The sequence below is a fragment of the Pungitius pungitius genome, chromosome 17 (assembly GCF_949316345.1).
Source record: "Pungitius pungitius chromosome 17, fPunPun2.1, whole genome shotgun sequence".
Lineage (NCBI taxonomy): Eukaryota > Metazoa > Chordata > Actinopteri > Perciformes > Gasterosteidae > Pungitius > Pungitius pungitius.
Genome location: NC_084916.1, coordinates 15,654,373 through 15,759,086, shown reverse-complemented (window position 1 = coordinate 15,759,086; position 104,714 = coordinate 15,654,373). Strand labels below are relative to the sequence as shown.

At 45.7% G+C, this 104,714-nt stretch overlaps 9 protein-coding genes and 1 long non-coding RNA gene across 19 annotated transcripts; 5 read left to right on the top strand and 5 right to left on the bottom strand.

Moving 5' to 3' along the window:
* Nucleotides 1-7,692: 7,692 nt before the first annotated feature.
* Nucleotides 7,693-17,729, bottom strand: topaz1 (testis and ovary specific TOPAZ 1). The gene is made up of 20 exons (XM_037474691.2): nt 17,244-17,729; nt 13,669-15,793; nt 13,532-13,581; nt 13,399-13,457; nt 12,909-12,955; nt 12,760-12,821; nt 12,602-12,651; nt 12,147-12,233; nt 11,680-11,737; nt 11,441-11,592; nt 11,184-11,276; nt 10,979-11,091; nt 10,616-10,679; nt 10,355-10,526; nt 10,158-10,258; nt 9,885-10,050; nt 9,350-9,502; nt 9,069-9,272; nt 8,798-8,984; nt 7,693-8,704 (listed from the first exon to the last, which is right to left on the bottom strand). Exons 1-20 carry the CDS (start codon nt 17,461-17,463, stop codon nt 8,506-8,508), a joined length of 4,362 nt encoding a protein of 1,453 aa, XP_037330588.2. The 5' UTR covers nt 17,464-17,729; the 3' UTR covers nt 7,693-8,505.
* Nucleotides 17,730-18,300: 571 nt separating this feature from the next.
* On the bottom strand, nt 18,301-25,843 carry LOC119219488 (uncharacterized). Of its 3 annotated transcripts, none has more exons than XR_009942675.1 (3): nt 25,720-25,843; nt 21,835-23,448; nt 18,301-18,900 (listed from the first exon to the last, which is right to left on the bottom strand). It is a non-coding gene; the product is annotated as an uncharacterized LOC119219488 (long non-coding RNA). The 3 variants fall into 3 exon arrangements; XR_009942676.1 differs by lacking the exon at nt 25,720-25,843 and having other exon boundaries at nt 21,835-21,904; nt 23,137-23,942; XR_005120503.2 differs by lacking the exon at nt 25,720-25,843 and having other exon boundaries at nt 21,835-23,942.
* A 7,644-nt stretch (nt 25,844-33,487) lies between these two features.
* LOC119219472 (1-acylglycerol-3-phosphate O-acyltransferase ABHD5-like) lies at nt 33,488-37,326 on the top strand. Its single transcript, XM_037474717.2, has 7 exons — nt 33,488-34,207; nt 34,878-34,960; nt 35,137-35,539; nt 35,957-36,108; nt 36,232-36,343; nt 36,439-36,619; nt 36,857-37,326. Exons 1-7 carry the CDS (start codon nt 34,101-34,103, stop codon nt 36,959-36,961), a joined length of 1,143 nt encoding a protein of 380 aa, XP_037330614.2. The 5' UTR covers nt 33,488-34,100; the 3' UTR covers nt 36,962-37,326.
* A 3,680-nt stretch (nt 37,327-41,006) lies between these two features.
* Nucleotides 41,007-51,589, bottom strand: LOC119219464 (SNF-related serine/threonine-protein kinase-like). Of its 3 annotated transcripts, none has more exons than XM_037474700.2 (8): nt 51,370-51,589; nt 49,240-49,569; nt 48,827-49,045; nt 47,974-48,220; nt 45,651-45,792; nt 44,825-45,037; nt 44,503-44,637; nt 41,007-43,616 (listed from the first exon to the last, which is right to left on the bottom strand). In XM_037474700.2, exons 2-8 carry the CDS (start codon nt 49,360-49,362, stop codon nt 42,329-42,331), a joined length of 2,367 nt encoding a protein of 788 aa, XP_037330597.2. In that variant the 5' UTR covers nt 49,363-49,569; nt 51,370-51,589; the 3' UTR covers nt 41,007-42,328. The 3 variants fall into 3 exon arrangements, with proteins under 3 accessions (XP_037330597.2, XP_062414543.1, XP_062414542.1); XM_062558559.1 differs by lacking the exon at nt 51,370-51,589 and adding an exon at nt 50,409-51,188; XM_062558558.1 differs by lacking the exon at nt 51,370-51,589 and having other exon boundaries at nt 49,240-51,188.
* Nucleotides 51,590-53,466: 1,877 nt separating this feature from the next.
* Nucleotides 53,467-55,532, bottom strand: rpl14 (ribosomal protein L14). Its single transcript, XM_037474730.2, has 6 exons — nt 55,383-55,532; nt 54,604-54,705; nt 54,420-54,514; nt 54,085-54,184; nt 53,739-53,792; nt 53,467-53,560 (listed from the first exon to the last, which is right to left on the bottom strand). Exons 1-6 carry the CDS (start codon nt 55,383-55,385, stop codon nt 53,501-53,503), a joined length of 414 nt encoding a protein of 137 aa, XP_037330627.2. The 5' UTR covers nt 55,386-55,532; the 3' UTR covers nt 53,467-53,500.
* Nucleotides 55,533-55,949: 417 nt separating this feature from the next.
* Nucleotides 55,950-74,686, top strand: LOC134107074 (uncharacterized). 3 transcript variants are annotated; one of them, XM_062558365.1, is made up of 6 exons: nt 55,950-56,096; nt 56,470-56,505; nt 56,770-56,834; nt 56,937-57,316; nt 57,503-57,617; nt 57,929-58,035. In XM_062558365.1, exons 2-6 carry the CDS (start codon nt 56,480-56,482, stop codon nt 57,937-57,939), a joined length of 597 nt encoding a protein of 198 aa, XP_062414349.1. In that variant the 5' UTR covers nt 55,950-56,096; nt 56,470-56,479; the 3' UTR covers nt 57,940-58,035. The 3 variants fall into 3 exon arrangements, with proteins under 3 accessions (XP_062414349.1, XP_062414347.1, XP_062414348.1); XM_062558363.1 differs by lacking the exons at nt 56,470-56,505; nt 56,770-56,834; nt 56,937-57,316; nt 57,503-57,617; nt 57,929-58,035 and adding exons at nt 73,181-73,216; nt 73,406-73,470; nt 73,568-73,947; nt 74,078-74,192; nt 74,513-74,686 and having other exon boundaries at nt 55,951-56,096; XM_062558364.1 differs by lacking the exons at nt 55,950-56,096; nt 56,470-56,505; nt 56,770-56,834; ... (1 more) ...; nt 57,503-57,617; nt 57,929-58,035 and adding exons at nt 72,588-72,668; nt 73,181-73,216; nt 73,406-73,470; ... (1 more) ...; nt 74,078-74,192; nt 74,513-74,686.
* LOC119219475 (uncharacterized) lies at nt 59,203-61,400 on the top strand. Its single transcript, XM_062558360.1, has 5 exons — nt 59,203-59,488; nt 59,627-59,643; nt 59,960-60,077; nt 60,178-60,351; nt 60,483-61,400. Exons 1-5 carry the CDS (start codon nt 59,486-59,488, stop codon nt 61,125-61,127), a joined length of 957 nt encoding a protein of 318 aa, XP_062414344.1. The 5' UTR covers nt 59,203-59,485; the 3' UTR covers nt 61,128-61,400.
* LOC134107138 (uncharacterized) lies at nt 63,850-67,284 on the bottom strand. Its single transcript, XM_062558598.1, has 2 exons — nt 66,394-67,284; nt 63,850-63,861 (listed from the first exon to the last, which is right to left on the bottom strand). Exons 1-2 carry the CDS (start codon nt 67,282-67,284, stop codon nt 63,850-63,852), a joined length of 903 nt encoding a protein of 300 aa, XP_062414582.1.
* A 1,986-nt stretch (nt 74,687-76,672) lies between the features above and the next one.
* On the top strand, nt 76,673-96,699 carry LOC134107076 (uncharacterized). Of its 3 annotated transcripts, none has more exons than XM_062558369.1 (6): nt 76,673-76,792; nt 77,166-77,201; nt 77,465-77,529; nt 77,650-78,029; nt 78,145-78,259; nt 78,558-78,742. In XM_062558369.1, the coding sequence occupies exons 2-6, from the start codon at nt 77,176-77,178 to the stop codon at nt 78,566-78,568; spliced, it is 597 nt and encodes a 198-aa protein (XP_062414353.1). In that variant the 5' UTR covers nt 76,673-76,792; nt 77,166-77,175; the 3' UTR covers nt 78,569-78,742. The 3 variants fall into 3 exon arrangements, with proteins under 3 accessions (XP_062414353.1, XP_062414352.1, XP_062414351.1); XM_062558368.1 differs by having other exon boundaries at nt 78,555-78,742; XM_062558367.1 differs by lacking the exons at nt 78,145-78,259; nt 78,558-78,742 and adding an exon at nt 96,562-96,699.
* Nucleotides 79,824-87,689, top strand: LOC134107072 (uncharacterized). 2 transcript variants are annotated; one of them, XM_062558358.1, is made up of 6 exons: nt 79,824-80,006; nt 85,754-85,894; nt 86,002-86,024; nt 86,300-86,421; nt 86,525-86,698; nt 86,829-87,689. In XM_062558358.1, exons 2-6 carry the CDS (start codon nt 85,842-85,844, stop codon nt 87,471-87,473), a joined length of 1,017 nt encoding a protein of 338 aa, XP_062414342.1. In that variant the 5' UTR covers nt 79,824-80,006; nt 85,754-85,841; the 3' UTR covers nt 87,474-87,689. The 2 variants fall into 2 exon arrangements, with proteins under 2 accessions (XP_062414342.1, XP_062414343.1); XM_062558359.1 differs by having other exon boundaries at nt 86,295-86,421.
* Nucleotides 96,700-104,714: the final 8,015 nt, after the last annotated feature.

The window sequence follows — 104,714 nt, the reverse complement described above, 5'->3', positions numbered from 1 at the left end:
TGGCAAGCGAGACATAAACAAGTGAGCAAAAACAATCCACACGCTTGATGATGATGATGGACCCCCCCTCCACACACGCTACAGGCTCCCCGACCCCCCCCCCCCCCCTAACATCACGTCTGGACTGCTCGTGCGCGCCGACCATGTGTTCAAACATCCTCGCAGACCAGCTGCATGTAAGAAAGGTACCCAGGATGTAAAAAACACGCCGTGATCCACGGATTTCTAAAAGTTTAGTTTCTCAAACTATGAGGAAGAAAAAGGCATCCAACGCTTCATCCTCCCTGCACCAGGAGGTGAACGGGCAGATATACGGACACTGTGGATAACGAGAAAAACCCCCGGGGTACCCGGCGTCACCTTTAACGAATGAGCGCCCACCGAAGGTGGGCAGAATGGGGCTGGAAGCTGTGCAACGTCCTCCCAAAAAAGAGCCTTAACGTCAAATGTGTTAACTGCACGATCCCGTCGAGTGAGGTCAAATGATGGCCAATTAAAAACCCGTTTGTGGCGAGCCCCGGAGGAGGAAGTGGCAGCTTCCAGCTCCTGGATGGGTTTTAAATCCCGTTGTCAAAGACAATGTGATAAATGCCTCCCTTTTCTATCCATTAAATTTATTACGCTCCAAAGTCCTCAAATGGACATCAAAGCTGGGAGAGACGGTCACACATACACATTCTCCCCCCCCCCCTTTTAGCCTACATGAAACACATTCACAACACGCAGGAAACAGGGAATGCACTCCAATTACTGGCCACATGTTGTGCATTAAAACCCGGGAAGTACAACTTCATATAAGCCAACTCTGCTGGCGCGCACACACACACACACACACTAAAATCCTCTTCAGAGCATAACTACCTACAGATGGAGATGCTCTCTGAAAGGAGACTTCCATGAGTGATGAAATGTAATCACTCGCCCCTCTGCAGCAGCAGCTGCTAAATCTTCCAGAGGAGACTTTCTGCATCTATAATGTGCATTGTCTCCGACAAAGAGCAGACAAAGAGGGTTGATGAGAAAGGCAGCAGTCGACAAAGGAAATTCCCAGTGTGTGTGTGTGTGTGTGTGTGTTGGGGGGCAGGGGGGAGGGGGGGGGGGGAGAAACGAACCCAGGAGGTATAAACTCAAGTTACAGGAATTCCTCTGGCCTTGTATCAGCGTCAGCGTTGGGTTAGGTTTCCTCACAAACATTCCCTGCTCTGGGAGCTAGAGGGTGGGGGGGGGGGGCAAAAACTGGCCATCACAAATGCAGGCCCGGCATGAGTTTTAAAGTGATCCTCTCCTCCTCCCTCCTCCCCCCCCCTCCTACAGAACCCGATAAAAGAGCCGTCAAACCGGTAGGAAGAGACGCAGAATGGAGCAAAACGTGTGACGAACTGGAAAATAAACTTTAATGGACCTCCCACCGGCAACTGGACCTCCAGCGCCCCCCCCGCCCCCCCGCCCCTCGGGCTTCCGCTCTGGACCGAAGGAGATCCACGAGCGCTGGCGGGCCGTCAACCCGATTAGTTCGACTTCACCTCGTCCTGACGAGCGCAACGTGCTCCACCCCCCCACCCCCCCCACGAGCCCACTTCGTACGCAACACGCGGCCAGGCGCGTAGTCATGGCGACAGCAAATCGATTTTGAGGCACAGATGGATTAGGTGGGATGTTCAATATCAAGCGGTTTGATGATATCAACCCCCCCCCCCCCCCCCAAAAAAGAAATGAAGCATTATGAATGTGTGTGTGTGTGTGTGAGGGCTTCCTTCTTTTATTCAATAACCAAATGTCAAGATCAGATTCTCTTCCAAAATCTGGTCAATGTAGTCTCTCTGCAGCATGAAAAACTGACAAAGTTCAACTAAGAGCCGCCGGCTCTTTGGTTAAATATTCCGGCACCTCCAGAAAGCTCCTCTTTGTCGACGCCAACGTCGGCCAAAGCGAACACATCCTGCAGCTGCATCGTTTTAGGGCTCATCAGTCAGATTTCATTAGCTTCAGACACGGCTAACCGCTAACTCGTCCCCATTAGCCGAAGCTGCAGCACAGAGCCATTAACGGTCTCAGAGCGTCGATCAGGATTGACTTTAGTGTTGGTCATTAAAAGCGCTTGTTTAAATTTTTTTCTCAGCATACCCCCCCCTTTTTTTTTTTTCTTTTTTTTTTTTTAATATCCTTTCCCGGACCCAGGGGACGGAACACCTCCGCAATAACAAAAACTGACAAAATCTCTTTCTGCTGCCTTCGGAAAACAACCGTCGGCACTACGGCTCTCCGGGGAGGGGGGGGGGGGGGGGAGGAATTCCTCGGGCCGGCTCACATAACGCGTCCCGAAGAAGCCCCCCCCCCCCCCCCCCCCCCTCCCCGGCCGCCCTACAACACGCTTGCCCTCACAACGGGACGAGGGCCCCGACAGGAGGAGCCCAGACAAAAACATGGCCTGGGCCTTCCGTTAAGAGCTGCACTTAGAATACACACACAAAAAAGTAAAAAGGAAAACTACAGCTGGATGACTGTAGATACAGTCATGGAGGAAATGACCTCACGGCGTCCCATTTAATACGAGGATGACTATGAGATGACAAAAAGAGCACGTCGATGAATGCCACAGGACGGCTTCTTTGTCGCCTCGAAGAAGGCCAGCTCCCATGATCCAGGAGACCAGGGGAGGGGTCCGTGGATGGAGCCGTTGCTGCGCTCGCCTCGTCGCAGCCTGGCCTGCAGCTGAGCATCACCGCTGCAGCGCGGCGCCCGCCGCCATCAGCGAGCCAAAACATATTGGCCCGGAAACTCGAGAACCTGCGCGATAACGCCGCATTAAAAAAAATCGATGTATTCCTCTTATCACTTAACAGCTGCACACCCCCGTATGGATTCACCACTACTCAGGAATTCAAGTATGCATAAGCAAACGGGGGGGGGGGGGTTAAAAAGAACCAAATGACATGATAAAAGAGAAGTTTCACTTGACTCGGCGATCTCCAAATCTAAAAAAAAAAAAATCGGGGGAAGTGCAAACAGGCCCAAACCGGTCCTTCCAACAGGGCGACTGCGAATATAAAGGGGGCCCGTTTTATTATCTGATGGACGAGGAGCCGGGTGATGGACAATGACGGCTTGCTCAGTGCTCGTAAGGTAAAGAAAGAAAAGGCCTTCTCTTGTGTCACTCCCTCCCCCCCCCAGGGCAGAGCCCAGCCAGCGAGGCGTTATTGGGAAATAAAGCCCTCAACTATTTACTGGCAACGCGGAGGGACGAGAAAAGGAGTCGAGCTTTTTGTGACCGGAGCCTTCGACGCTTTTGAAAACTAATCGCTTTATAATTTAAACTCTGCATACTTTAAGATCACTAGAATAACCCGGCTTTATAAAAATAGTTACCACGCTACTCGAGGTTTAGGCAGCAGCGCGTATCGGGGGGGGGGGGGGGGGGGGCTGCTCTGTAACTAGCGGTACAGGAAGCGTGCATGCTACCGTTTATTCAAAGTTCAAGTCACGTGAGAAACCACACGAGTCGTTTTCACTCGATCCTCAGCGTGAACGTCAATGCGCCGTGTCATCTCTGCACACACACACAATCTGTCCACTTACCGGACCACTTTTTGGTAACGTACACAGAGGCAACAAGGTGAGACTCTGCCCGGTGTCTTCTCTCCAGCAGCAGGGAGACCTTCCTTATCCCGAAACCATATGACCGAACTCAAGAAAAACGTGGCCTTTTGTGGTTTATTATGCTCCGATCACATGGTCACAAAAAAAGAAGAAAGAAAATCCCTATGTGCGCCGAGTTCCAGCTTCTCTTCTCCATTATCAGAGAGACCCTCAAGCTCCACAATATGTCCATGGATAGAACTCCCAACAGTCAAAGAAACATGTGTGCAGTTACTACGGGGGCCTCTCGCTGCCCTCAATGGATGGTGTGGTACAGATTAACCAGACTCTGCATGTGTCTATGCTTACGTGTGTGTGTGTGTGTGTGTGTGTGTAAATCCAGCTAAGCACACGTGCCTGTTCGTCTCTGGGGAACTAGGTGAAGAGCCACTTCGCTCCCTTTGAACCTAAGGCCATATGTCCAACAGTATGGTTCTTTACACACACACACACACACACACACACACACACACACTAACACCAACACACACACACACACCTATCTATTGGAGGATAGGATTGTGCAGCAAATACTAGACGCCACTGCTTGCCCTTCAAGCATTTCCCATTGCTTTCTTTGGACGTGCTACAGATAGATGGACAGATGGACGTATGCTGTGACCCCCGGGTGCAGCAGTTGTGTTCTTCCCCCCCCACTCACCTCGTTGTCGTGGTGTTGGCAGAAGCTCATCTGGTCCTGGAACAGGGACAGCAGGGCGAAGTTGTTCTGCAGGGACTGGGCGAGGGACACGGACACGCCCGGCTGCCCCGGGTTGCTGTTGACGTTGACCCGGCCCAGGTGGAGGTTGTCCCCCAGGCGCTCCATGAAGTGGTCCTTGGTCAGACGCACCCTCTGGTGCGCCCGCACGCAGTTGTCGCACAGATACTCCTGGCAGTCGAGGCAGTGGGAGGTGGCCGGGTTCTCCTCGTCGCAGGAGCTGCACTGAGGCTCGCCCAGGTGGCCGGCCTGCAGGAGGCCTCCGTGGGGGTGATGGAAGCCAGAGGAGCCTCCACCCAGGCCTCCCCGCAGGTGATGCTGGTGGTGGTTGTTGTGTTGGAGGAGGTGGTGGTGGTGGTGGTGGTTGTTGTGGTGGCCATTCTTGTTCTGAATCTGCTCCTCGGAGCTCACCACCACGTCCAGCAGGTTGCTGAAGAGGAAGTTGGAGGAAGGCAGGGAGTCCACACCGGCCTCGGAGATGCACACCTTCTGGTCGCAGGTGGGGCACCGCAGCTTCAGCGGGTCCCCGGGGCTCCGCTGGCCCTCGAGGCACTGCCTGCAGAAGGCGTGGAGGCAGGGCAGGACGTGGAGCCTGCGCGTGGTCTGGCTGGAGGAGGACGACGTGTGCGAGGAGGACGACGAGGTGGACGAGCTGGAGGAAATGGGAGCGGAGGAGCCGCACAGCTCCTTGCAGAGCGGGCAGGTCTGCAGGTCCGAGTCCGGGAACGAAGCCATCTGCGGCGTCACCGAAACAAAAAAAACTAAAAAAAAAAAAAATGCACGCGCCCCCGGACTACAAGTCGCGCGCGGCGATGACGTTGAGGTATTTGTTCAAGTTGTGATGAAAATAAAAAAGTTGTATTTGAGGTAGATTCATGGAGGTAATAAAGTCAGTTCAAACAGTCAAAAACGGCAATCACACAACTAGGAGCCGATGCGAAATCGACGAGGTAGGCCGTTCTCCAAAAATAGGTCAATTCTGAGGTCACAAAAAAAAAAAGAAAGAAAGAGAGACACCTGAGCGCATATCGAGTCAGCTGCGCACTGCGTGGGTGAAGCATCCGCGTCACGCTGCCAAACGAGACCAGCGGGGATCACAGCGCTGCGGCTCGTCAAGTGAACCCGAGTGTGGAGTGACGCTGGATCGGCGTCGAGGTGCTCTTCTCCCCCCACCGGCCCGGCGACATGGCTCCGGGGGCTGCGCGCTGCAAAACCAGCCCCCCCCCCCTTCTCCTCCTCCTCCTCCCCCAAAAAAACACTCGAGTTTAAAAGATTCCACAATTATCGATTTCTTCGCTCTTTTTTTGTACCACCAAGACCACCACCACCACCACCACCCCCCACCTCCACCCCTAGTCCAAATTAGGCCCGTGCGGTCGCTGGGGCTTCTCTCTCTAGTCCACCATCGGGGTCCACTCGGGCGGCGTCGGGGCGCAGCCACCGGTCTGTCGGTATCCTCGGACGGCGAGACCGTGAATGATTCATCAAAGCGATCTCATCGTGTGTCGTCACACAACAACACAGGTGTGTGAGTGTGTGTGTGTGTGTTTTCCGGGAAAAGGGGGTGTGGGGGGGTGGGGAAGTATGGTGGAGTCAAACCATCCGACGGGACGTCTTGCCGCGGTGCTCCGCTGGAGTCACCGGTCCGACCTTGTGAAGAGGCCGCCGCTCGGCTCTCCTTTCCCCCGGTGGGTCGGTCTCCCTCTCCGGGCTCTCTGCCTGGAGGAATGCGCAGTGGCGGGAGGGAGGCTCACCCTCTCTCTCTAAAAAAAAAAAGCAGCTCCAATGGACCCGAACAACGTCCCGGCACGTCGTCGTCGTCGTCGTTGTTGTTGTTGTTGTTGTTGGCTCTGTTTACTCCCGTCGCGTATTACCGTAAACGCGCGCTCTCGTGGGTGTGCGTGTGGCTCGCGCAGCTCCTCGAGCCTCTCTTATTCGATTGAGGGAGAGAAAAAAATGGACCCACTTCCGCCCATGGGAGGAGAGAGGGAGGGAGGGGCAGAGGGGTGGGGACCTGGGGAGGAGGTGGGGGTACCGGAGGACTGAGTAGAAGGGGGGGGGGGGGGGGGGGAGAGTCAAACGCTCGTTCCTGATATCGAGTGTGGTCACGTGAGGTAGTGGCGTGCACGCGGTTCTACCTGGTTAAAGTTGTGAACGGAAGTCATGTTTACAATTTACATATATTTCCCTTCTTTTCTCTATATATAATTTACATTAATACACATCGATGCTGGGGACCATAATAATAATAATAATAATAATAATTGCGCCAGAAAACAAATTTAAAAAGCATCTAATATGATGGTCAGTGAACGCGGGGTAAACAGTGGCTTGAGAAGCAGGGAGTGGGCTATAAATAGTAATAACAATGGAGGGCTATTGATCTGCTGTCTGTCTTCTTTCCTCCTTCCTTCTAAAAACAGGTGGGAGCAGAAACACAGGAGAAGGCCGTAAAACTGGGCGGACTCGCCTCAAAACCTCTTTAGTTACTTAGCCATCGGCAGCAGAAGTCATAAGAAAAAACATAAAATGATATAAAATAATCACACAAACTTTAGTCAGAATGAAATATAATTTACTTAAAAGATCTGGGAGGTGCGATCGCTGCCATCTCTCCTCTGAAAAGCGTAAAGCAGTTGGTTAAACCACCGGCTCAGGTATCGTGTTATTTACAACCTGGATAAATGCTGTCCAACACGCTGGTGCTGAACTCATCTAACGGAGGCATTTCATTCGACGCAGGTCACTCCGTTTATCTTGGGGGTCAAAGGAAAGAAAGAAAAAGGAAAGAAAATGGCGGCGTTGATTTACAGCAACCTCACGAGGGGATCAATGACACGCCGGGGGAAGAAGGGTTTGAAAAGACGTCATTGGTTCTGCTGATACATCAAAGGGAGAAAACACACTCGCCCCCGAGGAGAAATCCACGAAGCAGGATGTTTCACTCAGACCCCTCCATGAAGGCACTGCAGGGCCCTCCATCACCAAAATATGAAGGATACTGTGAATAATGAGCTCATTGAGAGCACGAACAATGCATTTCTCCGACCAACAGCAGTAATGAAAACACAAACAGCTCAGTGTTATTTTAATCAGTATCATCTTCATTTAACTTAAGTTGACTTTTTCAGCCTCCATAAGCTCATTCATGACCCTACAAGTGCAGCCCTCCACGGGACTAATGCAGTCAGGATGGAAATATGTCGGAATGTCATCTTTGACAAAAGCGGGAGACTGATGTCTTTTCTTAAGAGTTCGTCACCTCTTTAATTCTTACTAAACGCTTATCTGGTCACCGGCACAGCTTCAGCCCATCGGGGTGCAGAGCGGTGCTTCCCTCTGGTGGTTCGGATAAGACTCTATGAATAAAAGGATTGATTGATTTATATGGTCAGATATTAAACACATTTAGATTCACTTTTCAGATGTAATAAACCGCTGTGGAGTTTGTTTTGAACGTAGTGACAAGCTTCTCGTTTCCAAAGCACCGAGGTCTGAATATTACAGGCAAACCACCAGCTTAAAACGCCTCTCTGGCTTCATATGGACAGCAGTCACTTAAAGAACGTTGTATGATGCAGAAAATAAACACTTCACACGTCAAACCTTTTGGAGCAGAACATGTTTTTTTTTTTTATAAAAACATTAAAGAAAATGTAGATCACAGCTCCTGAACAATTAACACTTGTAATCTCTACAATCAGTACAATACAGAAACATAATACTGTCAAAGACTTATATACACACAGACCAAGACATTATTTACATTGTTATAAACAAAATCTTATACTAGTAACAACCATACAAAATATCCTGGTCTCCACAAAGCTCCCTCAAATGGTAAATCACAAAGTGACAAAATAGCTAAAAGAACACTTCAGGAAACAAACCGAAACAAAAACGATTATTGTTGTAAAAACCAAAACACCGTAAGAGGTTCTGGCGTCGGTCCGTTTGTGATTCTTTGCTTCCTGGTCAAAAGGCAAAAATGAATTTTGAGCACAAACGTGTGCGCCAACAGAAACGCACATGGGTCGGTTGTCCTGATTTCATTGGTTGTGTTTTCAGCCGATGTCTCTGAAACATGAGCGGTTCGGAGCCCACGGGAAGCGAAGCGCGTGGCGTTGGGGGCGGGGCTTGAGCGCGTTTGATCAGTGCGTCCACACCTCATTGGCCCACACATGATTGTGGCGGAGCCAGCAGCGGGCGGAGGGAACGTCGAGTAAGAACACTTGATCCTGCAGCGCGTTCACCGCCGTGTAGTGCACGAGGACTTTGGGCTGAAGGACGCACGCCGCGGACAGGATGCGGCTGCCGGCGGCGAGGTACTCGCTCTCGCAGCTCTGAGTCCTGAGACGGGAGGGTAGAAAGCGGCGGCGGGCATCACGCACAAAACAGATCACGTAACAAACAAAAACGCATGAAGCGCGAGGGCGGCGTTACCTTTTCAGCGTGACGCTGAGACAGGAAGTGGAGGCGTCGGGAAGGTGGAAGATGTCGGTGCCGTTGACGGCGATGAACATCTCCAGGCTGAGAGCCAGCTCCACTTCCCCCAGCCGGCAGGGGACGATCAGCGCCATGAAGCCGGGGGGGGAGGACACGCCCGGGTAGTAGCCCATACTCAGCGAGTCTGAAGAGCGCACGCGACCGTTAGACGACGCCCCTTTTCTCCAAACCCTCACAGACGCCAGCGGGACCGGACGGTCGTACTTACGTCTGAAGAGCTCCCGGGCCCGGAGCCACAGGTTCTGCTTGCCCAGTTTGTTCAGGAGCAGCTGCAGCACGGCGGGGTCAACCGACAGATTTTTAGAGAGCATGAAGTCCACGGCGTCCGAGGCCACCGGGTAGATCTGCCGGTCCACGCACACTCGCAGCTGAGAGTTGAACAGAGAGGCGTAGCGGGAGGTGTCCACCAAGTCTGGATTCAGGCAGAAAACATGCAATGGGTCAACTTTTGAGTCGACGCAGCGCGGGCTCATTTGGCTCCGCTCTCACCGTTCGGCTCCTTGAGTCCGGGGAGGTTACAGAGGACCTCCAGCGTGTCTCTGTGGGAGGTTTTTTCCGCCAAACGCAGCAACACGCGAGTCCTGCTCTCCAGATCCGCGGGCTCACATGGCCACGCGCTGGAGCTCAAGAACCACTTGTTCTCTGAATCGACAGAAACACGGACAAGCTCAGGATTCTAAAGCGTCATCTACAAAGAACCCGACCAGAAGCAAAGAAGGGTGATGATGATTAGGTTTCTGAGTGAAGGCTACAGTTTATTAGCAGTGCGGCGTCAAATAAACCCCTTTGTGCGTACCCATGTTATTACCTTTCAAAATAAAAGCCTAAAATGTACTTCCAGATTCTGCTCTGGTCAACAGCATCACAGCAGCTGAATTTGCAAACTGTGCGTAAATCTAATGAAAATCTTTGAAGAATCGCTGCGTCACGCTCCAACGAACAGTTCTGGGTAGAGTTTCATGCGCTAAGGAGGTCATGTGAACCAATCAGGTCCACGCGTTTAGCTCTTGGTCAGAGCAGTCACCTCTGAGTGTGTTGAGGGCTCCCTCCAGGCTGCCACTCAGGAGGAAGAGCTCCGTTGCCACGGTGACCAGGTTGCAGCGGGACGTTCCATCCTCGTTCCCAAACAAACCCTTCAGTGTTGCGTAGTTGACTTTTGAAACAGACAGCACCTCCACCACCCTCCGACCCTACAGGCACGCACACACACACTTCAGTGTCACATTTAGTTCATAACAAGCCAGAATCAACGGGTGTGCTGCTTTAGTAAAGCTGTTCCTACAAACAAACAGAGTACCTTGGCCCATTGATGCGTTTTGTGGTATCTCAACATGAGCGAGACTCCAATCCGGCCTAAAGAACTCCTCATCGGGCTGTCGATTATTTCGCTCTGACACACTAAAAATGAGAACAAAGGAATTATAATGTAGTATTATTATTGGGAATTAGGAACGACATGTCTTGGAAACTGTTCTGGTCTTTCTAATCTTTCACCCGTCTCAGCGAAGGCTGCAAAGGGCAGCGACAGCTTGTCTTTGCCTTCAGACAGGAGCGCGATGGCAATGCGTCCGCTGATCCTCCCCACCTGGTTGGCGTACTTGCTGGACTGAATGATGGAGCTGAACACCTTGCCCATCCGCCCCCAGTCCTCTTGCTTGGAACAAAGCTGACAAACAGAAGACGTTACAATGAATGATCAAAGACAAAGTGTCATCCTTGGACAAGTCGACAGACGCTAACTTCTGATGCACAAACCTCGATTTCTACGATGGAATGGGCCAGATTCAGGTACTCTGGAAGAGGAGCGTTGCTAGATGACCTTTTAGAACAAATACAAACAGAGCAATCAAGGGAGTGAGCCAAAAAAAAAAAAAAACATTTGACACAAGTCAGAAATAAGTATTGACGATAGTTGACCCTTTCCCAAGTCCGGCCCTTGATTTTGACTCAGTTTGACATCCTGATATGTCCATAAAACGCATATTGTGCTTCTGCCTGCCTCTCTGAAATCACATTTTCCCAAAATGTGATATTTATCCAGGTAGTGCAGTTAGCGAGATTGGTCTCCACAGTTAGGTCCGATAGCATCATGGTTTTTTTTGTCGAAGTTCCACTTACTTGTTGTTACCAGACGCCAACACGGGGGGGTTTGCGTTGACCGCCTGCTGGAACTCAGTATTTTTAACACAGTCGAGGCAGTCTAGACTCAGCACAAGACCCGCACGGGCCATCTGTCAACATACATTAAAGCATGATCACTTCTTCCACACAAATACAGATCCAACCAGCCTGTGCTAAATTCATTTGGAAAGCATTGAGATACCTTGAATGTGAGCTGCATGAGTTCAGGTCCCAGACCCAAAAGATCCTTTTCTCTCACATGGTTGAAGAGGGCCAACAGGAACTCATGACTCGGCTACCATGAGAGGAAGAGAGGAATGAGTTCAGCATTCACTCTAAGGCACACGGTGAAGGGTTATTTAAATAAAACCCCGCCCCCTTCTGGACTGCACGGCGTACTGCAGCGGGACATTTTGACTGAACTGATGGATACATGAAATTAATTTAAACAACACGGACCACGATCTTGTGGGTCAAACTGACGCCGAGGACCGTCAGGACGTCGGACACCATGCCGGCTTTGAGCAGAGCCCAGAGGAGAGTCAGCAGCACCGGCATGGAGAAGCACGCCCCCGGTCGGTTGCTCTGGTAGTAGCACACAAACATGGCTCCTGGAAGCCAAAAGGAGACAGAGTCAGGTCCAAAACACCAATACAACTGTTTTAGTTAGTGAATAAGAGGGGGGGGGGGGCCCTCACCTGCTTTTTGAAGGCACATTGGATTTTTGACAAAGCGTGTCAAAGTTTCGATGCACAGCTGAAAGAGAAAGAAAGTGAAGTAATTGAAATGAAGTGGGGTGAGCTTTAGCCTCCAGTACTAGAACAGGATTAATACAGTTCTGTATTTCTATATCAATTACTCACCCTGTGATAACTTCAAGATATCAAAAAAGAACTCCGAGGTGGGACAGCGTTTTAAATGTTAGGGTTTAAGTGCAGATGCATGTGTTTAGTAGTGAGAACACGATTAGACAAACGACTTGGATTCCATTGCATGAGTTATGAAAGTTATCAAAATGATCAATTGGGACGTTAAGATTTCCTTTGATCCAGTGTACTCTTATGAAAAAAAAAGGAACCGTAGAGATCTTTACAGCGGTGTGAGCTCTGAACTTAGTACGAAGCTGGCAGGCTTACGAATATATGATTTCCCCTTTGAGCGGTACCTTCTCGTCCCCCTCAGCGGGCACATGCTTGAAGTGACACTTCTTGAAGCCGCAGGACAGCGACTCACTGAAGTAGTGCCTGCAGTACTGAGGGATCAGAGGGAAGAGCTTCATCATCAAAAACCCCACAGGAGGTGAAGTCCTGAACAAGCAGAGCATCATGTGCACACGTGGTTTAGAAGAATCTAGATGACCGTTATCAAGGTAACTAATGTATTTATATAATGTATAGAGATGAAGCCGAAACGCCTGACATTGAAATTCATTGAAACAATTTCAGTGATTTCTATTGCAAATGACTTTAATCCATGCCATTCAAATGTTCTGGTGTCTTGAAATATCAAATAAAACTGTTTTTCGCATTTTACTGGACAAACATTTAGAGAAAATGGAGACCAACTGTGAACCTGCTCCGTCATAAGTTATGTTTTATAACCAAGACAAATAACACTCACACCAATCGAATTCTGGCGCCTGAACTGTGTGGGATTTGCGATCGAAGGCCCTGAGCAGAGAGTGAAAGGACACACCGTCATACACACGAGCTGAAAGTGCTCTTGAACATCTGGTTGCATCAGGTTCTCGGTGCAAAGCCGGACACGTCTTGGATTACCGTTTTTTGCGGCCATGGGTGGAGGGAGGTTATTGTGCAGAAGGTTTGCATTCCAGAGGCTCCTTTATCAAACAGAGTGATCGTCAGAACAAGGAAAGATCCAGAGGGTTGGAGAAATGTTTCATTGTGTGACGGATGCAAAGAGCTACCTCTCCGGGACTCCGTTCACATGATTGTTGTTGGCATCCGGCAGACTCTACAAAGACCACACAATAAATCATTAAACTGACAAAATGTTCCTGTATTAATTACCTTGTTTGGTCAATACCACAATGCCTTCCTGACTTTGAAAGAGTGACAGTTTTCACTTTTATCTCAATTATTACTGTGAGGAAACAAAGTATTTTTTTTTTTTTTTAAGGTCAATGGTTTGTAATGTAAACAGATCAAGGATATAGTGTCAGTGAGAATTGTCACTTTCTGCTAGACAGCCTAAATTAGTAAAAAAGAAAAGCCTATTAACTAGAATTGTAAAAACAATATATAAAAATCCAGAGGGAGTCTGCTAAAACCCCTGCTTTCTTAATTGAACACTGTCGACCCGGTTTCTCTTCATCCTGGACTTTAATTTAGGGAGGAACATGAAGTTCATGTTGGCTGTTGCTTTGCAGTAAGAAGAGTTCGACCCCATTACATCACCGTTTGGGAAGAGGTGCTGCCGCCTCCCTGAGGCCTCCATGATCTGCAGTTTGTCTTCTCTGTAAAATACACGTGAAGAACAATCACAGGATGACCTTCAGATAAAATCGTTATGGCCGACTAGTGTACCAACCTGGGGCATCAAAACGGACCAAAGGACCAGTTTTAATACCTGGAGTCAACCTGAAACACAAAAACAGGGATTTTATTTTATTTGCTAACAAGCGAGCTTTAACTGTGAGGAGCATCATCAAACATACAAGATCCCACCTCGGGTTCTCCAGTGACGCCGAGTCTATCCTCAGCGGCGGTGCTCTTCCGGCTACAGGAGCCACGGTGGCCCTTATGGGGCCCAGCTTCAGCAGACTTTGCTCGGGCAGGTTTTCAAACAGCTCCGGGTCGTCCTGGATCACGTCCACCAGCAGGATGTCCTGTTCGTAAGCAGCGATCTCATCCAGAGCGCTGTGCTGCAGATGGTCAGCTACCTCTGCGCCGGGTTCTTCTGTGACGCTGCGCTGTGCGTCACACGGACCGGATCCCTCGTCTTCAGCGGAATGTGTCTCATAGAAGGCCTCATCAACAACATCTTTACACTCATCGTCGTCGTCGTCGTCACTGCTGAGATACGAGCGGGGTTCTGTGACCTCACCTGAGACGAGGTTTGTCGTCATTTTGGGGTCGGAGGGAACTTGTTTGGGTTTTTTGTTACTCTGTTCCCCATCATCAGCGTCATCGCCGCTGTCTGGAGAGGATTGAGGCTTCAATAAAGTAGTTTCAGAGACTTCCCTTTCTCCACAACCATGTTCAGGATAATCCTTTTTACTATCAACAATCTGTGGCACGGGACATCCAGAGGACATTTGGGGTTTTCCGGAGCAGTCGTTGATTTGCTCATCCTCCTCGTCCTCTTCTTCTTCTGAGCAGCCTGGTGTTTGGAGATGGGGGCTCGTCCCTGAGGGCCCTCGTGGTGAAGTGACAGGAGAGAGCAGTGGAGGAAGCAGAAACTCATTTGAGTCCGTTTCTACAAAGTTTTCCTTTAGGATTTTGTGCAACGATCCGTCTTTGACGAGCGTGTGGTTAAAGGACCACGTATCAGACGGTGGGCTCCTGGCGGGAGAAAATCGGTCACTTCTCCCTCGCTCGTGTGGAGGGAGAAAAGGGGACGACTCGCATGAATGAAAGGAGTCAGAGTCGCACGGATGAGCAGAAGATGGAGTCCACGAAGTCATTTGAGTTACTTTAAAGAGCAACGTTTCCTCCACAGCTTCAATCACACAGTCGGGTGAAAAGGACGTTAGTGGAACACTGGCAGGATCATCGTTCCTAACACCTTTGACGTTCTTCATGGGGGCCGATGAAGGTGGGAGAGAGGACGGTGTGGCCCAGAGGCTGCTCGAACCCCCGTGTGTGGACGGAGACGACATGGGAGACAAAGTGGTGGTGGTTTCACAGTCACTCAGGCCGAGAGCCGAGAGGAAGGGGGTCGACTCGTGGCTTTCGGTTTCATCAACCGGAGGAGATGAGGGCGCGCCACGCTCTCCTCCACTCTGACTTGGGTTGGAAATGTGGGCCAGCGCAGGCGAGCGAAGACCAGCTAAGGATGCTGACGCACAGCGAGGCGCAAACTCCACAGCGCATGTCGGCCTATCATCTTGAACGCTTCCTCCATTGTCGTCCCGTGTCTTCACATCGCCACGACATACCTGGCGGGCTGAAGGTGCTGCAGGGAGCTCGTCGCCGGCTCGGGCCCTGGACGAGCCCGGCTGATTTCGGTCTGCTGGGGAGCCGCAGTCGACGCCAGCTTTGGGATCTACAGCCTCTGCTGGACCGCCTGCAGATCCAGCGTGGACTATGACGGTGGGGCCTCTGTGGGAGAGGGGCCACGGCATGTATGTGCGCGCACAGCTAAATTTGATTTTTTTAATATAGGGCATCACTCTCTGGCAGGTGAATGACTCCGGCTCATCCAGTTCTGTCTCGTTCCCCTGAAACAACCCATCAGACGTCCTCTGTGGTGCATCAGCATCTGAGGCCTTCTCAATCTCACCAGCAGGCTTCTCGTTGACACGGTTTTCTTTCACGGTCGAGTTGCTAGCGACGACCGCGCGCTCCCATCGCGACTCACTGTTGTTACGCGTCAAAATGCATGCTTTCATTTTTTCTCCAGAGTCCGTTGCGGCTGCTGCTGCTGCTGCTGCTGCTGGGTCTCTGCAGCAAACGCTTTCTAAACCCAGAGCGGCTGGCAAAACCCCATCTTCAACGCTATCCTCGAGCTTCATCCTCTTGTCCCTGTGAATCTCGGCTCCTATCTGGCGACATCCCGTTCCGGGAACCTCTTCAACGTCTCTGCCCCACATGCCAGTCCTGCACTCCACCCCCTTCATTCTACCTCCACCTGGTGAGAAAGAAGCAGAACAGGTTGCAGAGGTTTCACTCGTCCAACTCTCGAGGAAACGCCCGGATAACGCCTGTGCGCCCGCTCGCTCTCTCGGATGACATTGGGGTTCGTTCAGACTCTGAGAGCAACGGGCGCTCTTCTCAGACTGAACTCTGCGGGGAAACGTGCCGTTTGGAGCCGGAGAAAGTTCCTCGATTCTGTGGCGATCGTGCACGAAACAAGGCCAGAACCGAACTCCAGCTTCCTTGCAGCAACGCACGACTTTGTTCTTGAGAACATCCGGTAACACGTAGCCACAATCGGGACTAGGAGCATCACATTTTGGAGCTACGTCGCAAAGAGTCACCTTCGGGTACTGGCCTATCCATGCGATATTCTTCTCCTCTGCCTCAGCGACTCTGATTTCCCTTTCGATCTTAACCTTAAACATGGGATGCTCTGGCCCTTTTTGCCCCCGTTCGCCCAACGTCTTCTGGTGGGGGGCTCTGACAGATCTCCTCAAAGAAATCTGTGCACCACCATGTCCAGTGGGGCTACGCGGTGCGTTCCTATTAACGTCTGCAAGTGGAAACAAAATCTTGTCAAGTAGTGCAAAAGCGAACTGGAGTCATCAATGAACGAAATGAACCCATTTTTATTACCACAGAAATGCGTTTCTGTCGATCGGGAATGGACTCCCACCACCATGTTGGACGAAGAGAAGGAAAGCGTGTGGCTTTAGCTGCTCGTATCATCTTATTTAAACGCACAATGGAAAACGTATTTCTTACTGCCATTTGAAGTTCAACATTAACATTAAATCACCCCACTGTAACGTTACATCGTACCCACTCGAATGTAGCGCTTACCGCAGCGTATTAAAACGTTACATCGGTGTCCCTAACAATCAGCCGCGCTGTTAGCTTAGCATCACGCGTTGCACCCTAATAAAAATAAAACAGCAGCTAAGAGTTAATACGCTTTAACCTTCCAGGACTCCATCGTTTAAAAAAAAAATAACCCTCGGTTGAACACCAGTAAACTTCACACGCTCACTCTCACGGGTTAATGAACAATGACGTGGACGTTAGCAGTTAGCTCACCCTGTCGCTAGCATAGCACTCGACGGTCCGGCGGGTATCGAACGTGTTCCCGTTGGGGGGGCGGTGTCGCCTGGTGGCCCTGGCCTTCGCTTTGGGTTTTTGGGGGGGTTACCCTCCCCGCCTGCGGCCCCGTCGCGTTTAACGTCGCGGCTCACACACGGGTTTATTTATTTTATTATTATTTCATTTTTTTAAAGGCCACCCCGCGGTTAACGGAAGTCAGGTTCAAAGGGCGCGCGGCTCTCTCCGCCTTTAGACGTGACATTTTACTCTGGACCGTTTGACCCGGTTTGTGAGCCTCGGTTTCCTTTACGATCCCCGTTACGTGACCTGTCGTTGCGTCTCCGGTTCGGGCCTCTGCGTACCTACACGACTCTCCGCCAGCTCTCCTCCGGCGGGGTTAGCGGTCACATTTCCCGGGCCCGTTGGAGACGTTTGGACCGGTACGTCGTTGCCAGTGGCCGACGCCGGTTTTGGTTCCTCTCGCTTTTTGGGCGGTCGTCTCCGCCGCGGCTCCCCGTTACCTCCAACGACGTCTTTTAACGCGACTCGGTTTAGTTTGACCCGGCCGGCTGATGGTAACATGCCAACGATTCAAACGAATGGCTACGGGTTGCTAGAAAAAGTTCTGGGCCTGGTTCGTATTTCTTTTAAAACTGCTCACTGCGTGACGTCTGGACTAAACGCTCCCTGGCGTTCGCCCTCTGCTCAAATTGACCCAACGTTTGCCAAGGTGTACCCGGCCCCTCTGCGCATGCGCGAGGTGTCAATTATGGACACGCCTTGGCTCGCACGTTAAAACACGTAACGGTTTGTTAAACATAATTTAATTTTTTTTTTAACTGAACTGTGTGTGTCGAATTTGGCTGATATTTTCATTACGTTGGGGCTGCTTGAATAGTAAATAAATAAATATAAAATATTGAAAAAAACATATCCTAAATAACTGAACTACAACCAAGTGAAGACAACTACAGTAAATAACAGACATACATGGTCATATATGTAAACAAAATAAAGATCACTGTTTATTTTACAGCGTGATGAAACTTGGAGTGTGATTGCAATAATTCTGCCTTTATTATATTTGTCTTAAACCTGAAACTGTTATTAAGTGTACAAGAAAATATCTAATCGTAACAGATGTGACTACTGACCATTGCACCCACTGGAAGCCTTTCATATAATTCATACAAATACTTGTGTTTTGGTGAACACAGACACACTGGTAAGGCATTCAGCAGAAGAGTGGTGGTTTATTAAGATAAAGTGAAATATATATATATTTTCATCCCTTAGCGGCTACAGTTTCAGCAGCTGAAGCGCTTAGTTTGATTCATGAGGGGGAAAAAGTATATACATCCAGGTCCTTTTTTGGTGGAGCACTGCCTTATGTTATACATTATAAATACTCCCATCAAGCAAATTCAGTTAGCTTTTATTAAAAGACAAAACCACAGTCATATCTTTGGAAATTCACATTTAATTTGTTTGGAAAACAGACATTTTTTATTGTCATCCATGTCATCATTTTTTGTGTGTGTTCTACAGGGTAGATTTTTATTTGGGATATTTGCTGTTTGTTGTACTTTCTTCTGATTCCTAATTTCAGGGGATATGATGCAAAAGGAACATATTCTTCACATAGATTTCCCAGTATTACAAGTGATCGATGACCATTTCATGCGGCACAAGAGAGTATAAAGCACCCGCTTTGAAACATACCCTGACCGGCTCGTTGTCGGCCCGAGGCGATGGGGTCAGAGGGGTCAGAGGGGTGAGAGGGGTGAGGGTGAGACCCTGGTGTTGGGAAGTAGCCGTTCCTTGGATTGCGGCGGCCTGATTCACAACACCAGCTGTCCCGCCCCACCGAGCCAGCAGATGGCGCTCCGATGGTTGGAGAGCTTCAACCGGTGGCGAGCGGAGAAGTGGTTCCGTCTCACCTCGTCCTCTCCCCCGGGGCTATGGACTCATCTTTCCCTCTCTTCTCTCTCTCTCGCTTCCTCCTAATCATCGCTACATCTGTGACAACGGAAAAAAAAACAGAGCATGCAAATTGGATTGAGAGGAGCCGATTGGAGGTGAGACGCGAGGGAGCTCTCTCTCGTCATGAAACCCCCGGACGTAGGGGATTGTGGGAGTCTCTGCTCCACCTCTCTACACCTGACAGGCATTAGACCATCCGCCAGCCCCAGCCCCCCAGCTCTGGTAGTTCTGCACTCCGGGGCTCCGACTACATCCTCTATGCAAATTTTATAATCACACCCCAGAAACGAGGGCTACGTGTGTGTGTGTGTGTGTGTGTGTGTGTGTACAGTGAAGAGGAATATAAGCTTTTACTTAGCATATGAAATGAGTTGGGATTAGAATGAGATAAAGAGCGCAGTGTTACGAGAGAGGTCACTCATAATTTCGCTTCCGTGAAGCACTTTAAATCTTCCCCACTGCTCTCACAGGCGTTGGAATGGCACGCCGGGCTCAACCGAGAGAGAAAGGAACGCCGGCTGTTGCACCAATAACTGTGCACTTCAAAAATAAAAACGTGGTAGAATATAAGCATGCTAAGAAGAAATAAAGAAAGACATAATAACCTTTGTGGGAGAGGGAAAAAACCAGAACCATGAGCCTGATGCAGCCGATTCCTCCAAACCAAAGTCTGTTAACAGATCCAACTCACAGCTAGTATCACTATTTGTATTTTCTTAAATAATTAGATTGAACTAAGATCTCGGAAAAAGATAAGATATTCGATAGGACAAAAAAAAAAGCATCCAATCCTCTAATCGGAGAAGCTAAACGACAAACAAATAAAAGAAGGACTTGATCATAAAAATAGTGAATAGCTGCTTAACTTCCTGTCAATTGACATTGATTTATGGGCTCAGCTCTATACAGTTTATATCCAAACGCCTGTCGGATCAGCAGAGCAAAGCAAATGTGTCACTACACAGGAACTATAGAAACGACAGCTTCTCGTCTCTATTCGCTGAGTGGGGGGGGGGGAACTGCCCCCTCTAACATCAAACAGTATTCCTGTGGTTGTTATTCAGTGACATTAAATAGAAATTAAGTAAGGTCAGGAGTTCAGAGATACACGGCTCAGTTAAATCTGTGGAGGTGATGGGAAATAAATGTAAAATTCCTCAATCTGAGAGCGATGCGTTAGAAAGATGCTTCTCTCTCCATTGGGTGCACCGCGCTTGTTCCTCTTCACACTCGTCTCCCCATGTGACGCTGTCCACTGAGAAATGCCTCCCGAGAGAAAAAGGTATGTTTTTTTTTCTTCCATTTATCGTTATGAATAATGTGAGTCAGTACGTTACGGTGGCCCCTTCTGCAGATAATCCAAGCATAAGCACATTGCCGTTAAAATAAATCCACTATTGTTGAAGCAAAGCCTTTTGGCTGCGTCGTGCAATTTAATGCGAATGGCTTTCAAATGTGTGCAGAAATGTTCCCACTGAACTTACAAGATGGTGCATTCACGGGGGTTTAGCCGCGTTGTTAAATGGGAATGCTGCATCTCAATCTGATTTATTTAACTGGCAACGGCACGCGCATGAATACCAATGAGCGGCGGGGAAAACACCAGACCTGAAGTCCACGGGAAGGAGATTGCAATCAGCTGTTAAGGCAAATTAACTAAATGTTCAAACACATTTTGTATTACAGTAATCTTTCTAAACCATTCTTCATAACAGACATTGTATTGTAGCAGTGGAACTACAAAAGGATCTGTCTTTCACATCTATTTCTTTGTCTCTACCTGGACCGGTGTGAAGATCGGGGGGGAGGGGGGGGGGGGGGCGCAAGCTGCAGCTGAATTCCTTTAAATAGCCCTGCCTGCCTCATCATATGGTTGCCATGGCAGCCAGCCCTTCGTTTCATGATAACGTCCACACTGAGCCACCTGAGCGCTATAGATCCACGCAGCTGCCTCGGCGAAAGAAGAAAAGGGAGAAGCGATGCTCGAGAAAAAAACGCTACATGTAGAATAGAGTGGGATTTGTTATTTTTATCCGCGTATTGAAAAGAAAACGACAAGTGTTTGAAGGATATGAGGCAGGAGGAAGAAAACATTAAGGAGGCAGAGAAGGAATATTGTAGAAAAATCGCGATCAAAAGTGAAACAGATGAGCGAACAGCTGGAGTGTCACGGAGAGACGTGAAGGATGAAGAGGAGGAATGAGCCGTGACAACTCAGAGCGAATGAAAGGAAGCCGAAGGAAGCGGAGAGGATAATCGTAAACGGCATCTGTTTTTGTCTCTTTTCACGATAACTAGCTTCTCTTTCCCATCTCCTCCTCTCCTTTCTGTGACGTTCCCAGCCCCCATCCTTTGTCCTGCCTGCCTCTCAGAAGAGACGCTTCCCACCCCGTTGTCTCCATTAGACGCGTGTTCAGCTGAGGGTCAAACAGGACATTAGCAGTGCAGGATTGTAGGCAGCTCCTCTGTGGACATGGATTTACATCTCAAGCTAACTTTGTCCTGAATCTGTCCCATAAGTGCACTCAGGAAACTATTGTGAGGCTCAAAAGGTGTGAACTCAATTACAGGAGAGAGAGAGAGGGGGGGGGGGTTCTTGTGGACACATTTAAAGAGTTTTTTAATGCAAAAAAAATGAAATGAAGTATTGTGTCAATCATATTAATGTAGCCCGTATTAAACTCACCAGAATCAGTAAAAGAAATATGAACCATGAGGAAATATAACTGGCATTTCAGACATCCCTTAACATTGGCAATATTTCATCTTATTTGAATTAACTCATTTCAAATGACGCCATCAGTCACTTTGATGGAACATGAATATTGCTCAAAACTTCCATTGCTGGTTGAAAATAGGAGAAATTAAGCCTTAAATTAAATTAATTAAAACGTTTCACTCACTTGACGAGCGGCGTGTAAATGGATGAATAGAGATTTTGGCTAAAATAGGCCAATAAGTTGAACTTACCTCAGGAAATAAATCTTTATGAGGTGAGTTTATAGGCCGCACTAGAATCTTCTGTCTTCTCTGACGCAGCCTAAAAGGGAGATCACAATTAGCAAAAGAAAATCCTCGTACACTCAGGAAGGATTTCAGGGAGAAAACCAGCCTACAAAAGAGGAGCCGATGAAGATGGCGCCCTCCGATTTCCTCTTAAAAACACACACACAAGCAGGCTGATTGCATTCGAGGGAGGCGGGCGCGCCTCGCCGTCTCCCGATGCCCGTAAATCGAGTTGGGAAAATGAAGACGGCTGCTGTCTGCAGTCGAGGACGGAAGCCGGCGTGCTCGTGGAGGACGGCCTCTCCTCGCCATCAGCCAGCAGACCTCCGCTGGCGTCAATCATTGCTCTCTTCTACTCCGCGTCACGAGAGAGAGACAGGAAACCGCCACTTCCTTTTTAGTGTGTCTCTTTCGCTTGCTTCACGCGCGAGGCCGCGGCCGCCTCGCTCGCCCTCTCTGAATGGCCGCGCTGACGGGGGCGAAGGCGTCTGCGGGATCAGGGCGCGGCGTTCCGTGCGGCGCCGTCGTCGGGCAGCAGCGAGTGAGCGCTGCGCTCGTTGCTAAAGGAGCTGTGGTGGTCAGCTGTCAGAGCGGCGGTGATAAGGAGGCATCCATTTCCTCTTTACTCGGGCCGGAGAGGCCCCTTTGACACACACGTACACACACACGCACACACACATACACACACGCACACGTACCAACTAACCCACGCACACACACACACTGTCCTCATGGTTCCTAAACACTACACTATATCTTTGTGTAGTGTAAGAGTGAATAAACATAGATTGGCCATTTATTACAGGTATTCTTTTGTTTATAATGATCATTATATACATTACATAGCAGAGGTGCCACGCACACACACACACACACACACACACACACACACACACACACAGTCATACTCATCCATGGTCGTCTTTCCTCTCTGCTGCATCTCGACTGAACGATGTGACGCGCTACGGCAAACGCATTGCAACCGCGGCAGACTCTCTTTCTCCCTCCCTACCCTACTCCCTCTCTCTCCTCTCCTCTCCCTCCCCCCCCCACACCCACACAGTTGAGATAAGGCCTGAGCGCTGGTAGTCGTTTAGTTCGGCTTTGTCTTTTTACAGTCTCCCCGATGAGAAAACGCAGAACTGCACACATTTCAATTATTACCAAAACACCATCGATTTAAATGAATCCAGCGATGTTTATAATCTGTGTGTGTGTGTGTGTGTGTCTGTGTGTGTGTAATCTAATGTGAATGGGACAACTTACTTGGACAAGTAACCTCAGGAGTCGTTGCTTTCTTTGCGGCAAAGCGAAATACGCATATGTCAAGCAGAGTCACTCAGTGTCTCCCCTATGATTGACCCTCTGCATGCCTCTTGACCCCCCCCCCCCTTAGTATATCTTTGAATGTCTGGCCTTTTGGTTTTCTTGCGGATGATTTTGGCACAGAGGCGTGCCAAAGGCTCCTGCGGGTTTCCCGATGTGGGCGGGGCCGTGCAGGTTTGGGGCGGGTCCGGGCCAGGCCGGGTGAGGGGGGGGGGGGGGCGTCTGGCTGCTGGCTGGGTGCTGGGCAGAGAGCTGTAAAGAAAACAACAAGGTCAGCACTTTTGGTAAAAACCCATTTAGCGGTCTGAAGGTGGCCGTGAAGGGGAGAAGATCTTTTTTTTTTTTTTTTTTTACAAATTCATAAATTCCCAATCATGCAGTGGCACAGTGCGGCGGTTTGACATGAATCCCACACGCCGCGTACTGAGGTTGGTAATTATGGATTAGGGGATTCTTCCCCTGACACAAAGCAGTCAGTGAAAAGAAAAAGCAGGATTACTCTCACATCGAGCACAAACACACAACTCGACAAACAGGCGCACACACAGACACCTAGACTACTGCAGCCACACACACACACACACACACAAACACACACTCTCGTCGGCCATCACAGACAGCGAGCCGGCTCGGCCGCCATTTTGCAGGGCTGCTACGGAATGTTCAATTAGTGTAATTGTTGTGTACGCCAACATTTCTCAGCATCGCAGGCGTCGTATTTGCAACAATGTAGCGGCTCGGGCGCCACAGCGTGAACCCGGACACACTGTGCAGCCGTGTATGAACTCCACATGGTCAATGTATGCACTCGTTGTAACGTATGAGGAGGGGGGGGGGGGGGGGGCACGCCCTACAGCTCGTCAGTGCTCGCATGTGGAGGAGGGGAGCAAAGAGGAAAAGAGGGAGGTAATAAGGAAAGGGGAGAGAACTGTGGGGGGGGGGAAATGTACATCGTGCTCTCGAACGCGGCGTCTGGTCACCGCTCGGCTCAGGGTGTCGGGTACTGACGTTCTCATGATTCGACACGTCACAGCCCGTCACTGTATGAAACACGCATGTTTAAGGGATGGCGTCCTCGTCGAGTACGGAGTTGTGCGTGCGGCCTGCGCACCTTGCATCCCGTCCTTCTAACACAACCAATTAATGCCACAAAAAATAATCAAAATCGACATGATACAAACTATGCTAGATCGCGCTCTACAAAACAGGCACGATGTAATAAAGGCCACTTTCTAAAAGAGCACATCTATTACAGTAGTTATGACAAAGAGCGGATTGATTAGTGTCGTATGAACAGGGCAGAACCAGTCTGGTGGAGAGACCGAGTGGGACGAGGCAGGTTAAATAAGGGCGTCAGAGGCGGGAGGGGAGAGAGAGAGAGAGAGAGAGAGAGAGAGAGGGAGAGAACAAGGCAGCGCAATGCGCACACATGTGGTCAGCTCGGAGACGACTGCCGCTTCACAGGACGAGCTCAGACGTGACAGCCCGACATACTGTACGCGGAGCACACGCTGACGAAGGCGCCCTTCGTATACGTGAGGGCTCAACATGCCCCCTCCCCCCCCCTCAACCCCCCCGCGCCCCCAACCTTCCCACCCACATACACACTCGCTCAGAGTATGACACAAGACTGCATATATGATCGGCCGCCCTTTGTCTGCCTCCGGTCAGAAATGGCTGGCAGTTTTGCCTATTTATGCTCCTGCTCCTTCTCTACCCCCCCCCCCCCCACCCCCCCCACACACACACACGGACACACACTGCACACGGGCAGTCATGTGAATGGCAGATGACCCCACATGTGCCTTCACCTCATTCTTTAAGGCATGTCTATCACACATTACACTTGTGTCATGGACATCCCTTTTCTTCGCTCACAGCCTCCGTGTCCTCAGAGCACATCCTTCCATACACCCCCCTCCCCCCCTCGACCCCCCCCACCCCTCGCCCCCACCCACCGGGTGATCATCCGCTGATGACCGTGTCCTCCCATCACCGTGAGTCAGGAGTTCGACGGCGATGGGTGGGTGGGGGGTGCATGTGAGTGGGGGGTGGGAAAGTGGGTGTGGGGGGTGCTGGGGGGGGGCACAACCCTATTTGGATTCCTTTCTTTTTCTGATCAGACATGATTGGTGACGGAGAGAACTTTCCCACCCGTCAGCGGCGTAGTGCGCGCTGCTACAGCGCCAGACAGAGGGGACCCTTTGTCTCCCACCATCACGCCGGGAGGGACGGCGTATATGCACACACACACATTCTGTACGTTCTGGCACAAACACACACACACACACAGACAACCACGGGCATGCTGACACCAACTTACACTACTAGCACTGATTTGTAGTAGTGACAATACCCACACATCGTAGAAGCCATCAGCGGCTGCACACCTGTGTGTGCAGAAGCGTCGTCGTGTGAAGCCGACGTGGAATCCCTCCGTAGTGCACATGCATGACATGAGTGTGTGTGTGTGTGTGTCAAAGTGCCTGTGTGCGAGAGTACATGCGCGTCCTCAAGACTCACCTGGCAGCCACCCCGGAGGCGGTTGTTCGAGGTAATGCCGCCTCGGCAGGGGGTTGCAGAGCGGTGACACCTGGCGTCCCTCCTCTCGGTCCCTCTGCTGTGGTACAGGATCGGCAGCCTCACCCGAGCGCTGACAGAAGACAGGGAGACAGTAAGGGGGGGTTCTTATCGAGCCTGGCGGATCGTACCACCAGCCGCCCGCAGACGAGGGGACGCCGGGGGGCAGAGCTGGTCGGGGCGACCCTGACCGCGCTCAGTGGAGCGGCTTCCCAACCTCCCCTCTGTCTGCGCCCAGATGGTCTCTCCTGGCTCGCGCTACTCCGATTGGACAACGCGCTTCCTCCTTCATCAAAATGTAAAATTCCAAGACAGAGAGAGTAGTGGAGCGTTTGTGTGTGTGTGTGTGTGAGAGAGAGAGAGAGAGAGAGAGAGAGAGAGAGACAGAGAGCCAGAGTGTGTGAGAAAAAAAAGTAAAAAAAATTGCATGTGTATCTTTGTGTGTGGATTTGATAAATACTTGTCATGCAGACCAGTACAACATGAATGCATGAAGGTGCGCGCGTGCATGTGGGCTTACGTGCCTGCGCATGTGTGTGCGCGCGAGTTTTTCACGTACATGTGTGTGTGTTTGCGCCTTTGTGTCAGGGAGACGATATACAGGATGCCATTGTCTGTGTGGGCGTGTGGTTGAGGAAGAGGTAGCGGAGGGAGAGACACAAGACAAAGAGAGCGAGCGATGGGAAGACACGGTGAGTGTGTCTGTGTGCGAGAACGGGAAAAAGAAAGCAGTGTTTTGTGTGTGTGTGTGTGTGTGTGCGTGTGCGCGGCCCAGGAAGCTGTCATCATTCGTCTCTCTGCAGTGGCTGGTGTTGGGCTGCGAGGGGGCTTGTCGCTCAGTTTCTGTCACAACATGTCCCACCAAAAGGACACACAGAGACACACATACAAACACACACACTCCCAGAGGAGATCGTGTCAAGATGGGGGGCCAGTTGCACCTGACAAGCTGATCAAACCCCCACACGCACATCCACACACACACACACACACACACACACAACCTTTCACCCGCTCACAGGATCAATCCCTGCCTCGTGTGCTTTGCAGAGAGGTGGAGGGCGACGGGAGCTTGAACGTTCAAAAAGGGGCGAGAAAGTGGCGAGATGGCAGATGGCAGCGAGCGCTCGCATACGCGGCGGCCGAGTCTCCTGAGGACGAACCGGTGAAATCCTGCTGACTCACTGGCGCTCTGGCGGGGGCCGACCTCCACGTCCCCTGCATCCGCTGAACAAAACGACACAACGCACAGACACAAACATGCATAGTCCGCTGATACGATCGCAGGGGCAACGGGAAGAATAAATCGCGCTTGTGCAACTGAGGGGGGGGGTTTGTCCTCGCACATGAAACAGACCGACCATCCCTTTTTTTTCCCCTGGCTGTTCTCTCTCCTGCTGCCGATTTAATTACCATCTATATTTATCAAGCTCAAGGTGCTATTTTGGTTTCGAGACTCTTGTCACTGATATCGGGAGGGCTACATTATTCAGAGGGAGAGCACCGGGGGCCGTCAGACCCAGGCCGAGAGCTGCTGTTAACCCCGTGGAGAAGGACGGGGGGGGTGGGGGGGCATGTCAGCGTTACAGTATGGCCTATTCTGTACGCGTGCTTTTGCCTACATCCTCATTTTAAAGGGCTGTGATGCGCCGTGAGGCTGCGTGGATACGATAAGGTGTTGTCTGTCTCTCCTGTGTCTCCGTTTTATGGACGGCTCCCCCCCTCAAATCGCCACGCATCGGCATAAATGAGATTTCACACACAAAGAGGCCCACGTGCACACGAGCAAAGAAAAAACAACAAGAGACCCAGAGGCGCATGTGCACGGCTATAGATCGCCGGCCTCCATATTTGGTTGTGATTTATGAGCGCTCTTCAGCAGAGGCCACAGTCATCTGGGAGATGATGGCCGTATCGATCCGATAAACAGTTTCATTTGCAGCCACACGCGTGTGCTCACACACACGCTACACAGCCATAGCACGGATGCGCACACGTACAGTAGACTCACAGCAGGAACGGCCCTGGCGCTCCGCTTCATCAGTTCCCCACCTCCTCCACGTCTGCTTTTCTCTTTCTCTTCTCCTCCCCCCAGGCAACCTCACCCTCTCTCTCTCTCTCTCTCTCTCTCTCGACGCTTTAACCCGTTCCTCTTCTGCCCTCGTTCTTTTCCGCCAGCATCCTCTGCCAGTCACCTGCTTCTCTAAAAATATTCTCCCCCATGCACACCGTGGCCTCTTTGTTTCTTCACTCAGCTCCGCAGCGGCTGCGTGCTGAGGTTTATCTGCGGTTTGGCCAAAGACTCCCAGCATGCATTGAAACAGGCAAACCGAGGCGAGTGAGTTTGACATTTACCATACAGTGATGCATTAATGGCGGGACTACAACCGAAGGGGAGTCTACATCCACAGTCGTAGTTTTGAAGACTGACGACGTTATGGGGAAGGCTTCTTCATCATTGTGTGTCGGCTTCAAGAATCCCTCCAACGAGGCTCGGCCGGTAAATACGGGACAAGGAGGGACTTGTACGCAATTTATTGTATTAGCAATGCAAGCCACCCTGAGAAGGATCCAATCTTTACTGTTCACTATCTATGCAAACGGTTCCTGCTTTTACCAAAATAAAAGCACATCTGCGTCATGTTACTCCAACGCAGGGGGAATAATGAGCTGCTGCGGTGGATGGTGCAGCATTAGTAAAAATCTAAAGAGATGGGCCGTTTCATGTGTTAAATATCACACACTGCCCTTGTAGCAATGATGGACTACCGTCAAAACAGCCTTTTTTTTTAATGGTACATTATATTCTTTACTTTGATCTTTTAATAACGATGTCAGGAATTAATCAGGTATTAGAAAGAAGAGAGTTTGACTGCTGTTTAATTGGTGTGATGGGTCGAACCGCCTCAATTAGCCCTTCTGGTAACTATAATTAACAAAGAGTCATTGTGTCGGATGAAGCCCTAAATGTTCATTCAAAGGCCTCAAAAAAAGTTGTGAACCGAATGGGCAAACCTATACTTATTTGGAATGAAAATGTCCAAATCTAAAGACCTATTAAATATGAACCGTAAACATCTGTTGAACCGCCTTCATATGTGTCGTTCTGTGTTTGTGTGTGTGTGTGTGTGTAAGTGTGTATCATTTGGGAGTATACAGATAATGTTAGAGGAGTGAAACTACACACACCAACACATGCACACTAGAAGGCTTTCAGTTTCTAAATCAATCCCACATCCGTAGCTAATGCAGTGCCGGGCCCTCTTCAGGAAGCATTAGGCCTATTAGTCGAAGTGCGTACGCATTCCAGTGTGTGTGTATGTGTGTGTGTATGTTCGAGTGTGTGCGGAAGCCGCACGCTCAGCAGTAGCCGATCTCAGTGGATCCTGTGGGGTCAGCAGGTGCAACAGGGAATGAGGGACCGTCTTATTGTGTACATGTGTCTGTGTGTGTGTGTGTGTGTGTGTGTGCGTGTGTCTTCCCTCCCCTCGATATCCTCTGGGCTCTTTATCGCTCTAAAATTATCCTCCACTTACGGGAAGACACTGGACGTACTGAGAGGGAAAGAGAAATATGGCCACTCTAGTTTGAATGCCTTCCTGGATCACTTATGCTCGCCAAGCTGAGAGACAAACAGACTTCTAGCTCCGTCAAAATAATCTAATTCAATAAGTTCGGAAAGGTTAAGAAGTCAGAGACTGGCGAGGTCTCGACGAACCGGAGGAGATATTTTCGATTTGTGGAACACAACACATCTGGGTCGCTGGTGAGGCATCGTCGGTACCAAAGCTGAACTTATAATTGAGGTTACGGCATCGTGGGCTTCTTCGTATGCTACATGAAGGGAACACGCCTGCTAAATGAGAAGTTACCAGGATGTGACTTCAGTTAACTACGGACATTTGTAAAAAATTAAATAATTAAAAGGCCTGATGAAGTACAGAACAGCAAGTACAGAACAACATCAATCAATCAATGGCAATCACATGGAATCAACAGCAGTCGATTCATTTTTTTAAATCTGCAGCGTCACTCTGCCCCTTGCACAATAGTGATTTTGGGAGAGTTTCTTTCAGTAGAAAGTTTAGGGTTTTATGGGAGTTCTGTCATGAGAGAAATCTCCACCCAACCACAAGTAGTGAAAGTCAGCAATGTTTTTACTTACTGTACTTTATGCAAGAGGAAAATCTGTCTAAAGCCGGCGTGAAACCTCTTCTATCTGAAGCTACATCTTACATCACGACACTCTTGAATGACATCCTTTCATCTTACACATGGCCCTCCATTTTGCCTTTTATCTCTTCCCACATGGCCTCCTCCTCCTCCTCCTCCTCCTCCCGCTGCTCACACTGTATCTGTCGCCCGAGCATTTTCACATCCCGAAGTGGATCAAGTCTCTGCATCATCATGTGAACATGCACGCTCATGGGGTACATGCGCGGAAGTTGCTGCATCTATATAATTACGTTCTGCATTAAAAGCGAAAAGATTTCAAATTAGTCATTAAACTCAAGTCGTTATCTGTGCGCTCACGATGGAGGCCTCAGGGAATATCAGGAAAACCCATATAAATAAAAGCCTTTACCAATGCCACCAGTAAGTACTCAGATATGTGCAGACAGAACCAGCTAATAGACCCGGAAAGATGCTGAGGATAGAAGTTAGGCTCGTGGATGGAGCGTGAAAGGGAGGAGAGGAAGGAGGAAACTAGAGGAGAAAGCGAGACGGTGAGGCTGGCCATTATAAATCATATCCGCTGTTGGCGCCGGCCAAGTATCCTAGCAACCAGACAGACCCGTACGCCTCTCCTCCATCCCCTTTTCATCCGACGCTCAGAGCTCGGTTACTTTTATAACCCGTACTGCACCGGGCCATGCCCCAAAAACTCATGATAGAGTGCAGTTTGTGCTTACAGCTGAATTACTTATCTACTGCGGGCCTGTTTTAGCCTTGTGCTAATCAAATTTAACGGTAGCTGACCTCAGAACTGTGCTCTGGGAGCAGAAAAATGGACACACTGCAGACCAAGTCACAAATACACACAATAATAGAAAATACAGCAGGGACGTGTTCAGAGACTCTCCTCTGCTCTGGGCTCCAACACAATGATACAACTGACACATATAACTACTATATTACTAAGATACAATGTTCATTATGATCAACTTTTTACTGAGTATGCAACGGATCCAGGGACCTATTTCGCTGAAGACATTTTGAAGTGTCATATTAGGAAAAGCACAGGTGTAAAGAATTACAATAACGACGCCTCGTTTGCATTAAGCTACTTCTTTTCTTTTCAGTCCCTCGTTGATTGATGTTTTCCGTCCTTTTTTGCTGCTGTGAACAGTCAGCATGGCTCCTGTGACGGGGGGGGGGGGGGGGGTGGGATTTTTGTGACTACAAGAAATGATGCAATAGAGGAGAGACGTCGAGCAAACTGCAACGTTGGGAGGTCACTTCCCATCAAGCTTAAAGGAACAGAGCGAAGGATTAAATACGAGGTGGCCGTGTCTACGGGGGTGTAAAAACACACGGACGTGGGAAAATGGCGGCTCCCTGAGACGACCTGCTCCTTGTGTAGACATGAAGTGCTCGTTCCAAGCGAGGGAAGAACACGACAGTCCTTGGTTTCAGGGGATTATGCGCTGATTCAAATATTACTATGAAGCCGGTATATATTTGGTTTCTGCTAATTGATTTACTAGAACACCTACATACTGGACCGGAAAAGAGAAATTAAAAGGATTTGGGGATTTTTTCTGAGCCTCCCAAACACTATCCACATTTTCTTTACATGGTTTTGCATCTCCTTGAATCAATTTATGCATTGCGTTCTGCTACAATAGTGTGCATCAACCACACACAGATTAAACCTTTTTAGGATGCATGTCGGCTTTAATGAGTACGTTAAACTCTGTCATCTTTAAAAAGCCTTAAAATGAGTCTGCAAGTATGGAACTTGGACACACGGTTTTAATCAATTCCAGTATTCATTTGAAATCCAATCAGTTTTTCTTCACCCACCTATATTTGTTATTATTTTAATAATGTGGTGGCTGTATTTGAGTTTCAAAAGTATAAGATAATGATGTAGGATACATCCTCGTCGTCACTGAGTAAAAACCTAATTATGCACCGAATGGCGCATGTGTAATATTTCTGCATTCAGGACCTCGACAAGTCGCTTTTCCTCGACTACAGTGATGCTACTTGAATTGTTATTGTACACACCTCCAAGAAAAATCCCTCAGATTAGACAAAACAGAAACAATCCGTAATAGGTCCTGCTGATTGTCCAAGGTCTGATGAGACTGAACAGACCTTTTGATAAGTCGATTTACGGCTTACCGGATGCGAGCGTCTGATAAAACAAAAGGATACGCTGTGAAATCTCTGGCTACAGTGTGACAGTTTGGCTGAGAGTCACTGAGCAGCCCTAAAAAGTCACTAAAAGCTTCACGTACGTTAACCGGTCTCCAGACGGCTTCAGCCGGGCTCGACTACACCCTCATTGTCTACTGGTTTATGAAATGTTGAGTGTTCAGCAGAGTGAACGCACATTAACGCACAGAGATAATAAAAAAAAATAAAAAACAAGAGAGTGTGCGCATCTATGAGAGCGAAGGAAATGAACCACTCAGGAACCACTCAGTGGGCGCACAGTCAAAGAGCCCCCAGAAGTGGATGGTGTGAGAGGAAAATTGTGTTTGAGGAATGAAGGACTAAGTTTTCTGTTGTCTGTGGGTGTGTGTGTGTGTGTGTGTGTGTGTGTGTGTCTGCGTATACTTAAAGAACACAAGTACGCCACCTTGTGGACCAGGACTGGTTGGACTCCCCTCAAATTGTCCTTGACCTGAAAAATAATTAAATACACAGTGACCTGCTCACATGCTGTAAAAATAAAATAAATGAGTAAAGCTTTTAACATTTATACTTTGCTCTTTTAAACAGCCTGTGGGTGTGGTAATGTGTGTTGTTTGCTGGTCGGAGGTGTAGTGTGTAGTTAAGCAGCGTTTCCTGAAGGGTGCTCCTGACCATTTCAAGGGTAATACCTCTGTAGATCTGTAAGATAAACTTCCCTTTGACATTTAATGAGATTCAGAGAAAGAAATTTAAAAAACAGGGGGGTACGTGAGATAGAAAAAGTGCCTTTCCTGCAGCAGCAGGATCATACTGTACCACTCAAATCCTTAAGGATGATGAATTAAATTAACTCTGCCTTTAATCTCTTTCCTTATCTTAAATTATAATAGGAAATGTATGCAGATAAGAAACGGTTTAATCTGTGTGCCAGTGATTGTGTTTTCCTGGATAATATTAGTTTGAGGAGAGCGAAAGTCGTCGTCCTTGGTTTGTCATTGCTAAAGACTTGTTACATTTTCAGAGAGGGGGTCCGTGAGATAGAAAAAGTGCACATCTACGGACATTTCTGCATTTCATTTCGAATTAAATATTTTTTCGGAGCAACAACACGGTTGAAGCTTCGCCGTGGAAAAATAATGTTGGGAAGAATGCTTTACTCAAGTAATTTTCAAGCAAATAACAGAAATATTTCAGGAAAAAGGTTCACTTTAAAAGCATGAACTGCTAAAGTTCAATTTGCAATTCGGGCCTCTGATTGGCTGAGTGAGCCGGAGTTCACGGCTAACTGACATGCTAACGACAAAACCTCCTCTGTTCTAGTATTTTAGCTAACGTTACTCTCGTGTTGAATGTTATTTTTTTCCCCAAAAAACATAATTTATTCGAGGATTGTTCAAGTAAAAAATGTGCAAGTTAATGCAAAATATATTTTACAGAAATACACTAATGTTGTTAACTTGTAACCGAAACCGTTGGAACAACGTGTTATGCTAATTGACATGCTAACAGTCAATTATAATTATATCAACGTTACCTCAGTAAAATGAAGCCATTGGAGGTCAGCTGTGTAACTTCAGGGAGTTGGTTATAGTTACACGCTTCTTCTTCGAGCAGCATAGAGTGTGTGAGGGGGGTTTTCTCCTAGCGAACAACCGCTAGAAGGTCAGGACGACGACACCGGCCCACCACCAAGGGGCGTCCATAGCACATCTACGGACCACGGTGCTGCCTTCACGTGTAGTCGGATGCATTTACCCTCCAGCTCTCTCAAAGCCCTTCGACTCCACAAAGTTAAAAAATACCTCCGGATAATTCAGGTTTATATTCATATTTGTGTGTTCTTAAAACAACCGAACGCCGCGCAGACACTGTCTTGGATCAAAGCGTTTGCAAAAACTGCACCTGGAACTTCTTTGTATAACACTTGCCGTGTTGAGGTTTCGACGGAGTGTGCCTGAATGCACCAAAATAAATTTTTGACAGTAGCTTTTCAGATGGTCGCCAGACCATCACAAAGCACCATGCGAAGGATGGCAGAGGAGATACAACCTACCAAGGAGCAGAGGTGAGCTTCATCTGTAAAAACGCTTCTCATTTAGAAACCGTCTCCGTACAGTTTGTCGTGTTGTTTGGGCCTGTTGTGTCCCCTTCGTCCGTTTTGTGATGACCCGAGCGGGTCGTTGCCTGGGAATATTACCTTTGTGGCAAACATACCAAAAAACACAGTCCAGTGAATCTCTGTTATAATCGTGTTATTGCTCAATTCAATATCAATTCAAATCCATTAGAATCCTCGAAATGTTGACTGATCGCTATTCTTTTAAAATAAAAACAACTTTTTTTTAAACTTCTTGGGGTAATTTCCGCCTGCACTTAATTTGTTGTGGAACTGTGCCTTGATGAATTCTGTAAACGTTGAAGCTTTGAGCATTTTGAGATTTATGGGAGTTCTGAAGTAATCTTATCCTAACATCGCGACACAAGTCAACCTTAAAGTTCCTATTTTTAATCCCATCTGGTGTCGAGAAGTGTAAACTAAGTATCTGGGCTTCACTCCATTTGTTGTTCGCATGATGTCAAGGTTCCCTAAAAGGGGGATTTTGGGAAGTATAGATTGCACGCCAACAGTGCTGATATGAGCAATGTCATACGGTCAAAGTTCAGATGATAGTTTGCTTTTGTCTGAGTTTGCATGTACTTTGCGTGTTCTCCCGGGCCTGCCTTCTGAATCGCAGGTCCTGGATATTAAGTTGGCTTCCCTCCTGGTGTCCTACCTCCCCCTCTCACCTGAAAGATGCAGAGGAGAAAATGCTCAAGAGTAAGTGAGTTGTTGAACTTCTGTGGCTTTCTAAATGCTCTGAGGATTTATGTGTCTGCAATTGATTTCATATTTTGTCTCGTGAAAAAGGGTCAAAATTAAGAGTCCATGTGGAGCGTTTGGGCCGAGTCTCATTTCTCTCACTTTTCCCCCCCCTTGTCCCATAATTCTCTCAGGTGTGAATCGGCCCTTCTCCAGGCAACACGTCCGCATATCCAACGGCGACTATCTGTGGACCATAGCGTTTTCCACCAGGCCGCAGGCGGGCTCCCCCCCCGGGCCCCCCGCCCCGCACAGGTCTCCTCTGGTTCTGCTGCACGGCTTCGGAGGCGGGCTCGCCCTCTGGGCCCAAAACCTGGACTCTCTCTCCAGCAGCGGGCCGGTCTACGCTCTGGACCTGCTGGGCTTCGGCAGGAGCAGCCGCCCCGAGTTCAGCGCCGACCCGGAGGGGGCCGAGGGGCAGTTTGTGGAAGCGCTGGAGGAGTGGAGGGAGAAGGTGGGACTGGAGGAGATGGTGCTGCTGGGTCACAACCTGGGAGGATACCTGTCTGCCGCCTACACGCTCAAATACCCGCAAAGGTATCCGAAGGCGGTCCACGCACACTTTAAGATTCACGTTCATAGATTTGTAAAACACAGTGTTATTATACATTTGCATTATATACATTTGCTTCAGTTTTTATTGATTCATAGAATTAAAAAAGGACACCAGCAAAATCTTCTAAACCGGATCAGAAATCCAAATTCCAGGATGAAATGCATACAGTAACATGGAATAGAATTGAATAGATCAGACCCGCTGCCACTATATCTGAGTTGGTATTTCTGTCATTAGTCTACAGTCACTATAATGTGCAATACTAATGATAGCATGGTACTGGAGAGCAAAAAATGTTAACTTTCATGTCTGGTCCTGCTATTTAAAATCCCCCAAACTCCTGTGATGTAAATAGTGGGATCTGCAATTTGAAGGAAGCACCTGGCTTGTGTGTGCAGGGTGAAACACCTGGTGCTGGTGGAGCCGTGGGGCTTCCCAGCCCGCGCAGAGAACCCCAACCACCACTCCATCCCAGTGTGGATCAGGGCCATGGGGGCCGTCATGAGCCCCTTCAACCCTATGGCCGGGCTCCGGCTGGCCGGGCCTCTAGGTCGGCACACGCAAAACACACTCAGACGTGCTCTTCTCTTTCATATTGGGCCCATTTCTTTCGCTGTGTAGTTAAAAACAGAACCGCCGGGGACTAAAGCTTTGTCTTTTTTCCCCCCCTCAGGTCCGATGCTGGTCCAGACGATCCGGTCGGATTTCAAGCAGAAATACTCCTCTGTGTTTGACGACAACACGGTGTCGGACTACATCTACCATCTCAACGCCCAGACCCCGAGGTGAGATTCCATTTATTTTGTGTAACCCACAAAGTAGTGATATGATGTGTGTGTATAACATGTGATTACACCTCTCGCCCCCCCGCCCGCTCCAGCGGAGAAACGGCGTTCACGAACATGACCATCCCGTACGGCTGGGCGAAGAGGCCCATGCTGGAGCGGATCGGCCAGGTCCAGGCCCACATTCCCGTGTCCTTCATCTACGGGTCGCGCTCCAGCATCGACAGCCACTCCGGATACGCCTTCAGGAAAACCAGACCCGACGTGCAAATCACCGTAGGATCTTTTTTTCCTCTTGTTTTTTTTTGTCGTCGTCGTTTAGTTTCACAGTTTCAGTTTCGCTATGTGGCGTCAGTGGAGACGCCACAAACGGGGTAAAAGTTCATCGAGAACACAAATCTTAACATATGGAGTCGCGTTCTTGTTTATTTACTGAGGGGATATGAGATAACGACCCCCCCCCCCCACTCCTCTCTCTCTCTCTCTCTTTGTTGTTGTTTGTTTGTTCGTCAGGTGATCAGAGGAGCGGGCCATTACGTTTTCGCCGACCAGCCCGATGACTTCAACCAGACGGTCCTCCGGATCCTCGCCGGGACGCAGGAGAAAAAGCCGAGATGAGGGAGATCGGTTCAGACGACGCGACCACACACAGACACACACACACACACACGGGGGTTGGGGCGGGGGGGGGCCTCGGCCTCCTTATCACGCACTTTAGTCTTAAGTGACAACCGTCCCTCGCCGCAGGTTTCTTCATCTGTGATTTGTAAATAAACGTGAGACGCAGTCTGGGTCGTCCGTTTAGTCTTTTCTTTTGAACACCGCGTTCCATTTGGAAAATACCGAGAGAAACCGTTGTGCAACTTGTCTCCTGCATCCTCCCTCGTGGGGAAATCTCATTTTATGGTTCCCAACTAGGCAAAGTGCACTTTCTTTCTTTTCTGACCCCTCACCCGCTACGTGGGAGATACGTGGGTGTTCGGGGGCAAAGGGCTGCCATGTTTTCCACGGAAGTCCCTCGGCTCTCGTGGGGTGGGGTGGGGGGGTGGGGGGAGACGTGACCGCCGGCGGCCAGCAGAGAGCAGCGCGGCGACGGGACACTCGCCCCCCCCCCCCCCCCCCCCCCCGGGCCTGCTCCATAGCGAATCCCAGGCAGAGGGCGACGCTGAGGGGACGTGGACAGTCGTGCTTTAAGAGCGCCGCCACACTCGGGTCTCTCTGCTAAGTCACAACTGCCATGACAGAATCGGGTCAGAGATGGGTGCTGGACTAAAAATAGGCCTTCTGTTTCAAGAGAGAGGGGGGGGGGGGGGGGCATAAGTTAAAGTACCCCTCCAGACACAAGAATGCATAAATAGTCTGTGATGAATAAGGTTTTATTTGGCGCGGTATTCCCTACTAAAAGAGGGCTGGAAGCACGTCTCTCTCCCCCACTGAGACGTTCAGGACGCGTCAATAATGAGCAAATAGGACGTTGAGCAAGGGACGTTCTCTAGTCTGAGAAAATTGCTGCAACATGAAAGCGTTTTCTTTCCTCATTTGACAATTGTTAAAACCTAATATTCTAAAAAGCAGGTGGAAGCTAATCCGCTCAACACCAGACACCTGAACAGACAGAGTAGAGCACTGAAGAGAAGACGTGTGTCATCTTTGAGCCTCGAGGCCTGTCACCTCTGCCCGTCTCTCGCCAGTGACCTCCCCCCCCCCCCCTTTCCCCCAACTGTCTCCCGGCAACAGGGTAGCCACGGAAACCGATCCTTTTGGACTCCCAACCCCGCTGGAAGTGACGCGCTGGCTTTGGACGGGGTAATTAGGGCGTGCTCGTTCCTCTTGGAGACGCCGGCCGGCTGCCCGCCTTGTGGCGCAGGAGCCTTCGGCCTCTCGGGGGGGGGGGCTGAGGTGTGTGCGACGCCGTGATCCTTCGAATGGCGAACTCGCCGCGCCTCTCCCAAAATCATGATCAGGCAAAGGAGCTTTGCTTTCCTCCTGGTTCTCGAAATAATTGAAGGCTTCAAGACTTGAAATAACTGCGCATGAGAAGATGTGTGCACACAGAAACACACACACACACACACACACACACACACTGTGGCTCTCGGCTTCCCTTTAATCAGCATCACCACATGCAGGTTTGTGCAGCCGAAGCATCGGGAGCTCAGTCCTAACAGTCGTATCGCTCTGCGACCTGCCAAGAAATCCAGATATTTCACTGACTGTTCATTTCGGGGTCGTAAGCCATAGTTTTAGGGTCAAAGTGTAAATATTTAATACTTTAACACAAATAAAGATATACACAAACAACATGCACCAGTCTTCCTGTAGGCCTCTCTCTCTATTTACCTCTCAATAGAATTGGGTTTTTGTCATGTGACTGGCATGATGGGATGAGCATCAAGCACCCCCCCCCCCCCGCCCCCCCCACTCTTCTTGTCTGATGATACTTGTAGTCCAGACATTTATTTATTCAGCTGTGTTGTCGGCCAAGCTGACATTTGCACCATAAAGAAAGGACTATATTTCGAGGAGGTTTGTGTTGTGAAATGAAAAAGAATCTTAAAGGTTAAAGGTCTTTTATTGCATTATACGTCAAAATTCCGAAAGTTAATTCCCCACAGTCATTGCGCAAAGAACCCGCTCCGAAACATCCTCAACCTTTATGCAGTGAGAGAAGCCCTCGCCATCACCGTGCATCATGGGACAAGAGACAGAAGCAGGAGGCTGCCAGCTGGCTGCTTGTTCTCCACCGAGGGGGGAAAGCTGTCGCCGCGGAGACTTCTCCGAGCGAAATGGACGCAGAGAGGCATCGAGACGGTTGCATTGAGACCCGTCCCGCGGGCCAAAGTGCTGAGATCTGGTCTTTGAGGACGAGTGTCACAAATGTTTCCAATGGTTTAAAAAGAACAGCTGGGCCTTCCTCTCCCACTTATTCATACATAATGTTTAAATATGATTCAATTCAATGTTAGCTTGTTGGAATATAATGAGGTTACAAATTTAAATTTAAAATGGGGTTCATGCAGATATTTGTGTTTACACGACCCATGTGTTCGTATCACATTGGATCACATGACAACCTGAATGTGAAAAAGATGCCGTATAGTGATGAAGGCTCAGATAACTAATGGGTAAAATGCTCTTGTTAGCACCTTTCAGCTCAGTATTTTGGTTTATGTGATATAAAGTTCTAATTACCCAAAGCACCATGTCAATTTGTGACTGTGACCTTTCACCCTAAACCTATTTGACCTCATTTTGCAAACGGTCACAGGCCACAATGGTTTATTCACAAACAAAGAGCCAGAATGTCTGCCCTCTTGTAAAAACCTCATTGGGTGACATCCAAAGAGAAGCTCTAGTCCGTTCCACCGGTGTCCTTCAGAACCCTAAAAAGGACGTTGCTTTGGAGGAAGTCCTGTCCTTGGAAGCAGGAAAAAGCGTTGGCTAAAGGCGGCGTAGGAGTACACGGCATCCTGTCTCCTCCAAAATACCGCGTCCAGACATTCCAGGCGTTCTCCAGATGTGTCCTGCTTCCTCGCAGAACATTTTTTTGTTGTTATTTTTCCAAATAGCTCGTCCACGTCACGTGATCGGAGTTTTAGGGGGTTTCTTGTTGTTGTTGTTGTTGTATTGCAATGAACTCTGTTGTGCGATTACCGTACTCACAGTTTTTTTTGTCATCCCCTCCTGCCACAGCTAATAAAGATGACCCTTTAATCCCCCCCCCCCCCCGCTTCTTGGTCACACATTGTGCGAGATGGGCAAACACACTGTTTCAGTAACGCTCCGAACAAGCAGACAGTGAAATCAAACGCACCCGCACACACACATGCAGGGACCATCATTGCACACACACACACACACACACCTCTCAATGTCAGATGAACAAACAAAAAAAAGCTCCATCAAATGGCCAAACACTGTATGCTTGCTCTGAGAACAACTGTGTGTGTGTGTGTGTTTTGTTCCTCACAGCAGTTTAATCAGCAACTCGCATTGACACCCTGCTGACAGCAGCTCAGCCTGAACGTTCAGCTCCACCCGCGCCCACATGAAACTACAAAAACGCACAAAAAATACAAAAGAGAGAAAGAGAAGGCCTGTTCGCTGGTGGCTGCAGAGCTTCACCTGCCTGCATGAAAGGTCTGAGTAATATGAAGCACGTCGTCCCTCCCCAGGCTCTGTTGAAGAATCCACCTTTTTGTTGTGGCCTCCGTGTTTGTACATCTTGTGTCGTCGTGGTCGAATACATTTCCATTGAAAAAAGAAAAAAGGGGAAAGTAAAGGATGAACCTGAACTGTGAATGCACAACACATGCGGGCCGGGACCAGATGACCCGTCTGCCGACCTTCTGACGGATTGATTCCCTTCATATCCCGCATGCACCTGCATTGTTTGTTTTGTGCGCGTGTTTGTGTGCGTACATGTCACACGCGCCCCCCCCCCCCCCCCCCCCCGAGAGCTCATCTGATCTGATCTGATTTCCTCCCTGATCTGGAACAGCAGCCCAGATGTCGCACAGATTAAAAACTCCCTGCAGTGTTAGGGGGGGGGGGGAGCTGGAAGACCACTGAGGAACATCAACACAATAACACCATGTCCTGCTCCATCAAAGACATGTTGTGTGTCCTTTTTAGTTCAGTGTCTATTCAGATCTATAAAAGCAAAAAAAACAGACTTCATTCACGTCATTTCCTTTTAATATATATCTATCATATACAGTACAGTACAATATGCTCAAGACAAGAGGTTTTTCGATGGCACATCCACTTTTGTTGTACATTTTGCGGTCGCTGGTGTCGTTGTGAGGCTACGGTGAGGTGACCGTTAGAATCTGTTGCTTCGCAGCAGGTGGATCGAGCCCAGAGGGCGAGAAGAACGCCGCTACAGCAAAAGACGCATGCACCAATCAAGTTACATACTCCACCAGGGGCGGGGTCACACATCCAGTTACACGGACCGACACTCGGAGGGGGGGGGAGGGGCGGCGGTGGTGTGGTGTGGTGTTCTATTGAAACCCCCCCGCCCCCATTTTTTGTGTTGATTTTGTTGTCTTGGAATGTGCTACAACTGTGGCTACTGCGGTGCTGGGACGCCACGGGACCTACACTGGGGGGGGGGTCTTCTGGGTTGGAACCTGCACCCCCCCCCCCACCGTGGATGATCCAGTAGGAGTGGAGAGAAATGGCGTGTACATGTTCTAGTATTCAGGTTTACTACTGAGGTACAACTTCACCGTCAACACTACTGCTAGGAAGGTTATTCACATATCTACAAACAAGTGGACCAGTGAGCGAGGCCTTGTTCTTCTGCGTCTGGTATAGAAAAATAAAACAGTGATAGGACTACAAAATACTGTGATGGACACATCACACTTTAGTGCCGTCGAGTCCATTTTCACCCTGTTCTTTGTCCGCGTTTAAGTGAAGAAAAAAACAAAAACAAATATACACATAATATCAGAATTTATAAAAAAAACAGATAAAATGATTGTCTGGGGGGGGAAAAAAACAGCATCAAGAACAACAGAAACACAAATGGTGACATGACACAACGAACTCGTTGTGTATCCAGCTTATCAGAGAGTGAGCAGAGGCGTGCGCGTGGATGTGCACAAAGTGCGCACAAACAGCGTGTACGTGTGTGTGTGTGTGTGTGTGTGTGTGAGCGCCGTTCCCGTAGTGAACGTCTCTCTTCTATTAAAACAACAGTCCGTGATGAAATGAAGGGGCAGGGTTCCTTCAGGGTTCCTTCAGGGTTCCTGTTTGATCTGCAGAAAGTGCTCCACACACGTGGCACCCAGTGTCCTTTTTTAGCGTCTCTGAATGTGCAAAGTAGGACTAGTTTGGACTCCCTCCCTGTCATCCACCCTGCGACTCCTCTGCTCCCATAGACGTCTATGAAGTGTTAAATAATAATAAATACGGCACAAAAGAAGCTGGGGGGGGGGGGGAACAGCGAGACGGCGGAAGGGGAGGGGAGGGGCCCTAGATGACCTGGCAGCAGCTGTGCGGGGTGGGGGCGCACAGCAGACCCTCCTTGGTGCTCCGGTGGATGTTGACGGACAGAGTCTTGTCGCTCAGGGGCATCTGCAGCACGCGGCTCTTGGCGTTCCGGTGGTTCTCCCGGGCCAGGTCCAGCTCCCCCAGCCGCAGCGTGCCGGCGCAGGAGCCCTCCAGCAGCGGGTCGGCCAGCGCGTCCCTCAGCGGGGGCTGCTGGTGGTGCGGGTTCCCCCGGGGGGAGGGGCCGCCCAGGAGCGAGACCTTGTCCAGGCTGCCGGTGGAGCCGCCCATGCACATCCTCCACACGGGGCGGTCCTGGGCCTCGCCGCCGCCGGCGACGCCGCCCCCGCTCACGGCGCCGCCTCCTCCTCCTCCACCTCCCCCGCCTCCCCCGCCTCCCCCTCCTCCTCCCCCCGTCAGGTTGTGGAACTGAGAGCTCAGGCAGAGGCTCATCAGCTTCAAGCTCTCCACCAGGCCGCTGGCGGCCTTGGGGCCGGCCTTGCCTCGGCCCGAGCCCGATCCAGGACTGGTGCAGTCGGAGGGGCTGCACTGGCCCGGCCCCCTTGTCTCTCCGTCCTCCCCCCCACCTCCTCCCTCATCTGCCCGCCCCCCCGCAGTGGCCGTCTCTGGTTCGTGGCGGCCCCGCGGCCCGTCGTCACTGGGCCCCGGGCTCGGCGTGAAAGCGGCGCCCGGTGCCAGGGAGGCTACTCTGGAGGTCAGATCGAGGCTCAAGCTGGGTTTGGGCGGGCCGAATCCGTGCATCTCCCTCCTCTCCTCCTCCTCCTCCTCCTCCTCCTCTTTATCCTCCTCGTGGATCTGGTTGAGGAGCGGAGCGCTCATACGGGACGTCAGGCGATTGGCGGGCGCGGACGAGGAGGCAGAGGATTTGCAGCGAAGCACCACCTGGGCGGGGAACGAGGAGGGCGACGGGCATTTATCGAGACCTTCCTCCTCCTCCTCGTCCTCCTCCACGCTGAAGAGGCTGGGACTGCGGGTTTTGCAGGGGGTCACTGAGGTCAGGGAGCCCAGCCTGAGGGGGTTGGAGTGGGGCTTCGCCGGAGGCCGGGGCCCCCTCTCGTGGATGTGCCGCGCGGGCTGCGGCTGGCTGGACGCCTGCGTGAGGTCCAGCAGGGCCGTTTTGGGCCTGGGGCCTTGGTGGAGGCTCTCGGCACTGCGGGCGGGCGACTGCGGCCCCCCCGGGTGGGAGATAGTCGGACCCCCCAGGCCGCCACTGACGTCCTGGTGAACGTCCACTCTGGTGGGCCAGGACTGCCTGTGGAGGGTTAAACACACACACAGAACACAAGGCTTATAGGGAGTTGAACAGAATGAGCCGTACTGCATTTATATTTTACACCTCCCAAAATTGTATTGAATCATTTAGTTGCATCCAGACACAAAAGCTCTTTAAGAAATAATTCAACATAGTTGCATATTGCCGTAGCCTAGCCTAGCTTAGCATACAGTCAAAAGATAAGCAATATTTATAGCACTGTGAGTTTAAAATGATGATTCATCTCAGCAAGCAGGTTCAGATGAATGGTACGCTGATGTGTCAGCTGTCTGACCAATGAATGAAGCACGATGCAAACACAGCTGAGGTCATCAACATCGCCCAATGCTAGATTACAGACAAGCGGTCATGCTAGTGAGATATGAAGCAAGCGGAAAGTAGCTCGGTTGGACTGCAGTGCAGATGACGAATATGCTGTTACTTAATGACCTTTATTTCGGCATCATTTCCAATAGCGGCTAATGCTAAAGAGTCAAATGGTCAGAGGTGGTCATTTTTTAACTAACCCTAACCTCTAAAAATTCCAATTCCTAAGCAAAAATACATATTTTTATCAATTCCCTTTGAGAGAGAGGATTATTTTTACATAAAAAGGCGCATACATGCATATTCATAAGTGACACACGGAGCCACACGTCTAGACTCCGTAGATGGTCCTTTTGAGGCGAAAACATTCCCGATGCCGATGCTGATCTGAAGCCTCGCTTCTATTCTCAGCCCGCCCTTCAGTCTCTGAGGGGAAGGAAGGCGCCGCCCGTCCATTCGGCTGTCAAACGCCTCTTTTGGAAACTGACAGCACGCGGCCCTGCAGAGCCAGCGTTCTGTCCATCACACAGCGTGCGTGCGTGTGTGTGTGTGTGTGTACCTGAACTGGGCCTTGCTGGGGCTGGGTGATCGTGTCTGGCTGTGCTGCTCCTTCTCCTGTCTCTCCCTCAGCATCCTCTCAGCCAGCAGGAAGTAAGTCGCCGTGATGTGGTTGTACTGATTCGACTCCAGAGCCCTGACGTGATGAGAGAGAAAATTATATATTTGTATTTCGAAACACACACACACACACACACGCCTAGATCCAGGCACACATCAGCACGCTGAGCGACACCAAACCCTGACGGCATTTGATTGCATCAGATCAGGTTTAATCGCCGGGTGAACCGCGTCGGATCGGCCCGAGACAGAGGGACACGTACTCGGTGATGGCGTCGCGGTCTGCGATGCCCCCCAGCACCATGCGCTGGATGATGGAGCCGTGCTCCTCCTCCGACAGGCTGCGGTGGGACACCAGGGGGGTGGACAGCTTGGTGGCCGGGGAGGGGTCGACGCCCTGGAGCCACCCGTGGGCCCCGATCTCCTCCAGGGTCGCCCGTTTCTTGGGGTCCCTCTGCAGCATCCGGGCTATGAGGCTGGGGGAGGGGGCGAGACACATGGGGGATCAGCATCGGGGGGAGGAACTGCAGAAACATCTGGTCTCGCTGTGAAATTGGACCAACTGGACTTCCGTAGTGAGTGTAAAGACCCAAAACTTGACTAATGCTCTTATAATAAAACAGAATTATCCTTTTTAAATGGATAATTCAAAGTGCATGAGATGCACCGTAATCGGTAAACAGATATTTAGTGTAATCAAACCACCGTAACAAAAAAGCTCATTCGTACAGTTCTTCTTGTACTGAGTGCAAGGAGAGCTGCCTCCGCGGCGGATATTCGAGAGCACGGTTATCGGCGTCTGCCTTTGAGGTGATCCCTCAACCATTTGTCTCAGCATCGACTGAGCCTCGCTCTGCTTTCGATGCGGAGCTCAACCCTCGCAGAGATAAAAATAGCGGGTCCGATTTCGAAAAGGGTGCATCGGATCCACTTAACGCGGCAGGAGCAGCTGACCCCCCCGCGGGGGAGGGGGGGAGAGGGGGGGGGACGACAACGAGGAGCAGCAGTACCTGGCTGTTCTTCACACGTCGGGCGAAACATGAAATATGCAGCGGCCCACCTGGGGTGGGGGTGGGGGGGGTTACTCACTCTGTGCATGCACGGGAGACGTGTGCAGGCACCGTGTATTTGCAGTCCATGATCATGGTCAGCGTCTCGCTGTCGTTGGCCTCCTGGAAGGGGGGCTGGCCGCAGACCAGCATGAAGAGGATCACCCCCAGGCTCCAGATATCTGCAGAGACACAGCGGGGGGGGGACGCTGTTAATACCTGAAGAATCCACTGTGTGCGTGTGTGTGTGTGCAGAACATACGTCTTCTTAGTGACCTAGATATAAAAAGAAAAAGATAACAAGAGCTGCCCCCCCCCCGCCCCCTCCTCCTCCCCCCGACAGTTCAAATGAAGCATGGATCTGCTGATGAATCATATCAGCCATTTCCATAAATATGCACTGGCTTAGGACACGTTCATCAAACCAAGGATGAAGCTCTGCACTGCTGCCCGCCGCCGGCTTCATGCTCTCACACACACACACACACACACACACGCACACACACAAACACACACACACACACACTCACACTGACACTGGTCCACTGACACACATTCTGAGTCAGAGAGACGGCGAAGCGAAAGCACGCAGCCCCGCAGTCAGTCAGTGTGTTGAACCACGACGTCCTGGGGACATTTGTGCAAGATTTGAGGTCTTCCGCCGCAGAGCGATATCGAGTAGAAGTGGGGAAATGAAAAAGCACTTGAAGCGACATTAGTATCAGCAGAAGTCTGTTTATTTCTAATACTGTACTCTATTTTATCGTTTTGCCACATAACACCGAAGAGTTTGCCGGGCATTTCCATCCGGTAAAGTGAATGTTCTAGTGGGTGGCGAGTGTTTATCTCAGCGAGGCTGCGAAAGGGCGCCTCATACTGCTGATGGAAGGACGGGGGGAAGGGGGGGGGGGAACTGCTGCGCTCTCCACTCTTACCCCTAGCCAGCGTATCCTAGCAACCGTGACCCCCCCCCCCCCCCCCCCCTTATAACTTTCTTCATAACCCAGATGGCGGACACGTTGCACATCAGCCGAACTTGAGCTAACGATTGTGTAAAAGGTCCTTTTAATGCTTGTTGCATTTTAGCACCAAACCACCTCCCTGAGATAACAAAACCACCACTTCCTTGTGTCCGAGAGGGCCCGAGTTCATCTTCCTGTCATGCTGATCATCGAGCACAACATTTGTTGTTTTCTCCAAAAATCCACCCACTTGTTTGAGTTACAAAGGCACCGTGTCTGCTGTGAATTGCGCAACAGCGCAGGATGTGAACTTTGTAATTGCCATTAGGTAACTTCATGTTTTGCCGTGCAGCTTGTGCTTTTTGAAGAGGAAGCAGGAGTCGATGTTCGTCTTCTCCCATTTACTGGAGACAAAAAGGAAGCCCACGCGCTGCTTGAGATCAAAAGGCAAAAGGAGGCAGGCATCTTTTAACAGCGTTTATAAAAGTGAGCAAACACATTGTGTTCAGCCTGCAATTCCCTTCAAATTTTCATAGGATTTCAAAATTTTATTATGACATCAACATTCCTTTCAGTTTTTCCCCTTTACACACTTTGAGAGCTGGGGGGCAATTTATATTTATAAAAAGGGCTTTCTGCTGGTAAGAGAACCTGACACTTGGATTAATAAATAAATGTTGTGTACTTTTGTATGTATGAACTTCTCTTTGATTCTTTACAGTTTGCTTTGGCTGCTAATTTTCCTTCAAAAATTGGCAGCGGTGCCATCCGGGGGGGGGCGAGGTCACCCGAAAGGCCTCGAAAGTCCGGACTTCTGACCTCCGTATTTGATCTGTTGCAATTCAAACAATCCCACCATGTTCCATCCTAGATAACCCCCCCCCCCCCCCCCCGCAATCATCATTGTCTCACCTGAATGAACAATGCAGAGGACAGACACACACACTCTTGACTGCTGACCGCAGCACACATACACCGTCACCCAACATACACGCCCGGAGTCGAAAGACCACTACAGCTTCCCTTTCGAGGGGGGGAGGAGGGCCTGCAGATCCACTCAGTCAGAGGAAATGCAAAAGGCTTCTCCCCCCCCCGCTGTGACGCAGTGGACTAAAATCTGCATGCCTCTGTTTCATTTCGTTCCCCGTTTCATTTTTGATTGAATATCTAAGCCGTGGCTTACGGGCGGGGAAGGTGGTGCTGGTGGAGGTGGAGGTGGTAGGGGGGGAATGCTGAGAAAACCAATTTCCCGGCCTGATCAGATATCAGATTTCGTTACGCGCCGGCAGGCGACGACTCTCAATGACTCTCAATGGATGGAAACCCGGGGCCACAATGAACTGCAGATCCTGCCGGTTTGAAGTTAAAGTAAATTTTCCCAAAACCGGCGGGGCGGCTCACCCACGGCGGGGGCGTCGTACTCGTCGCCCAGCAGGATCTCGGGGGCCGAGTAGGCCAGCGAGCCGCAGGAGGTGCTGAGCGCCGTCCCCGGCTGGAAGCGGTTGCTGAAGCCGAAGTCGGTGAGCTTGACGACGCCCTGCTTCTCGAAGAACACCACGTTCTCCGGCTTCAGGTCCCGGTGCACCACGTGCAGCCGGTGGCAGTAGGAGATGGCGTGGACGATCTGGGCGAAGTAACACTTGGCCACCTTGGAGAGGAGAGACCGGAATGGTATTAAGCAATAGTAAGAATCAGATTAGAACGTGTGAATTGCATGGGTTCGCCCAGATGTGACACAAAAGAGCTCAATACTAAACTAGACATTTGCCAGTGACCTAAATGTCACTATAATCTAAACCAGTGGTTCTCAACTGGTCTGGCTCCGAGACCCACCATCGCCCCTTAATGAGAAGCAGCGACCCAGATCGAGGAACACTCTCAACTTGAACCCACTAGTTGATCTAAACACACCGTGAAAGACTTCCAGACACTGAGGTGAATAAAGTAAGCACCCTCCTGAAGAAGATGCTTCCTTAATTAACCAAATGAACATCGTGGACCCGATAACCTCTATTTTATCACGTGAATATACATACTAGCCGATTAGATGTTTTAAAGAAAATATCAAATGGAAGCAATTCTTCACAGTAAAACATTCATCAATCTAAAAGAAACATGGCAACTTTATTTAAACTTTCCCGCCGAACCACCTTCAGGCCTTCTTAGTGGCCACCTCACCGCGACCCTCCCTGCAGAGCTTGAGAGTGGAACCTCCAAAAGGTCCTTGACCCCGCGACCCACAATCCCCGCTCACCTCCTCGGCGAGGCCTCCGTCGTACTTCATGATGCAGTCGTACATGTCCCCCCCGTCTCCCAGCTCCAGGATGAGGTAGAGCTTGGTGGCCGTGTCGATGACCTCGTAGAGGCGCACCACGTTGGGGTGCTGCACCATCTTCATGCATCGCACCTCCTGGAAAAGGTGCGCCCGCGCCACCGGGTCTAGTTTGTTCTTGTCTATCACCTTCACCGCGACCTGGATGGAGGGGAGGGGGAGGGGGGACATACCTCAAATCTCTGTGCTTATAGTCACCCTCCTTTGGGGGCGTGTCTGTCCCATGGAAGGGTGAGTGATCTACTCCGGCGTGAAGGAATTCAACCATCGGCATGGAGACATTCCAGCGGCGTGCACGGACACGGGGCGGCGTGCACGGACACGGAGCGGCGTACCTTCTCCCCGGTGAATACGTGGCGGGCCAGTTTTACCACGGCAAAGTGGCCGCGTCCCAGCGTCTTGTCCAGGTCGTACAGGCCGGCGATCTTCCCGTCGCGGTGGCGCTTGGGCCCCGCCATGGATGGATGGAGCTGTAGCTTCTGTCGCCCCGCTGCTCCGACCGTGGTCAGTTCTTCATCTCCTCCCCGGCTAGGGTGGTGGTGGGGGGGGGGGGGGGCGAGGTTTGCGGTCGGTTCGAGGTCCGTGTTCTAGATCCGCGTGGGACCGCTCACGCGTTGGCGTTGTCCTGCTGCGCCGCTCGACGCGATCCCATCTCCTCCTGAGCTCTGGGGGTGAAAGCAGAGAGAGAGAGAGAGAGGCGGGCTAAGTCCACCCGTTCGTATCGATGACTCAGCCCGAATTCCTGCTGAACCTGTCTGATGAGGTCTCGCTTAAGTTAGTTGATGAGCATGTGGGTTTCGTAGCATCTGGTAGATTGCCATTTAGTTTAGTATGTTCTAGTCCACAAACCAAGTCATTCAACGAATTCAAATCTGATGGCTTCTGATGGCTTCTGATGGCCGGAGACAGAACGTCTCCAGAGCTGTTCAAAATCCACCGTGGTGTCAACAATAATTCATCCAATGGTTGAGAGATTTAAGTCTAGTCCAATGTGTCCCGGAACAACGACCCTAGAAGGGCACGAGCCACAAAAAGGCCTAAAGCGAACCAACACCCTGATGGCAGCAATCAACCTGATGGATGGAGACAATCACTGGCAAAGGATAAGCATACAAGTTGAAATGGAGTTCTTTGTTCTATTAGTAACAGTTTCAATGAGAGGAAACTAGGATTTTGGCTTAAATTGACTTAATTTTTTTCTTTGAAAGAAATCAAATTCAATTGTAAATTGCTTTTGCAAATGTTTACATCAAATAAAATCACGGAGCAAATATTTATACTTTTCTCTCGTTTAAATTACTTTCATTTACAATGTAAACTATTGCCTATTAATATTATATTACTCTACGCTGTCTATTTTTCAGCCGCACTTAAAGCATCATCATCTGAATGTTGTCTGCCGGTTTTAGAAACTTCTGCATGATTCCTTTCCATTCGTTTCCTCGCACGTCAGAGACATTCCTCCTGCGGGCGTGTGTGTGTGTGTGTGTGTGTGTGTGTGTACCTGCGCGCCAACATGACGGACGACGAGGACACGCACCATGTCAGGAAGAACATTCCTGAGGAAGAACATTCCCGACCGCCCTGATCCTCGCCTACAGGTGTGCCCGCGCTCACCTGGATGGCCCAGACACGAGATAAGCGTTGCTATGGAGCACGCCTAACAAACACCAGCACGCACAGCGAGACGGGAGGGAGGATGAAAACGGATCCGCGGTTGCTTAAATGAGAAGCTTGGAAGCCTCAGAAGCTCTTTGGGGTTTTCGTGTGATCCTCAGCCCGGAGGTTTGTGCTCGTGAGAAGAGAAGAGAGTGAGTCACTTGTCTTATAATAGAAAGATGACATCCGAATCCGTCTCTGCTTTCTCTCTCTCTCTCTCACACACACACACACACACACACACACACACACACAGTACCCAACTCGTCGCCTGACAATTACAACGTGTCGGTGTTGATGTTTCTGGAGCAGTGCAAGGACACACACAGACACACACACACGCAAGTGAGTTGTATGTGTGTCATAAAGTACATTTTCTGTTAAGATCTATTATTGGTGACCAAGCGTAATCATCAGTAGTCACCTGTTTAACAGAAGACCCGCACTTGAAAGGTAAAGATCAACATCCTGGTGACAGCACAGGAGTTATTTGGTTAAAACACAATAATAATAACACGTAAAGAGACACCATCATGTGTCCTACACGCTGTTGTTAGGACCAACGTCTAGAAGTGCTGTGCCTGGAAGCATCACCTCTCCTGATCAGGTGCTACTGCCCACTTGGGACCCATCCGACCCCCCCGCCCTCCCCCCACAACAACATGACAGCGCACAAGCTGCAGAATAACGACCATGCGAAGGATGCGCATTAAAGGACAGACCCCCCCCCCCCCCCCCCCCCCCGCAGCCTGCAGCTAACTTGACACATGTGTTACTATGCGGGGGCCCGCAGCGGTCCTACTCACCGCGGGTTGGGGGGAGAGGGGATGGGATGGGGGGGGGGGGGGAGGGTGCATCCGAAGCGGCGGCAGCCGTCCTATCGTTGGCGGGGATCCGCGCGGTGTACCGGGGCTCGGTCGGTCCTGCGGTCGGTACCGACTGACGAGAGCAGCGACCCGACGATTAGGTCCAAAGGAGCGTGTCACACTGGCGGCTCGACCTCCCGCTGGCTCTCCCCCTTCTCTCGCTGTCAGCTGCGTAAAAAAAACAAACAGAGGTAGAAGGTATACACAGGAAGTGGGGTTTTTCAGAATAAAAGCAATGTATGATGTGATATTCAACTAATCGTTGATGGCGATGTTTTGAGTTCGAATAGTTTATTGTTATTGTTGTTGTTTTTTAAAATAAATGTATTTATTGTATGTAGGCCTATCTTGTATTTATTTAATTCATTTCATGGATGTGTAATCGTCTGACGTACAATATTCACCTTTCCAAATCAAACCTCTACTGGAAAATGTATCCACATTGTGGTCTTTATATTACAACTTTGTCACATCATGAAAAAAAAGAGCTGCAATAAATGGAGCATAACAGCTGAAAAGCTAAGACAAAGAAAAAGACGGAAGGTGTGAACATCTAATCACTTATAACAATAAGTCAATAGAGAAAAGAAAGGCTTCCACTTTAATATCCCAGAAAATATCCGCCATGGGTCATAAAATAGGCAATATTTATGAGCTGGTTTTGTTTTGAAGACCGACTGTCTTGTTTCCGGTGTCTTTGGTACTGAACGACAGCGCTCCAATCACTGCGCATCCGTACCATTCATCTCTGACGTCAGAACAACGCTCAAGTTTTTAAAAAAAGCGTGTTTATGAGGCCTTATGATAATAAAGCAGAGCAGGGACTCGTTCTTTTTGTATCTTTACCTAAACATCCGGTTTAGATCCGGATTTTAGGTATTTAATGCAAAATGATCTGAGAGAAGAATATATATATATATGTTATGTCCCAGGAAAAAATAGATTATGATCAGTTAATACACACTGTCAAGTGTGTTGACACAATATTGAGAAGCTCCTCCCTGAGATCTTGAAGTAGAGGCTGTTTGGCTGCCGACACGGTCTCACATTAGAAGGTGCTGGTGCCTTATGATAAAAAACAAGATTGTTTTATTGATCATCTGCTACAAGACAAAGCCATTGATTTGTGTGTCGGTCCGTTCAGGTGACACCAGCTCAATTAGATTATTGATTTCCTGCCATCCTCTCATGGCAGAAAAGGTTTCAATGGGTTTAATCCACGAAGGACTGTTTACAAATTCAACTACAAGCATATGCGAGTCGATTTTAAGTAAAAAATAAAGACAAAGGAGTCAATAACCTCTTTTGGCTTAGACGGCCATCTAGTGGACAGTTGAGGAATGAGTCATGACTCATGTTGTCATTTGTCAAAACTTTCTAAATTGATGTCAAGATAAAGACGAATCTCGTGGATTCTACTTAAATCACAAAGCACCAAGGACACAAAAGCAGGAAGAAAAAGAGGTATAACAGAGATGTCAGTTAAGTTAAAATTGTAAAGATGTTCTGTTCCACGAAAATAAATAAAATCAGGACCATTTTTTTAACAGGTCTCTTGAGAACATTAAAGCGAAAACTTCCCACAAACGCTGAAACGGGCCTGGTTGGTTGATCCCTTCGGCATTTCAAAAAATTCAAAAAATTAACACATTGGCAATATCTCATGCACTGTACTGCTTGACAATGCACCTTCATGTTGAGTTTGCATTTCACATGTGAAAACCTACATGAAACTTTAGTGGTTTATAAAAGGTTTAGTGATGTTTAAAAACAGCTTGGGTTTGATCTGAAAATCATTTGAATGTAAAGCAAGCTTCTGCATTCATTTAACTTGTTGGATTAGAAGGCTTAACGTGCTTCATCCACACTGAACCTTAAACTCAAATCTAAACATGCGAAAAGCCGATTCAGCTAAACCAGTGAAGATTTTACAGGACCTTTCCTTTTGACCAGAAAAATAAAGGTTCATGATCAGTAAATCAAACTCTAAGGCGAAACCACGCAAAGCCTTTAAAAGAAGAGATGAGCAGACAGGTGAACAATTGAACAGGATTTATTTTGGGAGAACTGTTCACTTCTTTGCTGCCTGCTTCTGGAGCTTCTTCACCTCGTGCTTGATGATCTTGTTCCTCTGTGGAAACAAGAGCGAGTGCATTTAAAGACTGTATGATGGCTCACAACTAAACACAACCTCAGAAGTGGAAACACCATTACAGTTACACATAATAAATGTTAGCTTTAATCAATGCGCTAGATGAAGAAACACAACTGGCATTCACAAGCTCACAATAAAAACATGATGAACTCACCATCCTCTTGGCCTTCATCACCTTGTAGCGGTCAAAGTCAGACATGTTGGCTCTCTGCAAAGAACCAGAGACAGAAGTCAGGGAAGTCACCAGGATGTTTGACCACGCCGTTCATGTTATTGTTTACAGAGTCACCCCCCAAAAAAGAAAAAAAGGCAACAGGTATGTAGAAACATGCCGGACAATATCAGTATCGCACAATACAAGGAATACCGCCTCAAATTTTCAGATGCCGGAATAAACATCAACGGCTCTGATGTGGGAACATTTTGCTAAATTCAGTGCTGCTGATTGGGGTTTTCTTAAAGCATTACATAGTTTTATTGACCAGAGACATAGTCTTTACCTTCTTTCTCGCCTCGATCTTCTTGGCCCAGCTGCTTTGTTCCCACTTCTGGTTGACCTCTGCCTTCTCCCACGCTCTCCTCACAAACTTCTGGCGGGCACTGCGAACCATTAAAATACAGTCAGTACCGACACTGTAAACCAATACCTAACAACAAGAAGACAAGTCACGTTGCCTCTGCGGCGCCGTGTCCGGTGACAGAAAATAGTTCTTTGATGGCAAACACGGTACACGCGCAGATACATTTCAGGAAGTATACATAGCTATTTTTAAACTTTAGTAGATCAGACTTTTCATTGAATTGTGTGTAGAAACTATGGTGTGCTCCCACTTACCTGTGAGGTACTTTGATGACGTAGTCTGTGAGCTGCATGCACTTGAAAGGCATGGATTGCCTCTTCACGCCTGTGCAGGGACCATCAACAAGAGCCTGGCAAGCACAAGGCACAAAGTCCAAATAAATATCTGAACGATAGTTCGGTTAACACCAATCCACAATCTATCCTCGAGGGCGCTCACCCTGTTTTGGTCGATGACGTCTACGATGGCCACCAACTTGCCGTTGTGGGGTCCGAAAGAGATGTAGGCAACACGGCCGATCTCAACGAAGCGTTTGAACACCTGAGGAAAACACCAGAAAATTGCTGATCAGAAATAAAAGTGGAAATGGGACGTTAGCTGCTCTGTGACGTCACGTGGACATTCGAATAGGGGAAAGTTAGTTAGAGTCACACACTGGGGAGACGTTATTATTGTTAGTATATTATTTATCAGAGGCGCACAAAATTATACCGTTTCTAATGAGACGAAACGAGTGGTTTGGTTTATCTACTGAACGAGTAACGTTGACCGGCTTGAAGCGTCGAACTGTACAGTAACAAATCACTTGGCGCTAAGCTAACGTTAGCTGACGATAACTAGCTAATTTCACTGCTAGCGGCCTGGGGTGCCGTTCACAGACGATATTGTATTTAACATTAGGGAATCGTGAAATCAAACGGGATAACTTGCGTGGTATAAGTAGGTGTTTTAGTGACGCAAATAGGATAAATGCGTTCGCTTAACGTAGCAGTGATCGGCCTTTTCAGGCCGGCGGACCACGTTGTATTGCGGGCAGCAGCCGACATTTTACAGACTTGGCGTTTAAACTTGATTAAGCTACATGCACACCTCCGACACATCGCCAACGTGCTCGTGGTCGCGTTAACGACACACGTGGACGCCGTTCTCCCAGGGCAACGAGTTACACGAGAAGAAATTCGACATTAGAAAAGCTAGAAGCCTCACGGCGAACTCACCATGATGGCAGTCCCGAAGCAGAAAGGACGTCACGGCTTCCGCCTGGCGCAGATACAGCTTCCGCTCACACGGTGCGCATGCGCAGTCTCTCCCGGTTCTGTTCGGTCACTCACGCGTCTCTATTAAAGCCACTGGGTATTAAAAACGTTCCGATGTTTGGAGGTTTCGGTCAAATTAAACTCAACAGTGCGTAAAGCGAATGTAAAACATCCACCAGGGCGCCGCATTAAATGTCTGCGTCACATTCTCTTTTGCTAATTCAAGGACGTGGGGAAATATCGGAATTAAGTACGAGCTGTTTTGAGTAGCGGCTCACTGACGTGAAATCCAACTCTTCCATCAGTCGTTTTAGTGCATTTTTGAGTGTTTTATTTATTACACGATACCGTGGCAGATGGAAGTGTACACACAGCAACAACAAAGTATAAGTAGTGTGTATGGTCTACACAAGTGACAGAACATAATGGAGAGTGATTTACGGGCTAAATAAGTGTATTTAAATGGCTGGAACGTCGAAGGCTTTGACATCTTCCGTATTAAAGGGAAATATACCATTGATTGGAACAACAAAAAGTCATTTTCCCCGTTAGGTTTTTGTAAAACCGTCATTTGATGCGCTCTTGAACGCAGCACAGGGGTTTAAGGGCGGAGTCGGAGCAGCGGATGTTGATTCTTCTTTCGGGACGAAGGACAAAATCCCGTTTTCAAGCCAGGTACCCGGACTATTTCATTATATTTCTTGAAATTGTAATCAATAATTAGTCTTAAAGGATTCTTCTCACCAATTTGATCTATCTATATAATTTCCTTCCGGTCTGTTAAAACCACTCCTTAACATGATCGGCCATAATAGAACAAAACGGTTGCTTTCTGTTTTCTTGTCTCCAGATGAAATGTAACTGACATCTGTGTGTACTTTTCAGATCGGAAAGGTTTTGGATATAATAATAATAAAAACGACCTTAAGCAAAGGGCAAAGGACTTTTTGCATGTCATCAAATGAAGAAAAAAGAACTCCGTATTTTGTTTTTCTTACGTTCACACCGAACTCGACGCGCCTTCTAACATGAATTATTCGTTTTCTAGGTGAGGAGGAATGGCGGCTCTTCCACTAAGCACACAGTAAGTTCTTCTTTTTCTATGGCTCATTTTAATCCATCGGTTATTTCTCATTTTTTTCCGTTATTTTCAAATTAAAGCACTCAACTTTGGCATTGTGTTGATCTCACTTGGGGGATCCCTCAACTACTGCGCCCTGTAACCAGGACAACCACTATCCCACTTTTTCTTCTTCTATATTCTGTCCGTTTTTACCACAAATTGTTCCTCTCAATGTGGTCCAGTAAATACTGTCGTGAGTACCTACGCTTTTTTTCTAACTTACAGGAGTGGACCTCACTCGCTTCTTGGTCTTGGGAGCCAGCACGGCAAAGAACAGACAGGACACAAAGGTAGAACACACACACACACACACACCTTTGATTCACACGTTGGATCTTACTATGATGAGTATTTTCCAAATCAAATCGAAATCCCTTTGGCTTGTGTTGCAGATCCAGACTACCTGAAATCGATGTTGAATTATGTGTTGGACCACAGAGATGAGACGGTCATCTTGAAGAACCCAGCTGGTGCCATTTTGACGATTGGAGACCTCAATGAAACCATCTACAGAGATAAAAAGAACGTGGTGAATGGGTGGAACAAATTCTACCTTCCAGATATCGTAAGCATGCAGGTCTTGGGCCTGGTGAAGGGAACTTCGTGCCCAGAGGACCATCTGGTTCTGATGACCTGTGAGGACCAGAAGGTGTACGCCTATGATGGAGAGGTGCTGCATTTGGTGGCTTCAAGCTGGAAGCAGCTATTTGACGAGGGATTCCAGTATCCAGCAGACAAGTCGTACTACAAAGGAGATGCCTTCCCAGACACGGTGAGACGTTACAGTGTGTGTGTGTGTGTGTGTGTGTGTGTGTGTGTGTGTGTGTGTGTGTGTGTGTGTGTGTGTGTGTGTGTGTGTGTGTGTGTGTGTGTGTGTGTGTGTGTGTGTGTGTGTGTGTGTGTGTGTGTGTGTGTGTGATCATGTTTTAACATTGTCTTTTGTGTGTAACCCGACAAGGACTGGGATGAAGTGAGGAAGGGCAAAGTGGGGAGAAGATTGGACGAAGAGCATCTCAAACTGGTGACAGCAAATAAGTCAGAATTCCTGAAGAATCTCCGATCCATCAAAACAGGTATTTATTTCTGTGCTGCAGAGTAAAGATTAAGATTGTAGTTTTTCTGCGTGTATTAATATCTCTCATCAATCCACTCGTACATCACGCATGAACAATGTCTAGAGTAGAAACACAAACCTGTGGTCAGTTATCAGCCTAATAAGTCAACTCCTTCACGTCAGTCGATGTCCACTCAGCTCCGCCCCTATTGGTCTGATCACATGTTTTTATCTTTAGTTGATATGTTTATGTCATATTTTTTTGCTATTGAGCCATCTAACATGTATCTTTTCTTTCTCTTCTCACATTTCCAATATTTCCTCCATCAGCATGCAAATGATCCCTTTTTTTTGGTCTGGTGTCTGATGTACAAATACACACCAATATCTGAGGATTCTGCAATGTAACTGTGGTATAATTAAAAAACTCAAATATACATTGTGTTGTGATAACCTTTCTTGTCTCAAATTACCTTTTTTTTGTCATTTACCAATTAAAATATTTTCAAAATCTTTAAATTGCAGAAATGTATGTGTGTGTTTACGTGTGTGTGTGTGTATACAGTGTATATATATATATATATATATAAATAAAACAATTTTTTTTTTTTTTTGAGGCTGAAATGCAAACTGTCGTATGAGGAAGTTGATTTCTGAGAACTTCACATGGAAAAGAGATCCAGAAAACTACAAAAGATTATTATTTTTTGGTAGGGCCAGTTTCAGTAAACATCCCAGAAATATTCGATGCAAAAAAGGGTATCAAACACACATTATTACTTAGCAGTTAAATATTTAACATTTATTCGGGTCATTCAGTTTTATTTCACTTTTAACAGTTTAACATAAGGACACCTGTAATGGCAAAAATATATAACTCTTCTAAATGCTTCATTGTATTACCAGTGTATTAATTGCAAGTTCTGGGATGGCGAGGCCATGGGAAAAGTTCTGAAGTGTTTCACACTGATGAGACGTCCCCAGTGTCCTGGCTGTAGAGACTCAACAAGTTAGTTCAAGGAAATAAACGGAGAATAACATATTTGACTCGGAGCCTTTATTCTTTAACATTGTCTGTGCAAAAACTTCCACCACACACCCTATTCAAACTAAAAATATCCAATATAATACATTAAAGGATACATATATTACAATAGAAATATCTTCATGTAAAACATATTAGAAAATGTGATATATATATATATATTACACACACGAGGAAAGAGCTTAACGCAATGAATTATTTTGGATAAAATGTGTCTGTTTTCATCCACGTCCTGTTGTGTGTCCTCACCGCAGTCCTGTGAACATCGTAGCTGGGTTCACTTTAACACGGCCACGTGGTTTATCGCATCTGTCAACCAGCCTCCACACACTGTCAAGCCCGCGTGTACGTGCGCGTAAAGCCAATGTTTTGCGCAGTTATCGTAAATAAAATATCACTGGGCATATTCCATGTTTCAACAAAATGTATTTTAATATAATTATAATAAATATCTCCTCTAATCGACCCGTAAACAGGGTCCAACAAACTCATTTAAATGCCAGAAGTACCGTCATTTGGTTTTCACATACATATATATATATATACTGTATATTTGAGGAGGTCCAAGCCAACATGCTTTTATTTTATCATTAGTCATTAAACACTTTTTTACTTTTGATTCTACAAATTCCCCAAAGGTGTAATGATACACATAAAGAAGAAGAGAGAATTGTCCAGTTGTGAGCTAAGCAGTAACTACAGCATTCACAGCAGAACAGGTGCATGGCACATTAAACCCCTCCCTCCCTTTTACATCATGGAAAGAAACTAAGGAGTGGCACCCGAATGTAGATGTGGAGCTTCACTTCTTGCTTTGTGTTTCATTTACTGAGGACTCAGCCATGGTGAGTAGCAGCTCTGAAGGGCTTACCCTTGTAGATATTTAATATCCATTTGATTGAACTGTACTGTGTTAATTATCCGTTGTGTTCTTGGTGAAATGTGTAACTGTTGTATCGTGTTGTGTGTTATTTCTGCTTCAGGGGGATTCTTCTCCTAGGTGAGTAAACTGTTTCATGAAGTCATGAAATCATGTGAAACAAAACATTTTCTGCTTAGTTTGAGTTTTAAAAAGAGGGAAATCTTGTGTAAGCAATAAATTAGTTTTTTAATATAATTGGGTAATTTGAGATGGTTGGAAAAACTGTTGCTAACCAAATTGAAAATGTTTAGTTTTCTTAAAAACTAGACGTTTAAAAAACAATGTGTAGTTATAATACAACTTTTTTTATTTATTGGTTTTTCAAGTACATTCTCATTGTTGGATTCTGCTTTTTAATCTTCTAAACACTTTTAAAATATTTATCTTTTTTTAGAGAAGAGGACTTTCTGGAAACTCAGGATCCTTTCAGACAGAATGCTTTTAAGCTCATCTCTAAAATGATTGAGCTGACTAAAGAAGCTCCTGGTGATACCACACATTTACTGGATGAGGTACATTGAATGACTCCTTTTGAAATGCTCTTTATTCACATACATTTTGTGTGTCAAGATACAACAATGACACCTCTTTGAATGTGTTTGGGCTCCACAGATGTTTCACAGCATTTTCTTTGTGGGGAAAGTCAACGAGCCGCCATTTTCTCCAGAAAGCATCCTGATGGATGACGACTTGTTAAGGGATTTGAGGCCGTTGTTCCCTCGGGCCTTTGAACTCTTCTCCTCTCACCTACCCAGACGGAGTCCATTTTCATGTGTGCTGGACATGGTACGATCATAGTTTTTCAAAAAGATGATTTAAATTCTTCTTTTTAAAGATGCATAGAATATGTTACAGTCTATAATGAATTTACATTGTTGCAGTTCCCAAAACATGACTTGCATGATTTATGCTTGCAGATTGTCCACCTGAATGGACCAAAAAATGAAAGAGAAATACTCCGTGCCCTACGAAGTCTCATCATTGACCTGAACCTCGGTTACTCAAGGGATCTGATCTCCTCCACCATCTGTGTCTCGCACAGAACCGACATCGAAGATCCAGACAAGTTCTACGGAGTCTCCATGGCCGTTCCTGGTCGTAGTCCTCGGCAACGCATCATCTCTGCGTCCTGTCTCTACTACTGGGACGAGTGTGTAGCTGGTGCAGTGCTGACCTACTATCCAGACAATAAAATGAAACCAGATTATGATGGAACCATCCAGCTTCCACAGGGGGTCAGGTGCCAGGCGTTTAGCCTCAGCAAGGAAGAAGAAACTCCTCCGTGCAAGTTATGTAGGGATTTGTTTGGTTTGACAAGTGACTCTGAAGAGGGGAAGCTCTACGGCAACTGTGCAGAGGCTGAAAGTTTGAGCAAATTGTTCAAAAATGACCCTGAAATCAAAAAGCAAGTACAACTCAAATCTGGCAATAACTTAGACGGCAGGGTTAAATATGAAAAGAAAACGAGGAAAAGACTTTTTGATTTCCTAATAGAGAAGGACTGTGACTGCGCTTTCTACCCATTCAGAAAAATGAAGGCTGAAGATCGTATTGATGAGTAGGCTGACAATTCCTTGCTTCTTGGTTATGATTACAGGGAGATACGATGATGTAATCATTTACTTGGGAGCTGGTGGTTTAAACGCTTGTTGTTAGTGATTCAGCTACTTACTAATGATAAAGATATGATTCATGGCTGCCAGCTGTCTGAATGCAAAGCAGGCAGAAGATATAAAGAGTTGATGCATTGATCATGTCAGTCACAATAAAATCATAAAGATTGATGATTTGTTTTGGTTTCATTTACTGCAACTTCATCAGAAGAAGTGATTCTTTGCCATTGAACGCAGCATGTAGCCGGTGACAGCTGCCTTTTGGGGACCATGAAGATCAGCAGAAGAACATATTCAGCTTTACGGATGCTGTGTACACAGTTACATACGTTACTTCACATTAAAAGCATAACAGCAGATTTCCGTTTTTCTGTTCTTAGCCGTTTAAAATCTGGTTAATTTAATTGACAGGAATGGTTTGGTTTGAGTAAACTCTTATTTCTTTGCTTTTGTGAGCAAGTATAAACATAAAAATCTGCCTTCAAATAGTATGAACCAGTGTGCTTTAATATACACTCACCGGCCACTTTATTAGGTACACCTGTCCAACTGCTCGTTAACACTTAATTTCTAAGCAGCCAATCACATGGCGGCAACTCAGTGCATTTAGGCATGTAGACATTGTCAAGACAATCTCCTGCAGTTCAAACCGAGCATCAGTATGGGGAAGAAAGGTGATTTGAGTGACTTTGAACGTGGCATGATTGTTGGTGCCAGAAGGGCTGGTCTGAGTATTTCAGAAACTGCTAATCTACTGGGATTTTCACGCACAACCATCTCTAGGGTTTACAGAGAATGGTCCGAAAAAGAAAAAACATCCAGTGAGCGGCAGTTCTGTGGGCGGAAATGCCTTGTTGATGCCAGAGGTCAGAGGAGAATGGCCAGACTGGTTCCAGCTGATAGAAGGGCAACAGTGACTCAAATAATCACCCGTTACAACCAAGGTGGGCATAAGAGCATCTCTGAACGCACAGTACGTCGAACTTTGAGGCAGATGGGCTACAGCAGCAGAAGACCACACCGGGTGCCACTCCTTTCAGCTAAGAACAGGAAACTGAGGCTACAATTTGCACAAGCTCATCGAAATTGGACAATAGAAGATTGGAAAAACGTTGCCTGGTCTGATGAGTCTCGATTTCTGCTGCGACATTCGGATGGTAGGGTCAGAATTTGGCGTCTACAACATGAAAGCATGGATCCATCCTGCCTTGTATCAACGGTTCAGGCTGGTGGTGGTGGTGTCATGGTGTCATTTTCTTGGCACTCTTTGGGCCCCTTGGTACCAATTGAGCATCGTTGCAACGCCACAGCCTACCTGAGTATTGTTGCTGACCATGTCCATCCCTTTATGACCACAATGTACCCAACTTCTGATGGCTACTTTCAGCAGGATAATGCGCCATGTCATAAAGCTGGAATCATCTCAGACTGGTTTCTTGAACATGACAATGAGTTCGCTGTACTCAAATGGCCTCCACAATCACCAGATCTCAATCCAATAGAGCATCTTTGGGATGTGGTGGAACGGGAGATTCGCATCATGGATGTGCAGCCGACAAATCTGCGGCAACTGTGTGATGCCATCATGTCAATATGGACCAAACTCCCTGAGGAATGCTTCCAGCACCTTGTTGAATCTATGCCACGAAGAATTGAGGCAGTTCTGAAGGCAAAAGGGGGTCCAACCCGTTACTAGCATGGGGTACCTAATAAAGTGGCCGGTGAGTGTATATCGAGACAACGATTTGTCTTTTAGTCAGAGTATGAATTCAGAATGTGTTTCTTCATCCTGCTGCGTAGCTTCTAGAAGCTTCCGGACTGGGAAACGGCTCCTAAAAGCTCACTTCCTGTCTGACTGAGTGCTGTTGATTCCAGGCCACAGACATCCTATAATATGTCATAGAGGTAATCCAAAGGCTACAAATACAGTAAAAACAGTTCAAGGAACAACACTGTTACCAAAATGGATCATTGGAGTCAGTGGTGAGCTGGATAAGAACATTCTGTATGTATTCTGCATTTAAAATCAGAGACACGCTTTCAGTATCTGATACAAATACAAACAAATCAAACTGTTTATACGCCTCCTTTATGATGAACTAAGTAAACTAGTGACGAGTTTTAACGTGGGATTCCATCATCATGTGTATTGCTTTGTGGTCTTAGAGGCACAGACGCACCACCAGATGGCAGCACCAACCTTTCTCATCGATGAAACCATGGGGCGCCGTTTGGAAAATGTTGCACGTTCTAAAATCTAAAAAAAAACAGTTTTCGTACATTTAGCATCATCATATAAATAAAAAAAGTAGGAAAATATTCATATGTCACTTTTTCAAACATTTAGAGACAAAATCATGTAAATACATGCAACAACATTTCCAACATGTACAATGTTTATGAATATCAGTCACATCTACATCACAGCTAAATGACATGTAATGTAACATCTTACTAAACCTAGTCACGCAAAAGTGAATGAGGTGAATCAATTCCCTACGAAACCTCCTCTAGTAAACCAATGCAAGTACAGTGAAAAACGGATCCAAAGACTCGGACAAAGACGCAGTCTGGAAATGAACAAATCATTGCTGTTTCCCTGATTGAGCCTCTGCAACAGTCCCGATGCGAGGCCACGAGGAAAAACAAGCATTTTCTCTTTGAGGACTCGTTACTCCCGAGTCTGAAAATGAACGAGTGGTTCACGAAGGTCACACCACTAGTGCCCTGGTGTTCTCTATAGTTTTCTTTTTCTTCCGACAAGTGCTTCATGTAATTCAGGACGCTAAAATGATATTATAATGTCACTCATTGTCTTCATCGGTGATTGGCTAAAATGCTTCTTAGACCCGCCCCTTTGGGACCCGGCCCGAGCTCAGACATGCAGACAAGCGGAGAGGACGTGGAGGAAAAACATATATTATTTTGCACTGTAGAGGTCCTTTGCCTCGCACATTGAGTTCCTCTTGGTTGGGGTTTCGTGTGGATTGTTTTTGACGCGTGACAAAGTTCATGAGTCAACCAGTCTTTTTGCTGTCCTTTATTTTGTTCTTCTTTGTATATACATACCATTCCCAATCGTTCACGTTTACCTTTACGTTTCACGCTTCACGCTTCACGTTTACCTTTACGCTTGACGCTTGACGCTTGACGCTTGACGTTTCACGTTTACCTTTACGCTTGACGCTTCACGGTCGAAAAACTATTTCCCTTCCAACACCCAACACCTGTGCCCAGTAACCCTTCTGATTATATAGCCATTGCGGCCTAACTGAAACGCCTCCTCTCACCTCCCTAGGGGGTGGGGCTAACAGACAAACAATAACAAAAATGGCTCTTACACACCGGCCCCTAATTGGTTCTGGCGACAGACAAGACAATTTCACATAATTCTATAACATAAGGAGCCATTACATTTGAAACAAAAAAAACATTTTAAAGTAATCAGTTTCAATTCACTTATCTATATACACTTTACAGTATAAACATCATGCTAGTTCAATATTATTTTTTACATATCTGCTGCTTCGCAAAGAAGACAAATCTTTGTCACTGGTCTCTCGATTACACTACTTTTGGTTTGGAGACGAACAGAGCGCACAAGTCCTTTCCTATCAGGAAATGTTTGTAGTATCTTTCCAAGTATCCACGATCCACGAGGTGCTGTTGAATCAACAACGACAACTATGTCTCCAGGGAAAAATCCTTTTTTTTCCTCATTCCACTTTTGCCTTTCCTGCAGCAACGGTATATACTCTTGTGTCCATCGTTTCCAAAACAAGTCAGCCAAATACTGAGTTTGTCTCCATCTTCTTTTAATGTACATATCACCTTTCTCGAATAGCCCAGGTGGATAGACTGGGTTTCCTTTCATCAACAGAATGTGGTTTGGTGTTAATGGCTCGAGGTCATTAGGATCATCAGACAATTGTGTAATGGGACGACCATTGAGTATGCATTCCACTTCGCATAGCAAAGTGTGAAATCCTTCATCCTCCAGACATTGCTGATGAAGCACAGTACTTAGAATCCTCCTAACCATACGTATGATGCGCTCCCAAATGCCACCATGATGGGATCCGGCAGGGGGGTTGAAAATCCATTTGATTCCATTCTGTGCCATCGTTTTTTGTACTTTATGGTGGTCTAATGAAGCTAACGCTTCTCTGAGCTCTCTTTCAGCTCCCACAAAGTTAGTTCCATTATCTGATCGCATCACAGAAATTTGTCCTCTCCTGCAGCTGAATCTTCTCAACGCATTGACACACGAGTCTGTATCGAGGGAGTAAGCAACTTCCAGATGGACTGCTCTACTTGCCATGCAAGTAAAAATCACTCCATAGCGCTTTACAATGCTACGACCTTTCTTTACATCAATAGGACCAAAGTAATCCACACCCACATTTGTGAATGGGGGGAGATCTGGAACAAGTCTTTCGGCTGGTAAATCTGCCATTTGTTGCTCCCCCACCTTTCCTCTGTGACGCCTACAGAAGTAGCATTTTGTTAGTACCTTCCTTACTGCTGAATTGGCGTTAGTAATCCAGTACCTCTTCCTTAGCTTGGAGAGTACATGATTTCTGCCACCATGGCCCAGTTGTTCGTGAATATGCCGGAGTATGAGCGTCGAGACGTGTTGATCCTTGGCCAGAATGAGCGGATGTTTGCTCTCTTCAGGCATGGAAGATTTATTTAATCTTCCTCCAACTCTCAAAAGCTCTTCTTTGTAAATTGGGCTCAGCTTGTAGATGGTGCTCTGTTTTTTCACCTTAGATTTCCCAGATGCCAGTGCATCAATCTCGTTGCGAAATCTTTCCCATTGGCTGAAGCGAATAATGGATATTTCTGCTTCAAAAAGACTATCTACAGACAACCTTTGTCCTCCTAAGGTGCCTTTAAATCTTTGCATCTCCAAACTGATATCTTTCGGTTGACGACCGTCGTTTGTCAGCAGTTTCCTTTTCTTACTTAAAGAAAGCAAGATCATCTTCAGAAGTAGCATCCACCCTACTGCTGTTTTCAACCTTTTCCAACTGGAAAAGTAATTGATCAGTTTATGGGTGGGGCTAAAATTGTCTTCAGTGGTCGTTGCATTCACTGCCAGATTTCTTTTAACTTCTGGGTCATCACTAATGTCCAAATCCAAGCTGTGGGTTGGCCATTCCTCTTCTGGTTTCCACAGAAAACTTGGGCTTTGGAGCCATCTCTTTTGAACTAAATGTTCAAACTTTAATCCCCTTGAAGCATCATCCGCTGGATTTTGAGCTGAGGGAATGTATCTCCATTGTGACACTTGTGACGCCTCTCTAATAACTGATATTCTATTGGCGACAAATGTTTGAAATCTTTTGTCCTCATTTTTTATATACTTTAGTACAGATGTACTGTCGGTCCAGAATTGTGGCTCTTCCAAAGGAAGCTGCAGCTCTGAACTCAGCATCTTGTCCACCTTAACAGCTACAGTAGCAGCTGTGAGCTCCAAACGAGGGATGGTCACTTGTTTCAGTGGGGCAACCCTTGCCTTTCCAAGTACGAATGCAATATGGACCTGGTTTTTACTGTTTTGCAACCGGATATATGTAACCGTTCCGTATGCACTTTCACTGGCATCAGAGAAGTGATGCAACTGAGCAGATATGACATGGCCAAAGTCTTTAGGTTTTAAGCACCTGCTGACCTTGAAACTTCCCACACTCTCGAGATCTTCCATCCATTTGTTCCATTTCTGTTGAACGCTTTGGGGTACTGAATCATCCCAACCACACTTCAAGCGACACAAGTCCTGCAGAATTATCTTAGCTGGGATTGTGAAAGGTGCTAAGAAACCTAAAGGATCGTAGACAGAACTGATCATGGATAACATCCCACGTCTTGTATGTGGTTGTTCTCGGATGTTAAATTTAAATTTGAAGGCGTCCGTCTCGATGCACCAATGTAGTCCAAGGGCCCGTTCAACTGGCAATTTATCCCTGTCTAGATCCAACTCCTTGAAGTTCTTGGATCTTTGTTCTTCGGAAATCTCTAATAGCACCTCACGGCTATTGCTGATCCACTTTGTGAGATTAAAACCCCCTAACTTGCAGATAGCTGTAATGTTTTTTACCATTTGGATAGCATCTTCTTCAGAAGGCAAACTTTTTAAAAGATCATCCACATAAAAACTTCTTGCTACCGTGTCTATTACTTCTTCTGAGAAGTGAGTTTGATTATCCTCGGCAATCTTCTTTAAAGCATAACATGCACAACTAGGTGAAGATACCGCTCCAAATAAATGAACTGTCATACGGTACTGTACAAGCTCTTGCTCCAGGTTCCCTTCTGGCCACCACAAGAACCTTAAAAAGTCAGAGTGTTCCTCTGCAACTTTAACTTGATAAAACATTGATTGCACATCAGCCATAATTGCTACAGGTTCTTGCCTAAACCGTGTTAACACTCCTAACAATGAGCTTGTCAGGTTTGGTCCTTGTAGGAGCTGACTGTTCAGTGAGACACCTTTAAATTCTGCACCGCAGTCGAACACAACGCGCAAGCTTCCTTTCTGTGGATGGTATACTCCATGGTGAGGGAGAAACCACACTTTCCCATCTGTCCGTTCCAACTGATGCTCTGGAACCTTTTCCGCATATCCTTTATTGATGACATCAGTAAGGAAGGTTGCATATTCTTTGTGAAAACCTTGATTTTTTAGAAGTTTTCTTTTCAGTGAGCTGATGCGTTGTTTAGCAACGGAAAAGTTGTTTGGCATAGTTACATGAGGTGCTTTAAAAGGCAACCTTATGTTGTACTGTCCTTTTTTAAGCTGCACTGAACCCTTCACTATTTCCATGAACTTCCTTTCGTCTACTGACATCTCCTCTTTGTCATTAGAGAAATTTTCACTGAAATCTTGGTTGTACTGCTTCATCAATAGTTCTTCCAATCTGTCAACACCAATCCTATTTACACTAACCGTAGGGTGGCCACTCTCACCCTGCTTTGCACAGTTCCCATTGAGAGGTCCATTAACCACCCAGCCCAATAGAGTTCTTACTGCATATGGTCCCTCTCCTTGACTATTGACTACTTCCCATGGCTCCATTAACTTTGAGGCGTTTGTGCCAATCAACAAATCAACATCTGCGTTAATACGGGGAATATTTACCTCTTTCAAGTAAGTCCACTTTGACAACTGTTCTTCGGATATGATATTTTGTGTCGACACTGGCATTACCTTTTGAGTAAACACACTTGGAAGCTCAAAGAATTGATTGCGAGCAAATTCTGAGATCGCCAAGCCTTCGACAATACAACTTGGAACAGTACTACTGTGACCCATTGTATGTAGATTAATCCTTGTTTTTCTTCCTTTAATGTTCAGTCTCTCCATTAGACTTTCAGAACAGAAAGTGTCTGTACTTCCTGGGTCCAGGAATGCGTAAGTTTGTATGATTTGGTTTCCTTTCGTACACTTAACATTAACAGGTAGGATTGAAAGGATGCCGTTACTGCCTCCGGCCCCCGTATGACCACAAGTAGAGACAGTTGTGCCACTCCCCGGCCGTTCCTTTGGCTGCTCTTCGCCTTTGCTCCTTTCCTTTCTATCAATGTGGAGCACACTGGGATGACTCTGGTGGCAAACATTGCAAGATAAGCGTTTACTGCAACTCTTGCTCATATGTCCTAGGTGCAAGCAACCAAAGCAAACTCCCTTTTCTTTCATAAAGTCCAACTTTTTGCGATGGCTTCTTTTCCTCAATTGTGGACAGTTCTCCAATGCGTGTCCACATGTACAGTACAAACAGGAAACATTTGGTGCTGTAGGTGCACTAATTTGAGTTTGAGTTTCAACGCTTTTCTTGTTTACACTTACGGCTGGTTCAGTAGACATAAAGACAGCAGTTGCAAAGCTATTTCTTTTAGACTGAAATCTTTGACTTAGTTTTGTCTTGCTGCTTCCTTTATTTACACCATCGTGAATGTCCTGGATGTTGCCAAAGATAGGATCAGAAATGATTTTGACTTGATACTCAATGAACTTTATAAAGTCTCTAAAACCAGATCTGCGATCTTCTTTTTCTGAGATTTCACATGCAGCTGCTCTCCACTTTTCTCTGAGCTTATATGGAAGTTTCTGCATGATTGCTTTCATGTTGGCTGGCATATTGAGTTCATCCAAATATTGCAACTCCTCCATAGCATTGCAGCATTCTCGTAAACACAATGCATATGCTTGTAGCCCTTTAACGTCTTCTGCCTTAACGGCGGGCCATCCAATGATTTTGTCCACATAGGCAGCTGTGACCTTTACTTCATTTCCAAAATGCCTTCCGAGAAGTTCTTTGGCCATAGCATAACCTTTTTCTGGAGCCATATGCTGGCAACTACGCACCAGATCTCTAGGCTGCCCCCTAGTAAACTGCTCGAGATAATACAAACAGTCTCCTTGGTTTGTTTTAGCTTCGACACAATGTTGAAAAGCTCTAATGAATGATCTGAATTCTAAAGGGTCACCATCAAAAATGGGAATTTCTCTGCGTGGTAAGAATTGAGAGTTCTGTGACTGTACAAGAAGTGCTGTAACTTCATTTTGTCTTTGTAACAGACTGTAGAGATCTCCATTTACTTGAGGATTGCCTTGCAATGATGCTGGTTGCGGATCACCAGATTTGGAATCTGATTGAAGCTTTATTCGATCAAATTCTTGCCACTTGTCCTTTTTCTCAATAGCTGCTGCTTTGTCGTACTTGCCTGCTTCAATTGGGTTTTCCACTTTTAACTGAGCGCTCGCAGGCATTGAGTAATTTTGCGTAAGTTTTTCCTTTTGCACTAGTTTGTATTGTTCAGCATAAGGATTAAGTTTGGTTCCCTTTATGAAGTATGAATCCATGCCATCTGACCGTGTAGTTAAAACACTGCCATGCTTTGAGGTATTCAACACTGCCAACTTTGCTGTAGATGCTGCTAATTCTGTGTCAATTTCAAGTTGTTCCTGTTTTCTCCTTAATTGATCAACCTGCTCCTCCAGAACATGTTTCATCTGTAGCGCTGCAGAACGTGCCATGAGTGCAGCCCTTTCTGCCTCAGTTTGACGCCTTGTGGAGGACGTTGAACCCTTGCTGACCCTAGACACATTACTGGTTCGCTCTGAGAATATGTTGGAAGCATTGGATCCAACATTTGAAATGCTGTCTTGAGGCTCCACATTAACCACATCATTATGAATATCGACAATTTTAGTATTGGGGCAACTTTCGTTGCAGACTAACCATTTGTCTATATCGTCAATAAAGACCTTGACGCTAAGCATTTTTAATTTATACCACATTTCATGATTTTCCACCTCTTCTTTAGGTACCAACTTCATCAATGCATCATGGTTTTCTTTTGCTTCACCACAAAGAACTTTAAACTTTTCAAATGTACCTTTTACCTCTGTGACATAGCTTTTATCACCCATCAAATCAACAATTATCTCCTTGAGATTATGTGCCCTTTGAAATTTTACCTTTCTCTCCTTTTGCAGGCGTACAATTTTTTCCATAAGTGCCTTTTCTGTCAATTTAACAGTCCGTCGTTTTACAGAGTAGTCCATTTTACCTGACTCAACTTGAGACTCTGTCTCAGGTAAGAGTTCAGGATCAGCAGCGTGTGCTTCTTCCATTGTCCAAGATGCACGTTCGTTTTTGTGAATACTTGCTCAGTTCCTTTCAGTCACAAATGCCGTGGCTTTTACACGTAAAGTTGCGTACATGTTTGCACGCAATTAGAACAATGTTCACCCTGTATGTAGCGTTACACATACCTTGACACTTGCATGCAGGTGCGCTGACGCTCGGTCTCTACCTCCGTGAGTGAAGTTCCGTACCGCACAACTACGACTGCTGCCGCTCCTGTCCGCTGCACCAAACAGCCACCGCTCAGACTGCGTCGCCAGTCACTGCTCCAAACCGCCGCTGGGTTCGCCGCTCCAATCACTGCTCCAAACTGCCGCGGTGTCCGCCGCTCCAATCGCTGCTCCAAACTGCCGCTGGGTTCGCCGCTCCAATCGCTAATCCAAACTTCCGCGGTGTCCGCCGCTCCAATCGCGGCTCCAAACTGCCGCTGGGTTCGCCGCTCCAATCGCTGCTCCAAACTGCCGCTGGGTTCGCCGCTCCAATCACTGCTCCAAACTGCCGCTGGGTTCGCCGCTCCAATCGCTAATCCAAACTTCCGCGGTGTCCGCCGCTCCAATCGCGGCTCCAAACTGCCGCTGGGTTCGCCGCTCCAATCACTGCTCCAAACCGCCGCTGGGTTCGCCGCTCCAATCACTGCTCCAAACCGCCGCTGGGTTCGCCGCTCCAATCACTGCTCCAAACCGCCGCTGGGTTCGCCGCTCCAATCGCTGCTCCAAACTGCCGCTGGGTTCGCCGCTCCAATCGCGGCTCCAAACTGCCGCTGGGTTCGCCGCTCCAATCGCGGCTCCAAACTGCCGCTGGGTTCGCCGCTCCAATCGCGGCTCCACAGCTGCTCCTTTTACAGCACCAAACTGCTGCCGCTCCTATCCCACGAAGCGAGTTTTTCGACTTAAATGTAGAGGTCCTTTGCCTCGCACATTGAGTTCCTCTTGGTTGGGGTTTCGTGTGGATTGTTTTTGACGCGTGACAAAGTTCATGAGTCAACCAGTCTTTTTGCTGTCCTTTATTTTGTTCTTCTTTGTATATACATACCATTCCCAATCGTTCACGTTTACCTTTACGTTTCACGCTTCACGCTTCACGTTTACCTTTACGCTTGACGCTTCACGTTTCACGTTTCACGTTTCACGTTTCACGTTTCACGTTTCACGTTTACCTTTACGCTTGACGCTTCACGGTCGAAAAACTATTTCCCTTCCAACACCCAACACCTGTGCCCAGTAACCCTTCTGATTATATAGCCATTGCGGCCTAACTGAAACGCCTCCTCTCACCTCCCTAGGGGTTGGGCTAACAGACAAACAATAACAAAAATGGCTCTTACATGCACAGATATCTTAACTTACAAATATTACTGGGTATATTCCATGTTTCACAGTTTACTCAGTTGCTCAATCATATATTTAATTTCTATCAAATATATATAATAATAATATATTTTTAACTCTTCCATCAGTCATTTTAGTGCATTTTTGAGTGTTTTATTTATTACATGATACCGTGGCAGATGGAAGTGTACACACAGCAACAACAAAGTACAAGTAGTGACTTAGTAAGTAAGTCCGTAAGTGACAGAACATAATGGAGAGTGATTTACGGGCTAAATAAGTGTATTTAAATGGCTGGAACGTCGAAGGCTTTGACATCTTCCGTAATAAAGGGAAATATACGATTGGAACGACATAGTTCTGGTTAGTAATTTTCCCCGGTACGCTTTTGTGAAGCCGTCATTTGAGGCGCACTTGAACGCAGCACAGGGGTTAAAAGGCGGAGTCGGAACAGCGGATGTTGATTCTTCTTCGAGGCGAAGGACAAAATCCCATCTTCAAGCCAGGTACCCGGACTATTCTTATTTCAAGAAATGTAATCAATGTTTAGTCTTAAAGGATTCTTCTCACCATTTTGATCTATCTATATAATTTCTTTCCGGTCTATTTAAACCACTCCTTAACATGATCGGCCATAAGAGAACAAAATGGTTACTTTATGTTTTCTTGTCTCCAGATGAAATATAACTGACATCTGTGTGTACTTTTCAGATCGGAAAGGTTTTAGATATAATAATAATAATAATAAAAACGACCTTAAGCAAAGGGCGGATATTTTCTTGCTGAATCATCTGTTGTGATCACACAAAGCCTTAGAGTTATTCTACTTAACTAACGTAACTTAAACTGAATCCAGAAATACGATTTTAATAATTTAATCTGCGAAATCAAATGGCCGAATAGTTACATTTGTTTGTGTCTTCAAATGAAGAAAAAAAGAACTCCGTATTTTGTTTTTCTTACGTTACGTTCACACCGAACGCGACGCGCCTTCTAACATGAATTATCCGTTTTCTAGGTGAGGAGGAATGGCGTCTCTTCCACTAAGCACACAGTAAGTTCTTCTTTTTCAATGGCTCATTTGAATCTATCAGTTATTTCTAATTATTTTCAGTTATTTTCAAATTAAAGCACTCAACTTTGGCATTGTGTTGATCTCACTTGGGGATCCCTCAACTACTGCGCCCTGTAACCAGGACAACCACTATCTCACTTTTTCCTACGCTTTTTTTCTAACTTACAGGAGTGGACCTCACTCGCTTCTTGGTCTTGGGAGCCAGCACGGCAAAGAACAGGCAGGACACAAAGGTAGAACACACACACACACACACACCTTTGATTCACGTGTTGGATCTTACTATGATGAGTATTTTCCAAATCGAAATCCCTTTGGCTTGTGTTGCAGATCCACGCTACCTGAAATCGATGTTGAATTATGTGTTGGACCACAGAGATCAGACGGTCATCTTGAAGAACCCAGCTGGTGCCATTTTGACGATTGGAGACCTCAATGATACCATCTACAGAGATAAAAAGATCGTGGTGAATGGGTGGAACAAATTCTACCTTAAAGATATCGTAAGCATGCAGGTCTTTGGCGTGGTGAAGGGAACTTCGTGCCCAGAGGACCATCTGGTTCTGATGACCTGTGAGGACCAGAAGGTGTACGCCTACGATGGAGAGGTGCTGCATTTGGTGGCTTCAAGCTGGAAGCAGCTACTTGACGAGGGATTCCAGTATCCAGCAGACACGTCGTACTACAAAGGAGAAGCCTTCAAAGACACTGTGAGACGTTACAGTTGTGCTACAAACAAATGTGTGATTCTGCACCCTGATGGTTGGTCATCTGTGTGTGTGTGTGTGTGTGTGTGTGTGATCATGTTTTAACATTGTCTTTTGTGTGTAACCCGACAAGGACTGGGATGAAGTGCGGAAGGGGGAAGTGGGGAGAAGATTGGACCAAGAGCATCTCAAACTGGTGACAGCAAATAAGTCAGAATTCCTGAAGAATCTCCGATCCATCAAAACAGGTATTTTTGAGAGTAAAGATTAAGATTGTAGTTTTTCTGCGTGTATTAATATCTCGCATCAATCCACTCGTACATCACGCATGAACAAGGTCTAGAGTAGAATCACAAACCTGTGGCCAGTTATCAGCCTAATAAGTCAACGCCCCCACGTCAGTCGATGTCCCCTCAGCTCCGCCCCTTTTGGTCGGTCGCCGCGGTAACGCGTCACCGCCTGTTTCTCTGATCACTTGTTTCCATCTTTAGTTGATATGTTCATGTCATATTTATTTGCTATTGAGCCATCTAACATGTTTGTTTTCTTTCTCTTCTCGCATTTCCAGTCTTTTCTCCAGGAGCATGCAAATGATCCCTTTGGTTTGGTGCTTAATATGTAAATGTATAAATACACAAATATCTGAGGATTCTGCAATTTAACTGTTGTATGATTGTACATTGTCTTGAATTGTATTTTTTTGCCTTCTTTTACCAATTAAAATATATTCTGAATCTCCCAACGGTTTTATTTATTTTTCTGGTGTCTGAAATGCAAACGGACAAACCACAACGTATGAGGAAGTAGAATTCTGTGAGCAGCTTTATTACACAACAGAACTTCACATGGAAAACATCCAGGAAGCCACAAACAGATAAAAAAATACGTCAACAAGGGTCCAACAAACTCCTTTAAATGACAGAAGAAGCGTTCATTGGTCGTCTCATCTACATTAAATATAAAAACATGTTTCTCGAGGAAGTCTAAGCCAACATGCTGATTTACAGTCATTAAACACGGTAAAGCAGAACTCAAAGTTCAAACCAGATACTCTGATGGTGTGATAAGTTGCGTTTTATTTTTTTTTATTGTTTTAGTTCTGCAAGTTCTCTGCCGCTGTGGAATGATCCCAGAGACAGAAACGTCCAAGAGTTAAACATAAGGAAGAAGAGAGAATTGTCCAGTTGTCAGCAAACCAGTATGCAGAGGTGGGACAAAGTCATTGTTATGCAAGTCACAAGTAAGTCTCAAGTCGTTGCCCTCGAGTCCCGAGTCAAGTCGAGTCAAAGATGAGGCAAGTCCCAAGTCGAGTCCAAAGTCTTTCCATTTTAGTTTCGAGTCATTTCGAGTCCTCTTATTACAGAAAATGTTTTATTTGAAACTACTCTTTACTCATATCAATGTTGTGTTAATATTCATTGTCTATTGTACACTAAGGTATACGATAATACATTTCCGTTTATGCAATATTAAGAATATTTTCACTGCTTCAAAAGCCCTTCCCTCAAGAAACCGAAGTCATATGCTTTAAAGCAAAGTGGGGACGGGGAACCTGCCTCAAAGACCTAGACTACGAAGGGAAGGGAAGGGTAATGGTGGATCGACTGTGACTGTGTTGTAGTACTTTAAAACGGACGTTGACATAATGTTGGCGAGGATTTCCATCGGAGTCTGAATCCGGGTTCAAAAATCCCGATTTCTGTAAGCATGAACGAGCTGTCTCGTTGATACGGTAAAATGCTCGTGAGTTACGGTACATCCGACAAGGTGCTCAGCATTCGTTCAAAACTTACCTTTCTTTGTGCAACTTCAGGTGTCGAACAAAGTTGGACGTTGTGGCAGCTCCGTCTGTAATCTTCGACCCGCATGTTTTGCATATAGCAACTCGTTTTTTGTTGACTACCTCGTCATTTTTATAGCCAAACGAAACTATCTTCGGTATCATTTTTCCAACTGGCGCGTTGTTGCACTTCAATGGTTGTCTTGCAATGTGCCTGTTTAGGTGCTGTCGAATCAGAACCAGGTGGGCCTGCAGTGATTGGATGTCGTGCAGGCAGCGCTCTCTGCATACAGGTGGCGCACATTTTTTTGACAGATGCAGATAAACAGAGCGGCGCGGCCGTGTGAAAATGTTTTCCCCTAGTTTTCATGGTAAGTAGCAAGTCTTCTCGAGTCAAAAGGCTCGAGTCCAAGTCAAGTCACGAGTCATCGATGTTAAAGTCCAAGTCGAGTTGCAAGTCTTTGTACGTTTTGTCGAGTCGAGTCTGCAGTCATCAAATTCATGACTCGAGTCTGACTCGAGTACAAGTCACATGACTCGAGTCCACACCTCTGGGAGATACTATAAAATACAAAAAAGTGTCAGTATAAAGAACTTCATGGAAAATACCAGGCGTGAAGACATTGCAATGACAAGACTGAGAGTGGATCACACAGGGCTGAATGGCACATTATTTTTTATGGGGAAAAGGAACAGTGAGAACTGTGGAAACTGTGGGGTTAAAGAAAATGCTGAACATGTAATAATGAACTGTAAATTGAATGAAGTGGAAAGGCAGGTGCTTAAAGATAAGGTTCAGGAGGCAGGGAGGGAGTGGAGCCTGGTAGGGATACTGGGATCAGAAGGAGAAGTAATAAGAAATACAAGGAAGGCTCTAATTACCTTCTTAAAAGACTCAGGGATATGGAGTAGAATTTAAATGACATGACTATACACACTCCAGTACAGTAGGTGGCGGAATGCACCTAAACGTTGGTTGCAGTCCGCCATTAAATAAGAGAAGAAGAAGAAGAAGCGGATGTTGATTCTTCTTTCGGGACGAAGGACAAAATCCCGTTTTCAAGCCAGGTACCCGGACTATTTCATTATATTTCTTGAAATTGTAATCAATGTTTAGTCTTAAAGGATTCTTCTCACCAATTTGATCTATCTATATAATTTCCTTCCGGTCTGTTAAAACCACTCCTTAACATGATCGGCCATAATAGAACAAAACGGTTGCTTTCTGTTTTCTTGTCTCCAGATGAAATGTAACTGACATCTGTGTGTACTTTTCAGATCGGAAAGGTTTTAGATATAATAATAATAAAAACGACCTTAAGCAAAGGGCAAAGGACTTTTTGCATGTCATCAAATGAAGAAAAAAGAACTCCGTATTTTGTTTTTCTTACGTTCACACCGAACTCGACGCGCCTTCTAACATGAATTATTCGTTTTCTAGGTGAGGAGGAATGGCGGCTCTTCCACTAAGCACACAGTAAGTTCTTCTTTTTCTATGGCTCATTTTAATCCATCGGTTATTTCTCATTTTTTCCCGTTATTTTCAAATTAAAGCACTCAACTTTGGCATTGTGTTGATCTCACTTGGGGATCCCTCAACTACTGCGCCCTGTAACCAGGACAACCACTATCCCACTTTTTCTTCTTCTATATTCTGTCCATTTTTACTACAAATTGTTCCTCTCAATGTGGTCCAGTAAATACTGTCGTGAGTACCTACGCTTTTTTTCTAACTTACAGGAGTGGACCTCACTCGCTTCTTGGTCTTGGGAGCCAGCACGGCAAAGAACAGACAGGACACAAAGGTAGAACACACACACACACACACACACACACACACACACACACCTTTGATTCACACGTTGGATCTTACTATGATGAGTATTTTCCAAATCAAATCAAAATCCCTTTGGCTTGTGTTGCAGATCCAGACTACCTGAAATCGATGTTGAATTATGTGTTGGACCACAGAGATGAGACGGTCATCTTGAAGAACCCAGCTGGTGCCATTTTGACGATTGGAGACCTCGATGAAACCATCTACAGAGGGAAGGAGGACGTGCTGAATGGGTGGAACAAATTCTACCTTCCAGATATCGTAAGCATGCAGGTCTTTGGTGTGGTGAAGGGAACTTCGTGCCCAGAGGACCATCTGGTTCTGATGACCTGTGAGGACCAGAAGGTGTACGCCTACGATGGAGAGGAGCTGCATTTGGTGGCTTCAAGCCTGAAGCAGCTTCTTGACGAGGGAATCCAGTATCCAGCAGACAAGTCGTACTACAATGGAGAAGCCTTCCCAGACACGGTGAGACGTTATAGTTGATGTGCTACAAACAAATGTGTGATTCTGCACCCTGATGGTTGGTCACTTGTGCGTGTGATCATGTTTTAACATTGTCTTTTGTGTGTAACCCGACAAGGACTGGGATGAAGTGCGGAAGGGCGAAGTTGGGAAAAGATTGGACGAAGAGCATCTCAAACTGGTGACAGCAAATAAGTCAGAATTCCTGAAGAATCTCCGATCCATCAAAACAGGTATTTTTGTCTGTGCTGCAGAGTAAAGATTAAGATTGTAGTTGTTCTGTTCTGCGTGTATTAATATCTCGCATCAATCCACTCGTACATCACTCATGAACAATGTCTAGAGTAGAAAAACAAACCTGTGGCCAGTTATCAGCCTATTAAGTCAACTCTTCCTCAGCTCCGCCCCTATTGGTCTGATCACTTGTTTCCATCTTCAGTTGATATGTTCATGTCATAATGATTTGCTATTGAGCCATCTAACATGTTTCTTTTCTTTCTCTTCTCGCATTTCCAATCTTTTCTCCAGGAGCATGCAAATGATCCCTTTTTATTGGTCTGGTGTCTGATGTATAAACACACCAATATCTGAGGATTCTGCAATGTAACTGTGGTATGATTAAACAAAATCAAATATACATTGTGTTGTGATGACCTTTCTTGTCTCAAATTACCTTTTTGTTGTTTACCAATTAAAATATTTTCCAAATCCTTCAACTGCAGAAGATTTTTTTTTTTTTTTTGTGAAATGCAAACTGTCGTATGAGGAAGTTGATTTTTTGAGAACTTCACTTGGAAAAGAGAGATCCAGAAAACCACAAAAAGATTATATATATATATATATATATATATATATATATATATATATATATATATATAATTTTATTTTTGGTATGGCCAGCCAGTCAGTTTTAGTAAATATCCCAGTAATCTATGCAAAAAAAAAAGGTATGCAACACGCATTATTACTTAGCAGTTAAATATTTAACATTTATTCGGTTCTTTCAGTTTCATTACTTTTACAGTTTAACATAAGGACACCATATTCAAACAATTCAGTATATATATATATATATATACCTTATGACCCAATACTCAGAAGCAACAAAACTTAACACAATGCATTATTTTGGATCAAATGTGCCTGTTTTCATCCACGTCCTGTTGTGTGTCCTCACCGCGGTCCTGTGAACATCGCAGGCTGGGTAGCAATGTTCACTTTGGTGGCAGTTTATCGCTGCGCGGCACATTAAACCCCTCCCTCCCTTTTGCATCATGGAAAGAAACTAAGGAGTGGCACCCGAATGTACTTTCAACTATGTAGAGGGGACGGATGCCCAATGATAGGGACAGTGGGGGTTGTGATCTCTTTTATAGAGATCACAAGGGGGGATTGTGAGATGTATGTTCCTGTCTGTGTTTTTCTTAACATTCTTTTTCTAGTAGAACAAATGTGGTGACAATGCAGGAAATAACGCTGGGTTTGTAATGATATGCCATATAAGGCAAACATGTGAACTGGGGAATGGAAGCGCAAAGAAAAACAACCAACCGTAACAGTACACTTGCAACACAATGGCACAGAGTGGAAACCACAGAGAACGTCCTGTGCAACAACCGTCTAGCCATTATATTCGTCTTTTCTCTATAACCATGTACATTTCCATCAAATATTACTGTGTAGTTTTTGAGAAAAGTAAAGGTGAAATCAGTAAGAATGACATATTCGTAATTTCCCTTTCCTCTATGCATATTTCCATAAACCTTTACTGTACAGTTTGAAATGAGAGAAAGTCAGCTCAGTTGTTCCTTTGTCCCCTTCAGTGCAGACCACGGGGTGTACGGTCCGTTCGGGCCCTTCTTCCTCCTCGGTCGGATGTAGCTGCTGGTGGACTTTTCTTCTTGTATCGACCGTGTTACTCATGTTCTGGTTACAAAAGGTGTTGCTCTAGTGGGAGTCCATGGGTGGCCGTGGATTAAGGTGGGACCCTCCTCCCTTGTTACGACATCAGTGTTTAAAAATAAATTGTTTTACTTCTGCAAATTCTCTGCCGCTTTCGAATGATCCCACGGACATTATTTATTTTTTTTGAACTTTTTATTTATATTTTTTCACAGGACAAAAACAAAAACATGGAACATTATCTGAGACTAGGGCTTGGGGAAAAAAAAAAAAGATATATACTGTGTACATACATGCATATCTTGCTGCATCTAATATGAATCTCTATATCTCAACAGACACAATACCACAAAGTACAGCCATATCATTTATAAATTTAAATATTCTTTAACCATGTGCCATCTCCGGATAAAGAGGTCAGTTTTCAGTTGTAATGATGCAGTCATTTTTTCCATCAAATAAATCTGCTTCAGTCTCTGTTTCCATTCAGTAACGGTTGGTGATTTCACAGACCTCCAATTAACAGTAACGTTTTTTTGCGCAATTAACAGTAGTACACGTAAAATGTATCTTTGGTCAGCATTGAAAACATCCACTGATATAACACCCAATAAGAAGAACTGTACATTCGATGGTACTTCTCTTTTTACAATTTTCTCCATCTCCTCTTTGATATTTTTCCAGTACGTAAGGGTTATTGGACAGTCCCAAAATATGTGTGTATGGTCCCCTATTTTACCACATTGTCTCCAACATAAAGCTACAGATGGGTCTTTTACAAAATTTGAAATAGCCAAAGGAGTATGAAAATAGCGTATTTTAACTTTCCAGTCAAATTCCTTCCATTGTTGGCTATTAATTCCCTTATGACATCTGTAGCAGAGTTTATCCCATAACTCTTCCTCTATTACTGTATTAGCTTCTATTTCCCATTTTTCCTTAATGTTGTACGTGTTTCCAGCTGTTTCTAATATCAGTCTTTTATAAAGATGAGAAACCCGTTTGCCAACAGGGAGGCGTCTTTCTGAAACTGAGATAAAGTATTGTTCAATGCCGTTTGGGATTTTGCCGATTCTTTCCCTCTCCTTATGGTTCGTAATGTAATGTCTAATTTGCAAATATCTATAAAAATCACTTGAGGGAAGATCGAATTGTTCCTGGAGTTGTATGAAAGACTTTAAGTGAGTTTCTTCAAAGAGCTGGTTAAAAACAAAGAGGCCCTTAGCCGCCCATCTCCTAAAACCATGGTCCCACATTGAAGGTGGAAAATCTACATTGCCCACTATGGGCGTAGCTCAAGAAATTGTTCCAACATCTTTAAGCATTTTCTTTACTTCCACCCATACTTTGATTGTATGTTTTATCCATTCATTTTCAATCTTCATTTTATTGACGTGTTTTAGATCCATAAAGGGTAGGACAGACAGTTGTGCACCCCTAACTTCCCCTTGCTCTATTTGGGTCCACTTTGCTTCTTCATCTCCACTGATCCAAGTCCCAATTGCTGCTAATTGAGCTGCCCAATAATACAATTTTATATTTGGCAAGGCCAAGCCTCCTTTATCTTTAGCCAGATGAAGTGTTTTAAGTTTAATTCTCGGTCTTTTGTGTTGCCATATAAATTTAGAAATTAATTTGTTTAACATATTAAACGTGGAACCTGGAACTCTTATGGGCAACGATTGAAACAGAAATAAAAGACGTGGGGTCAGGTTCATCCTTACAGTCTCAACTCTGCCGAGCAGAGATAGAGGAAGAACCTCCCAACGAACTAGGTCACTCCTTATTTGATTAATTAGCTTATTGTAGTTTGCTTCAAAAAGTCTTGCAGTTGCAGGTGTGATAATAATCCCCAAGTATCTAAATCCATGTTTAGACCAATGAAATGACACCATCTCGTTTAGTTGTTTAGGCCTTATTCCTGATATCATCATTGCCTCTGATTTATTTTGATTTATTTTGTATCCAGAAATGTCTCCATAGTCTTTTAGGCATTGCATTAGTCGAGGTATTGAAGTAAGGGGATGTTTTATAAAGAGAAGGATGTCGTCAGCAAAAAGGGAGACTTTGTGAACTCTCCCCCCACCATCCTCCACCCCCTCAATCTGGACATCCCGACGAATTGCCTCCGCCAGAGGCTCGATACTGAGAGCAAAAAGAATGGGAGAGAGAGAATCACCCTGTCTTACGCCCCTCCCTATATCAAAGAAGTCAGAGCATTGTCCGTTAACTCTAATTCTTGATTTGGGATTCTTGTACAACAGCCGGAACCAAAAGGTAAATTTTTCACTGAAGCCCATCTCAATTAATGTTTGTTCTAAAAACCGCCAATCTACCCGATCAAATGCTTTCTCGGCATCTAAGCCGAGAAAGCATTGACGTTTGATTACCCTTTGCCATGAGCGACTGCACGTTTAAAGCTCTCCTTATATTGTTTGTCCCTTGGCGACCTGAAATGAACCCTGTCTGATCTGATTTTACTATTTTCCTAATGTATTTTTGTACTCTAGTTGCTAAAATAGATGTTAATATTTTATAATCCACACATAGGAGGCTAATAGGTCGATAACTAGAACACTGCAATGGGTCTTTTCCTTCCTTATGCAGGACTGTGATGATAGCCTCAGACCATGACTCTGGAGGGTCTCCTGAATTTAACACATAATTATACAACTTGCATAGTGCTGGAGTGAGGTCATCAGCATACACTTTATAATATTCTCCTGCGAACCCGTCTATTCCTGGCGTTTTGTTATTTTTTAATTTAATAATCGTTTCTTTCACCTCCTTTTCTCTAATTGGTTCTACTAACGCAGAGGCTTCATCCTCCGTCAGTTTGTCTAATTTCAGGTTTTTAAAGAAATCGTGCATTTTTTCTTCTTTTAATTCCTGATGTTGACCCTTATATAACTGTTCGTAATATTTGGCAAAGGCATTTGCTACTGCTTTTGGGCTAGTTTCGACATCGTTAGAATAAGGTTGTTTTATTTTAGGAATTGTTCGACTAGCTTGTGCCTTTCGTAGTTGGAATGATAATAACCTGCTAGCCTTGTTTCCCAATTCATAGTATTTTCTGTCAACAAACCTAAGGGCACCCTCTGCCTTGTATGTCAGAATCTCATCTAACTTGGCTCTATTCTCTTTGAGTTTATTAAATACTTCTTGTTTTCCACTTTGTTTATGTTTGTTTTCTAATTTCTTGATCTCAGTTTCTAAATCTATTTGTTTTTTAAGTCTGTCCTTCTTTAACTTTGATCCTATAGATATTATTTTCCCCCTTATTGTGGCTTTTCCTGCTTCCCATAAAACCGTAGGTGTGACCATTCCATTGTCGTTTAAAGCAAAATATTCCACTATTGCCGACCTTATTTCCTCTCTTGTATTAACATCTGTCAATAATGAAACGTTTATTCTCCAATACTTCATATTTGGCTCCAACCCCAAATCAAGTGTAATCTGTACAGGGCTATGATCTGAGATGGTTATCGGCTCAATAACACAGCTTTTAACTCTGTATGTGTCCTTTTTGGACACCAAAAAATGATCCAACCGTGAATAGCTTCCATGCACTTGTGACATAAAGGTGAAGTCTCTCTCTTTTGGATGAAGATGTCGCCAAGCATCTATCAACCCCAATTCCTTCATCATATTCATTAGACTTTTTGACATTCTGCTTTGAGGTTTTGAGGATGATGGTAATTTATCTATTCTATTATTCAGTACGCAATTTAAGTCCCCACCCATTAACAGAAGACCCTCCCCATGATCTGCTACCAAATGTGCAAGCTTTTTGAAAAAATTTGGACAATCTTCATTTGGTGCATAGGCATTCAAAAGAGTTAATTTAAAACCAGCCATCCTCCCTATGACCATAACGTAGCGACCCTCCTTATCCTGGAAAACATTTTCACAATGAAAGTACACAGACTTACCGAATAGTATAGCTACACCTCTCTTTTTACGTTTCCCATAAGAGCTACTGTACACCTGATCCACCCATTCCCTTTTTAATTTTTGATGTTGTTTCTGTGAGGTGAGTTTCTTGAAGTAAGGCTATAGAGCACTGCATTTTCTTCAGCTGTCCTAGTATCTTTTTTCTTTTAATTGGGTTGTTTATTCCTTTTATATTGTAGGTAATTAAATTAAGTAATGCCATCCTTGTATTTGTACTGAATCATGTAAAGCAGCCCAAACCTCTCATGAAGATCTGTTAAATAAAAGCAAATAAAATAATTTAACTGCAAATGTACAAAGTTAAACAAAAAACAAATTGCACCTTGCCTCAGATAGAACACAACACTAACAGCATGAACACAGAACAGAACTTCCAATTTTCCGGTCAGACATAGCGAATAAACTACAACCATGCCTGACCCCCGGTGATAATGGGACAGAGAGTGGTGACCTAATCCCTCTGTGGAGAAATGCACCCAGTGTGCAATAGTGACCCAAATTACACTAACATGTAAGAAAGGTCTTAGTGAGTGTGGACCACTCATGTATACCTCAAGAGTCCGTCAGATCTCTTTCTTATTTTTAAACCTTTGTGACAACTTTGCGTTTTTTTATTTTGTATTGTGCTATTATTGCTTTCAGTCTATATATTGTTCATACACACTTAACCTTGTGTACCTGAAACTGGTTGTAAGTGTTATATACCACAGACTACTCATCTTTATCTTCTTCCTGAACCATAGCCCTCAGGTCAGCTAACGCCAGCATGTTGGTTCTCCTCCTCTTCGCGCTGATGTTCCATCCTCCAGTTAGTTTCTCCTCGATGCGCTCTCTCTCTCCGCACTGCACCTCTACACCCATCTCTCTCAAAGTATCCGCGGCGTCTGTCAGCGAGGAAAAAGTCTTCTCTCCAGAGTCCATCTTGACCTTCAGTCGAGCTGGATACAGGCACTTTGCCTGAATGCCCCTCTGCTTTAGCTGCTTGACGACTGCGTGAATCTTCGCTCATTTCTTTTGCAGCTCAGGAGAATAGTCTTGATCGAAGAAAATCCTTCTGTCTTGAAACACCGCATTTCCTTGGCTCCATGCTTGCTGCAGAACAATATCTTTCACCCCCGCGTCGAGGAATCTCACAATGATTGATCTGGGGGGGGCCGCTGGATCTGTCGGTTTGGACTGAAGTGAGCGGTGCGCTCTTTCAATTTGAATGTTCAGGTTAGGCGGTAACGTCAGTACTTTGGGAAGCAAGGCTTTCACAAACGCGACCACGTCTCCATGTTCACTCTCCTCTGGTATTTGAAATATTCGAAGGTTATTTCTTCTCAGCCTGTTCTGCATATCGTCACAAACAGCTGAGAGCTGTTTTTCGCGTTGTAACAGGTACCTTATCACACGGTGCTGCCCTGCCCCCGCATCTTCCACAGCGCTCACCCTCCCCTCCAGCTCACCGATCCTCTGCTGGTGGTCACCGAGTTGCTCCTTAATATCTGTCATAGTTTTTTCCAAACGTTCAAGGGTCTTTGTTGTTTGTTTATGTCCCTGGCTGTTTTCGTCGCGGAATCTTCTCATTTCTTGTATTAAGGACATTTCGCCCTCACGTGTTACCTGCTCTTCGCGGCTACCGCTAGTAGCATCTAAGCTAGCGCTGTTTGTGCTCGGTTGTTTGTCAGTTTCTTTCAAATATCCTGACTTTCCTTGTCCTCTCGTTTTGGATGTGGTAGTCATCTTGTTCATGAGTTATTTTCCACCCTGAAGGCTTTATATATCTGCAGTTGTCACTGTTTTCTAACTTTTTCCTGACGGAGCCTCGTCTCTAACCTGCTCTTCCCATCATGACGTCACCGGAAGCCCCCGGACATTGTTATTTATAGTTTTTTGGGCAGTTACACATAAAGAAGAGAGAATTGCCCTTGCTGCTCTTTTTACGGAAATGAACTAAGGAGTGGCAGCCGATTGCGGATGTGGAGCTTCACTTCTTGCTTTGTGGTTCATTTACTGAGGACTCAGCCATGGTGAGTAGCTGCTCTGAAGGTCTTACCTTTGTAGATATTTAATATCCATTTGATTGAACTGTTCTGTTCTCGGTGAAATGTGTAACTGTTGTATTGTGTTATTCCAGGATCCTCAAGAGCAAAGTAAAAGGTGAGTAACCTGATTCATGAAGTCATCAGATCATGTGAAAGAAAACAGTTTCTGCTTAGTTGGAGTTAAAAAAAAAAGAGGGAAATATTGGGTAAGCAATTAATTAGTTTTTGATAATAGTAGTTTTTAACCGAATTGAAAATAATTAGTTTTCTTTTAAACTAGACATTAGTTTAAAAAATGTGTAGTTATCATCCAACCTTTTTTATTGAATCATTTTTCAAGTACATCCTCATTGTTGGATTCTGCTTTTTAATTTTCTAAACACAGAGCAGAAGATAGACTGAAGCATGCGGAATCTTTCAGACGGACTGCTTATGAGCTCATCTTTAAAATGAATAAGCTGAATAAGCTGATTAACGAAGCTCCTGGTGAAACCACACATTTACTGGATGAGGTATGTTGAATGACTCCTTTTGAAATGCTCTGCTTTATTCACATACATTTTGTGTGTCAAGATACAACAATTACACCTCTTTGAATGTACTTCGACTCCACAGATGCTTCACAGCATTTTCTTTTTGGGGAAAGTCAACAAGCCGCCATTTTCTCCAGAAAGCATCCTGATGGATGACGAGATGTTAGGGGATTTGAGGAAGAAGTTCCCTCGGGCCTTTGAACTTTTCTCCTCTCACCTACCCAGACGGAGTCCATTTTCATGTGTGCTGGACATGGTACGATCATAGTTTTCAAAAAGATGATTTAAATTCTTCTTTTTAAAGATGCATAGAATATGTTACAGTCTATATTGAATGTACATTATTGCAGTTCATAAAACATGACTTGCATGATTTATGCTTGCAGATTGTCCACCTGAATGGACCAAAAAATGAAAGAGAAATACTCCGTGCCCTACGAAGTCTCATCATTGACCTGAACCTCGGTTACTCAAGGGATCTGATCTCCTCCACCATCTGTGTCTCGCACAGAACCGACATCGAAGATCCAGACAAGTTCTACGGAGTCTCCATGGCCGTTCCTGGTCGTAGTCCTCGGCAACGCATCATCTCTGCGTCCTGTCTCTACTACTGGGACGAGTGTGTAGCTGGTGCAGTGCTGACCTACTATCCAGACAATAAAATGAAACCAGATTATGATGGAACCATCCAGCTTCCACAGGGGGTCAGGTGCCAGGCGTTTAGCCTCAGCAAGGAAGAAGAAACTCCTCCGTGCAAGTTATGTAGCGATTTGTTTGGTTTGACAAGTGACTCTGAAGAGGGGAAGCTCTACGGCAACTGTGCAGAGGCTGAAAGTTTGAGCAAATTGTTCAAAAATGACCCTGAAATCAAAAAGCAAGTACAACTAAAATCTGGCAATAACTTAGACGGCAGGGTTAAATATGAAAAGAAAACGAGGAAAAGACTTTTTGATTTCCTAATAGAGAGGGACTGTGACTGCGCTTTCTACCCATTCAGAAAAATGAAGGCTGAAGATCGTATTGATGAGTAGGCTGACAATTCCTTGCTTCTTGGTTATGATTACAGGGAGATAAGATGATGTAATCATTTACTTGGGAGCTGGTGGTTTAAACGCTTGTTGTTAGTGATTCAGCTACTTACTAATGATAAAGATATGATTCATGGCTGCCAGCTGTCTGAATGCAAAGCAGGCAGAAGATATAAAGAGTTGATGCATTGATCATGTCAGTCACAATAAAATCATAAAGATTGATGATTTGTTTTGGTTTAATTTACTGCAACTTCATCAGAAGAAGTGATTCTTTGCCATTGAACGCAGCATGTAGCCGGTGACAGCTGCCTTTTGGGGACCGTTAAGATCAGCAGAAGAACATATTCAGCTTTACGGATGCTGTGTACACAGTTACATACATTACTTCACATTAACAGCATAACAGCAGATTTCCGTTTTTCTGTTCTTAGCCGTTTAAAATCTGGTTAATTTAATTGACAGGAATGGTTTGGTTTGAGTAAACTCTTATTTCTTTGCTTTTGTGAGCAAGTATGAACATAAAAATCTGCCTTCAAATAGTATGAACCAGTGTGCTTTAATATATCAAGACAACGATCTGTCTTTTAGTCAGAGTATGAATTCAGAATGTGTTTCTTTATCCTGCTGCGTAGCTTCTAGAAGCTTCCTGACTGGGAAACGGCTCCTAAAAGCTCACTTCCTGTCTGACTGAGTGCTGTTGATTCCAGGCCACAGACATCCTATAATATGTCATAGAGGTAATCCAAAGGCTACAAATACAGTAAAAACAGTTCAAGGAACAACACTGTTACTAAAATGGATCATTGGAGTCAGTGGTGAGCTGGATAAGAACATTCTGTATCTATTCTGCATTTAAAATCAGAGACACGCTTTCAGTATCTGATACAAATACAAACAAATCAAACTGTTTATACGCCTCCTTTATGATGAACTAAGTAAACTAGTGAGGAGTTTTAACGTGGGATTCCATCATCACGTGTATTGCTTTGTGGTCTTAGAGGCACAGACGCACCACCAGATGGCAGCACCAACCTTTCTCATCAATGAAACAAGTCATCCACCTCTAGGGAGCTTCTTCTACCACCTTCATCTCTGGCAGCCCACAGACTGAAGCGATGAGTAACATTATTAAGCACTTCTAAGGCCAATTTCCCGTTTTTTCCCCCTGCGCTGTTTTGTTAGTGTTTTGTTTAACAAAACAGCGCAGAAATACTACAATATTTCTTTGAGGAGGAATGTTCAAGTAAGCTCTCAGTAAGTACCAGTTTGTTGTTTTTTACAAACACAAGTCATTTAATTACTGTACACATTAACATTAATATAAAGTCAAGAGCTGGGGACGGATGCTGCCGTCCTTTAAGGATTTTTCCAAATTTTATTCCCAAAGAGGGTTTTCTGGGAGGTTTTTTTCTGAAAATATAAAATCTGCAACCAAAAAATGTAATACAGTGAATATCAAAAAATAAATATATACTAGTGAAGAATGAAAAAAAGTATTCTATTAAAAGAATATGTATAATTGAGTCCAAACTATATTCTACCCGAAAATATTTTTCATCCACTTGTTTTTATTTTGAATACAGTGTTGTATTTTTCAATGTTCAACAACAAAACTTAAACTTTCAGTTTCACAAGCGGCACTTTTGCACACACATTTGCATTTGGTATTTCCATGGTGCAAAGAGAGTGAACTCAAATAAAGACAGTCTTTGGTTTCCACTCAACATGAACGCGGATGAGGAGTCCAAGACCATAACGTGTATATTTGAATATTTGAGGTCATAGGAATTTTACCATTGTTATCCATTGTAGTCTGTCCATGCAGGGACAGTTCAGGACTTAACTACTGAGACACTCTCACACACACTACTGAGACACTCTCACACACACTTATGAGACACTCAACACTCACACACACTACTGAGACACTCAACACTCACACACACTACTGGGACACTCTCACACACTACTGAGACACTCTCACACACACTACTGAGACACTCACACACACTACTGAGAGACTCACACACACTACTGAGACACTCACACACACTACTGAGACACTCTCACACACACTACTGAGACACTCTCACACACACTACTGAGACACTCAACACTCACACACACTACTGGGACACTCTCACACACTACTGAGACACTCTCACACACACTACTGAGACACTCACACACACTACTGAGACACTATCACACACTACTGAGACACTCACACACACTACTGAGACACTCTCACACACACTACTGAGACACTCAACACTCACACACACTACTGAGACACTCAACAATCACACACACACACTACTGGGACACTCTCACACACTACTGAGACACTCTCACACACTACTGAGACACTCTCACACACACTACTGAGACACTCAACACTCACACACACTACTGAGACACTCAACACTCACACACACTACTGAGACACTCTCACACACTACTGAGACACTCTCACACACACTACTGAGACACTCAACACTCACACACACTACTGAGACACTCAACACTCACACACACTATTGAGACACTCAACACTCACACACACTACTGAGACACTCAACACTCACACACACTACTGAGACACTCTCACACACTACTGAGACACTCTCACACACACTACTGAGACACTCTCACACACACTACTGAGACACTCTCACACACACTACTGAGACACTCAACACTCACACACACTACTGAGACACTCAACACTCACACACACTACTGGGACACTCTCACACACTACTGAGACACTCTCACACACACTACTGAGACACTCACACACACACTACTGAGACACTCAACACTCACACACACTACTGAGACACTCAACACTCACACACACTACTGGGACACTCTCACACACTACTGAGACACTCTCACACACACTACTGAGACACTCACACACACTACTGAGACACTCACACACACTACTGAGACACTCAACACTCACACACACTACTGAGACACTCTCACACACTACTGAGACACTCACACACTACTGATACACTCTCACACACACTACTGAGACACTCACACACACTACTGAGACACTCAACACTCACACACACTACTGGGACACTCACACACACTACTGAGACACTCAACAATCACACACACACACTACTGGGACACTCTCACACACTACTGAGACACTCTCACACACTACTGAGACACTCTCACACACACTACTGAGACACTCTCACACACACTTATGAGACACTCAACACTCACACACACTACTGAGACACTCTCACACACTACTGAGACACTCACACACTACTGATACACTCTCACACACACTACTGAGACACTCACACACACTACTGAGACACTCAACACTCACACACACTACTGGGACACTCACACACACTACTGAGACACTCAACACTCACACACACTACTGGGACACTCTCACACACTACTGAGACACTCTCACACACACTACTGAGACACTCACACACACTACTGAGAGACTCACACACACTACTGAGACACTCACACACACTACTGAGACACTCTCACACACACTACTGAGACACTCTCACACACACTACTGAGACACTCAACACTCACACACACTACTGGGACACTCTCACACACTACTGAGACACTCTCACACACACTACTGAGACACTCACACACACTACTGAGACACTATCACACACTACTGAGACACTCACACACACTACTGAGACACTCTCACACACACTACTGAGACACTCTCACACACACTACTGAGACACTCAACACTCACACACACTACTGAGACACTCAACAATCACACACACACACTACTGGGACACTCTCACACACTACTGAGACACTCTCACACACTACTGAGACACTCTCACACACACTACTGAGACACTCAACACTCACACACACTACTGAGACACTCAACACTCACACACACTACTGAGACACTCTCACACACTACTGAGACACTCTCACACACACTACTGAGACACTCAACACTCACACACACTACTGAGACACTCAACACTCACACACACTACTGAGACACTCAACACTCACACACACTATTGAGACACTCAACACTCACACACACTACTGAGACACTCAACACTCACACACACTACTGAGACACTCTCACACACTACTGAGACACTCTCACACACACTACTGAGACACTCTCACACACACTACTGAGACACTCTCACACACACTACTGAGACACTCAACACTCACACACACTACTGAGACACTCAACACTCACACACACTACTGGGACACTCTCACACACTACTGAGACACTCTCACACACACTACTGAGACACTCACACACACACTACTGAGACACTCAACACTCACACACACTACTGAGACACTCAACACTCACACACACTACTGGGACACTCTCACACACTACTGAGACACTCTCACACACACTACTGAGACACTCACACACACTACTGAGACACTCACACACACTACTGAGACACTCAACACTCACACACACTACTGAGACACTCTCACACACTACTGAGACACTCACACACTACTGATACACTCTCACACACACTACTGAGACACTCACACACACTACTGAGACACTCAACACTCACACACACTACTGGGACACTCACACACACTACTGAGACACTCAACAATCACACACACACACTACTGGGACACTCTCACACACTACTGAGACACTCTCACACACTACTGAGACACTCTCACACACACTACTGAGACACTCTCACACACACTTATGAGACACTCAACACTCACACACACTACTGAGACACTCAACACTCACACACACTACTGGGACACTCTCACACACTACTGAGACACTCTCACACACACTACTGAGACACTCACACACACTACTGAGACACTCACACACACTACTGAGACACTCTCACACACTACTGAGACACTCACACACACTACTGAGACACTCAACAATCACACACACACACTACTGGGACACTCTCACACACTACTGAGACACTCTCACACACACTACTGAGACACTCACACACACTACTGAGACACTCACACACACTACTGAGACACTCTCACACACTACTGAGACACTCTCACACACTAATGAGACACTCACACACTAATGAGACACTCTCACACACTAAACCTCTTCTTAAGAAACCTACTCTAGTTCCAGAGGTGTTGGCGTTGGTGTTGTCTCTTTTCTTGTATTGCTGGACCTCAGTGCTGCATTTGACACCATCGATCACCGTATCCTGCTGCAGAGACTGGAACACTTGATTGGCATCAAAGGAACTGCACTCAGCTGGTTTAAATCTTATTTATCGGATCGATCCCAGTTTGTGTTTGTGAACGGTGAATCATCAAGAACCACCAATGTTGGTCACGGAGTTCCACAAGGTTCTGTGCTTGGACCGATTCTATTTACCCTGTACATGCTTCCTTTGGGCGACGTTATCAGAAAACACCGCATGAACTTCCATTGTTATGCAGACGATACTCAACTGTATCTATCGATCAAGCCAGAAGACACCAATCAACTTGTTAGACTTCAGGATTGTCTTGGAGACATCAAAACTTGGATGACCTGCAACTTCCTGATGTTAAACTCGGAAAAAACGGAAGTTATCATGATGATCGAAGTCAGCTGTCACGTGATACAGTCTCTATGGATGGAATTGCTCTGGTATCCAACAGCACTGTCAGAAATCTTGGAGTTCTCTTCGACCAGGATATGTCCTTCAACTCTCATATAAAGAAGACTTCAAGGACTGCCTTTTTTCATCTACGTAATATATCGAAAATCAGGAACTTCCTGTCTCAAAGTGATGCAGAAAAACTAGTTCATGCATTTGTTACTTCTAGACTGGATTACTGTAATTCTTTGTTATCAGGCTGCTCTTGTAAATCACTTAAACCTCTCCAACTGATTCAGAATGCTGCAGCACGTGTATTAACAAGAACTAAGAAATGGGATCATATAACTCCTGTATTAACTTCTCTGCACTGGCTTCCTGTTAAATCAAGAATAGAATTTAAGGTACTTCTCCTCACCTACAAGGCACTTGCTGGTGAGGCACCGTCTTATCTTAAAGAGCTTGTTACACTGTATTGCCCTACAAGGCATCTGCGCTCCGTAGATGCTGGACTACTTGTGGTTCCTAGAGTTTTAAAAAGTAGGATGGGGGCCAGAGCCTTCAGTTATCAAGCTTCTCTTTTGTGGAACCAGCTTCCACTTTCAGTCCGGGGGGCAGACTCGGTCAGTTCATTTAAGATAAAGCTTAAAACGTTCCTCTTTGATATTGCTTATAGTTAGGGCTGGCTCAGGTTAGCCTGGACCAGCCCTTAGTTAAGCTGCTCTAGTCTTAGACTGCCGGGGGACTTCTTAGGACACACCGAGCCCCTCTTTCACTCTCACACTCTCACTCTCTCCTTCCACAATCATCCATGTTTTATTAATGTACATCACTAATTAAGCTTCTTTCCGGGAGTTCTTTGTGCTTTCTCGCCTAGCAGGTCTCCATGGATCATAGTTTCGTGCGGACCCCGGTTCTGACTCCTGGCATGGCTCTGCTGACACCTGCTGCTGCCATCATCATTACTTTAAATATGATTCAAATTACTGTCATCATAAACCAACATCTTTCTGCTCTCCCTCCCCACAGAAGCCTCTGTGGATGGTGGTTCTATCTGATGGTGGTCGTCCCTGCAGTGGTCCTGACGATACACCTGTTCTGCTACTTGCAATTACTTGTATCATTTCAGTTAGAGAAATTGAATGTATTGTACATCTTTTACATTGTTGATTCTGTACACATGACATCCATTGCAGTCTGTCCATCCCGGGAGAGGGATCCCTCCTCTGATGTTCTCCCGAAGGTTTCCTCCGTTTTTTTCCCCATTAAGGGGTTTTTTCATATTTTGGGGAGTTTTTCCTGTGCCGATGTGAGGGTTTCGGGACAGAGGATGTTGCATGTGTACAGACTGTAAAGCCCTCTGAGGCAAATTTGTAATTTGCGATTTTGGGCTATACAAAATAAAATGAAAAAAATGAATTGAACTACTGGGACACTCAACACTCTCACACACACTAATGAGGCACTCACACACACTACTCAATTTTTTCAGGTGTGCCGCGCCCCCCTGTTATTATGGTATAGGGCAAAGAGTGATAATAATGTCTCAATAATGTTAGAAAAAACATTTAGGACAAACCCATAGTCGTGACTAATTTACATAGAATTTATGAGGAAGAGGAGGTGGGTCCACTGCCACAGCACTACTGGAAAAGTAGCCCTTCCTTTGAGTTTATTTGCCTGCTCTTTTGCGTTTAATGCAAAATTCATGCAAAAGAATATTAATGCACAAGAATGGAAGGCCGAATTCAAATGTGTGTGTGATCAGTTCTTCTTTCCAGGCAAACAGCGAGGGACATAATCTGCTCTTCAAGCCAGGTACCAGCCTCTTCTTATTTTAGGAAATGTGATAAAGGTCTAAATTATTTTTCTCATGCTTTTGATGAATTTTTTTGTTTTCTTCCTGTCTGTTACAACCATAAACAAAATGGTATATATATGGAACCTTAAGAGAAGGGCGAATATTTTCCTGCTAAAACATCTGTTGTTGTGATCATACAAAGCCTTAGAAAGGGGGAAGCTGTTATTCTACTTATATTACGTTTTTAATAATCGTATCTGCTAAATGATATGGACAAATAGTTACATTTGTTTGTACTTTTTGCATGACGTCATATGAAGAAAAAAACGAGTCTGTATTTTGTTGATTTTTCTATTGACTTGTATGTTTTCTTCGTTGGGATGTATTATAGTATTTAGCCAACTTCCCATTTCCCCCTGTGCTGATCTTTTACCGTATTATTTCATTTTCTAGGTGAAGAGGAATGGCGGCTGTTTCAGTAAGCTCCCGGTAAGAAGTTTATTGTTTATGTGTATTGTGCAATCCTTAATAAATATCAAGCTTATGATGACATACCACAGGAATGAAATGAGAAGCTTCTAAGTGTAAATGTGTGGATCTAAGAAGACTCCAAGCAACAAGACAATGTTCAAATTCCTTCTGTGGAAATGTATGAAAATAAAAACAAATATAAATTTATTTATTTATAATTATTTTTACCCTATCCACAAATTCCTCTTGATACTAATATAGTTACAGGAGGACTGTGGCCGCCATAAAAATAAATAACAAAATGGGGTTAAATTTAAAGCACTCAACTTTGCCATTGTGTTGTCACTAGGAGGTTTCCTCAGCTATTATGCTCTGTAATCAGGACAACCAGGACACCATAAACCCACTTCTCTATCCTCTCCATTTTTACTACAATATCATCAATATGGTCCAGTAAATACTATCGTGAGAACCAACGCTTATTTTAGTTCTATTCTTCACTTTTCTGACTTACAGGTCTGCAGCTCAGCCACTTCCTGCTTTTGGGAGTGAGCACCTAAAAGAACAGACAGGAAAGAAAGGTAGACCACACACACACACCTTTGATTCACACCTTGTACAATCTTCATATGATGAGTATTTTCCAAATCATATCAAAATCCCTTTGGCTTGTGTTGCAGATACAGACTACATGACATCGAAGTTGAATTATGTGTTGGAACACAGAGATGAGACGGTCATCTTGAAGAACCCAGCTGGTGCCATTTTGACGATTGGAGACCTCGATGAAACCATCTACAGAGATAAAAAGAAGGTGGTGAATGGGTGGAACAAATTCTACCTTAAAGATATCGTAAGCATGCAGGTCTTTGGCGTGGTGATGGGAACTTCGTGCCCAGAGGACCATCTGGTTCTGATGACCTGTGAGGACCAGAAGGTGTACGCCTACGATGGAGAGGTGCTGCATTTGGTGGCTTCAAGCTGGGAGCAGCTACTTGACGAGGGAATCCAGTATCCAGCAGAGACGTCGTACTACAAAGGAGAAGCCTTCAAAGACACGGTGAGACGTTATAGTTGATGTGCTACAAACAAATGTGTGATTCTGCACCCTGATGGTTGGTTACCTGTGTGTGTGTGCGTGTGATCATGTTTTAACATTGTCTTTTGTGTGTAACCCGACAAGGACTGGGATGAAGTGAGGAAGGGCGAAGTGGGGAGAAGATTGGACCAAGAGCATCTCAAACTGGTGACCGCAAATAAGTCAGAATTCCTGAAGAATCTCCGATCCATCAAACTCAAAAAAGATGGTTCCTGAGAAGAAGTAAGTAAAAAATAATATCGTGTTTGTTCTGTTCTGCTTCTCGCATCAATCCACTCGTACATCACTGTAACGCTGTGGGTGTAAGGGGCTCCAGAAGGAGGCAGCGGAAAGTGCAGGTTCAATATATATTTTATTGATTATTGTCAGGATGCTCGTGCTTCCACTCGTGAGGCGTCCCGCTTGCTCGTCCAGCCTCGCTCGCTGCCTCCCTGGATCTAATATGGGGACACAATTAATAATTATTTCCCCCAGCTGAGGCTCATTGCCTCCACCTGGCCCCGTTCCCAGAGCCACTGCCCCGCTCTTCCCCCCTGCAGCCGAGCCGAAACCACGCCCGCCACCACAATCACACATAAACAATGTTTAGAGTTGTAGGAATCACAAACCTGTGGCCAGTTATCAGCCTAATAAATCAACTCTTCCACGTTAGTCTTTGTCCCTCCGGCTCTGCCCCCTTCACTTCCATCTTTAGTTGTTCATGTCAGTTTTGTGTCATAATTATTATCTCTTTTCTCCAGGAGAAAATATGTATTTTATAACATGTGATTGGCTGCAATCTGCCGTCTCTCCAGGACTTGTTTGTTTTCAGGTCCTTGAAGCGGGCCAGATAGATTGTAGCTGACCCCTCTCACCCTGTTTGTGTCCCTTTCATCCAGCAGGGGGCTGAGGTCCATCAAGACGAAGACCTCCCGTTTTTTATCCCTTCCCGGGTCTCCCACTGACTGACTCTCACTCTCTACATGCACATACGCTTTGTCGCGTTCACTTGTCACTTTGGTGGACTTTATCTTTCTTTTTTTGACTTACTAACCCATAGCATATACTGTATATTATTATATTTTTATCTTATTCCTGCACTACGTTGTTTGTTGTCCATTGCCGTACTGTCTGCTGTCATGCACCAACCACCAAGTCAAATTCCATGTATGTCTAACATATAATGGCAATAAACGTTTCCTGATTCCTGATCAAAAAAATGTTCTCTCGGATTTTGTCTGTGGTGGGCGGGGCTTACGCCACTGAATAAACCAGGAGTTTCTATTGGTGCATCGACTGGGAGCCCGGCGTTTCGGGACAGAGGATGTTGCATGTGTACAGACTGTAAAGCCCTCTGAGGCACATTTGTAATTTACAATTTTGGGCTATACTAAATAAAATGAATTGAATTGAATTCTCTATAATTTATTAACAACTTAGCCATGGTGGGAAGCTTCTCTAAAGGGCTTACCTTCAATATTTAATATCCATATGATGGAACTGTACTTTACTTATTTTCCTTCTGTTCTCGGAATATGTGTCTTCTTGAGTGCAAATAGAAAGGTGAGTAAACTGATTCATTACGTCATGAGACCATGTGAAACAAAACAGTGTATTGATATCTCGCATCAATCCACTCATACATCACGCATGAACAATGTCTAGAGTTGTTGGAATCACAAACCTGTGGAAATCATTCAATGAGTAGGGAATGGACATATTTACTGTATAAATGACAATTATTATTAATGTAATAATATATTTGTAAATATTTAGGACTGTTTATAATGTTTAATGTTTTATTGCTTTTAGTTGATCATTAAGTGATGTTCTTTTTTGGACCCCAGGAAGACTAGCTTGTCCCACCTTGGTGACCTGTTTCATGTCTTTCTCTTTTCCAATATTATCTCCAGGAGCATGCAAACGATTGACATTTGTCTTCTTTTACCAAATAAATATTTTCTAACCCTTTCAACTGCAGAAAATGTTTTTTTGTTGCGTGAGGCTGAAATGCAAACTGACAAACCACAACGTACGAGGAAGTAGAATTCTGTGAGCAGCTTTATTACACAACGGAACATCATATGGAAAATATCCAGAAAACCACAAATAGATAAACACGTCAACAGGGTCCAACAAACACATTTAAATGCGTTCGTTGGTCGTCACATCTACAAGAAATACAAAAACATGTTGCCTGAGGAAGTAAGGAATGTACAGTCAATAAAAGCAGGTAAAGCCGGTAAAGCAGAACTCAAAGTTCCTACTCAATCATTCTATGGTTTGATAAGTTGTTCCATCAGCAGGGTTTTCTTTTTTTACTTTTAGTTCTGGGAATTCTGTGCCGCTGTCCAATGATCCCAACGACACAGACGTCCTGTCACTGGGGAAATATCATCTTTTGTTTTTTATATGTTTTTGGGCAGAGTTACACAAAAAGAAGAAGAGACAATTGTCCAGTTGTGGACAAAAAGTAACCATGCCTTTCCAGTAGAACAAACACACAGTATGTTAAACCCCTCCCTGATCTCTTTACATCATGGAAATAGAGTAAGGAGTGGCAGCCGATTGCAAATGTGGAGCTTCACTTCTTGCTTTGTGTTTCATTTACTGAGGACTCAGCCATGGTGAGAAGCTGCTCTGAAGGGCTCACCCTTGTAGATATTTAATATCCATTTGATTGAACTGTACTGTGCTGATTTTCCGTTCTGTTCTCGGTGAAATGTGTAACTGTTGTAATGTGTTGTTTCAGGATTCTCAAGTGCAAAGTGAAAGGTGAGTAACCTGATTCATGAAGTCATCAGATCATGTGAAAGAAAACAGTTTCTGCTTAGTTGGAGTTAAAAAAAAGGGAAATCGTGGGTAAGCAATAAATTAGTTTTTGAATATAATTGGGTAATTTAAAATGGTTGGAAAAACTGTTGCTAACCAAATTGAAAATGTTTTTAGTTTTCTTATAAACTAGACGTTGGTTTAAAAAATGATGTGTGGATACCAATTTTTTTTTAAATGAACCGTTTTTCAAGGAAGTACTTCCTCATTCTTGGATTCTGCTTTTTAATCTTCTTAACACTTTAAAAATATTTATCTTTTTTTAGAGAAGAAGGCTTTCTGATAGCTCAGGATCCTTTCAGAGGGAATGCTTTTAAGCTCATCTCTAAAATGATTGAGCTGATTAAAGAAGCTCCTGGTTATACCACACATTTACTGGATGAGGTATATTGAATGTCTCCTTTTGAAATTCACTGTTATATTCACATACATATAGTGTGTCAAGATACAACAATTACACTTCTTTGAATGTGTTTGGACTCTACAGATGCTTCACATCATTTTCTTTTTGGGGAAAGTCAACGAGCCAACGTTTTCTCCAGAAAGCATCCTGATGGATGACGAGATGTTAGGGGAGTTGAGGGATTTGTGCCCTCGGGCCTTTGAACTCTTCTCCTCTCACCTACCCAGACGGAGTCCAATTTCATGTGTGCTGGACATGGTACGATCATAGTTTTCAAAAAGATGATTTAAATTCTTCTTTTTAAAGATGCATAGAGTCACAGTCTATAATTACATTATTACATGTTATTTAGCTGACGCTTTTATCCAAAGCAACTTACGTTGCATTATAACGCATGCATCACATTTTTGCCTGGGGAGCAATTAGGGGTTAGGCATCTTGCTCAGGCACACTTCGACATGGCACAGCTGGGATTTGAACCACCAACCTTTCGGACCCCCGCGCACCGCACTACTCCATATGCCACCATCGCCGAATTTACATTGTTGCAGTTCCCAAAACATGACATGATTTATGCTTGCAGATGGTCCTCCTGAATGGACCAACAAATGAAAGAGAAATACTCAGTGGCCTACAAAATCTCATCATTGACCTGGACCTCGTGACTCAAGGGATCTGATCTCTTCCACCGACATCAAAGATCCATACTTTGATCTACGGAGTCTCCATGGCCGCTCCTGATCGTAGGCCTTAGCGCTTCGTCATTGCGTCCTGCCCCTACCACTGAAACAAGTGTGTAGCTGGTGCATTGCTGACCTACTATCCAAACAATAAAAACAAGATTATAATGGAACCATCAAGCAGACTCGGTCAGCTTATTTAAGATAAAGCTTAAAACTAGGGCCGGGACTCGATTAAAAATATTAATCTAATTAATTAGAGGCTTTGTAATTAATTAATCGAAATTAATCGCATTTTAATTGCATAAATATTTGACCTGAGAACAGTGAGAAGTAATAATGGATTTTTATTTTTGTTCAACCAATTCCAGCAGACAAGTGTAGAAATAGCATATTTAGAAATATAGTACTTTCAGAAATTCAGGTAGCCTATAGGTAAGTAGACCTTCTGTAAACTAGGTTTTTTTAAGTAGACCAATACTTTCAAGTACATTCAGAACATTGGTTATTTTTTCAGACGTGGACTTAGTTACCCTGGTCCTTAAACCAGTCATCTGGTGCAGTGTGGGTCTTTGTACTCAGAGTCGGGCTAACGTCCACGCTAGCTGCTAATTGTTTTGCGTTGAGGTGATACTTGAGGCTCAATGTGAATTCCTTGTTGCGTAGCTTGCACACAACCATGCTCTTATCGACGCTTCCATCCGTGTGTTTATTATAATAAGATTTCCCATTCACGGGGCCACCCGACACGGTCTCGTCAGCTTCTTCGTTCATGTTCACTGTGGTTTGTTGTTGTCTGAAGTCATGAACGCTAGTTGGTGCTCCAGTATAATCGGTCCTCCGAAACTCATCCAGTGAGAAACGTTCCGCGGTGCAAAAAATAAGTGTAAAAATGCTCAGGTTAGCCTGGACCAGCCCTTAGTTGTAGCTGCTCTAGGCTTAGACTGCCGGGGGACTTCTTAGGACACACCGACCCCCTCTCTCACTCTCTCACTCTCTCCTTCCACAATCATCCATGTTTTATTAATGTACATCACTAATTCAGCTTCTTTCCGGGAGTTCTTTGTGCTTTCTCGCCTAGCAGGTCTCCGTGGATCGTAGTTCCGTCTGGACCAGGGGGTTCTGACTCCTGGCATGGCTCTGCTGACACCTGCTGCTGCCATCATCATTACTTTAAATATGATTCATATTACTGTCATCATAAACCAACATCTTTCTGCTCTCCCTCCCCACAGAAGCCTCTGTGGATGGTGGTTCGACCTGATGGTGGTTGTCCCTGCAGTGGTCCTGCCGTACACCTGTTCTGCTACTTGCAATTACTTGTATCATTTCTGTTAGAGAAATTGAATGTATTGTACATCTTTTACATTGTTGATTCTGTACACATGACATCCATTGCAGTCTGTCCATCCTGGGAGAGGGATCCCTCCTCTGACGTTCTCCCTAAGGTTTCTTCCCTTTTTTCCCCATTGAAGGGTTTTTTCATATTTTGGGGAGTTTTTCCTGTGCCGATGTGAGGGTTTCGGGACAGAGGATGTTGCATGTGTACAGACTGTAAGGCCCTCTGAGGCAAATTTGTAATTTGCGATTTTGGGCTACACAAAATAAAATGAATTGAATTGAATCAAGCTTCCACAGGGGTCAGGTGCAGGGCGTTTAGCCTTAGCAAGGAAGAAGAATCTCCTTCGTGCAAGTTATGTAGGGATTTGTTTGGTTTGACAAGTGACTCTACAAAGAGGGGAAGCTCTACGGCAACGGTGGCGAGGCTGAAAGTTTGAGCAAATTGTTCAAAAAAGACCCTGAAATCAAAGAGCAAGTACAACTAAAATCTGCCAACTACTTACGTGAAAGGGTTAAATATGAAAAGAATACGAGGAGAGGACTTTTTAATTTCCTAAAAGAGAAGCACTATAACTGCGCTATCTACCCATTCTGAAAAAGGGGGGGATGATGAAGAGCGTATTGATGAGTAGGCTGACAATTCCTGTGCTTCTTGTATATGATTACAGGGAGATATGATGATGTAATCAGTTACTTGGGGGCTGGTGGCTAAACGCCTGTTGTTAGTGATTCAGCTACTCACTAATAATAAATGTGTGATTTATGGCTGCCAGCTGTCTGAATGCAAAGCAGGCACAAGATATAAAGAGTTGATGCATTGTTCATGTCAGTCACAATAAAATCATAAAGATTGATGATTTGTTTTGGTTTCATTTACTGCAACTTCATCAGAAGAAGTGATTCTTTGCCATTGAACGCAGCATGTAGCCGGTGACAGCTGCCTTTTGGGGACCATTAGTATCACCAGGGAGTATTTTCAATAGAAGATCATATTCAGCTTTACAAATGCTGTGTACACAGTTACATACGTTACTTCACATTAAAAGCATAACAGTAGATTTCCGGTTTTCTGTTCTTTAGCTGTTTAAAATTTGGTTAATTTAGTTGAGGAAAAAAATGAACTCACACTGAATTAAAATAAGGGGTCATACATTTTTTTTAGAGACACAAATTCCTCAAATTACAGTAAGTAGAACTATCCCTTATTTGTTAAGGGTAAATCACAAAAAATAAAAGTAGATTACTGTGAATGGCATCTTTAGCCTGCACATACCTACAATGTTATGCAATATTACGTTAACTAATTGAAAATATTATTTTCTACCACAATGGGAATGATGATTAGCATAAACCTTTGATCTTCTAAACCCACACGTCTGGTTTAAGTAAACTCTTATTTTTTTGCTTTTGTGAGCAACTATAAACATACAAAAAAAGATTGCCTTGTGGTCTTAACTAGAATTATTTTGTTTTCTATGTGAGGAGTAATGTTCGAGTAAGCTCTCAGTAAGTACCAGTTTGTTGTTTTTTACTGTATTACTGTACACATTAACATTAATACAAAGTTAAGAGCTGGGGACGGATGCTGCTGTCCTTTATGGTTTTTCCAAATTTTCTCCCCAAAGAGGGTTTTCTGGTAGGTTTTTTTTGGGTTGTGAAGTTTTTAAATCTGAAAATATAAAATCTGCAACCGATGTAATACAGTGAATATCAAAAAATAAATAAATACTAGTGAAGAATTAGTATTCTATTAAAAGAATATATACTGTATAAATGAGTCCAAACTATATTCTACCCGAAAATATTCTTCATCCACTTTTTTTTCTTTTGAATACAGTGTTTTATTTTTCAATGTTCAACAACAAAACTTAAACTTTCAGGTTCACAAGCGGCACTTTTGCACACACATTTGCATGTGGTATTTCCATGGTGCAAAGCAAGTGAACTCAAATAAAGACAGTCTTTGTTTTCCACTGATCATGAACGCGGATGAGGAGTCCAAAACCATAATGTGTTGTGGCAATCCACGGGTGTGGGCAAAAAGATTCTGCTTGGAGTCACGAGTGGTTGCACAAAAAAGGTATGATTTATTCTTAAACGTCCAAACAAAAGAAAAAAGGGAAAAGGGCAAAAGCAAGTTCTTCCTCTTTTGAGGGATCAGGTTCCTCGGTCCCGCTCGACTGTCCAGCACTCGGTCTCCTCACTGCGGGAAACACAGAAGAAAAATCCCTAGGGGTTAACGTACATGTGTTAGCGAATGCCCCGGCCTGACGCCAGCTCCTACTCACGTCTAGTTCCCCCTTTGCTGTTGGAATGGTTGGTCTTTTATAGCGGGGCCAACCTTCATCAGCCTCATGAGCCGCAGCTGAGCCACTTGTTGTCTCCAGGGGGGGCGGGGCGTTTACCCTTTTAGTCACCTGACATTGGTGCTGATTTATGCTCCTAGGAACCTGCACCCGTGGGTTGCCACAACTCCCCCACCCCAGCAGAAAGCCGGGACCCCGCCGTACCGCCCACATACAAACGTCCCGCCGGGACAGTACATCCGCGTTAGCATGTTCCTTCCCTGGTTGGTGCTCCACCGTGATTTTGTAGTCCTGGAGGGTCAGGAACCAGCGGGTGACCCTGGCGCCTCCTTCTCCACAGTGGAGTAAGCGCGTTCGTTTGGCAGAAACTTTCGGCTGATATACATCACCGGGTGCTCCTCCCCGTCTCGTACCTGAGATAGTACTGCGCCCAGTCCCACTTCCGACGCATCCGTGTGGACTAGGAATGGGAGAGAGAAGTCAGGCGTTACTAGCACCGGTTTGGTGCACAAAGCCTGTCGTAGGCACTCAAAGGCCCCGTTAGCTTCGGTGGTCCACTTGACCTTGTCCGGCCCCCGTTTTCTCGTCAGGTCATGCAAGGGGGCTGCCATAGCTGCGTAGCGGGGAATGAACCTCTGGTAATACCCCACCAAACCTAGGAACGATTTTACCTGGCGCTTGGTCTTGGGTCTTGGC

Excerpts from the sequence above, each read along its gene's own strand:
- LOC134107072 (XM_062558358.1), top strand. The coding sequence starts at position 85,842 with ATGTGGAGCTTCACTTCTTGCTTTGTGGTTCATTTACTGAGGACTCAG. Across the intron at positions 86,422-86,524 it reads CCACACATTTACTGGATGAG|ATGCTTCACAGCATTTTCTT; the intron begins GTATGTTGAATG and ends TCGACTCCACAG. Across the intron at positions 86,699-86,828 it reads TTTCATGTGTGCTGGACATG|ATTGTCCACCTGAATGGACC; the intron begins GTACGATCATAG and ends TTATGCTTGCAG.
- LOC119219475 (XM_062558360.1), top strand. Across the intron at positions 60,078-60,177 it reads CCACACATTTACTGGATGAG|ATGTTTCACAGCATTTTCTT; the intron begins GTACATTGAATG and ends TGGGCTCCACAG. Across the intron at positions 60,352-60,482 it reads TTTCATGTGTGCTGGACATG|ATTGTCCACCTGAATGGACC; the intron begins GTACGATCATAG and ends TTATGCTTGCAG.
- LOC134107074 (XM_062558363.1), top strand. The coding sequence starts at position 73,191 with ATGGCGTCTCTTCCACTAAGCACACA. Across the intron at positions 73,948-74,077 it reads GAGAAGCCTTCAAAGACACT|GACTGGGATGAAGTGCGGAA; the intron begins GTGAGACGTTAC and ends TAACCCGACAAG. Across the intron at positions 74,193-74,512 it reads TCTCCGATCCATCAAAACAG|TCTTTTCTCCAGGAGCATGC; the intron begins GTATTTTTGAGA and ends TCGCATTTCCAG.
- LOC134107138 (XM_062558598.1), bottom strand. The coding sequence starts at position 67,284 with ATGGTAAAAAACATTACAGCTATCTGCAAGTTAGGGGGTTTTAATCTC.
- LOC134107076 (XM_062558367.1), top strand. The coding sequence starts at position 77,176 with ATGGCGGCTCTTCCACTAAGCACACA. Across the intron at positions 77,530-77,649 it reads AGAACAGACAGGACACAAAG|ATCCAGACTACCTGAAATCG; the intron begins GTAGAACACACA and ends CTTGTGTTGCAG. Across the intron at positions 78,030-96,561 it reads GAGAAGCCTTCCCAGACACG|GACTGGGATGAAGTGAGGAA; the intron begins GTGAGACGTTAT and ends TAACCCGACAAG.
- LOC119219472 (XM_037474717.2), top strand. The coding sequence starts at position 34,101 with ATGCACCAAAATAAATTTTTGACAGTAGCTTTTCAGATGGTCGCCAGA. Across the intron at positions 34,208-34,877 it reads CAACCTACCAAGGAGCAGAG|GTCCTGGATATTAAGTTGGC; the intron begins GTGAGCTTCATC and ends TCTGAATCGCAG. Across the intron at positions 34,961-35,136 it reads AGAGGAGAAAATGCTCAAGA|GTGTGAATCGGCCCTTCTCC; the intron begins GTAAGTGAGTTG and ends TAATTCTCTCAG.
- topaz1 (XM_037474691.2), bottom strand. The coding sequence starts at position 17,463 with ATGTTACCATCAGCCGGCCGGGTCAAACTAAACCGAGTCGCGTTAAAA. Across the intron at positions 11,593-11,679 it reads AATGTGCCTTCAAAAAGCAG|GAGCCATGTTTGTGTGCTAC; the intron begins GTGAGGGCCCCC and ends TTTGGCTTCCAG. Across the intron at positions 8,985-9,068 it reads GGCCCGGGAGCTCTTCAGAC|ACTCGCTGAGTATGGGCTAC; the intron begins GTAAGTACGACC and ends TGCGCTCTTCAG.
- LOC119219464 (XM_037474700.2), bottom strand. The coding sequence starts at position 49,362 with ATGGCGGGGCCCAAGCGCCACCGCGACGGGAAGATCGCCGGCCTGTAC. Across the intron at positions 49,046-49,239 it reads ACGTATTCACCGGGGAGAAG|GTCGCGGTGAAGGTGATAGA; the intron begins GTACGCCGCTCC and ends CCCTCCATCCAG. Across the intron at positions 43,617-44,502 it reads CCCAGCAAGGCCCAGTTCAG|GCAGTCCTGGCCCACCAGAG; the intron begins GTACACACACAC and ends AACCCTCCACAG.
- rpl14 (XM_037474730.2), bottom strand. Across the intron at positions 54,185-54,419 it reads GTCATCAAAGTACCTCACAG|TGCCCGCCAGAAGTTTGTGA; the intron begins GTAAGTGGGAGC and ends AATGGTTCGCAG. Across the intron at positions 53,561-53,738 it reads TGATGAAGGCCAAGAGGATG|AGGAACAAGATCATCAAGCA; the intron begins GTGAGTTCATCA and ends TTGTTTCCACAG.